Below are 121,592 nucleotides of genomic sequence, written 5' to 3'. Positions count from 1 at the left end.
ATAATCCAGGAGAATTCATAGGAAACATTACATGAGAATTTATGGGTTTGCTGCAAAGTTTTATATTCTCAGCACTGAGGCTCATTTCTAGAAGAGAGACTCTTGGGTGGGCTGGAAGCTTTCTCTGCTCTTCAGGCAGGAGAAGGAAAATAGGGGGAGAGAAGCCTCCTTTGGGGTGGCAGGAATCTCTGTGGGATTTAGCACTCTTCCAGTAAGGTATCAGAGTATTTGAATTGGCTGCTGGTCCCCTTCAAGGCAGACGGAATTGCCCCACACATTGATTCAGGTTTTGATGTGGTTTTTTCACCTGCCAGAGCAGAAAATTAGTATTTTATTTGATCCCTCCCAAATGTACCCCCAGTCCTTGTGAGAGCAGGATGCAGGGCAAGGAAGAGCAGCACACCCTCAGCACAGAGCAGAGATGAACAGAGAGAGAAACAAAAGCAAAGCAGGGAGACACATGAAGACACATCAACAGCACCGTGTGAGCCTCAGTTCTGAGGGAAACCTGGCCAAAAATATAATTAAGACCTATTCATATCCTTGCCAGTTGGACCCAGCAACAGGCATGTGCCTCTGCCCAGGCATTTCAGAGCTCTGCTTCTGTGAGTCCCCAGCCACAGGTCTGTGGCATTGAGCAGCCAGGTGTGGTGGGGATGGGACAAGGGAGAGGTGATGCTCTGAGTCTCCACCTCAGGGTGGTCTCTCTGAGCCACCAGGCACCTCCCCCAGCACGGCTGCCTCCAGCCCCACCAGGCACCCAGAGATCCTCCTGCAGCAAAGCCAAGGGAAGGAAGTCCATGTAAAAGATGGAGAAAAATAGCAGGAGTCAGCCAAGAGTTAAATACCCTGAGAAAGTGCCAGCAACCACCCCTCTGCTTTTTATCATTCTTTTTCCATTTGCTTTTCATTTGCTCAACCTATAATTTGTTAAGCAGGCTGCCCAGTAGGTATCATCTCAGACTGCTATGCAGGTGCTGCTTCTAGCCTGGAGCAGAGAGAAACATATCAACACCCAGACTGGGACACAGCCAGGAGAGCTGCTGATTTCACTGAGAAAATACTGAACATAACCCGAGTCCTGCTTCCTGCTGCTAACAGCAGCATTAAAAATCACAATGCAGCCAGGACAGCACACAGACCAAAGATAAAATATGACAGGAGTAGTGCAGGGACACAGATCACACAGGGGACCCACCTGGAACCCAGATGGACCAACCCACACTGAGAGTCCCAATTTTTCAAGGCAGGAAGCTGTGTCTCTGCTCTGCATTTGCAGTGCAGCACTGGACACCAGGGTTCCTTGAGTGGAAGTGTGAGTAGCAGAACCAGGCAGAGCTGATCAGAAGCCTTTCACACCCTTGTTGCACCAATAAAACCGTACAGGGCTTCATCCAAAACATCTTACATTCCATGAATCTCAGCTGATTTTTTTTTGCAAAGACTGATTTTTTTGTCTACTTTCCTCCTAAATTGCCCAAGGACTGGCACCAGGTCCTGCAGCCTGCTGGCATGTAGATTAAACAGGGCAGAGATCTCAGCTTTCAAGCAGAGACCTTGGAGCCTGGAAATGACTACAGAGATCCCACAGAAGCATCAACCCCTAAAAGGCTCCAGCAGCTACTAAAGGAAACCACAGTCAGTGTAAAACCCACAGACACCCCAAGCAGATATGAGGTCCAAGAGCATCAAGCTCTCACAAAAATATGTCCAAACTGAAGTCTTCTATCCTGAAGAAAAAATGGATTTTTAAGCTTGCTTTAGACTCACAGAGAGCTGCAATCCCCAAACATAAATAACAAGATCTATTTGGCTGCTTAGATGTTTTGTGATGAGAGGAAAGTGGCATGACTGAGACCAGAACAGCCAGCAGTTTATTTGGAAAAAGAATCCACAATAAGGTATTGGCTTCTGACACCTGCTGAAGCTTTATTTTCCCTGCTGAGTGTCCATGGACACCCAGTGAATGTTGGACACCCAGGGCGTGAGGGGAATTCATTGGGATGTGAAGGACACAAATTGACTTCAGGTCAGTTTGCAAAATGAGCCCAAGCTCACACTTTCCCTTTTTTTCTTTTGCTTTCTGTAAAATTCTCTTGGCTAGGCAGCACTGCTGTATTTTAGACCCATCTAAAGACATTCCTTTTAGCTCTTTTTCATGCTTTTTGGAGTGCAGCCCCCTGTCTCCAGCACTGCAGGCTGCCACCCCCACTGAGTTGGTGTCCCCAGTCCTGCTGTGTGAGGCACTCATTCAGGTCCAGCTGTGGACATAAACAGTGTGTCAGAAGCAATTTCTGTCAAACAACACACAGCTCAGCTGAACCCACAGAAAGCAAAGGAGTAGAGGCACGTGGTCAGCCTGCATGCTCTTTATAAATCAGGATCCTGTATATTCCTACAGAGCAGGTACTGCCAGGTGCAATTCCCAGAGCCTGCACTCTGCAGGTGTGTTAGAAATGCTGTTTGTCTCCTCTTTCTCCCTGCTTTTCAATGACACAAGACAGTTTTGTGGCCAGCAGTTCCCATCAGCTCCAGCCAGAACAACCCCTTTGGCTGTAGGTGTGAGGATGGGAGAGACAGTTCTGGCATTAACCAAGACCATTCCCCCCAGAGCAGCATCCCACCTCACCCTGCCAAGCTGAGCTCTGAGAGCCTCACCACCCTTTTGTAGCAGCATAATTCCCTTCTCTCTTTCCCACCCATAGCCTCCTTGACCCCCACACTGGTCTCCTTCCTCTGCTTCCTGCACAGATAGCCCCATCCTTGTCTCAGAGAGGCAGAGCAAGGCTGCCTGGGGAAGGGGTCACAAGGGAGAGGAAGACTTTGTGACTGGTTTTGGTGAAGATCTGCCACCAGAATGCAGAAGATGGAGACAGATATTCGTTCCCTGCTGAGCTGACCTGGTTGGTCACTGATTCAGAAGGCAGGAGCTCTTCCCAAGACTGCAGCTGACACATCCTGCTTGGAAGGCTCTGAGTTTGCAAGTGATTATTTCAGGATGAAAATGAGCTGCTGTTTGTCTCTGCAAGTCTTATGAGAGCAGAATGACCCAGTGTTTTTCACTCACCCTCCTCCCATTTTCCTATGTCATAGGAAGCAAACATCAGCTCTCTGAGCCCAGACAACTTCTACTCAGGTTTCATCACCAACTAATTATTACTAAGGGGTAGGAAATAGAAACCAGCCTGGGATCGTATCAGATGTGGGCTAGGAAAATTCTCAAGTTCATCTTCTGCAGTTAAGCTCCCTTATACAAGCTGAACAAGAAAGATTATCAAAGATAATTGTTATTGCAGTTTTGAGCCAACAGAGACAGCTTGTACTGGGAAGCACAACACATTGTGCTGTAAGCATTGGATTACATTTGCTCAGAAAAGTATAAAGCTGAAAGATGGAAAGGCTCAAATCTTTGGTCCAGCAAAACAAAGAGAGAGCTGAATGCCCCTGGAAGTGGGGGAGATCAGGCAGAGCAATAGCAAGTGTGGCTGCACTAAGACTTTTAGACACTCCTAAGCCAGAGCTGCACGGGGAATTAAAGCCAGGGGCTGCAGCAGTGAGGGATAACAGAAACTACCTGTTCCCCTGCTTCTGATGAGCAAGGCCAGCTCTGTGTCACACATTCAGGCCTTGCAAATGTTACTGGGGTGGGCATGACCACTGTGGTCAGCGCAGCTGTATCTGCTCCTCAGGACAGGATCCAGTCCCTACAGGAGATGCTGACATGCAGCTTGGATGTGCCACAAAGAAAATCCTCCTGGCCCTGTTTTATCTGCTGAGATGAAGTGACTTGTGTTGGATCTCATCTCTAGGCTGTAGTGGGGCTCAGGACTAAAAGTGCTCTTTTTCCAGCCATTCTCCCTCACCCATATCATACTGATACTGTTTTTTTCCCCATTTTCTCTCCCTGTAGCAAACCATATACCAACTGGTCGATCTGAATCTGAGCAGGTTTTCTCATTCTGGTGAGACAAAGATGCAACAACAGTACAAGGAAAGGTTCTGAAATGAGCAGGCAAACACAAGCATTGCTGACCTGCACATAGCACACACATCTTCCTTCCTGCAGCAGCTTTTGCTAATTTTACAAGTGACATTTAACTCAAGAGAGATTTTATTTCAGGTTTTACTAGCTCTGACCCCTCCACTTGTTTCACCTTTTGGATTAACTGTCAAGATGCTCAGAGCAGAAGAGGATGAGGTTCTCAGATAGCTCATGAGCCCCCCAGCCAGTATGGGAGAGAGGTGGTGTTCTTACAAGTTTTTAAAAAAACAGGCTGCTAAGCAGGGAGAGAGAAATGCTCTTGCTGAGAAAAGGGAAACAGTTGGCTACTGTTGAGGGAATCCAGACAGAAAATGAGAAGGTCTTGGCCAGGTCAGACTGAGGCTGCTCTGCAAATGCTTTATGCTAAGGCAGCCAAGGATTGCATGGGTAGGAGACAGGAGCTGGCACAGGTACCCTTCAAACCCTCCAGTCCCTCCCCACGGGGACTCACTTGGTAACAAACCACAAACACAAGAGATAATGCTTTCTGCAGCCTAAGGAGACACCCAGGGCTCTGCATCGCTGCGAGAGTCCTTAACAGCCCATAAATAGAGCACTTGTGCTGAGAGACAGCTCATTCCTCCCTCTTAGAGCTGCCCTCTCCTCCCCACCACAAGAGCACTGTGCAATGAAGGACCTTGCCCCTTGGAGCCTTGTGTGAGCTGCAGCAGCGAGGCCCTGGTGACTGGGAAGGAGGAAAAAGGAACAAACAGAGCCTTGTTTTAGCTGCAGCAGCAAGGCCCTGGTGGCTGGGAAGGAGGAAAAAGGAACAAACAGTGGTGGGAGCTTTGTGGAACTAACAGCGATGCTCCCCATGAAATGCTCTTGGGGTCTGAGCTGAGCAGGAGGGGCTGAAAGGAGAAGAAACAGCAATGACAGTAAACAGCACAGCTTATCCCTGGAGCCAGAGAGGATCTCCACTGTCCAGGAGTCCTCCCAGACCATACAGAGGAGCACCTCTTTAGTGCTGACATTGCTTTGTCAGAGTGAAAAAAGGGCAGTCCCATTGTGTTAGACTAGGCAAAGACACAGATTAAGATCCTGAAGACTGGATGTCCCAAATAAAACAAGGAGAGGGAGGAATATTAGTTATCCCATTTCCTTTCTTGAAATTGGAGGTAAACTGAGGCAGAAAGCAGTTCCCAGGACAGGCATCTCTGTGCACAGCTCAAGTTAGGAGAACTAAAGAAAGTTAACATGCTTCATGCCTCAAAATCCCTAGGGAATCAATCCAAAGGAAAGGAATATTGCTTTCAGTGACTGCATTTCAAAAATACTTCGGGTATTTTATTACATTTCAGAAATCACAGCACGTATGTTCTTGTGCTGCACAGACTTGACCCCTGTCAGCCTCCAGCTTCTGTCTGGAAATAAAACAATGGGGAAAATCTGCATTCCTCTCTGGAAACGTTCCCACAAACAGCAGCACAACTTTAATTAATGTAATTAGCACTCATAATATATTCTGTTCTTACAGCTGTGATAACACAGACACCTCAGTCTATACTGCAGCCTCTCTGGTGTGAGCTGGGACATTTTGTCCTTTTTCAGCATGTTATGCCACTGCCCCAAAGGAAGTTCTTCCTGATGGGTTTTTTAAGGGAAAATCAGGACAATGGATGATTTGACGTTTCACAAGGGCCTCTGGTTCCCCATCCCAACTTTAGAAACAGACTTGTTACATCCAGTCCTGACCACACAGCTGAGAAGCCCCAAGCTGTTTCCCACTCCCTCAAGTGGACAAGCAGGTGCCATAGTCTACATCCCTGGAAAAGGCTGCAAGAAACCCTGAGCTGGGCTCCCAGCTGGGAGGGCTGAGGTGTGCTGTCAGGCAGCTTCACACATTGCTAGACAGATCAAAAGGGATTGATTTTTACGAACAAGCCAGATACAGAGAGCTGAGGTGTTATTAAACTTATTTTCCACTTCCCCTTTGCAAAACACCCTGCCAGGGTCTGTGGGGTTTTGAGTTGGTGGGTTGTTCAATCTCTGAATGAACTAGATGCCTGATGTTCCTAAGGGTAGCATTTTTTTCTGGAAGTGGGGGTTTAAAATACATTTGTTTACAAGACAAAGACAAAAATGGAAGGGAGCAATGGGTAGGAAATGTGGGAAGAGTGCAGGCAGAGGCACCCCAGACCTTCCCTTCTCACCTTTTCATCACCAGCAGGCTCACAGCTGTGCCCTTTGCACTGCAAGATGCAACCTTGAGAGCTCTGATAGCTCTGGAGTAAATTCTGAGAAAGGACCAAGGATGCAGATTGAAAGACAACATGAATATGTGCCTGATGGGCAAGAGCCAAAACCACCCATTATCCCTGTGGAGTGCACAGACACGCAGCAGCAATCATTAACTGCAGCCAAGTGTATTATCTCTTCATATGCTCTTCTCCTGCACACCCAACAATTCATCTCATCCTACACCTTCCAACATCCCATAGCTGGGAGATGCAATGAGTGACATCTCACACCACAAGACATCATTAGTCTGACTACATCCACTCAAGGCTGTTTATTTTTCTTCAATACAAAGCAGAAACATTTAAAACCTTGACGTACAGTCATGAGAACAAGTGAACCGAGCGCCCAGCACATCTGACAGTTCCCCTCTTCTGCACACTTTGCTAATTCATGACTGCTGATGTTGTGTGACAATTCTCCCCCTCATTAGCAATTACTTATTAGCTACAGAACTCACTCAGCCTCCTCACTGATGCCCTGTGAGATCCTGGCTGCTCCCATTCCCAAGGGGGAAAACACTCCTCTCACAGCCTCACTATCCCCTAGACCAGACTTTTTCCTTATCCTCCTCCTCTTTTTATTGTTGTTGTTGTTGTTTGTTGTTGTTAAGAAAAAGAATTAAAATGAAAATGAGATTTTTGCTACCAAGAAATGGTGTCAGCACCTCTGAAGCTTTTATGAATTAAACGTCAAAGAGGATAAGCCTGTTGGGAATTGAACGATATCACTTGCTGTCATCAGAGGACCTCCTGGGAAGAGCTGAGCCCTGAGTGTCCCAAAAATTAAGAGTGCAAATTGATACGTGCTCCTTTGCTTCACAGAATCTGTGCGTCATATGAAGTAGGGGTAGCTGTTACCACGGTAACTAATCTAATCTTTATTTTAATTTTTGCTGTAGTCAGATCACAACAGATAGGAAATAGCTATGCTCAGAATTAGAGTGATTGTATGTGCAAACACGTGCACGGAAAACATGCAATTGCACACGTGGCTGTAACTAAATGTAAAAAAAAAATCTCTTAAAATGGGGAATATACTTTTTAAGGAAACAGAACCAAATTTGACTTGACCTCAGAGACACACAGAACAGAGATATCTCCATGCACAGCTGTTGTGTGCAGTGTAACTGAATCAATTGCTGTTCTAGAGAAAGGGCAGTGTACAACTTCTGTACCTTCCTTTTGGAGAAGCACCTTATCCCATCCAAAACTGCCTGTCAGCTCATTCTCCTTCCCTTCCTGTGGAGGAGAAACACAGGGAACTCTCAGTTGTGTCCTAATACAGAAGCTCTCATATCAAGCATGTTCCCAGAGATCCAGGTATCTGAGTGATGCCCTAGTTTTGGCTGGGATAGAGTTAATTTTCTTCCAAGGAGCTGGTATAGTGCTTTGGTATAGTGGTTTGGATTTAATGTGAGAATACTGTTGCTAACTGATGTTTCGGCTGTTGCCAAGCACTGCTTACACTTAGTGCTTGACACTAAGTCAAGGCCTTTTCTGCTTTCCCTACCACCCCAGCAGCAAGCAGGCTTGGGGTGCAGGAGAAATTGGAAGGGGACAGTCGGGACAGCTGACCCCAACTGACCAGAGGGACATTCCATGCCATACGGAGCCATGCTCGGCATATAGAGCTGGGGGAAGAAGAAGAAGGGGAGATGTTTGGAGTGATGGTGTTTGCCTTTCCCAGTTGCCATCACACACAATGGATCCCTGCTCTCCTGGGAATGGCTGAACACCTGCCTGCCCATGGGATGTGGTGAATTAATTCCTTGTTTTGCTTTGCTGGTGTTCACAGCTCTTGCTTTGCCTGTTAAACTGTTTTATCTCAACCCGTGAGTTTCCTCGTTTTCACTCTTTCAATTCTCTCTCCCATCCCACGCAGGGGGAGTGAGCAGCTGTGTGGGGCTGAGCTTCCCACAGGGGTTAAACCATGACAGTGGTCACCACTCAGGTACCACTTCAGGCCACTGTCACCACCACAGGCTGCCAGTGTGACAAGCCAGATCCTCTCCTGCTCTGAACTGAGATAGTTTTCATGACATCATCAACAAAGCTCAGTTGTTTTACATTAACTCATTTTCATCAAAGACTCCTTTTACAATGACTCTCGAGTTGGCTTTTGTTTTGTTGTTGTTTCCTTTTACCTGGAGAGCAGGCTTTTCCATGAAAAGCTCCCAGCCAGAACACCACACTCTGACACCTCTATCAATCCAAATCTTGAGGGCAGCTTGCCAATTTACAGCTTAAGGAGATGGCACACAGCAACACTCAGCACCAACAGGACTCACCCTGAAGCATCCTGACTCCAGAGCAACATCAGCTAAAATTCAGCCTGTGTTCTGAGCCATGAGACTGCAGGAGAGTTGTGCCATGGGTGAACCAGACAGGAAGGAAACACAGAATAGGAGGTCTTCTTCAAATTTCATACAGACAACAAACATCTCTGCCTTCTCCTGACTGCACAGCACACATGTCCTTAAGCTGCTGATTGCCAGAGGCTGGGGGTTACCAGCAGGAAAAGCACAGAAATCACATGTCTTCTTTCAACATGTGCAACTGGCCTCTGACTGAAAAAGGATCCAGAGTTACACAGGATTCAGCTTGACCCAAACCAGCCCTTCTAATTCTCAGCAAGAGGCCAGGATGTTCCAACAGCCAGTTTAGAGGATGATGGCATTATCAACCTCCCCTTCAGCTATTACCAAGCCAGACCCTATCTTGAGGGCCAAATCTCCTGTTAGCGCAGGAGGAGGCAAGACAGGACTGTGGAATAAAAAGTCCCTAAAGATGAAGTTCTTCTTTGAAGCATTGACTTAATTTGGGCTGAGGAGAGAGGTGTTTAGAGAGAGATGGATGTTTGTGCCTGGAACAAGAACAAGCAGAGGAAGCAGCTCAGTAAATGATATGATTTCAGGTATTTTTAGTAAGGTAATGCAGCAGTAAGAGGAAAACAAAGAAGAAAGAGCAAGAAACTACAGAAATCAGTTTGGCTTCAAACAAGTACACTGGGGGTGCATCAAAGCAAGTTCCTGGTCACCACCTTTATGGGCAAAAATAAACCCATTCCTATGATCCCATTGTCCGACACAAAGCCTAAACCCAGAGTGGGATTAAAATCCATCCCAGTGTATTTTAATCATACCCCACCAAGACATGTCTCTCTTCATCCATCTGCTCCCGGTTGCTGCTGGGAGCTCTCCCATCACCTCTGCAAAAACAGCAGCTGCAATTTAATAATGTGGAGACACTCTCAAATGCTTGTCTTGGCAGCCATCTGGCTTCACATCACACAAGTCCCTGCCAGGGAAAGCAAAGGATATTTCATCTCCTGCCTCCAGGAGCTGAAGGATGGACTGAGACACGAGCAAGACTGATGTGAAACAGGAGACAGATTATAACTGAGAAAGGAGCAGAGGGAATGTGCTCAGCAATACATCCATGCAAACAAAAGGGGATCTGTCTTCCAGAAGCAACAATTGTGAGTTTGCATTCCCTGAGGGCCCATTTTGAACAATGCTCCATGAGCTCTCACTCGCTCTTTTTGTCTGCTTTCCCCTGTTTTTCCTTGCCATCATCATTTTTGCTCATCTCAATTTCCCTTCTCCAGGCTTTGAGTGCAAACAAACACAAGTCGGATCTTTAACCATTCTAATCTGATGCAATTCCCTGGATGTCCATATAGCAAGGTTGATTTAACTCAGCCTTGTATCTTCAAAGGACCCTTTAATAGCAATTACAAGCCAGATGAGTGGGATTTTATTTTCCAATCAAGCCAGGTTAGCTCAATTCAGAAGTGCCAAATTTTTCCCAGCTGTGGCATTCAGCTCAGAGTTCTGCATTTCATGCAAATGCTGGCAACACAACAGGAAAGAAATGAGAAAACACACTTCCTGAGATCAGAACAATCTCTTGGGCCCTGGTTTGTACAGTACCTAGTGTAACTGGGACCTTGCCATCTGTGAGGTTTTTAGATGTACATTTTTAGGTCAGTATTTGAGATAAAATGCTCTTGTCAAATTAAGCATCTGTTCCTACATCCACTGGTGACAATTTGACCCCAAGACTAAGATCAGTATCTTCCCTGCATTGCAGAAAACATCACGAAATTAACAATGTCAAACTCAGGTGCTGCACTGGGTGTAATTTTAATTCAGCTGCAGAATTTCATTGGGCAAGAATTTGAGATGAGAGTTCTGGTCTCAGGCAAGATGCTGGCTTGAGGGAGGACTCATCTGAGCCACAGCAGCTTGACTTTTTGCCTGCTCCCCACTTGTGACACTTAGTGTCCTGCAAAGGAGATGAGGGACCTTGCAAATGTGCTCCCTAGTGGGACTTCTCAGGCACCCAGAGCTGCTGCCCCCTGCTCTGGTAAGCAAGGCTGGAAAGGACAAATCAGGGAGTACCTGCTAAACTGGGCTAAACTGCTCATCTGAAATATGTCAGTGTGAATCTTGATCTGAACAAACTCAAGGCAAAGTGATGTCAATGCCATTTTAAAGGGGATTAATCAATGTACAAACAGGCATCACATACTTATTTTTTTTAAATCCCATCTCTGTCACATGGACCATAAAGCATCCAGCTTTTTAGAAAGTAATAAAGTTGGCAAAAAAAAAAAAGCTTTCTATACAAAACTTTATTCATTAAAACAAGGCAAGAAACAGAGCTGCCAACAACTACACCTACACTCATCCTCTGAATTAGGTCTCTTCAGCAAGTTAACATCCTTTCTCCCATACATCTTTCCTGCTTGCAGATATTGAGACAGAATGAGGTTGCAAAGAGATTTCTATTACCATCACTTCCTTCCACGCACACTCCACTTTCACACTTTGTTTTCCCAGGCAGGGCTTGGGTTTCTTTTGTTCTGTTTATCTTTTTCTTCCTCGCCTGCTTAAGTTAAGACAACAACATTTTGTTCTGTATTTCCACGGCTCTTCCATGGTGATTTGTTAATAATGTTGGGTTTGCAGTCAAACGACTGGAAAGATAAAAAGCTGGCAAGCTGCTTCCCTCATTAGGGAGCAGCTCTCAAGCACTCCAGTGCCAGCCTATTAGCTGAATTATTCAACAGAAGAAAAAACACACGACAAATAAAAATAATAAAAAGCTACAGGACTAGGGAGGGAAGGGCAGTTCATCGACTTTGGTGCTGTTGTAAAGGTTTGGCAGCATTCCTCAAAACTCATTTTGGGATTAAACCCATCTAAGGAACTCCGGCAAGGCTGAATGGCTGCACAGCAGCAGACAGAGGCTGGCATTCATAATTCAGATATAGGACTGTATTGTTGCTGTCTTGAACAGATAATGAAGAAGCCCAAGGGGGGAATATTTCCAAAACCATAATGTAAGGGATCTGTTTGTGTGCAGTTTGTGAGTAGCTGGTGGTGTTGGAAATCTTCCATATCCAGCCACAGGCTTTAAGCATTGAAACAACTCACCATGAGGAGTCACACTAATAGCCTCTGTGTGTGTGTTCTTATTGTGCAATAAATACTGTGTAATTCAGGAGAGCTTAACCACCCATGGCAGAGGAGAGTGCTGCCTTGCTTGTGCCAATGGCAAGAGGAGCTGACATGTGGCAGCTTGTGCCACAACAAAGCTGTGAACTGGACCAAAAACTCTGATGGGGAAGTTGAGATTGCCCAGCACCTGTTCTCATGTAGCCTAAAAAGAGAAAGTGCTTGATTCAGGCACAGAATTAAGCAGGGTGGTCAAGACCCTGAGGATCCTCATCTTGCCAGGTAACTGCATGAAAGTGGGAAAAACTGGGATCTCAGTCTTGACTCCTGAGGGAGGTGACTAAGGGCAGCTTCTGGTAAGAGATTTCCTCCACCTGAGAGGTAAAACAGAGCTGGTAACCTGGAGATGCCTTCAGATTATGGACAAAGTCCTTCCCTGGAGCAGTCAGTATGCAGACTGGGTGGCACAGAAGAGCATGGACAACTGTCCATAGTCCAGAAGCAACAGGGACAGGGGAGAAGGGTGTGAGTTGAAGCATAAACAGGGACTGTATGATTTAGGTATCAACTGGTTATCAAAAGGAGGAGGAATTTGGACTTGTCAAAGCAAAAATACTAAAAATTGTGAAGAAAACAGAAAAACACACGTGACATCTCTACTTTTTTTTTACAGCTGTGTATTATTTCCTGTGCTAAAGCAAAAGGCACTGAGTTTTAAAAAACTTCCTAGGCTATAGGGATCTGCTTATTTTAACTGGCTTGTGATGTTAGGAAGGTAAAACCTGAATCTGGAGGACAGGAAAGCACATCCTTTAGCTACTGCAGAGCCTGAAAGAGCAGCACTGCTTATGCAGCAGGCTGCCACCCACACACTCATTCCCAGGCAGGTTCTTCCTTCCACCCAGAAACACTGCACTAATAGATTTGTGTATATTTTTATGAGGAGATTGGTCATACATACATTTGTGTAAAAGCAACTTCAGTGATGTGAGCCCCTGAGAGAAATTTGCACAGAAACTAGAATTTTTCGCCGTGGTTGCACTGACAGGACAGGTTCTAACAAATGAGGAGAAAGCAGGAACAATGGAATTCATCAAGCAATTAAATCACTTTAGCTGATCACCCAGACAGAAAGAGAAGTCAGGCAGTGAGGTCTGGTGATGACACTAAGCCCTCATTTAGAAGAGAACCAGAATATCACTAGCATGATATTAAAGAGCACCTCAGTAATGTATCAGGGCTGAAAGTCAACAGCAGACAGCCCTGCTCTTAGGGAGCAATTAGCTTTTTTGCTGTGAAAATTTGACCTCCGGTCTATTCTTCCCAGAGGGGAGGAAAGTACTGGATATGCAGAACCAAGTTAGTGACTGCAGATAGCAAGATATCAGAGAAATCTTAACTCAGTCGGGTGAGAAATTTCTGTGGAGCAGGGAGGCATCAGGGAAGTGTGTAAGGCACTGATTTGGCTCAGGGAGCACAGCTGGAACCAGAACTGGGGGGTAAAGGGCACAGGGTATTTAGCTGGACATGCAAGGGCTCAGAAGGAATGTGCTTACAAGGAATAACACTTAGAAAAGTACAGATATTTACATTGGAAGATGAGGTCATTGCATGAACTGAGGGGTAGAGAGTGGCTACAGATGTGTTCAGATGGTCCCTTCAGGCTCTCATCCAACCTTCACAACAGCCCAAACCTTTCATGGCATCTGGACATGGCTTTGAAAGGGAAAAAGGTGAGCAGCCCTGACTCCCAACACACAAATTGAGCTAGAGGGCTTACATCACTTCCAGCAAAGAAGGGAAGGGAAGCCATGAGGAACAGGCTGAACAGATGGAGCATCTTGGAGAAGCTCTGGTGCCAGCTTTGTGTCTTCCCCAGAGACCCCCTAGAATCACCATCCTTTGGGAGAGCGTGTGGAAGGAAATCACACCAAATCCTAACAGGATCACTTTCAGGTGGCAGTGTTTGGTGAATGCTTGCAATGCTACACTGAATAACAGCTGCTATCTCCATACCAGTGTGACCAGTCCAATTGCCATCTAATTTCCTCAAAGTCTCCCTCCTCATCCCCTTTTTTTTTTTTTTTAGAATCAAAAGCAAAATGGCTTCAAATATTTGGCTGAGATTTTTGTAAATTACTACACAGAATCAACAATGCAGGAGAGGAACTGTTGGTGCTGAGGAATGTTTGGCTTTGCCATTGATTAAAGTAAAGGCCTTGCTGTTCCACACACCTCAGGCAATGCTTTTGGCAGTAGGAAGTGTGCTGACATGGCTCAACAAAGGGTGATTAATCAGCAGCCAGTGTAATTGATCACTCCCACTGCTGTTCAATTAATCTGATCACTTCCCCTATAAATTCACCATCCCTGCCTGTGACTGCAGCAGACCTCATTGATATGCCAGCAAGGTTTCCAGTTCGGATCAGACAGACTGTTCTGGCATTTCCAGCCCAAGCTTTAGGGCTGTGCTCATGCCACCAGCACAGATACCACTGCTGGCTCCCTGCAATGCAACTGCATGGGGAAATCAGCTGCTCCAGCAGCACATTTGGTGAAAAATAGCAGGATGAAGACCTTCAAAGCTGCCCAAGCTGTTGAAAAGAAGTGAGAGAGTCAAACCCTGTAGGGCCCTCATGGTATTTCCTACAGGAGCTGGAGCCTGCTCCAGTTTCAAGTAAATCTTGACGTAAATTGCTCAGAACAGGGCAGTTTCACAGCTGCCCTTTCCTGCATTGCAATGGATCTGAGAGCAGGTGTAGGGATGGGAGGGAACACACTCTGTGCTGATGAAGCACCGCAAAAATGGCTTTTCAGGGCATCATAGCACTGTGAGGCAGCTTGAGGCAGCTCATGAGGAAAAGCTGCAAGTGGATCTAGAGCTGTTGGAAGAACATCAGGGTGAAAAATAGGGTGAAACAAGGAAATGAAAATAGTAGGAAATAGATGAGGCAGCTCTGCTTTCCCCACAGGTAGCCTGGAGCTCGGTGCAGGCATTCCAATTCTTCAGGCAGCTGACAAGAAAAATTCTCAAGTCCTGAGGGTGATGATTTTGGGCAAGGGAACAATGAGGTAAGTAAGATTCACAGCCATACACACACACAGTGTTGCCACAGGACTCTAATCAGATGTGGTCCCAGGTCACAAGCTTTGTTCTGGATCGAAGAGAAAGCAAAAACATAGAACATCTGACTCCAAGCTCCTCTGTACCCTTTGCCCTGCAGAGTCCTTGCCCTTGCCCTGCTTCTTGCTCAGCAAAACATTTCAGGAGGCCCAATTCTCCCTTCCCTCCCACTCCAGGCTGAATCAGAGCAAAGTTGCTGAACTGGGGCTGCTTGTCAGCTTGCCAAACTTTGCTAGCCAATCTTAGTGTGAAAGCAGCTGTGACAAGCAGCAACAGAAAATCTGGTGTCAAATTAATTAACTGGAAGGGACCCAGCAAAACACTGGTATCAAGGCTCACAACCCCTGGATGAGTCAATTCTCACCCTCCTCAGTATTACAGATGTCGGGTTGGGTGCAGAGTCCAATTCCCTGAGCTAGCCCATGCCAGCAAGTCCCCACAAAACAATTTAAAGATGAAGTATTTATTTGTAAATTGTGTTTTTTTCTTCCCCATTGGAAGAGAATTTGTGTCTCACTGACATCTCCCTCCAGACTCGAAAGAGCTTTTTTTTCCCAAACAATGGCAGTGAAATGGCACCATTGGTTTTACAACTTTATTTGTTTTCTTCCCAGAGAAGTGAATTTCTGTGCTTGGAGCATTTTAAATGTGCATATGGAATGTGGCAGGGGTAACTAAACGGACACATTGTGGGGAGGGAAGGAGGAAGGAAGGAAGGAAGGAAGGAAGGAAGGAAGGAAGGAAGGAAGGAAGGAAGGAAGGAAGGAAGGAAGGAAGGAAGGTAGGTAGGTTGGTTGGTTGTCAGGCCTTTCAGTTACCATGGCAGTATGTTTCCATGGAAGCCAAATTTGAAGCCTGTTGCTGCCACTGGAGTGGCCTGAAGAAAATTATTAGTTTTGAAAATTAACAAAGCTACTCACTACCTTGAAAGCCAGCCCACCCACAGCCCTCCAAATAACAAAGGCATCTTTGCATCCCTGATAAAGGATTCAATAAACATGTGGGGAAGGAAGAGAGAGCAGAAAAAATACCACACAATGGAAAACAGGAGCTTCCTTTTATGCAACCAACAATGCAGAAACCACGCTGGTAAGCACAAGGCTGAATGCACCTTGTGAAATATTGCACATAAAGGTCAGCAAAATCCTACAGAGCACCCTGTGTCACTGGCTCCTGAGGGGACTGAAGGGGAGTGCTTTGAGACTAGAGAGCTTGGTTGCCATTTGTTTGAAATTAGTTCCCCACAAATCATGCTGATGGCTCTCCCTTGGTTTGCTCACCCACCTCCCAGGAAAACCTTGGGGAGGCAAAGCAGAATTTTCTTGTGGCTTGCCTAATCAACATTAAGGACCAGTTTAGCTGCTCCAATTCTCTCCTTGCTGGTCAGAATATCTTTTTTAATTCTTGAAAGCCACTTTTTGCCTTGACAACCCCATTTCCTCACCAAGAAAGCCAGGGAGCTTCAGAAGCCAGGGAGCCCAGATAAGCTGCCTGGTGTAGTTTATCATCTGTAACTGAAAAAGCATGGCACAGATTCAGCCCTTCCCAAAGGGGAGGCATTGGGATTCAGTGATGAAGCAGTCATGCTCCACAGGCTGCCAAACAAGAGACTTGCAGGCGACACAAGCAAACCCAGTGCTACCGCAAAAGGACAGATCACAGAGTACCTGATTTAGTGACTTTCCACCTGGAAGCCTTTTCCTCACTGACATGAAAAGAGCATCATGAAGGCCTTCCAAATTAAGCCCTCTGGGGATAATTCACCTGAAGAATGCTGAACTCTCAGGGAAAGGTAAACATCAGAGGGAAAGAGGCACCTCTTGGATCATCAGCAGAATCTGGCTTCTTTGAGGCAAAGAAAGATCTAAGACCTGCCCCAGTGAAACATCAGTTCTTTACCCCTGCCACAAGGTCTCCTGTGCTCTCTGCTATGTCTCTTGTCCAGGAGGAAAAGGGAAGGAAAAGCAGATCATTCTTAAGCACAGTTCAACCAAAAGTGTTTGGTGTGAATATAGCACATTTCCTTTGGAAGGAAGGCGAGTACAAATAAAGGGCCTGGCAGCTGGTTTGGGATTCCTGCTCTGTTCAGATTTCACTCAAGGCAGGAGCTGCACAGAGCACTGGGAGTGCTGCATCCCATCCCGCTGGGAAAACAACCTTCCCCACCCCAGAGCCACAGACCTCCAAAGAAACTGAAAAATTACTCTGCAAGAGATACTCAGAACTAGACTACACATGAGAGCAGAACAATTGGCTTAAGTTAACACCTCTTCCCTGCTTGGGGCGCTTTTCCCAGTTCCCAGGAAGAAATCTGAGATCAGAGACTGATAAATAAAATAAATCAAAGGAAGAGGGAGATATGCCTAATCTTCAGAGACTTCAACTGTCTTAAATCCAATGTCACACAAAGAAGTAATTCTCTGTTCTTCCATGTCACCAAAAATAAAGAGGAAAAAAACCACAAAGAACTGCCAAATGTGTTAAATACATAACTTAGGGCATTTTAATAAAAAAAGCAAAATACATTTCATCATTCATTGGCTGGCACAATGTATAAAAACCTTTAAATAACAACTTTAATATTAGTCACAAAATACAGCATGTTTTATAAAAATAGCTGTATGCACTGATATTACTGATAATGTAAAACCACTCTGAACAGGCCATGCAAAGACATTCAGCTTTGACCTTTCAATTTCCAAGTGCTTGTCACATCTGCTACTTTATTCCTTCTCACTCTGCTTGGGAGGGTTTTGTGTTGGCATTTGGGGGCCTCCTCCTCCCCCCTGCACACAAAGCCCTGGCAAATGGTTTCAGAAAGGGCTGACAAGTTAAGGTGCATCATGGGCATCTTAGTGGCCCAATTTTCACAGCTTATGTTTCAGAAAGTGCTCAACATCTGCGTCCTTCTCCATGGACCTCCCTTTGGTCACTTAAAATCTTCAGCCTTTCAGCCAAAACCCTTCCAAATTATTCTTTGTTCTGTTGCACTACAGTATTGAAACTGGAAGCGAAAATCTAGATGCCCAGCCTGAGATTACTGGAGGAGGCAGAATTCAACGGCTGCAGCACCATTTTTGTACAGCTGTACCTCTGCTTTGGGCATTTCTAAATTATTCACACACCAAAATTAACTGATTTCTATCCAGTCACATTAGGAACTGCAGCCAGGACACACAAAAGGTCATGGAGAAATACAAATTAACAGAAAGGAAGGTTTAGCTGAGGATAGTATTAATATAATAAAACCCCACATTCATATTAAAAACCCTAATTAACAGTAATATAAACTGTTGCATAAACAGTCTGTTACATCTGTGGTTACCAGAGTTAAGAATGCAACTGTTTGAAGGGGACAAAATGGACACCAAACTCCAGAAAATTAAATAAGAGATGGCATGGTGTACATTACGGTTAAGAGCAAAGATATGTCAGACAAAAACCCCACCCCTCCCAGTTTTCACCCCACATGCTGACACAGAAATTATCAACACCATAAAAAAATTACAAGGTTCTCTCCATCTCAAGAATCATGAGCAATCCTTGCACCTTTACAGTACCATCCTCATTCCATTTAAGCCCAATGAAGGTAATGGAGACAAGAGGTCCACCCAGCCATCATCTTCATTCCTGAGTGTACAGAAAGAGAGGAGGGCACTGTTGGTTGAGAACAGTCCCTACTGCTGACACTAACAGCAGCACCTCCTCAATGTGCCATCAAGGAGAGCAGCCATTGGCAGGGAGAGGCTTGATGCTCTAGGCAAAGTGCGGGTTTTTTCCTGATGTTTTCAAGTTTGCATTTTAAACTGTGCTCTTCTAAGAAGAAAATGAGGAAAATTTAGTGATTTATAACCTCAGATAATACCGCAGCCAACTCATCTTCTGCAGTTTAAAAAAATCAGTTGAATTATCTTAATGCACTAAATCTGACAGGCAAAAAACATTCCCATAAAAAGCTGTCCCCTTAAAGTTACAAGTCACATCACAAGAGCAAGCTCCTAATCAAAGTGTCAGAAGCAGAGCAGCTTTCATCAGCGCCGAGAATCCAAACAAGAACACAGACTGATCTTGCCCCCCCCGGCAGGCAGATTAAAAGGCTTTATGGGGAACTGGCTGGAAGTCAGTGGTTTTGGTGGCATGTGCCATGGCCCTGCGCTTGGCCAGGCGGGATTTGGAGGGAGGGGACAGTTTCATGGAGCACACAGCATGGGCAGTGCTCTCCTGCTCCGCGCTCAGCTCGCTCTCGTGCTGCGACAGCTGCCGGTTCAGGGCGATGGCCTCGGCTGCAAACAGGGTCAGGTCCTTCGTGCTGCTGTTCCTGTCCAGGGAAGAAAAAGGAGGAAGCAATTTCAACACTGTCACTTCACCCACTTGCCCTCACAGTAGAGGATCTATTTCCAGGTGCCTCTGCTTCTTCTATCAAATCACTGATACAGCAGGCAAAACGACCAGTTAATACTGGCATTTATCCTCACTCAGACGACCAGCAATACATGACAAAAACAGTCTGGGATTTTGGAAATGGCCACAGTTCTACTCCTCCTTTAGCCAAGGACTTCTGATATAAACCCAGGAAGCCACCTGAGGTGTCATCCCTAACATGGTCTCAAAGGCTGGGCACACAGGGCCATACTGCTGGCTTTCTTTAGAGAACTGCAGTCCCACTATAACTGCACCTCTGGCTTAAGGAAATACATTTCTGATGGGAAGAACCACCTGGAATTGCCAGCAGCAGACATGGAAATAGAAACATAAGTGTGACTCAGACTCTCTGGCATACAGAATCTCCCAGCAAATCACTTCCATGAGGCTTGCCCTGCTCCCAGTAAATGGATACTGTGATTACCACCAACTACAATGAAAGTCAGATCCAAGTCTGTGTTTATGGTGATTATTCACCCATCAGAAAGCAGTCTCTTTGGGTAACACATGCCTTTATGCCTTTTCCTCCCCCTCCTGGGCAGCAAGCTGACAAAACCATCATTATATCCTGTAAGATTAACACTGCACTGCAGGAATTCCCTCTAATGCTTTTCCCATAAACAAGCAAGATTAGATCATAAAGAAAACTCAGAGCTTTAATATTTCTGATGTTCTTAACAAAATTAGTGCTGCATGTTTATGAAGTTCTGTTCTCATCTAGGGACGTTGCATCCTAATTTGTCAACTCCCCACTCTCACCCATTCTTTCAGTAATTATTCTTGGCCAAGTTTACAAATGTGTAGAAAATAAACTCTACCTTTGGAGAACTTGAGGGGTAGGCAATCCCCTTTCAGGAGCCTGCTAGAAGAAGCAGTTAAGAGAAGTTAGTTATATATTAGCAGCTGGGAACCAAGCTTTCCCCAGAGTGACAAAAACCAGGAGAATCCCCCAAATCTTTACAACAAATAGATATTGCATATAAACTAATTCTCTGCGGCCTTACAAATCACTGTTTGTTTGCAAAACATATTTCATAATCTGTCTCCCCTCACAAGAAGATTTCACAGCTTGCAGGTACAAGACTACAGCTTTGGAAGCTCTCCAGAGGGTCTATTCCTTCTTTCCTGAACTGGGAACTGAAGCAAAAGAGGACACTGCTGTTCTTTTATAACCGTATTTACCAGCATTCTGTATTACTGTATTAACACAATAATTTGTGTACTGCAGTGCTTGCTATTCACAAGAAAGCCATTTAAAATGCACAAAGCAATAATTAAACAAAACAAAACAAACACTTAAAGGCTGACATATTAATCCAAATATTTACCACACAGAAAAAATAAAGCCACTGTGTATCATTTAATTAATCAAGATATGAGCACTAAAACACACAAGGACTCTAATAAAAAGTTCAGAGACAGGGAACAGCTTGTTTGTCACTTTGGAAGAAAAATAACCCTCAAAATAATATAAAGGGGGATACATACTCCTTGAACCCATGAATGTTGCAAAACTTGAGCAGCACTAAGTCGTTCTTTGGCATCACAAACCAGCAGCTTTGAGATGAGATCTTTGGCCTCAGAGGAAATATGCGACCAGTCCTTGTCAGGAAATTCATACTTGCCTTCCTGAATGCTCTCAAAAAGCTTGTTCTAGTAAAGGAAAATTTATTTAATTGAAATACACTGCAACCAGAAGTTTTTTCAGGTGAGACTTCTCACTCACTTGAATTCACCCAACGTGGAGGGCAACAACTGAAACCATCCAGTGTCCCTATGGAGTCAATGGAGAGTGACAGGCAGCTCCACAGAGTGTTTCAGTGCATCTTAAGATGGACACAATACACTGTCTGCTGGAAACACTTTCCCCCTCCCCACCCCACCCATAAGAGGGCAGCTAAAATACTCAGGCTTTAGAAAGAATAAATTCAGGCCCTGCATGGTGACTCTCCCAGGGGCTCAACTTTTATCTGAGGAATTGCAGTGACTACCATAAACCAGATCAAGGATTACAGAACAAGGGAGGATTGCAGGGTGGGGGAGAGGATGAGGAGGAGCTCTGAGATCTCACTGCAGGAGGAAGGAGAGGCAGCTGCCCAACCTCACTTTAGAAACTGGTATCATTTAACTTCTATACTGCCACCCTCACTTCTCAGTGACATCATCCTCCCAGCTACCTGCCAGGGTCAGGCACAGCTCTCCACTGGTGCCATTATGGCAAGTCCTACACCCAAAGCTCACGGGAGAACTCTGCACTCCCCACATGGCCAAGACATGCACATTCACCTGGCAAACTCTGCAGACTTCTCCTCTGTCCCAGCCACAGTCTGTGCCACAGTTGCCCACAAAAGGGGGGTAACCACTGAGCATGATGTACAGAATCACTCCCAGGCTCCACAGATCACACCTCTTGTCATAGAATGTGGCCTCCTCCATGAAGACTTCCACCACTTCAGGTGCCATGTATTCTGCAGAGCCACACTAGGAAACCAAATTCAACTGAGTTTTCAAAGGGAGGGTCACATCAAAACAAAACTCAGGTTTATCATTTTCCACTCTTTATACCAAGTGGCTTGGTCTAAAAGCAGAAATCAGGCATCAGTGACTACAGAAGCTCCTACAGTTCTTTAGCAGCACCATAAACTGTTCCATATGACTGTGAACCTTTAATCCAAGGTCATATACTAATTTATATCTTTCAGGTTTTTAAATCTTATCCATCAGTTAGCAGACAAGTGTATCAGGGAATAGATTTCTGTCAAGACTTCTGCAACACTATCAGATTTTTCTTTCAGAGTAAACGGCAAAAGCATAGGACTGTAGTTTTTCAAACTAGTGTGTATTATAAAGCCACACACTGACTACAGAGCTTGCATTCTCCTTAGCTCATTGGCTTAGCAACAAAAACAAAACATGGGGAAATGAACACTAATATGGGGAAATGAACACAAAACTAGGGTTAAAAGTCTTTCCATAAGCACACAAAAATTGTGCACAAGAAGTTTCCCCATTTGATTGTGTAAGAGATAAGCAGGACCAATGTGTCACTTGCTGGCCAACAGAAGAATTAATACTGTAAGCTCCTGGGCTTTTGTATTTGTCCTGTCACTGGGAAAGCAAGACAGTATTCATCACACATACACTTGCTTGAAATGAAGTATCCAACACTGGTTGTAGTGGCAGTAGAGATAAGACAAATTGGTTTAAGGTAGAACAACAGGAAAAAAAAAGCACAAAGCCACAGTAAATCTCTCACCGGCGTTGTTAATTCAGGAGTAGTTATGGGAGTACATGCACTGTTCAGCTTCACCCCACTGCCAAGATCAAAGTCACATATTTTTACTGGTGAGATCTAAAAAAAATAAGAGGTCAGGAAGACCGGGATTAATACAAAATATATGAATATATATACAGATGAAGTAGAAAAACCCAGGACAGAACATGAGTCCCTATCAAGACCCAATCTCTTACAGCCACCTTCCACATTCACCTGCCCTACCCCAGCTGCACCCACACCACCAGCATCTGACCCTGCTACATTATTTTTTTATTTGGTTAGGCAAGTGCCAGTACACATCAGGGCACTTGGGAAATTGGTCATATAATGTGACCAGCTGGCCTCGAAATGCTGCTTGTCCATCTGGGTACTGGCTCAGAACAGATGAGGCACTAGGGTATCACTGCCATGCTCTCTCTAAGGGCAGTTGGCTGTTTATCTCTTAGCCAGATGTTCACATTTTCACAGCTCTAAGAAGAATTTAGTCTCTTTTAGGCTTCAGTTCTGTTAAATTTAGTTGAAGTTCACTAATGGGTTCAGAAGTTGTCACGAAGAGAAAAACCACAAAGACTGTTTTTGGGAACCAAGTTAAAAAATACAGTTCAGAAGGTTAAGAGACCAGAGCAGCACCTTTTCTGGAGACTCACACAGGATATTTTCAGGCTTCAGGTCCCTGTGAGCAATACCTAAGCAGAGAGTACAAATGTTCATTAGAAAGGACACTCCCTTGTTTTATTTCTCATAACTTCTCTTTATTAGAAGGTGGACTGGGAAATATTCTAGGTCTGAGCATGCTACACACACCTGTCCCCCTTAAATATAATAATTTAACTGTAAAGTACAATTTAAAAGTTAAAAGTTGTACTTTACAATTGTTAAATATTGCATCCTGTTATACTGTTATCATCCTTAATTGTACAGGAGAGTCTGTTAAGCAAATAAGACCCTGCTCACACCAGCATTTTTGTTAGCCCAAATTAATTATGCTCCTAAAAACCAGCATATTGAGATGACTGACCTGTAGGAAAGTTTAATTCTTTACACAGTTTAATTAAAATATTTTTGTGCCTTTCACAGTAAAATTCTTCTTTCCAGATGGGTCAACTGGCTTGCTGAACTCCTACCAGAACAGATAATACTTGAAGAACTCTCCCCTGCAAAAAACTTCCCAGAGTTCCCAGACAAAAATATCCCTTTGAGGTACAGACTCATTGCTGAAGCAAATGAAAAATTAAACATTCAGTTGGAGACACAAAAGAAAAGCTAAAGGAAAACAAGCAAAGTGCTTTTTCATTCAACTGCTATCAGAACAGGCAAACCTAACAGGGAAACACAAAGTTATCCATGTAATCCACATGCAAAGGTGGTTCTGTGTTGTAGAACAGTTCTTCAAATGCCAAAATACACAATTTCTGGAAGTTCTCAATTTAATATGATCAAACTCTATCGAAAGACAGAACATGAGAGGTAAAAAAAAAGTAAAATCAAATTAGCAACTTGCCTGTAAATTTACCTTCACTCTAGCTTTGATTTAAAACCTTACACTCCAAGCACTCCTGGCACTACTTCAGAGTACAAGAAGGAAAATCCCACCAAGCTCTAGGCAAGAGAGTATTTAATGTCTTTTCTTCAGCACACTCCACAAGACATGGCTTAAAACATAATAGCAGAGCCCCAGTCTAAAGGAATTAAGAGTGTTCATAATGACATGGTTTTGGCACAGGAGATGGCACAATGAACCCACTGAGGTGGCCTGTGCTGATATTTACAAGGCCAGTGAAACTCCCAACAGTTGGCTTGGCTTGCAATGGGAAAGCCAACAATGTTTTTTTGTATTATTGTTTGAATTCAAATGTCTGATTATGTAACACTTGATTTTGCAGTTGCAGAGCACTGAGAAAACTGCCCTTAAACACCCCTCCAGTAGATTATTAGCAATAAAGCACACACATCTCAAGCGGGTGTAAGGCACTATTATCATCCAGCTGAGTTTTAAACTACTCCTGGCAAAAGAATTAGCTGTCCTCATTCCAATTTTTTTAAAAGCATTTAGCTATAGCACTTCACCATTAAGCTGTGCAATAAAACTGCTTTAATTTCCTGTTTACTTTAGTGCTCTGTATCCTACTTACTAATTATTTTAATGTCACACGGAAGAACCATAGAAAGAGCAATAAAATGGAAAGGGGATGGATGTTGCTGTAGCTGATTCTGCAAGCCACATCCCCACTGTCCCAGTTCACAGCAAACAACAAGAAATCAGATTGCTGCTCTACAGCCATTTTAATGAATCACCCTCCTCTTGTTTGGGGCAAAGGGAATTAAAACTAAAAGCTGAAAAAAAACATACAGGAAGTGTTAGCTGAGTTGATGTTAAACCTCTTGAATGGGCTACCTGGACTTTCAGCTATTAAGAAACTCACTACAGCCGTAGCACATTAAATAAGATTTTTTCCATATATTCAGCCCAAATTTCCTGTTCCTTATTTGCCCCATATATCAAAGTCAAAATCTGCTAAACACAGGAGTTCAAGAAGTATCTTCTCTGAAGTTTTAAAGTTGAGTTATCACATAGACAGGCTATGATAATTACCAAAACTCTTAATCCAAACTAAGTTTGGGCTCACACTCAAATTAACTTCTCTGGTACCTCCTGTTGAGGTACCAGAGCTGTGATTCCAGCTCAGCATATAAACAGTCCTGTGAGTTAAAAGTACAGATTACAACTAAACCTTTATTGAACTGGGGACAGTGCTAATCAGCTTATGTAGCAAAAGCAGATCTGCTGAGATCTACCAGGCTAATCAGAGTGGCAAAAAAGAGGAGAGAAAAAATGTATCAAAATGAATAATCAATGAACAGTCTCCAGTTACATGCCATTCTATTCAGAACTAGTCACTGTAACACCAACTGAAGCTGCAAAGCTAAGTAATCATGATACAGGGAAGACTTCAAAAGTATCCATCACATTCAGCCCAAAAATATATTCTGGGATGGCCACACTGCACAGAAAATTTGGAATTTAAAGAAAAGTATTCCCAACTTGAAAAAGCAGCAGAAAAACACTTTAACATAAAAAAAATCCCTATAAACATAACTGCTTTTAAATCTAAGCAAAATTCCAAATGAATTGAGGACACCTTCAAACAAAGGACTATGGTTCACTTAGGTCTCTCAGTTTAACAGTGAGAGTCTAAATGTGGGGGCTAAAAGCTACTACAAACCAACACGTCTTGTGACTAGCAGAAATTCTGACTAATTACAAAAAAGTAACTCTGTTGACCTGAAAGAAGAAGAAATTAAAATCTTATTAGATCCCTTCTGAGCAACCTTTATATAGTGGCTTGTGTAACAGGAACAAACAGACTCAACCCTAATGTTAACGCTCCCTGGATGCTGATTTAAGTTTTGTTCTTGAAAAGGCTGTACCATCTTAACCCAATTATGTAAAATACTACAAGATGAAAACAATATTATAGAGGAAATCAGCTTAAATCATCTGGCTTTGCTGTAAATGGAAACACTAGCAAAAGCTGGCCACTTACAGATAAATGTGCTTCATAACCCACAGTATCAACCAGCAAAGATGGAGGCAGCCTTCTCTTACCTTTTGTATGAAGAAAATCCAGAGCAGAGGCAATGTCTCTCACCACTTTGCTAGCTTCTCGTTCATTGAAGTGCTTCCTCTTCTGTATATGGGCCAGGATTGAACCTGTCAGGGTAACAGGTGAAAGGGAAAACCTCAGTATGAATGCTGAACTAGTTCTAAGTATCATTAATCCATAACCTCATTTTCACACTTTATAACAGCCTTTCACAGCAAGAAACTTCTGGGGAGAAAAGAGGAGAATGACTAAGAAGAAAAAGGCACAACTGAGCAGCTTCACCACTTAAGTGTGCTAGAACATAATTTTCAAACAGTGCAGCTCTCTAGTTTAAGCACAGCATGAGAGGCAATCACTTTTTACTGCCCCAAGACATGAGTAGTCTGTTTTCCACACACTGTGACAGCAGAGATTTGCCAACAGGACCAGTAAAACTCAAACACCAACTAAGGAGATACATAAACACTTCAGCAAAACCCAACCTACCCCAGGGCATGGGTGGTCATGCTCAAACTCTCCTGATTTTCTACATCACCACTGAAACCCTGCACTGAAAGTCAATTTTGTGCCTCAACACCATCAAAGTAAAAAAAAAAAAAAAAAAGATTCAACCTTTAAATACACATCAAATTTCCCACTGGCATCAAGGCAAGGCTCATACAGTGACTTAAGGCAAAATTTGCCCAGAGATATAAAATCTGACAAAAGACCTCTAAATTAAAATATACTGAAGGGCTGGTAGCTTGCAGGCAGAGCCTCACTGGCATCCCTTCAACAAAGAATAAAGGGAGGTTTGATTCCTTATCTTCCTAAACTAAATTCAATCAATCTTTTCAAAAGATTAAAAACGTCTTTCAAAAACCAATTAGATGCAGTCTACAGAGATCCAAGCCCCCTAAGTAGCCTTACCGTTGCCTTCTATTTTCTTATTCAGAGAGGTATATTTGTAAAAGCAATCAGGCAAAGAAATTCAAGAAGTAACTGCTGTTTGTTATTAACCCAAGACATTTTCTGTCTCAGGTGATTTCACTTTTATTCTTCAGTTCTAGATGTAGAAGGAAATCTCCCACTGGTTAATTTCTATTCTTATACCATCAATGTTACTGCCACTCCTCCACAGTGAGGACTCAGAGAGGGAAGAGGAAGGACATTCAAAAAGAAGAGAGATGGACAAAAGACTCCTCAGATATGCACAGCCATGCTGTGTCAGATGGGTGGAGGAAGACCAGTTTGGACCAGGTTATTAGATTCCAAGTAAGTTTTCCCTTGCCAAAAACACTTTCTAGTTTGCTACAGATTTCTTGAGGACATAAGGTTCAAAGGGGTTTCCTGGTATTTGCACCTTTAGAAAACAGTAACAATTCTTCAGTGTTTCCATTCCTGTGGAAAAGATCCCACACTTTGCAGGAAACAATAGTGAGCCACCTGAAGCGCTCATTTCACTCAGGTGGTTTATTTGAAATTACCTTTCTGAATAGAGCTGATGTCCAAACTCTCCCAGATGAGAGTTATATCAATATCAATGAAAATATACTCTACTGACTTTATATTCAGCCCACGTACAGAATTTTCACAAAGACAGAATAGCAGGGCCACAGTTGTTCCTACCTCTCCAGTACTCATCAGAGAGAAAGCATCATGTAGCACCTCTCAAAATGCATTTCAGTGGAAAAAAAAATGAGGAAAAGACTCTTAAATCATGCAAGTTCAGTATAATCAGCTGGATTTTAACTCTTTCAATTATAAAAAGCTGTCAGACAAGGATATTAGAGGGATTCTCCGCATCACAGTGAACTGAACACAGATAAAAGAGGAACAGATCTCCTTCAATTACATCAGCTACAAGAAGGCAAAGGTGCAAATGGAAACCCCAAATTATGCTCCAACACTGTAAGTAATACCACGCCCTGAGACTGGAGTTACAGAAGTAAGGCTTGCATTGAAGATTATTGCTCTCATTTTTGCCAGCCATGCCACTCACATCAGAATATGCTGTGTGTCAGATCTGACCCCTAATTCCTGTCTCTGTCTTCAAACCACATGCCAAACACTTCAAACAGTGGTGGTTTGGTTTTTTTTAAGAAAACTAGCTTCAGTCCTAGTTGACCCTGTTAAAAGTGTAGCTAAGAGGGCAGGAGTAGCATTATTATCCTCTCAGCAGCCATGCAGGTACACTAACTCACAAAGAAGAGGGTTAACTAATGGAAGAATGTGGAGATGAGAAAAAAGACAAATGCAGATTCATCTCAATCAAGCCCCATTACAGCTAATTTGTCAGAGAAGTCTGTGCATTAAGACAAAGTGTTATGGGAAATCACAATGAAAAGACACAGCAATTTTGAGAGAAGTTAAACAAAAGCTTTTACCCAGGGAAAATACACATCCATCTCTTTTAAATGTAGTTCTGCATCTATGCAGAAAGAATTTGTATTTCTTGCACATAGTTGCTCCTGGAAACTTTCTTGATGAGAAACAACAGATGATGTTCTCTGGACAGCAGGATACTCCAGCAGCTCAGTTTTCCTTTGAAGGGTTTGCCACATTAAGTCATGGTTTTGCACGACCATGCAATTAGTGGGCACAGTAATTATATGCAACACAGGCAAATGGGAGAAAGTACACAAAGTGCTTGCTGCAGCTTTCTCACTCCCCAGGTGAGTGGGAAGTGCTGGAGCCCAGTGACCACTCAGACTCACCCGATGGGCTCTCAAACACCTACAAGCATAACTGGTTTCAATTACAGCAACCCCAGGCACAGGCAAGATGATTTTCAGAACAGAGTTCCATGAGTTTCACGAAATGAAGTCAATCCTACATCAAGGTAAAACTCTGGTAGAGAATACAGATGCTGCACTAGAATCACATGTAATACCTGACATCCTGTGTGTCTACCCTTGCCTGAAGGTATTGTGACCTACTGACTGTATTTCAAACCTTCCACTTTAATAGAGCTGACATTTCCATCACTCAGCTACAGAAATGGATTGCAAATGCATGACCAAACCCATCAATACTCAAGAGTAACTATACTTCAAGTTCTGTGGAATACTTCCTCTTCTTCTTGTCTTGAAATTCTCAAGCATTTTAAACAAGTTCTTCATTTTCAACTTTAAAACAGAAGCAAACAGGAGTCAGAATGATTCAATGAACAAAGGCACAGTTTCTGCACAGTACCTCCTCGCAGCTTCTCAAAGACCAGGTAGTATCTTGTGTCATCTTCAAAAAATTCTATTAACTCCAAAATGTTCCTTTAAAAAAAGAAACCAAAAAAAGGAAATAGAAGAAACAAGCACAGAGTATACACACAGCAACGAAGAGTTTCAGCAGGGATAACTAAGAAGTCCCAGGAACACCCAAAAAACCAAGGTCTCAATAAACTTTTGTTGCCTATGGCATTAAAACCACATTTCAAACTCACACTGTAATTTAAGCATGGGAAACAGGCCAAACACCACACTCAGAAGGATTGTGAGAGCTCTGCTACTGCTCAATTGACAGGAAGATAACTGGTAATAGGTTGTATTTAATAATTCAAAACATTGCATTTCTGCTGAAGGCAGAAAAAAAAAAGAAAAATAATTAAATTGGCATTCTTTCTCTCTGGAAATCACAAAACAAAACACACAGGGCTCAAAGTAGACAGGCATCTGTCAACAGGATATTAAATCCAGCTCCTTAGTTGCCATTTTTAGACTCACTCCTGTTCAGCTCATGTAAATTCTTTGCACAAACACTTCATGTTTCTTTGAGGATGTCAAATGTGTAAGTCAGAATTTTCTACATTTAATGGTACACACAGTACCATTAAATGTAGAAAATGGTACATTAAATGTAGGAAATGGTAACCCAAATTCTGCATGTGGTTGTGAGAGATCAAGTTCTTCATCAGTTGTGTAGTGGATTACCATATGCTCTTAACCTCACAAAGAAGAAAGACATGGTCTGCTTCTCTACACCACAACATAAGCCCATCAGTTTGGTAAACAAGTCGGTTTTAAAATTATTTCTGCATGTTATATTAAGAATTTGTTTGAAAAAGCTCAATATAAGCTGCACCACTGCAATACAGGTAACAGCTGTTGTACATTCATTCTAGATTAACAGAGACATCTGAAAGTAGCTTCAGAATTGGCTCAAGCCCATCACAGAGCTCCCAGAGCATGCTGCCAGTGCCTGCACTACTTTTCTTCCTCTTCAGACATGAGTAGCAGCTTTACAGTTGCTTCATCCTATGGCTACATGAAGTCAGGAGAGATCCAAATGAGAACTAAATTAGCTTTTCGCTGAGCTAAGAGTTCCAGGGCAAAAGCAGGAAGGCTGATACAAGGAGGAGGACAAACCACACATCAGAGAAAGGAATGGCAAGACTTCCACAGCAGCTGGTATCAGGTCAGCTTTTGCTGATGGTGAAATCATAGGGGAGAGTGGCAAAATGTTAATTCCTCATCTGAACAAAAGCCATGCATCACTGAAGCACAATCAGGCTACACTGACCTGGCTGCTAACTGAGTTATGTAACTTTTATTCTGTAAATAGTTCCCCTAAATTTCACAGGTAAGAGAAGAAGAAATTCTTATTCTGAATAGGTCAAGTCGAAATTTCAACTGTTTCTAAGGAGACTACCCACAAAGCTTCTAACCTTGTCACACATAAAAATTTGAACAAAAATAATCAAGACCCTTTAAATAAACAAAGATAAGACTATACTTACTTGTTGCCCTGGCATTGGTACAGAGTTTCTATTTCACGAAAAACTCGACTCCGACTATGCCCAGCATTTTTTTCAATGATCTGTGAAAAAGAGTTAAGACCTCATATTTGAAAAATTACTGCAGTAACTATGCATGTAACTCTGGAATTAGGTAACTGTTCCAAGGTTTGAATCTAGGGCATGCCCACTAGAGAAAAACATTCCACCTTTGTTTGTTTGTTTAATTTCTCATCTGGCATTTGTTTGCAGAGCAGAGCAGTGTCAGCAGAGCTCTGGAAGGCATTCAAAGGACAAGAGAAATTAGGACAGGAAGAGAAGAAAGGAACTAAATCCTCACGCTACACAGCCACTGACCAGCCACCACAAGCTTTTCCTTGCATAATTTTAACATTGCAATGTGCAGAACAAGATATCTTTTTGAGTTTTAATAAAAATATATATGATAACCACAAATCTGTTAATGAGCCCTAACACTTTACAATGGTATTACAGAAGATTGGCTTTTATCAAAAAATAGACAGCTTTCCATGAACCTGTTACAGTAAGTGATGCTCTCTGAACTCAGAGCAGCACCCAAAAGCTTGCTCTATTTGGTAGGCCATGCTGTATAATGACTCAGTCTCTTCTTTCATAAGAAGAGACAAAGGTAGGACTACAACCAAACCAGGGCATGAGAGGAAAGCCTGGCCTGAGATCTAACCAGCACAGTGATTTGCTGTTTGTGACTTCTATCTGCAGCTGATACACCAGCTCACTCTGGAGGCACAACACCTAAGGTCACAGGTTTTCTCAACAGTTATAAAACAGGCTCATTTCAAGCATCAAAAATTTCCTAGGTTTTCCTATTACCCACTCTGTTGCAGGTTTTCACTCAGAGGGAGAAGACAGATCACAGACAGAAGCAATGCTGCTTTTACTCTTTACTTACTTTAACTGCATACTCTTTTCCAGTTTGGAGACTGACAGCACCCTGAACTTTAGCATATGCTCCCTCACCAAGCAGCTCAGCCGTCAGCTTGTACAAGTCTGCCAAAGAAACCCAGAAGAAAGGACACATCTGTCAAAGCATTTTAGTGAATAACATCAAGACAAGCTCTTTATCTGATAAGCATCCTTCAGATTTATGTAGTATTAAAATAGATATGCCAGTCTTAGCTATGCTTCATTTTTCATCTCCCTCTTTCAAGTTCTAGAAAAATTAAAAGTAAACTTCATAACAGCATCAAAATCACACACTTGTTCACACTAGTAATGTTTTATATCTCAGGAATATCTAGGATCTCAGCTGCCTTCTCTGTCTTCATGTAAAACTCAGAAACAATTTGTTCAGGTGGAAAACAATTCACTCTTTGATCAGGAAATGCCTATCATACATAATCTACTTGCAGACAGTGTTTTAAGTATAACAAACTTGAACATTTAAACCTAGAACAATACTACCACCTTTATATGCAATGTACCTTCCATTGCTACTTGCCCACTAAGAAGTTTTATACTGCTCAGTTTTCTGACTAAACTATATTTTACTTACAAAGCTTCACAATATTTGTGCTCGCATCTATTCAAACAAAACATTTTGACATCAGCACAATTTCTACCAAAAAACCAATGTTTGGCTAAGAAAACTGAGAAAAACAGCAGAGGCAAAGCAGACCATTAAAAGCTTATAAATTGTCACCAACCTTCAAACTTCCCAGGGACCTGATCTGTGGCTCTGGTTCTTTTTTTCTTTTTCCTTTTCCCACCGTCTGCTATGGGGACAGGCTGACTGCTGACCATCTCTGTGTGGCAGAACATAGAGGCGACTTTAACAATCAATTACTTTAGGAGAAAATACACATGCTGCGTGTTTATGTTGTTATCTATCCAAAAGTTTTTCTGCTTGTCTTCAGCACAGGCTGCCACCTCTCCTCCAAATACCAGAGAAAAACTAAAAAGGCAATTTGGGTGCCAATAGATAGTTCTGGGGAGGTTTGATAAATGTAAAAACAGGAGGAAACAGCAATGCATCTATACTGAATCCTTATCTCACAGCACAGTAAGCCAAAGCACAGAAATAACCCACAACAGAACACGTGCCCTGATACCAGACAGTGCTTACAGCCCTCACAAGGGCACTCTGAGCTATTCTGCTGGTTTACAAACAGATTTTTTTTCTCATCAGCTCAAGAAAATGAGCCTCCAAAACAGCAGGAAAGTGTGGGGAAGTTTCAAACCACTCAGTGAAACAAAGCAACCACAGGAGTTAAGATATCAGAGGAGCAATCTAGGTCAGTTTATGCTGCCAGAAGTCCAGAAAGAAAACCATTTCTCACAGAACCATAATGTACCTTTCTAAACCACAGAGCAGTGGGTAATTTATGCTCCAAAGCAGGAAGTGTTTATGGCATTTAGATTTTTTTCCTTACATTACTAGCTGCAGATACTACAAGAGCTTAGTCTGAGATAACAATTCACTGATGCAAGATAATACAGCAGAAAAAAACACCTCCATATTGTTACTGAAGGCCTAAATAAAAACACTGTCATATTGTACAGCTAACCTATCTTCAAAAAGGTTAAATGATTCTACACTGAGATACCAAGAGGGAACACTTCACACCAGTCACACCCAGCCAAGTTTGCCTTAATAGTTTAAAGCCTCAGCTCAAAGTCTTCAGGGCAGTAGGAAAGTGCAGCTAAGACATTTTACAACCAGGAGGAATTCTGACTAAATTCACTTTTAAAGATCTTGTACTACAGAAAAAACGAAATCCACAGGAATAGCGTAATTATGAGAATACTGGTATTGAAAGAGCAACTCCCAAGAACTTCTGTCAATTCCCTTTTAACAAAGATTATGAATAGCAGTTTTTCTGCCTTTCACTATTTCTAAAGGACCCATAAAACATGGGAGAAGCTCCAAGGCAGAAAACATTACACAACCATCTAACAATACATGAAGTACTTTTTCTTTGATCCATGACATTTTTCTTGTTCACATCTGTCAGTAATAGCTACTATGAGTGCCACTTAGAACCCACATGTCTGAAAATTTAAGGCAAGTGTTATTTTGAAAGTCCTTTCTCCTTAACAACTTACTGAAACACTTAGAAAGGTATCACTCAAAGCATCAAAGAGTAAACTCTCATTTTCAAGTCTTAGGCAGAATATGTTCAGAAATTATCATGATGGATGTCATATGTGACTTCTTAAGTACAGTAATATAAAGCACATTTTACCAACTTCTGAAGAAAAAGCTTCTTTTTAACTCAAACTGATACACACACAGTTTCAAATTTTATCATAAAGAGAAGGTGAGCCTTTGACAGCTAATCCGAGCTCTCCTCTTTTTCAATTCAACCTGCATCAGGAATTATTCAGAACCGGGACTGAAATGACACACACTAAGCTGCTCAGAGAGAAGGCTGGTCTACTTGAAGGAGGTGCTTGATTTCCACAAGGTCTCAAAAAAGTAACTTTAATGACCTGACCTTCTACAAGCCATATCTAGACAGGTTCTATTCCATTTCAAATATCACACAGTTTCAGAGCTTGTAACAGACTAAAATCAGCAAAAAACCCAGGATGTGAATCCTGTCTCTTAGCACAGCTGACATATTCCTTCACAACCAACTCCTGCACTCTAGCAGCTGGCTCTGATATATACAGTCAGCTGTTTAATAACTCACTACATCATTTCAATTCCCTTTAGTCTGACTCAATTCCTAAATTACAGAGAATTGCTTCCCTGAAAACAGGAAGTTCACTAGTCATGTATACAGAAACCAAATTGCTGAAAAGTTGACATTTTTTTAACCTGCAGTCTTGACTAAATTGGCCATCAAAATAATGCATGAAATGTTTGCTATATTAGATTCTTATTACTTCTCTGGTCTGCTATTTTACATCACTGTGTAGTTCACTTCTGCCAACACAGAGAGAGAGCTCAAGGACTGGATGGACTGCTCTGCAGGGAAATGGCCCATGGACACATCAGGTCCAAGACAAATGTCTCCAAATTCTGATCTGTCCTTCTCCAGTCAGGTTAGGATTATTGCTTGAAGGGTAATGTAACCAGCAAAATCCACACTGTAAGCAAAATGAGAGCAAGTTTCTGTCTTAGCTGCAGTTCTGTTGAAGCCCCTGAATTTTATTATTGTCATAACTCAGTGTTGAGGCAATGTTTAACACACACATTATTCAGAGCCTGTGTGAGAAGGCAGTCACAGCCTTTCCCTCTTGCTGTAAAGAAAACTTGAAAACAAAGCCAAGAGAAGAAGAAAGGGAACAATTACCACAAGTTTCACTTCATTCAGACCTTAAGCTGTCTTTCATCTTGCTTCCATATATGAACATGCTAAAGTCCACTACCCAGACCTAACTCCCCCTCTCATTCTAATCTGCTTCCCAAAGGAAGGAAGAGTATATTTGGAAAAGAAGCACATGTGTGTAACAGGAAGCACTTGGAGGACACAGTAGAAATGCCCTTTCCTATTAAGAAGAAAATACCTTGTTTGAGTGTTTGATCTTAGTGGAAGAAAGCAGAGTCCAAGTACCACCACTGCTTCAAAACTGGGTCTTGCTTGAGCCAGGTTGTTCTGCAGGTGAAAAACACCATCACATTACCTCAGAAATCATGAAAACATTGTTACATATATTCAGATAGTACCCAGAGCCTAAAGACATTGCAAGGACCTGTTGTGCTGGGCTCCATATGAACACACAGCAAAAGCACACCCCTACAATTTCAATGGAACAAAATGAAAACAGACTTCAGTCTAGTTTTCCTCCCAGCTCAGTGTCTCACACCATTCTTGGACCCTCCCTTCTTCATCAACACTGACTCCTGCAGATGTCCAGCTCATAATGAAACAGGACACACTCAGCAGGTGCTGATTCTACAAAAACCATCTAGTTGCAGGAAGCTCAGAACAGTCCAAACTACCTTTATAAAGCAACTACGTAGTGATTAATTGTGTTTGCAATGTTACACATCAAGAGAGATACAATTTGAAAAGGAAGAATATACACTGTTTCATGACAGCCCTGTGTCAAATAAGAAAGATTATTTTATACTCATTAAGTATATTAATTTTAAAATTGTAAGAAGTGAATATTCTAAATTAGTCTTTGCACTAGTTTGCCCCAATTCATTCTTAGCTGTCAGAGTTACCTTCTCATTCCACCTACAATAAAACTTTTAGTTTCATTTCATCTGCATTATCCTTGAAGGGAGAGGAACTTAAAAACATTCCAACATCTTCTCGCTAATATACAGGAGCATTAACATTTTAAAATGAACATCCAAAAGTTCACAGGAAGCCCAAGCAATCCAATTTCATGAAAGAGCAAGTCTGACAAAAATTATCAGTCCAGCCTTATCACGGCATTGCTGTACCGACTCAGAGTGTCACAGCTGACACCACCTGCCTGAAACCCTTCATGCTGGGGAAAAGGTTACAGCAACCTTTCTCTTTACCTCCACACTTCCCTCTGCCATTCCCTCTGTCACACTTTCAGAAATCAGCGTCACATTATCTCCTGCTTGCGCAATTTGCAGAGCAACTTTTCAGTTCTCCCAGCTAGACACTTCCCTTGCAAACTAAATGGGGGTTTCTGAGGTTCTGGGTCAAGCCCTCCAGCAATGAGTGGATCTCACTTTTCAGGATCTTCTCCTGAAATCAGCCTGTGTTTCCCCAAGCACACATGCATTTCTTTAAAAGCATTAGTTATCATGCAGAAAAACAGCAGAAGAACTGTTATCATTCCCACTGGAAAGACAAAGGCAAACAAGAGAAGTGTACTGAGCCAGCCATGAGTTAGCAAGTAAGGACAACAAATGAGACTGAAGGTGGCTTAAAAACACACTGTAATCTCTTTAGTTTCTTATTCAAGGGCAAGGTGTCTCCAAGGCAGCCACATGGATGGCAGGATAAAATAGGGTGTATTTCACAGGGCTAACAAATAAACGTGAATTGTGAGCCCTGTCAGGAACAACATTGCCCACACGCTGGTTATTGCACTAAAAATCATCCTCTCTCCTTCCACATCCAGCAGAACAGCCAAACAGGGTATTTAATGCTACTGACCACTGGCAGACAGTTCATATTTAAGACTTACTATCACAGGGCAGTAGGAACTTAGCAGCAAAGTTATTTTAAACTCCATCACACACATTCTAAATGAGAAAACTCCTAGCAATAGTGCTTTGACTCAACTACTTAAAGCTTCTCCAACCCCTAGAGCACTTTTAAATTAAGGAGGTAGACAATGTAAGTAGGTTCTGAGGGCCACTTACTAAACAGAAAGCTGTTTACTCTCTTCTACATCTGATGGCATCAACAACTTCCAGAAGACTGTCTCTGCATCACCAAGTAGGTCCTCTAATTCACCCCAGCTCCCTTGCCTCTCCCCTTGCCAAAGACAAAAACTTCTTAGAAGACTTTTCATTTTGTACAGATGCAATACCATTTCCTGCCCTTGCTCCACACCCCACAAACGATCAATCAGATAATCATATTTGTCACTGGAAAAAAAAAAGCCACACAACATACACCCATATCAGCAAGCAGCCTTGTTTGGAGACGTTAATCTAACTTAATGCGTTTTTAAACTTTGAAGCAAGACTGATTTTTCCTTATTTTCTCCTCCTCTGTGCTTTCAACTCTAAAATTAAGTCATTAAACTCCACTGTATTGTCACATGTGATGTCACGTAAGATTTGTACCAGTGTTTTAACGTTTGTTACCAGGAAGGTACTGGAAAAAGAGAAGAAATTCCTCATAGCAGTAAATACCTTTTTTTTAATCATTATGGAGTATTGGTATAGCATTCATAGCATGAAATAATGTCACAGAAGCACTTTGGTTGGAAAAGACCTTTAAAGAACCAAGGAAGGTTCAAGTGCACAAGGCACCCTGCTTTACCTGGAAGGCTGCCAATACCAAACCCAGACACCTTTAGAACTGCAGTGAAAGAGGTTCAGCTCTGCAGGAGTGCTTTGCCTTGCTTCCATCCAGCACCTGGGAGGCATGAAGAGGAGCTCTGTTTAGGTAATAAAAAAAAGGCAAATGATAGTTCTTTGAAGTTATCAGAATGTACGCCAATCTTCCCAAGCCAATTGTGAGGCAAAACCCTGTATGATAGAGGCTTTTAGAAGTGAGTTTACAAGTCAACTTGTAAACGGGGGAAAAAAAAAACAAAAGGCAGTGGCTTATTTCTGAACAAATCTGACACTTCGCAGACAAGTGCCAGTGGTGTCAGGGGAATGGGCTGATTTTTGGCTATCGCAAGCACTGTTGATGCCAGCAGCTCAAGCTGTCACCCAGGGCTGTCCCGCTGCTTCTGGTGCCTCAGAAGGTCACCCAGCTCAAACTAACACCGCAAAGTACACTTCAGGCAGATTTTCAGTGCTCCTCGGGGTTCGCATGCCGGATGAAATATACAAGAACTAAAAGATTTCTCGTGATCGCATCTAGGAACTTGTTCATTCGCCTTCGCCTGCTCTTCTCCCACTCCAGCAATGTCCTCAACAGAAAGCAGCTGCCGCAGGAGTGCACAGACTCACCACTCTTTATTGAAAAGCGCACTATCTACGAAACACAGCACTTTAAACCTTCGTGAGACAAATTTCCAGCTCCAGACACGAGGAAACTTAGGGATTTCTTAGTGAGGGCCCCCAGACCCAAAGGTGCCGGAGAGCTGAGGCACCCTGCAGCCGGGGCTGCCGCGGCTCCCGAGCGCTCTGCCCTCCGCACTCCCGAAGGAGCAGCGGGAGCCCAGCGGCTCCTGCGGGGATGAAGCGAACCTCGCAGGGCTGCCCTCCCTCGCCTCCCCTCAGCTGACCTAGCCGGGATCGCCCTGCCCGCAGCCCCCTCCCTCACCTCCATGGCGCCGCGGGTCCCTGCTCGGCGGGGCGGCACTGCTCGCCCCCGCCCTGCGAGTGTGGGCAGCGGCGGGAGCGCGCCTGCGCCTGCGCGCGGCACCGCCCCTCACAGCGCCGCGGGAGCGCGCCGGGCGGGGCCGCGCCTCTGAGGGGACGAGCGGGCCGGGGATGGTCCGTGAGGGACAGCGGGACTGGGATCTGCTTGTAGTGTTCTCCTGGACCCGAAACAGCCCCCAAAAAAACCAAAAATGGATCCAAAACCCCGAAAAAATGAACTTGCCGACCCCCAAAACCCCAGGGAGCCCAAAATCCCCAAATATGAACCCAAAATGAGAAAAAAAACCCCAAAAAATTAACCGAAAATGGACCCCAAACAACCAAAAAACCCTCCAAAATGAAACTGAAAACCAAAAAATGAACTTCCCGACCCCCAAACCCCCGGGGAGCCAAAATCCTAAAAAATGAACCCAAAATAAGAAAAAGCCCTAAATATTAACCCAAAACTAACCAAAAATGGACCCCGAACCAACAAAAAAAAACCCAAAATGAACCCAAAATGAGAAAAAAAACCCCCAGAATGAAATGAAGCCCAAAAAAATGAACTTCCCCACCCCAAAAAACCCCAGGGAGCCCAAAATCCCCAAAAATGAACCCAAAATGAGAAAAAACCGCAAAAAATTAACTCAAAACCAACAAAAAGGACCCAAACCCTACAAAAACCCCAAAAATGGATCCAAAACAACACAAAAAACTCCAAAATGAAACTGAAACCCCCAAAAATGAACTTCCCGACCCCAAAAACCCCAGAGGAGCCAAAATCCTAAAAAAACGAACCCAAAATAAGAAAAAACCCCAAAAATTAACGCAAAGCTGGCCTAAAATGGACCCTAAACCAACAAAAAATCCCCAAAATGACAAAAAAACCCACAATGAAACTGAAACCCAAAAAAATGAACTTCCCGACCCCAAAAAACCCCAGGGAGCCCAAAATCCCCAAAAATGAACCCAAAATGAGAAAGAAGCGCAAAAAATTAACTCAAAACCAACAAAAAAGGACCCAAAACCTACAAAAAACCCAAAAAATGAACCCAAAACAATACAAAAAAACTCCAAAATGAAACTGAAACCCAACAAAATGAACTTTCCGACCCCAAAAACCCCCAGGGAGCCCAGAATGAACTCAAGGTGTCACAAAACTGCTTCGGCTGGACAGCCCAACATCATCGAGTTCAATCCATGACTGAACACCGCAGTTTCACAGCCAGTGTTTCCTTAAACACCTCACATTCAGTAAGCCAGGTGTGCCTTCAGGCAGGGCAGGCTAAGAATGGAATGGAAAAGAAAATTAACAACAGAGAGCTTGGGATAAACCTAGAGAGGCACAGCATGGAAACCCTGCTGTTGGACAAAATGTCCAAAGGACTCCTCAAAGGTGGTGCTGAACACTTTCTCCTCAGCAGCAGCTCTATATCTCACCCTCTCTTGCTCCTAGCTCCTTTGGGATAATCAAAGTCCTTCTACATCTTTTCTACTCTTCTGGGAATAATTTAGATGCTGCCTATTTTCCTCCATCTAATTCCTTACCACCCCAGGGCTGATCCCTCTTTTTATATGGCAGTGAAGCATAAGTCCCCTTTGTAGCTAAAAACTACAGAAGAGATGCAGCAGTGTAAGAACAGTGGGGAAAAGACACACATGCCACTCAAATATTTTTAAAATATTTCTAACAATTAGTATTGAATTAGGCTTTTAATTTTGTCAGTTTTATCCCTTTTTAGGTTGGTTATATTGCCTGAAAATGTATTTGATTGGAAAAACAATCAGATTTTCTTCTCAGCAGGGACACAAGGCACCTGCTGTGTACAAGAGCTCCAAGAGGAAAAAGGTTCACTAATAGCAGAAACCTTGCTTTGGAGTTTGCAGATTAATCCCTTCTTTCAGTTTTACCAAGAAAAGTTCTGATCTACTTCACAGGTGTTAAAAAGGCTCAGGAAGAGAAAGTTGTGAATGCTATTTCCCATTGTAAGGCTGAGTAAGAAGGTGGATTCATTTGTGGAGAAGATGGGAACAAATAGCTCATTTCCATATTAATTCAGATTGACATTATATTAGGTTATGCTCAGTTGGGGTGATATTTCAGCTCTCTGCTCATTTTAGTAGAATAAAGGAAAATATGTAAACTTGGTAAATTTAGAGTTTGTATTAAAAAGAAGGAAAGAGTAAACTGAAATGAAGTCCAAGATAAAATCCTGTGAGATACTACTCCCTGCCTCGTTTGTGATCTAATCTTTTACATCAGGGTTGCAAACATCCATGTGAGAGCAACCTCTTTTAGCTGTACTGGCCCAAATCTTTCAACTCTGCTGCCACATATAAGGTCAATAACTTGCTGGTAACAATATTTTTCACCCAAAGCAGTTCAATTCCTCTAGTGTTTGCTGTTGTTGAAAAGACTCAGGTTGAAGCACAAAATTCGGCTTAGTTAACAAATTACAGCTTTAACCTATGGTCATCCTGGCACTGTACAGTTTCCATTTGGACAGGCAGCTTGATATCCACAACTCTCAAAGCCACAAGCTCAACAAATCCAAGGCAAGTTAAGACATATTTTACCTACTCTTGCTGACCTCTCTGCCAAGGGGCCAGGAAGATGCACCACAGTTCAAGACACCAATTCCTTTTACCTGAGGTCAAAGCACACAGCTCAGAAGCAGAGCAGTGCCCAAGACAGCCAAAGCCCACAGGTCCTGGGACAGGATGGGGTTACTGAGCATCAGTGGCATCTCTGTGGTATCCTCTCCCAGGATGAAAGCATGCTTTGTTCTTGCCACCAAGCTGGCAGTATAAACAGCAGAAGCATTGAAGCCTGTTTTCTGAGGGATGCACTCATGTGCAGTGCTCTGATGTCTAACAAGGTGAATATTTCTCCACAGCAAAGCCAGTCCCAGCAGCTGTTCCCCACAGGAATCTCTGGTAGCACATCCAGGCTGAGGATGCTCCTATTTCCCTCTCTCCCCTCAGGGAAGCTATTAGTAGTCTTAGCTCTCCACTAGCTGCCCACCTATTTCCACAACACATCAAAACCTTTTATACTTGAAGGGTTCAGGACATATGTCTGCACATGTTCATCTCTGCCAACAGAAGTGAAGGGTAGACTGCGAGAGTAACTCAAATCCATGCAACCACATTCAGACTCTCAACATGTAGAACTGCATCAGTTCTGGGGAGGTCACATCAAACTTTTGTAAAGTGTTTTCAAATTGAATTCATTGTGGTTTTTAATGCCCATCCATTGCTTCTTGTTCCGCCTTTTTCTACTGGGTTAAAGAGCTCTTACACAAAACAGCATCTTCTTACTGTGGGAGCAGAAGTCTGTTCTCAAAGCAAGGTGTACATACTTGAGTTGTTTTTCTGTCCCTTTCGTTCCTTGCAACGTAACCCAGCTGCACAACACACTTAACCAGAGGGCAAATCTTGTTTCAATCTAGTCTGTTATAAAGCAGGAAGGGAAAATATAACAAAAAATAAAAAATATTTTGAGTTCCATTTTGTTGCCTTTAATAGAATAGACATGGTATTTCTGGGAAATGTTTATGCTAATATTTCAGGGGCAAATCCCATGAAGAGTGAAGAAGAAAGCGCCTCCTCAAGCAGTATAATTAGCTTATTAGCTACAATAAGTCGTTCTTCCACATGACTTTTCCTTTTATTTTTTAATAGCTTTTCAAGTGCATGGCTGCTTTTTACCCATGCAGCATGCAGCAGAGAAGGAGCCATCTGTGTTGGCTGTTAGGCAAAATAAGAAGTAATTACCAAAGCTAGTTTTGATTTAGCAGTGTTACAAATGGATCACAGTACTTTGGCCTAGCCTATGTTTTACTACTGAAATTATTTCAAGCCTTGATTAGAATTATTCTGCTCTTGTCTGCCCACAGCCAAGCACCTGAATCTATATTTAAGCACCTGCAATCTATTCTGATTTTCAGGACACACAGCATGTACTGTTCCCTCTGCTGTTCAAGGAATTTTTACAGGCTCAGTTTCTCTGAAAATTTAGGCTGTTAAACCCAGGGAGAGGCCTATGCAATCACATTTGCCAGGATCAAGCTTTTGTGTCATTCCTTTGTTGTGAATGTCCGTTCTTCACCCCCACCCCACTCCCTAAAACACACCAGAAAAAAAGAGAAAAAGCACTGTTTCTTGCAGGAAACGTGATTCGCGTGCAGTGTATCAGTAGAATGGGATATCTCTATCCCTACAGACCATGTTTCAGTGTTCCATCTGGCAAAGCTGTTCACATCGGGGGACAAGGAAAAATTCTCAAAATAGGCATTAAAAATTTCTGTGTGGATGTGAATGCCAGGCTGAAACCTGCTTTTCCTGTAGCCAAATCCATGAGGAGTTCTCGCAGCTTCACAGTGCCACCCCACTGCCCACTGAGACAGAAATCCTGAACAGACTCTATTTAATGGAGAGTAACGTGGGACCTGGAGAACGTGTGGCCTTCTGGAGAGCAACAGGCCAAACCTTCTGGAAACAAGCAGGAAAATGCTTGTGTCCACTGTACAAGCAGAGCATTGGAGGCTGTTACTGCACACCCCTGAACTACCCCATCTACCCCAAGCAGCTTCTCAGCTCCAGCAGTGACTTCTACCAGTTCAGATTGCATTTCATCATCAACAGTTCCTCACTGGGCAAGAGGGGTGAGATCAAGGGATGTTACACGTGGTGTTTTGATGATATATTCCTATTAGAATCAACAGGGCTAAGCTGTCTCATGCCCTTGGGTTTCCTGGGATATTACCCAGATGAGTAACAACCTCTTTGGCCAATTTTCTGGATGCTGCAGTTTTATCCCATGACACTGTGCATGCTACATCTCCCTGAGCTGTCTAGAGGTTTAGGCAGTATTTGAAAATAGATAGAAGTCTTGGGGCCAGGGATGAGAAACACGCTCAGAAAGCCCATTTGACAAGTGAGGGTTGATAACTTGATCCTGCCCAAGTGGGTTCTTCAGACATGAGAGGTGCTGCTGTACAAGTGATCAGCACCAAAGAGGGAGGCTCTCAGAGTCTTCTTTTTCACGCTTGTACGGAAGGAACTTCTTTAATCCTCCTATTGCTATGGGCTTGTTACAAGATAGTGTAATATAAAAGTGTCTGTGAGTTTTAATGAATTTGTAAGTCATAGCACAAAAAGGGTGTCTTGGGGAGAAAATTGTTGTCACTGCCAGAAACAGAAGTGGGAAGATGATTTTCCCTCTGAGTCGTAACATTTTCAAACGCAGAATCCCATTTTCATCTCATTGTGTTCCTGATCTATTTAGGAATTTATTTTTGCATCAGAGAGCAGTAATACCCAGCAAATTTCTGCTGGAGGATTACCCAAATGGCAGTGAAGCTTCTCCTTTTAACACAGGCTGAAGAGTCATACAAGTTGAAGAATCCTGAAAATATAGATCCTCTTTCCTCATGATTATTGTACCTGGCAGAAGGTTGCTAAATATGGACTAATCTGTGTCCAGCAGACAGCACTTGGACCCAAATGTTCTGCAAAAAACCCCTTTCAATCCAGGATTCCTACAAAGACCCAAAATTCCTTCAAGTTTTCCACAAAACACGATTTGGGAGAACAAGTGGCAAATACTTTTAAGAGCGGCAGTTGTGGAGCTGCTGTACTCCCTTGGTATCCAATGGGTATCATCTGAACAGTGCTATCCCAGTTGTCCTTGTTGCTCCAAGGAAGCTGTGGCTAGCCCTACTGGTGAGCCAGCTTGGATGGGTGAATGGTTGGGTGAGCTCAGGCATTGGGAGAGACCAGAGATGATGGGGCACGCAAAGTGTGGTCAGCACAGAGTGACTACACAGGCAGTGAGTCCTGCCCTATGGGTGTCACTAGCAGATGACATCACCTGGAATCTCCAAAGCATAAACGTAAGGTGCCTCATTGGAGATGAATGGGTTGTGTTCCACTGAAACCTTCAAGAAATTTGCAGGCAGACCATGCTTTTGTTTCCCTCACAGCCACCTCTGCAGCAAGAAATTCTCTCACATGAAAGAGCTCAAGATGTTTTGTTCTCCATGCAGACATGGCATTTCAGCTCTGATTCAGGATCTCTTTACAACAGGGACCTGAATGCTGCACTCTTGCTTCAGGGTTTTCTTGACAGTTATGAGCCGCTTGTCCTTCTTTTCCCAGGGAACTTGGCTGACCAGGCTGCGTTAGCAAAGCCATCACTCCCCAGAAAGTAAAAGTTGCACACATGGAAAAGAAGCACTCTTGTTGCTAGTTGTGGAAGTCTTTTGAGTCATATTAGCTCAGTTCCGAAAGGGTGAACCAGGAATTGTTAGCGTTTTAAGTATTGTAACAGCAGCCATTAAGTTCCACAAAGCCCTTTTTCTCCCATCCAAAGCTATTCCTAAATTCCTCAATGTCTACATATATTGCCTGGCACAGTCTGTCTCATGCCAGCCTCTATCTGACCTGGTAACCTTTTGTTCAGTCCCAAAGGAAATGTTGGCTGCAGAGACGAAGAACAAAATGCTGGCAGTAGCACATCTGCCCTTCATCCGAAGAACCAAGGAATTCTGCATAGGGACAGATGAGTCCCAAACACCTGGCAGGCAGCTGAGCAGATGAGTCATTTGAGGAGCTGGGGCTAACAAGTGATATGTGCATATTTAATGTATCCCAGGGTTCCTGCCTGTTTGCAAATTGTTCAGGGATGTTTGTTGAAGCTCTGGGGATGTTGGAGACTCACAGGCACTCTCCAGCCTCCTGAAAGGAGAAGTGTGAATTCTCAGCATTTTCTGCTTCTTAAATGCTGTGCTCAGGCATTAAACTCTCCCGGCTGGGAGGCACTCAGATTAGGCCTGTCTTAATACAGATGAATCAGGGAAGAATGAAGTACACCAGGCTTATAAATGTTTCTTTAATTAGTAACAGAACAAGTATGTCTGGACTTTGATTATTTTACACAGAAAATATTGGAATGATGTATCAGGTGGTTTTGTATCCATTTTGCTCTGTTTTATTTCCATGTAAAAATATACATCTGGTACACAAGATTTAAAAAAATAGCTTTTCACAACAAAATAAGTGCTTTGAGCACTAAAAAGTCACTTGTGCACTTTAATGTTGGCCTGAATATTTACATTTTCTAGCCACATCCCCTCCCTACCCCAAAAATGGGCAAACCCCAGATTATAAATATTATCTATATCAGATATAGAAAACTTTCCCAGAAAAAGAGCAGGAAGCACAAATGTAACAATATTGTGGCTCAGACAAATTGACTTTCACTCCCCCAAAACAGTAAAAAAAGAAAAATATTTTTGTCACAATTAAAATGGCACAGGGAAGACAACACTAATTATTAGACACTGCAAGCAGAAAGGGAAAAAATTTTGAGACATTATACCTTTCAGAGGAGTAATGGCACAGACCAGGTAGCAATAGTATGCTTGCAGATGGTCAAAAACATTTAAGAATCACAGAATAATATTGGGTTGGAAGGGGACTTCAAGAACAGAGTAGAGATGTCTCTTATGAGTCCTTCTTCACCTGCTTAAGGTTTGGTAATCGAAACCAACAATTTCTACAGCCAGCATCTGCCCATCTTGAGCCAAGACAACATATCAGGAAATGCTGATATGTTGAAAATGATGTTTTCTGGCAACAGTTTCTTTCCACCAGTTTCGGAGATTTTCTCAGGTAGACTCTGTTGATCACACTGAATAGTGACCTAGTTCACCTCCTCAGTCTGGGACCACTTGCCATTAGTCCAAGCATCTTGGATGCATCTTAGAACATCATCAAGTCCCTTCTTCCAAATGTGAAAAGTCCCTTGAAGGGAAAAATGATCCCTTTGGTAAAGCATGAATTAGGGCAGAAGGAGACATTCACAGCTCATGGTTAAAAACAGCACATCAACAACTAGACATGTGAAGGCGATGGGATGAAATGCCAGCAGCTTAGCAGGGCTGATCTCAGGTGTTATCACCTCTGCATGTGGGAAAGGCAACAGGCATTACCTGGTAGCCAAGATCACACCTGCTCACAGGACAGGAATTGCTAATAAAATATTTAGAGATCAATATAGCTGAGGACAAAACAAGAGGAAAGGTTGCTGAAAATTTGATACCAGACATGGGATTGAGTCTTAAAAATTCCCAGTGTGCAAAAGTAAACCAGACTTGCCTCGTCCTCCAGTAAGTCAGTGGCTTTCTAAAACAGGAACCATACAACAGAGACTGGGTTGTATAAAAAGAAGAAAAATCTGTCCAGAGGTTCTTGGAAAACTTAGGATTCAGCCCTGGCCTGAAGAGGCTCTTCTGCAGTGTTCATAGTTCAGTGAGTTGGAATTCCCAGAGCAAGTCCTTGGGAAGAGGTGTCCCACCACAGGCTGTCTTGTCCCACCAGACTCTGAATGAGCCAGCTGAGTTAGCCTGCCAGAAGACTTCAGTGGCAAATTCTTTCTGTCATTTCTTTCTGCATTGAAGGGAGAGAGAAAAGAAAGAAACGATAAGTGCCAAAGACAGGTTTGAGTAGTGTGATGTGTCAGGCAGTTTGGGAGGTATCCAAAACCAACCCAGGAGTACAGTTGTGGGAGTCCCAGCGAGCCTTTTTCTATTTCCCATGCCAGCCCTCCTGGGAACTCAGCTGCCTCAGCAGCTCCATCCTGGCACTCTCCCCGGTCTCTGTGGCACAAGGTTATTTTGGCTGTGCCCTAGCCTTGAGAGCAGTCCAAGGAAAGAGCTTTGGCTGAGATGTTGAAAGAGGAAAGTCCTGCTCCTGGCCCAGCTGTAGAGCAGCCAGACAAGGTGATGCCACTCTCAGAGCCTCTCTCTACAGCTGCCTTGGGAGGTGGATGTGGAGCTGCTCCCAGTTCTTGCTCCAGGAGCTGACCTCAGCCCACCCAGAGGACCTGTGGTTTCAGCATGGGATGCAATGCAGATGAGCACTAATAACAGAGGCCATAGGAAACCTCCAGCCAGACCAAGCTCTGTTTAGGACAACAGACTGTTTTCTTTAGCCAGAATGGCATCGTGCCAGCTACATTAGGAAGGCGTCCAGCTTTCAGCTGGTGGAAGATGGTATTGGTCTTTGCCTTAAAAAGCTCAACTAATATCTTGTAAATCCTGCACTAAGGAAAGTGTGATTCTGGCTCATCACGTTCACGGCTTGTGAATCTGTGTGTGCCCACAGGTCCCCTCATGCACCCCAGAGGAAGGTTTGCACATTAAAATGTACTCCTAAAATAGATCTGAAGTAGGACTGGTCCATGGAGGAGGAAGAATGTAACTCTGCAAAAAGAAGAACTAGGAAAGTAGGATGACCCTTGAGTAACCCTATAAAAAGCCCTTTAGTGATATAACCAAGGGAGACAGAAGCAGCAAACTCTGCTCTTCAGTGCTGAGGACATTGTTTTTCAAATCCATTGGGGACAGTAGCAAAGGGAGCACTTTTCTGTAGGAGTAACATGAAAAATCACTCAAGCACAGAATCTGGCCATCAAATGAAAAGTTGATGCTCTGCTACAAAATCACATTGCAAACAGGAAATGTTTGCAAACATCTTGGAAGGAAGAGGGTGAGAGCACTGTGAATATCCTCTTGCAACAGCACTGAGCCCACCCCATTAGCACAACATCAGGCACAAAACCAGCCATGAACAGGAGGGATTGCAGTGACTAGTGGGCTGGTAAGTCACCAGTGAAGTCCTCAGACTGGCCCCAAATGTCCAAGGCATTTCTCCCATTGGAAATCCTCACAGCTCTGCCTTAGTGCATAACCAGCTGGACCTCTGCCAGTGCTGCAGCCCAGCACCACGACCTGCCCTTGTCAAGGACACAAGTGCATGGCTTCTCTCTGCTCCCATATTCCTTGATTTATTAACAGTGAATCACTGCCTTTTACTAGTTCTGCCATACAAAGGATCTCATTCTCAGTTCCCAAGATTTGCTGCTAAGAAATCACATCCCACAGAAGTTTGAAAAAGGGGAAATTGAAGCAGCAAAGGGAGATTCAGCCAGAGGAAAGCTTAGAAGTCATGGGATTCATGGGGACTAACTAAATGCAAGGTTAGGACAGTGGTCTGGGCTCATGAGGCAGCCTGGCTGCAGGACACTCTCATACACATCTATAGCAACTCACTGCCTGAGGGAACGAGACTCTTCCTCCTCCCTGGTCCTTCTACCCAACCCTGTGGTTGGGTCTGCTTGAGGCTTGGCTGCCAGGCAGTGAGACACACACCAGGGGCAAATGGGTCTCATTTCCTTGTAGTTGAACACTGCTGCATCACAGGGAAAAAATCTGTTCACCTTAGATTCATGCAGACCCATCAATCATCTCATGTTGCCTGAGTCACTGGCATTGAAAACCTATTTAGCAATGTCAGCCTCTGCTTTGGCTACCAGGGGTTAATTATTTACATTAGCAAGCAGCAGTTCAAGAGGATGACACTATTATGGACTGGATAGCAATGCTGAAGAGGTTTGTCCTGAGGAATACTGACAGAGGGCAGACTGATGCTGAGCTGCCATTTTCTGGAGCTGAGGGCAATTGTGATAATATGTGTCACAACTGAATTCTACAAAATAATTAAAGTCGATACTGTTGTCATTCAAGTCTCCCCTGATTAGATCATCCTCTTTTCATCCCCCAAAATCATGATTAGAACAGACAGGCAGCAAACTGACTGAGACAAATGAAAGCAGAGGAGTAAAGTGCTTAGCACTTAGGGGCAGGGGTGTCTCCCCCACCTCCAGATCCTAAGCAAGCAGCTGGGACTCTCCTCAGCCCTTTCTCACATTATATCCTTTTGGTCTTCCCTGACTCTCTGCTGCTGGATATGGCCTTTTCTCAACCCAGCCCTTATCACAGCATGCAAACTGCTGGGTTTCCCATTAATTCTTCTGCCACTGCAACATGTCCTCTCTATGTCAGACCACACTCAACCTTATCTGTGACAAACTTGCTTCTCTTACAAACCAACTACATGCATTTTCTACTTTATGTGCCCCGGGCTGTCTGGCCTCTGCTTCTCACCAATCCTGCTTTACTCAAGGACTCTCACCTTCTGCCTGGCTAACTGCTTCCAAAGGGAGGCTGTAGGGAAACTGGGAGCTCCAGTGAGGTCTCTCCAGTGTGGCCTTGATAGCTGTTGTCTAAAGTCTATCGGGGCTTGCCTTCCCTGCAGCCTCACTGTAATCCACACTAGGATCTCAGGCAGGGAATGCTAAAAGAAAAACTGTGCAGAAAAGGCTTTGACTCAAATCTGACTCCTGAAAGCCATGTGGCCACAACTGCCTGGAAACACTTTGATGTGCAAATTGCACTAGAGTTACCAAGTCAGTATGGAGGGACAATACCCTGTGGTGGCCCTGAGAGTACCCAAGAGCAATTCACAGACATGACAGCAGAGGCAAAGGTTAAGAAAGGTTCAGTGGTTTCCTTGGTGCTGCTGAGAATTTCTCTCTCACAGCACTAAGGCTGACAATCCCAGGACAGTGAACATGACTGTGTGTCTGAGGCAGGGTGGCCAAAAGAGTCCAGAGAGGGTTGCTGCACTGCTCAGAGTCCAGCCCCAACCTGAACCTACCAGTGCTGTTTCCAGCCCACACCACTCTCACCCTCCACCTCCCCATCCCAGGGGCATCCTTACCAAAGGCTCCAGCTCCCGGTGGTCAATGAGACTGAACTCCCTGATGAAATAGTAAAAGTGCTTGTAGCAGGTGTTGACGTGAGCCTCAGCACCCATGTTGATGATGCTGTCAAAGTGGTGGATGTAGACATGGACAAACACACGGAAGAGGCGGGTGAGAATCTTGGTGCAAACTTGCTGGAACTGCTTGGGGAAGGGAACACCTGCAAAGCAGAAGCAAATTGGAAGCCATTTGAACATTTCCGAAAAATAAAACCAGTTAGCATTTAAATGCCCCTGTCCTGCTTAACAGGCAGCCATAGAGGACAAGGAAGGACACCCTTGGCTAATGTCAAGAGTGACAGCTACACTGGGGCACTGTGCCATCGAGCTCTTCCCACATATTCCCTCATTGCCCAGCTAGCAACTTAACACAGGCATGGGCTGAGGATTTGCAGAGTTGCCCCAGGAGAGAAAATTTGTCATCCGTTTGAGAAGGCCACAACTCTCCACATCTGGCTCAATCCAGAGTAATGTGGCAGAAGATCCTTCTGCCCTCTCTCCCTGCCTTTCCCCTACAAGCCTGTGCAGGCACAGCATAAGTCAAATTGTATTTACCCAGGTCCATGAACAACACAAAAAGACCTCCCAGTAGAAAAGATACCTACCTCTGAACCCAAAAGCTTGGTTCATACTGTTTTTCTTCCTCCTCACACCCTCAAACATCACTTCTGATGCATCAACAGAAATGAGTCGGGTTTCTACCTTTTTCCTGATCCTTATTTCAATAAAACATCTCATTAAATCAGAAAGAAAACTGCCTATCTTAATGATGTTTGGGTTGTAATTTCACTGCACCTGTATGATCCTGAGATGTCCTTCTAGGATGGTGAAGAATGGGACCCACCACACATGGCTATATACTTTCAGCTTTGTCCTGCACAAGGATGCAGTGTGGGATATTTCCATCCTTGTCAAAATACGCTGCTATCACAGTGAAAATCTCAGGGGTGTGATACCATCACCACCAACAGCCTTGGGGTAAGTCTCCAAAGGAAACATGCCTTTGAAACACTAAACTTTTTGGGGCTTTTTGTGAGAAGGAGAATGAAACAACTGATATTTGTTTTCCTGAAGCTTCTTCCTCTCCCCAGAGCAATTCAATGCAAATACACAAAGAACAAAATAAAAACCTCCCTTCCCACGGTTGTGCCAGCCTCCTCCCTTAGCTTCTTATTAATGCAACACATAACCTCTTGAAAATCCTTCCAAACAAACTCTGCTCAACCATGGCCAGCTCACACGATTCGCGCCAGGGAAAGCGTCAGCAAATCTCTTAGCTAAAAAATTTAAAATGATAATTTTATCTTTGAATCTTTCTCATCAGCCTTGCTAGGCAATTAAAACTGTTTTTCCCAAAGGCTCCTGGCAGTTTTATTTCCCAGCAGCAGTGCCGAGCCGCTCTCCTGAGTGGGTGGCAAACGCAGAGGTTCCGTCCTTCCGACATCACGTGTGGAGCCTGTTTTCAATCACCAGGGTTGGGCAGGTGCTGGGTTTAGAACTCATAAAAGAAAATTATTTTTGGTCTAAACCAGAGTCACCCTGAGCCCAGTCTCCCTTTCCTTCATGCACAGTGTCAGAGCAGTGGGCAGGGATGAAACATCTGTGCTCATGCCACATCTGGAAGTCCCAGCCACCACTTGGAGGAGGACACAGATCTTGGCTCAGCATCACACAGAGAGGTTTTGAGACTGATTGGTGGCCACTGCTCTGCACAACGACGAGCTCACTGCAGCCCCAGGGCTGCTCCCAAAGCAGGGACCTCAGCATGACCTGTTTCACTGCCAGCTCTGACAGATCCTGTTAGGACTTTCCAGGAAAGGTGTTCACATCTGACAAAGTACAACCAGGCTGTCCCTATGCCAACACCTAAGACATGGTACTGGAGATTTGCTTCTGCCCATCACCCCTGGCTACAGAGCTCCTTGCCTTCTAGTCTGACACAGGCAGGGATCAGAGAGATCTCCACGTTCCCCTGCAGTCAGGAGGGGCACAGAACTTGATCAATGGCTTCATTTGAACTTTCTGCACTGAGTGACGATTTGCTGAGCAAATAAAAGCTGGAATCACCCAGCTGGGGATGCAGACATGCCATTAGAGTGGCCCCTGCAGAGCAGCTTGGAAGAACTGGTCAAGACACTTTTTATTTAATAAAGCTCATCACAACAAATAACTTCTGGTGAATGCACATTTCTGGGCTGTGGCTATTCCAAACAGCCTGGCCCTGGGACAAGGGCTGAGCAGCTGGGATCTCAGCAAGGTGCCCAGGGGCAGGCAGGAATGTGTTTGCTGCCTCCAGTTTGTCACCAGCCCCTGTCACCAGTCACCAACTGCCTCCCCAGTCAAAGCAGGCAGTGAGGGAGGAATCAGACCTAACCATCCCTGGGAATTTACTGCCAAACTGCAAAGAGTAATAAGTGAAGAAAACCTCAACCCAGTCCTGAGCTGGGAAGGAAAGAAGATCAGAGAGTGAACAGCAGATCAAACAGATCTCAGGCTCCCATAGCTGATAGCATCTATGGTGCAGATACCGCTATCAGATGAGCCACCTCCAGACATGGCAGATGGTGACAAATGGCTTTCCACAGCTTTTGTCCTGAGGTTAGCCAGGAACTGTCTTGCCTTTTACATCTGTCACCAGCAAGTCCTCATGGACATGCTGACAGCTGAGAGACTTAGAGGGGAGACACCTCCAAAAGCAGCTTTTGCATCAGAGAACAGAGATTTAGCATAAATCACAGAATGAAAGAATAGTTTGGGTTAGAAGGAATCTTTAAAAGTTATCTAATTAAAATCTCATAGCCATCAGCAACTATGGGATCTGCAGATGGGATCAGCAGCTATGGGATCTCCTATACCTAATGATGTATGGAAAGATACCATCAAGCTGCCAGGACCTCCAAGACTACTCGACCACTATGTTTCACATGAAGCAGGAGCATCGGAAGCTGCCGGGAGGTGAAGCTGAGCTGCCCTTCTTTGTGTCCATCACCAGGTGTCAGTGTGTGGCTATCCCCACCAGACATGACCACGCTGTAGTGGTGACTGCCTGGATTTCTACAGGTCACCCCTCACCCTACCATGGCAGGACACCACAACCCACTACGGTCCTTTGGCACCAGGGACCACTGGGCTCTGGCTCTTTTACTCCCTTTCTCTCCTCTCTCTCGCACACCTGCCCAGGGAGGCACAGCAGGGTTCTGTTTCCTCCCCCCGTGCTGCAGCCACGTGTGTCTCCTGTGCCAGGACCCTTGACACAGACTATGGATGCTTGACTGGACCCTGCATCTGGCACAGGGCTCAGTGCCAGCTGATCAAAGCACTTCCCTCGGGAAGGAAGCAGGGCGGATATGTGATATGCAGATTGCCTCTACCAGCAGTGGTGCCCTGCTGTTGATCTCCAGTGGCTTGGAAAGCAACCCACAGCAGCCCCAGCAGGCACTGGCCATGCTGGTGAGGAGCTGGAGAAATTCCTCATTCCCTCACCTAGAGCTGAAAGAAAAGGGCTCTGCACAAAAGGCTGCATCTGAGAGCAGCAGAAAGATCCAACATAAATCCGGCTTGCCCTGGGTCAGGGCTGCTGGCGCAGCGGATGTCCAGCAGACAACGCATGTGACATCCTCTCCAGCACGTGAGGAGACACAGCCAGGACAGGCTGTGCCTCCTCCCTGCAGCCAGGCACGCACTGCAGTCAGCATGTCCCAGCAAGGGGAAAGCCGTGGCACAGGGATCTCTGGCCACATGTAGCCATCCTGCCCTCACAGGTGTTTAGCTTTACACTGAGCGGCAACACAAGGTCAGCTCTTCTCTTCCATCCCTGATCACAGGCTGCACACAGACCAGCCAGCATCTGGGAACACCACCTGTCCCAGGGCAGAGACAGCCAGTTCCAGGAGCAGTGGAGCAGAGCAGCCATCCACAGCAGAGGAAAAGGGAGAACTTTACCCCTGCTCCAAGCCTGGGCAAAAGCTGTAAGTACAGCAGGTACAATTTCACTCCAAGCAGCGTGACTCACAGCCCTGAAATGAATTGGCACCTTTAGTTTGTCTTGGATGTTTTGCCTGAAAATCCCAAGACATGATCTAAAGCTCCAAGGAATCTGTTTTCCTCACTCTGAGCTGATTGCTTCAAAACATAAGGAAACCATGTGTAAAAGGAAATGAAAATGAGAGGTAACAAAGTGCCTGTGCTTATGGTAAGGGATTGCCAATGGGTCCTGAATCTTTCCTGCCATCTCCTATCCCTAACACTTGTGCACCAGCCAATTTAATTTTTTCATGATGAATCAGTACTGGGAAGCTATTTTGCTTCTTGGCAATTGTATTTTTTTTTTCCTCTGCAAATGTAGTAATTCAGTGAACTTTGTGATGAATTGTTGTTGTTATTTCTCAATTTCATTTTGGCCACCGTGGTGTTCGGTGATTCATTTTTCCTAAAAATAAGTCTTTAAAGCCCTGTTGAAAACTAATGGCGTGATGGCAGCTGCAAGCTGGTGTGGTATTAATTTTGGAAGAAAAAAGGCAGGGGAAAAAAACCCCCAACAAATTATGTAAAAAAGAGCCAGCTGAGAGAACACCAATAATTAGCTGAATTCTGAACATTTTTCTCCTGTTGTTATGGCAAGAAAGTATCGGATAATTTCACACCAGGTTTTCTCTGGTTTTTATAATTGTTTTGGGACCGTGCTTGAATGACAGACTTGAGTTCTGAAAAGCTTTCCAAGAACTGTTCCAAAACCTCCTGTGCCTGTGCTCTGTCGAGCCGCAGGCAGATCTGGCAGAGAGCACAGGGTGTTTCCGGCGCTGGGTCTGCTCCAAACCCTGTGTCTGCACTGATTTAAGAATGGGGAGGTTTCAGCAGCCACGATGGTGCTGACGGAGGACACCTGGCCTTGTGCAACCAGCAGCCTGAGGCTGGGCTGACCAGTGCAGACACAGCCATGGACCCTGGAAACCCTATCCAGCCAACCTTCCTCCTCAGCAGCGGCTCCCTAAAACCAGGCACCACAGGGCAGAACAATTACTGGGAGGAGATGATATTTTCCAGGTGATAATTTGTTCATGTGGCCACTCACTGAATAAATCTACTGATATAGTTTTACCAGCTGGTGAAAGTGCACCTGTAGAATCATTTATTCTTCTCCCTGCCTGGGAAAAATGCTTACTCTCCATTTAAATGTATTTTTCAGGACACCTACATTGGTTGGAAGAGTGGAAACAAAGCACTAGCACACACAAAATGATATGGGTTGTCTGGGAAAGCTGCTGCTTCTGTAGATTTATAGCCATCAGGTTGGCATAGCTCACCCCATGCAGGGATTTGTCTCATTTTAACTGGCTGACAAACAGGTTCCCACTCCAGAGAAAGGATTAGACAGTGGGATGGAGCCCTGCAGATGGATTTCCCTGGGCATGGGGAAGACACAGTACTCCCCCCAACCCTTGCTGTGGTATGCAGGGGGCTTGGCAGCCCCCCAGCACTATTAATAATCTCCACTATAGGGATTTTCTACTGGTGCCATCTGAGAACTGTGGTGCTGCTGGTTACCCCTGCCAGGTCACAAACTGCTGGTGTCAGGCTCCCTTCCTGCCACGTCACATGCCATTTGTCCCTCTGGCCTCACTGCAGAGCTGGCCAAGCTCTGCATCACGCAGCTTGGCTAAACCAAAGGCGTTTATCACTCTGCTCCCCTCGCACCTCTGACATGTGCTGAGGAGCAGATGCTTTAGTGGTGCAAAGCAGTCCAGCTCTGCTCTGATCACCGGAGCTGTGACCATTTACCCCAGCCAAGGTCTCCCTTGTGATGCCTAAGGACCCTGTGAGCCCACAAGCCAGTGAACCATCTCTGCTCTTTTCCATCTGAGCCTCAGGTGAAAGATTTACCCCCACCCCTGACCCATGAGATATCTCTCCCTGAACTGTCAGGAGCCTCTGAGCAAGCCCTGCTGAATCATGTGCTGCTTCAGGCTGTGTAGCTCTTGGATGGAGGAGGATGCTGAGGTTAGCCTCAGGCAATGTTAGTGAGTTTGGGGAACACTTGCTGTTTCTAAGAAAAACAAACTGCACATGGCAAAGAGGGGCCAGGAGGGAAAGCTAAGATGCACAAAGCTCATGAAATACTTGCTGAGATGGTGGGCAGCTGTACCCAGGGACCTGTCCAGCACAAGCAGGAGTGAAATGAACCTTCACACTAAATCCCATCTCTGCTGCTAACATCCAAGAGCCTCACCACAACTCCAAAGCATGACATTTGCAATTTCCCCTCATCACCTCATCAAACTTCTTTCTCCTCCTTAAAACAGCTCACATCTCCTCTGTGTCCTCTCAGTGCCTTATTCCCCTTCTTCTGGATCTCTTCCCAAGGTCTTTTCCTTCAGCCAAACACCTCCATCTTCTGAAATGCCAGAGCTGCCAAGCAATTATCCAATGAAAAGGAAGGCCAGTGAAAGGCAGATAACTGGGGAAAAACTGATGATAAAGTGCCACCAGCTCCCTGCCTCCCCAGAAGACTTTAATGTGTTTTAGAGTGCAACCTTGTGCACTCTTGCAGAGACCCACAACTGCTCTCAGACTCCAAGGGCCAGAGACTTTCCTTAAAAAGACACACAACTACATGTACAGCACTGCCAAATGAGGGTACAACAGAGAGTAATCCCAGTAATCCCACCCAGACCATTTTCTTCAAAGTTTTCCAGCATATTAATGATAATCTTGATCATAAGCTGCACTGATTTCATACAGCTCTGTCTGCGTGGCAAAACAAAAAAGGTCAAGCAGACGTGCAAAGCCATGACTTTCCCCCACAAGATCCTTAAATCTTTTTTTTACATTCAAGTAGTTTCAAGTTCCATCTGAAAAACAACCACTCCAAGGCACGACCTGAGACTCTGGAAGATACATCAGCTCCAACCCTTGAACTCATCTCCCCAAATGACAAAAAAGCAGCTAAGTAGCAGCTAATATCAGCCTTGGCAGCTGCTGAGCATTGCAGGTCAGCGGCAGAAGGGTTAGTCTGCAAGCTCTGTTGCCTTTGGCAGCTGCTGCAAGCTCCTAAAGCCAAACTTTTTGAAGAGGTGTATTGTACACCCTGGGCCTTGGCAGTGGAAATGCCACATCCTGGGGACAGGCATCTCTGCTCAAGCAGTGCCTCAGCTAGGTAGCATGATGTGATGTATAATCAGGACTGAGAAAGAAGGGGGCTGAGGACTGAAGCAGCAAGACTGGACAAGGGTTGGACCTGGGGACCATGAACCAACGAGAAAAACCAGGAAGAAACTGAGTTGATCAGCTGAGAGAAGAACAGGGGTGTGATGACCACCTCCAACCAGCCCTGCAGCTCAACTTCTTGAGGAAAGGCAAGGAAAATAATGACCTAGCAGCCTTCATTTCTCACAAACACAGAGTAAGTTCAAGCACAGAAACACTGTATTCCACATCCCCTAGTGTCAGGATGAGAAATCCCAAACTCAATTTGCAGCAAAAAGACAGACAGACACTGAGGAAGACTTAGAAGAGGAACAGTACTTGGAATTGCAAAGTTCATCAATACCAACCCTGAGGTGCACCAGCAGCTTGGGAACCTGCACCAGCTACAACCCCAGCAAGGAACCAGAGCACACTCACCTATCCTGGTGGGGAAGATGTCCTCGTTGTTAATGAGCATCTCGATCCAGTCCATCAGCATGCACATGTACTGCGGGGCCGACAGCTTGGTCGGCTTCTTGTACTTGCTGTCGTCCTGCCACCTGTACTCGTACTTGAGCCCCCCAGACATGATGGGGCAGCTCCTCTCCGTGCAGTACTCTGACATGGTGCCGTAGATGAGGTTGATGCGGTTGAAGAAGTCCACCACGTGCACAGCGATCCAGTCGTTGATGCTCTCTCCAGGAGGCAGCTGCACCACTGCCTTCAGGTCCAGCCCGGACTTGAGGGAGGCCTGGGCTTTCTTGTACAGCTCAAAGCGTTGCGTGCCAGGCTCAAACTTCTTCCGGGGACGAAACGTTTTGTCTTTGTTGAAGACTTGCTTGAGACACAGGGCCATTGCGGGCAGGGCCAGCCAGGGTGAGGGCAGAGGCTCAGAGCAACAGGAAACCCACGGCTGGGCTCTTCAGGGCTGCAGGTTTCTGGGAGGAGAAAGAGAAACATTTTAGTCACACGTGAAGCCAGCTGCATGTGTGGATACGCTCTGAGGGGTTCACATCAGAATGCTCTGACAGCACATGGGAACAGAGATTTGGAGTGAGCTTCTGGCCCCTCCACGTCCACCAGAGTGACCTAGAGCAGCTGCTGCCACCTCACACAGCAGCTCCTGGCACTGGACAGAGTGAGTGTTGCCACATGTGCCCCATGCAAGGCTTGATGGCAGACAGAGCTCTTCCTCCCTCCTGAGCACCTCAGGAGCTCACCAGGCTCCAGCCAACCCCTTTCCTCCAGGCTTTTACCAACTGCTACTGCAATAAACTGAGAGCCACAATATCAGCAGAGCTCACCAGCTTGGGCAGTCCTAACCTGGTGACCCTTTCCTCTCCTAGCAAAGGGGAAGCATTTCTTTCCCAGGTATTTCTCAGTACAAACAACCCCTGACTCTGCAGCAGCAGCTGGCAAGCAAGGTCCTGGGGACCATGCTGTGAGCACAGCTGGCTGCTGGTTCACACAGCCCCAGCGCCAGGATCAGTGGGAAAAGGGGGGATTATTTTTGTTGTTCTGCCTCGTGTGTTTGTCTAAAAGAACAAAACCCACATCCGAAGAAGGGAAACGCAGCCCAGCACAACAGAACAACATTGCCAGGATGCCGCCAGCTCTCCAGGCATGCACACAATGCACAGGCAGCCCTTGGGCTGGTGGAGCTGATGCTCCGGGTGACTCCAGGGCTCAGCAAAGTGCTGAGCTCACCCCTTCCTGCCCAAGATTAGCAGCACAGATGAGGGCTGAAGTATTTTCCTTTTCCTCTCTGAAATCCAGTGGAAATCCCACCCCCGCCAAGGCTGTCCTGGACAGGCTGAAATTGTGCATTTTGTTGCCTGCACTAATCACCAGTGGTGTTTATGAGAGACCAAGGCCTCCGTGTGCTAAATACCTTGCTGAGGCTTAGGGAAGAGAAAGTCCTCCAACAGCCTCCCCCTGAGAGGAGGAGATGAAGGAGCAATTAAGAAAAAGGAAGGAAAATATTTATGCAAAAGGGAAGTGACTGACCCAAAGTCACAAGCAGGAGGGATGCAAACTTTGGATGCACATTCATCATTAGAAAGACAACTTTAGTCAAAATCTTGTTATTTAAACTCTGTTTTCTAAACTCTGTCTTCTAAACTCTGTCCTGAGCCCCAGGCAAATCCTATTTTGTGAACAGCTAAACATCTCTCAAGTGAAACTCTCTGCTCTCTTTAAAGCTCACCCCTGGGGGCATCACTGGGAAGCAGCATCATCCCAAATGCCTGCAGGATGTGCCTGGCAGGGATTTCTATACCGCAGCCAGCACATGGAAAACCCTGGCATGGATGCACACCCTGGTGTGGGTGGGAAGCCCAGCACTAATGCCATTATGCACAACCACAGCCTTTCCCACAGGCTGGAGCCTGAGCTTTGCCACCCTTATACGGTTCACAGCACAGGGGCACCAAACTCCACCATGCTCTGCTGTACCCAGGCACAACCAGACCTGAAAATCTATGTTTTCAGGTGCTTTCTGCCCCACGGAGAGGGTCACAGCCATCACACCATGTTATGCAGTATGACTTCAAAACCAGGGTATCTGCAGACCTTCCCCACCTCATGTGGCTGGGTGGGATTTTAATGGCCACATCCCTGTTGCCCTCATTTGCTGCCCCAGGGCAATGACTGGGGGATGTTTCTTGGATGCTTTTTCTTCCCCTGTTCAAACCAATTGGCTCCAAATATGGCAAAGAGCTTGTTTCCCACTTCATAAAAAGAGCACAATCTCTCCAAAATGCCAACTGATGGAGCTGGCATGATGTCATGACTCCTATCTGTCCCTAGGGAGTGGCCTGTGCTACAGCAGTCCTTATGGATCCCACGGGAGTCCAGGGGTCTGTGGGCACAGTGAGGCTCTAAAGAAAAGCCCTTATCCAGGGCTTCCTGGATTCCACATATTCAGGCACATCCTGTTGATAGCACCTCTAAAAAAAGCCTTCTGAGCAGTTTGCTAACACATAACACTTTCAAAAATATGTATGCATACATACATATCTATTTATATATAACTACTGCAACAGGGATCCTAATCTAGGAATGTAGGAAGCGCTGGGATACCCTTGGGATGAGGCACTCAGCAGGGTTTTGCCTCTAGTGCAAAGCAGGAATGATGGGGCTGAGCAGTGCCTGGCCCTGCAGCCAGGTTTCCCTGGAATTTCAGCAAGGCCAGTCATGCCCATTTCTCTGTGTCACCATTTTTCTGGCCTTGGCTCCATCTGCTCTGCTTCAGGAGCTGTTGCTGTTTGCAGATTCTTCCATGCAGAGACTGGGCTGCTCCATGAGCAGCACCATGGCAGACGACATCCCATCAAACAGGTCTCTTGCAGGGGCTGACAGCAGTGAAATCAGTTCTCCTTTAGTGCCTCACACTGCAAGTCCTCTGCAAACACTGAGCTACTCACTGGGAAATAATCTCATCTCCTGAAGCCAGACCTGTAACTCATCTACAGCTGCATCCCTGCATCATCCACAGCTGGATCTCTGTGCTACCCTGCAAGCTGCTCTCACTCATCAGGCAGGTGGGAATGTGCTTCATGGTTCAGCACCATCTGAATAAAAAAAAAAAAAAGAGCAGCAAACCTGCTAAACATCTGCCAGATGTTTTCCCACCATGCACCTGTTACAGTGGGAATGGGGGAGCAAAACCCATCACTACCCAAGTGCTCAGAGCTCACCTGTCCCTGAGGCTGCAGGACCCAGCACAGCACCACAGCCTCCCTGCTCCCCAGGTAGAGGTTTTTTTTTCAGGATCAGGATCACCACTACAAATCACCACATCATTAAAAGACCTTGTTAATCTTTACTGGAGAAAAAGGCTCTCCAGAAATTACATTTAACACAAAACCAAAAATACATCCTGGGATTTATGACCTGAAGAAGCAGAGAGAGGCACTGAGCCAAAGAACAGTTTGAACAGAACTCTGAAGTTCTCTACCTCACTTCAGAGCTTTCACTGCCAAGAAAGATTGATGTAGAGGGAAGGATGGGAGCAGTGGTGGTCAGGACCAGGACATGAGATCCCAGCTCTGGCCCTTGCTGGGGCACTGAGATGGGATGCACTCAGAGCAAGCAGGCTTTGCAAAGCCACCAATGCCTCAGATGCCCCTCAGACAGAAACCCAGCAGCCATCCCTGTTTTCTGGGAAGAAAAGCAAAATCCTTTGTGAATGGACCCAGACACAGCCTGTGTCTAACTGGTGGAAAAGGGCCTCAGCCAATGCAAAACCAGATTTCCCCAGTTTCCACCTTCATTCATCCGACTCGGCTGGTGCTCTTCCATCACTGACCAAATATTTGGGGCAGATCCATGTAAAGAGATGGAAAATGGGAACTCTTCCAAGGTTTAGCTGCTGTGCGAAGTTCAGCTGAGTCTGATGTTCAGGGCTGTCGTGTTCCTGGAAATCATGGTGTGCTCCACTGGGGTTTGAGGTGGGGCAGGAGACCCATCTGAGTCCAAATTGCTGCTCACACTGCCTGTTTTGGGAAATCCTAAGGGCGAGCTGCCATCCAACAAGCTCAGACAGCAGCTTCCCACAACAAGACCTGACAGATCCTACTCCAGCCGGTGCCGGCAGGGCCTGGGCCAGTGCCATGGCAGCAGCCTGAAGGTCTCTGCCTTCAGTACCCACATGCACAATCACAGCTTTTGCAAGGGGAACCTTGGCAAAGGCTGCAAACCCCCTTCCCTATCACAGTTCCCATCACAGGGTGGTGCTGGCACTCCAGGGGTCTACAAATCCCTTTCTGAAGCATCAGCAAACCCCCAGATCAAACCTCATCCTGTGCTTGGGAGTGAACAAGGAGTGAAGCAGGTGGAGCTGGAGACTTTCCCTGCTGTCACCCTGTGTCCCCACAAAGGACCATCAGAAGAGGATGAGCAAAGCTTCTGGTAGGAAAGAGACTGCCATTTCCCATGGGACATCCACACCATGGCATACACAGTGCCTACCCCCATCCATGCTCCCAGAATAGCCTTGGCTTTGCAGAGCTTGGCTACAAACCCAGCTGAGTGGCCACAAAAATCCCATCCCTGGCCATGAAGGCTGCTGGCTTCAGTCCTGCCCCTGGTTTTAAAAGCAGCAGCAGAAGCAAAACTCAGTGGGGATTAGCAAGAACCAAACTAGCACAGGGTTAAGCTGTGCAAGGACAAGGCAGAGCCACTGCTGGGGAGGTAACAGGCACAGGCATGTGAAAAACTGATGTCCTAGATTGCTGGCAGGTCCAGAAACGAGAGGAAATTAACTGGATGGGAGGGGTGCATGTTCAGGGTCAGACTAAATTGCTAATTTCAGATTTGAGGGTTGGTTTTGTTTTTTATCTAAACCAGCTTTCTTTCTTTCTTACTTTCTTTCTTATCATTTGAAAACCACAGAGGAACACAACAAGGCGAAGGCTTTGCTGTAAATTAAAAAAACTCTGAAAGGTCTGTTTAGAAACGACAAAACAAAAGGGGAGAGAGCAGTCAGAGCTGCAGGAGGGTGGCTTCCTCCTCCCAGTTCTCCAGGCGTGGGGGCAAGGTCACTACAGAAAACCACTGGTTTTGACCTCAAATAAGCTTTAGTCAGAAACCCAGCAGGAAGGACCAGACAGACACACTGCCAGACTCCAGGATGATGGTCAAAATGATAGTCCCAAGCTCCCTGCCTCAGTCCTCAAGCTCCTGCCTCCAAACTGATTTCCCTCCCCAGGCTCCCTTTATATTAAGGGCTGCAAAAGCAAAGGCTTCAGGTGGAAAAGTTCTTTGCAAGTGTCCCTGGGAAGCCCTAATGACTATGGAGGGTAAGGAGAGAGGAAAGATCTGACACCAGCACCTCCCATGGCTCCAGTGCCAAGTGCATCCTCCCTGGATCCATCCTCAGACAGTGACACACTTGAAGAAGCATCTGCCTGGAAACTGCTGCATTAACAGCACAGCATGCTCCAATCCTCGTGGGCTGTGCAACTGGGGAGCACAACGAGGGGTCCAGCACTGTGGATCTGCAGGGAGACTCCAGTTCTCACTGCTTTGGGAAGAGGCCAAAGAGGCAGAGCACAGAGCTGTCCAGCTCCAGGCACCTTGGAGCAAATTGTAGGTTTAAGTACTACCAGCTCTGCATATTCCCCCCGGGCTTCCCCCGGGGGATCTTGCCTTTGGGGCACCAAGATATCTATTGTTTCTCCACTTTAGGGGATTCCTTTTTCCCCCCTGCTGCCTCTCAGTGTAAAAGTCCCACCTAGCCCTGTCCCAGGCAGAAGAATGGGACTGCATCAGCTCAGCCACCATGTGCCAGAGCCCTGAGACAGCCAGCCAGCCTCCAGATGGACAGTCTGCCCAGAAATCTGCTGGCCCCAGGGCACAGCTGGCTTTTTACTGCTCTAGGAAGCCTCACTGCCTGGCTGAGGAGTTGGGAGCTATGTCTCTGAGCTTCTCTTCAAGCCCCAAAGAAATCCAGAGGCAGTTTGGTCTTCAGCCTGTCCTAGAGCATCTTTGCAACCAACACTACTTCTTGGTGGACTCACACCCCAAAGACAGAGGCTGCTTCTCCCAAGCTACCCTTGAATTGCAGCCACTGCGCCCACGATGCAGGGAGAGACAGTGGGCAGTGGTGCTTCCAGGGAAGGGAGTGTATTCCCTCTTTTCTAGCCTTTCCAGCCTTGGAATCATCTAAGGAAGGGGGGCTGCAGAAGGAGGATGCTGGGGAGCAGAGTCCTGGGGCACTGGCCCCACTCCCTCTGTGCTTCCCGCTGGAGCCAAGCCCCAGCTGGGCTGTCCGTGAGAAACGGGGTTATTGGCTGCTGATCCCAAATATAACCCAAACGATGGAAAATTCCAGGAAATGAGCCAAGACAAGATGCCAGGAGGGGGATCAAGGCTCAGCACACGGGCTGGGGGAGCTTCAGAGAAGCTGTGGGCTCTCAGCAGCATCTCCCTGCTGCTAAACCTTCCTTGAGCAAACTCCCCTGCTGCCTCACAGACCCATGAGAGCATCCATGAGCACCCATGTCTGGAGCAGAGCAGGACTGAGAGCCCCACACTCCAGCTGGACACAGCTGCCAGCAGGAAACTGTGCTGGTGCTTCCCCCAACTCACATGGTGCTTGGAAATCCCCAGCTCATCAAAAACGGATCTTGATGGTTTCCAGGAACCGGACCACTTACACCCTGGCTCGCCTCACAGTTGTCCCCTGCTGTCCCCCTGCTCTGTCCTGCTCCTTGCCCTGCCTCCCCACCACACCACCAGCAAACCAAAGCCTGGCTCAAACGCCTCAAAAAAGTTTTTCTCAAGTCACACAAGCCACCTCCAAGCAAAAAAACAAAGTGTCATCTCTCCAAGTTAGAGGCAGCACGTCCAGTTCATTTCAGGCGTGACAGCTAGTGCGGCTGGGGGCTTTTTGGGGTACCTCATTCCTGGGGGCTGAGATCTCGCTGCTGCTACCAGTAACTTGCTGCGAGCCCTGCAAAGAGGGATCCAGTGGCCTCGGTGGCGTCCAACAGCTCTGCTTTAGTCCCAAGGGTGATCACTCAGTTGTCAGGGCCGTAATTCCAATCACGGGAGCTCCCGGCCTGTGAGCTCAGGGCAGAAGACGAGAGAGATAAGCCAGCTGCTGAACACCCATCTCCACCGCTTGCTCTCACCCAGTTCCCCCGCCCACAACTTTCCGCCCTCCCTCCGACACCGGCAAAGCCGCTGCCGGGGCTGTCCCGGTTGGGTAACGCGTGTGCTGCCTTCCCCTGCCTGTCCCCCTTCCCCTGCCTGTCCCCCTGCCCCTGCCTGTCCCCCTGGCCCTGAGGGACCCACTTTCCCCGCACACCGCCGGCCATTTACAGGGATCCCTGCCCAGCATCCCCAAAACAGCCTCCCTGGTATTTACACGCTGGCTGCTGAGCTGGGACACCCCAGAGGAAGGGGAAGAGCCTTCTGCAGGCGTCCATAGATCGGCTAGGTGAAAAATTGCTCTTTCCCACACTAATCCCCACCCAGGGCTCGCCCATCTCGTGCTTAAAAGCACCCCAGGAGCATCCCCAGGGGTGCGGTGTTGGTTTTTCACATCCCCAGGACTCACCTCATCCCCGGCACGGCGGCGTCCAGTCTCAAATCCCTCCGCTGCACTTTCTACTCTTATTCAGGGAAAACGAAAGAAATATTAGAAAGATAAAAGTTCAAGCCAGGCTCTATTTCGGGGCTGTTGGCAGTTCAGGGACCGCAGCAGCAGGGAGAACTGCCTCGCTCCAGCGCGGCTCACTGGGGTTTCGTTAGAGAAACGCGGGGCCGAGGGTTTTTCTCCGGTCAGTGATGTCACATCCTGACCCTGCCGGCAGCTCCAGCTGTCCCTGGAAAACCCGCTTGGAAGAGGGCCTGCCACCCCCACCATCCGCCGCCGTGGGCTCGCAGCTCATGGGTGGGCACTCACACTCACACCCACACCCCCGCGCCATTCCTGCATGCTGACATCCTTCTTGGCGTGCAGTCCCGTGCCGCTGGCTGGCTCCGGCTTTCACAGGACAGCAGGGAGCTGGGGGAGAGGAGATGAAATACCGGAGTGTTTTCCCCTCTCCCCCCCATCTTTTGACAGTCCGTCTCCCTTCATCCTCCCCCTCCCTCTGCACACACACAAAAAACAGCCGGGGGTTTCCATGCCAGGCCGAGCTGGATGCCATCCAAAAGAGAAAAGCCGGAGAGAGGGGAAAGAAAAAAAGAGAAAAACTTTCTCTGCACAGAGCACTTACTTTCCGTCTCTGTCGGAGGTGGGGTGAGCTCTGAAGCGCGTTGCGGTATTTAAATCCTGCTCAGCAAAGGCAAGCCTGAGCCAGCACGCTCGGCGCCGGCAGGAGCGGCCAGCCAGCGTGGGATGGCTTGGCAGGAGCCGGGATCTGCTTTGGGGTCAGACTGTGGGGGGTAACAGCGGTGTGCACCCCCGAGTGATGCTGATGGTGTCGCAGAGCGTGGCCCTGGCACTCGCGGTTCCCTTCCTGGCACGGTGTCGCTCCCAAGGGATGAGCACGCCTCAAGCCCTAGTGAGATGAGGTACTCCAGCCTGACCGAAACGTCTGCAAATTGTTTGGCACTTGGACAGTTCTAGTGAGAAATGTTTCTAGGCTTTCTTACACGTGTGTAAAACTCATGTCAAGCCAAAGGTGTGCAGGTGATGGGGTGAGCTGGGGAGGGGGGCACAGGGCAAGGTGGGTGAAGGAGCAGAAGTGTGAGAAAGGAAACCACAAGCCCAGCAGCCTGAGATGGTGGGAGGATGTGTCTGCCGGGCACGTTTGTGTAAAGCTGGAGGGTTTAGAATGAGGGTTTGATCACCTGAACCCTGCCTGGCATCTCCTACTGCTGCAGCCATGGATTTATCTCCTGATAAACCATGAGTGAATTTATTAATGAGTGAATCTCTCACAGTCATTGCAGGTCAAAAGTATCACCCCTAAAGTCAGGATCAAGCTCAAGTAATCCCGCAGACTCTTCCTGGTCACTGGCAAACCAGCCGGATTCCTGGCTCCAGAGGGTTCAGGCAAAGTCTTTCTCATCCCCAGTGCTGGATGCTCATTGCAGTCACCCCGACTCCCAGCAAGGGCTGAGCAACCCTGCTGCCCTCTGTCCTGGGGACCGGGTATGCAGGAAACAAAATTTCCTCAGACCCCAGGAGCAGGAGGTGGAGGTCTGTGGAGCAGATGTAACTCCCAACACCAAATGCCAAGCCAGGAGGAAACTTTCAACTGAAATCCCAGCAAAAAATGGGCAAAAATCCAAAAGTGAGGGGGCTTGGCCGAATAGCAAAGATCCCAAAGGCAACTCATAGCCAGGATTTACATCCAGGCGAGATGGAGCCAAAATACTTGGAGGCGAGATGGGGTCCTCCCATCTCAGCAGTCTGGAGCCAAAGGAGAGGGGCCAGGAGAACAGCACGAAGGCTGGAGTTACGTCAGCTGCAGCCCCACAAGTCCACAGGGGTGAGCAGCACCTCCAGCTCAGGGAGTTACCCCCTTGCACGAGGTTTTGGAAACCTCACAGAGCTGAGAGCCCACAGTCCCGGAGCCTCCCAGTGTCCCAGCTGTGGGGAGGGAAGCAGGAGCCACTTGGGAGAGAGGAAAAGGTCCGAGGGACAGGTTTGGGGCAGGAGGGATGTGTTATTGTGAAGAGGGCATTTGTCTGCCCTGGAGGAAGGAAGAGGGGAATGTTGGCCTCGCTCCTGAAGGCAGGTGCACGGCTGAATTTATCGGGGGGAAGGAAGCAGGGACGGAAGCGAGCCCGGAGCACTGGGCGGCTCCATCGGAGCTCACGGGCAGTCACGGGAAGAGGCCCAGGGCAGCGATGCAGCTTCACAAGGCTTGTCAGGACATGGCTGCACTGAGGGGAGGCTGGGTGAGCCCTCTGCCAGCCTCACCACTGCTCTGGGCTCTCACACAGTGCCCTGCACGGCACCTCATCGGCACAGCCCCTTCAGCAGCTGGAGAGATGCTTGTTGCCAGGCAGGGCTGGAAGGCTCTGAATGCCTGGGCACACCACAAGACACAGCAAGGGGAGCAGTGGGTTTGCTCTGGTTATTCCCAGAGAAGAAAAGGATGTGCCCAAAGTTTGCCTCAGCTATGCAGCATCAGGAACAGTCAGTTCTCCTGCTCTGCTCCACCACGTCCCGCAAACTCAGGGAGTGAGAACTTGTTCAGCCGTGGATCAGAGGGCACTGTATGGAGTTTTGCCATTTTCTAAGGCACAGGGAAAAAAGCCAGGTGCAGATGAAAAAGCACTGAAGTCATCATTTTCAGTGAGAGTAAGCACCATCCTTCAATCGGCACTTCCTTGATTGCTTCAACTGCCACCTTCCTCCCTGGGGAGCAGGATGGGCTCTGGGTTTATCTCTCCAGCATGACAGGGGTGGGTGGGCAAGCCAGAGGTTTGAGATGCTGGTAACAAAGAGCTTCTGGCTGCAAAACTTGCTCCACCACTCCAGGCAGGAATTCCTGCCACATCCCAGCCCTGGGCTCTCCTCCAGCTGGAGGCAGACCACAGCCAGCACTGAGGGGGCTCCTATAGCACCTGGCTCAGCCAGCAAGTCTGTGCTGCAGGATGCTGCAGGGGCTGAAGTTTTCATGGGGCCACTTGGAGTCTTGGGCTTCTCCTCCATGAGAGAAAACCAGACACATTCATCTTGGGAAGATCCTAGCCCAAAAATGACTGGCAATCAGCAAAACATGCTGGGAAACTACTGCAGGATGTTTGCCCTCTCCAAGGCAGCTTCAGTGGGATCTACGACCCAGGGCTGGTGGAACTGTGGGCTGAACTGAGCACAGCTCAGCTCGTTATGGACCATGCAGGAGCAGCCTGGGCATCTAAAGTGTTCTCAGCCCACAGCTCACAAAGTTCACAAAGCTGAGCAGACAGGCTCAGGCAGGCTGTGTGTGTGCCCAGAGCTCAGAATCAGGAGACAAACCTTCCCTCTAGTGGCTGGATGGCACATGAGTCCCACAATCACCTCTCGCTTTGTCAAGCTAACAGTGTTATTTTTCACCAGCCAAGATCCTAAGTGCATCAAATCTTACAAATCCTATGTGAGTTTTTAGTGGTTTAAAACTGGCACAGCTGCTGATTTGCACAAAGTCAAACAGCCCCAGAGGTCTGTGTCCACTCTGCAGCTTGTAGTGTCCATCCATGCCCGTGGTCAGCCCATGCCAAGGCTGTGCCAGGCAGCACAGTTCATGCACAAGTGCATCCCAGGCACTGGAGAAGTCACACAGCCTCGAATCACTGCTGGTTTCTGCACCATGGGTGGTTTGTAGGGCCTGTTCTTCAGCTGAGTTACTCCCCCTTACAGCAGTCATTCAGTGGGGCAGAGTATCAGGCCTAGATTTTCTCTTGGACCTTTTTTATTATGGGGCTAGTATCCCAGCTTCAAGCTCATCACTGGCCATTTCTGCCTTTTTTAACCCCCTGGAAAAGTCCTTATCTTAGGAAAAATCACACGATGGGTTGAAACCACCACCACTCGAAATGACAGGTAGTAACCTCTACAGACTTATACTTGAGACTTCGGTCTTTTAAGCTCAGTAAGAGGCTGAGGTGTAGATTTGGAAGCCTTGGATTTCACTCCCAGGGATGTTACATTATAGCTCTATTAAAAATGAATGCAGCAACTTTGACTTCTTCAAAGCAGGAAGTGAATAATTAATCAAAACAGCCCTTTTATCAGCTAAGGAAAAATGATAAATGGAGCATGAAGACTATAAACCAGAAGCAGAAATGCTTTTTAATAAAGGTGATTTGCTGTTCAGATTATCACAGCCCTATCCACACCTCCTCTGATTGATTATTCCCCTGCTATGCAGACTGCTATGTACACACTCAATGAACAGAAGCAAAAATATGTTAGCAGGGAGCAATACCATCTCCTTGCAGCAAACCAAGAGAAGATGTGCCTCTTCTAGAAACATCCTGCAATTTCCTGGAAGGACAGGAGTTCACACCCAACATCTAAGAGTTGGTGATGAAATAGACCCCACCATAATACTGCACTGTGCAGTTCACATCATAAAATCAGAGAATGGGCTAGGTTGGAAGGGACCTTTTAAAGGCCATGAAGTGCAAAGAATGGGCTGAGAAAGCATGGAGTGACAGTGGGCATTACAGCAACAGGGTCCTACAACTACAGACACCAAACAGACAGTGTAAGAAACCTCGGTAATTCATCACAGCTCCCTATCAGGTCGTGGTGTTTAACAATGCTGTGTTAAAGGAGCTCTGCATGTTCATACCAAGACACTTATTTTCATGAGCTGTCACTTGACAAACAAGAAGCTGGCTGGTGACTCTCTCTCTCTTACTATGCCAGTCCATCTTTTATTATGGATAGTGCCTTTCCCGAAGTGGGAACAAGAGTTATTTTTTGTTCCTTCAAATACCATTTGTGAGCTGGCTGACTAGATGCCAGTCAGAGAAAAATTAATCCTGTAAAACAGGCAATGATTCCTCCACACTACTAAAAATATACCAAAAAAATAAAACCATGTTCGTAATAACCTACTGCTCAAAAATAACATCTCAAAGACAGAAACACAGCAACAGGATACAATTAATATATCAATTAAGAAGCACAAAATTCCCAGAACAAATCTAGTGGCTCTGTTTTTTTAATCCTGAGAAAAACTCAGACCACAATATACATCTGTGTAAGAAACCTCACAAAGAAACAAAGAGGTGTCTGTTGTAGACCACTGCTTCTATTCTTTCTTCTTGATGGCCAAGCCTCTGTGAATTCCACAGAGATTAAAAAGTACTGAACCATGCAATTATAATGGTGGAAGGCATTTAAAATGCGTTTACTGAGAAGAAACATTGGTTGTCATCTCCCTCCTGATGTCAGTGCAGCCCGTTACATAGTTCCCTTTCTGTCACTTTATTTCAGATTTCCACAATCCAACAGGCAGCAGGAAGTTACAGGATAGGGAAAATGGTTCTTTCTGATGAAGTTACACTGAAGTACTGGGCTCCATTTTTTGGCAATTAGTTACTGTTGTTCAAATGGCTCAAGCACTCATCTGGCATCAGTGCCAGACAGGCTTGACTATCACACTCCCAGGATGTCTCCAGACTCTTTCTGTAGCCAAATCCAAGTTGTAAAACAGAAGACACAGGACCATCCCTCCTAGGACCCTCTGCCTGCTGCTGGCTCCTTTCACCCCCAGGCCAGGCTCTACGACTTGTCAGAAACCTGCCCAGGGCTCAGTTCTCTTCCAAGCCCGCTTTGCTCAAGCTCTGCTATAACTGCCATGTATTTAAATTCACTGGATCTGTGGTTGAAGGTCTCCACTAATCCGTAGGTCTCGGAGCGATCGGTGGCATAGAACAGCTGCACCTGGTTGGCCAAGCACTGGGCATCATGGACCACCTGGGAGTGAAAACAGAGCTGTTACCATCGGGGTGGGGCTGTGCCAGTGTCCCACTGAAAAAGAAAGGCCACAGTCCTACTCATCACATGGCTCAACTCCAGGTCACCTTAGTTTAGCATATCTCTTACCAAACGACCTCCCTGCTGTTTCTGACCTACTTAAACACTTCAGCACCACGTGTTTTAGCAACTCTCCTGCTGTGCATCTGCCTCAGAGGTCAAGTGTGTCTTTTGTGATCCCTGCCCACTCTAAGATGCACCAAGTCCTCATTTTTCCCTTCTTACAGCTGACCTACTTGCAAAGATCGATTGTTTCCTCTGAGATCCAACAGGGCAAAAGCATTACCAGTTACTCCCCTTATTGTTTCAGAAAGGTTGTAAGGAGGTCAGTTAGAGCAAGGACATTTTAGTCATCTTGTTCCACTACTCAGTCCCCAGTGCCACCAGTCCAGGCACTGGTACAGATATGCCAATAATGATGTGCCCAAACAGAGGGAAAGAGCACAGGAGTGCACAAACTGAACACACAGCTCTGGAGTCTCCTGCTTTGACAAACAGGATTAAGCTTCAAAACACTGTTTTAACTTGTTGTAGGTAACAACAGCTTTCATTTAAATTTGCTTCTGTTAGTAAGAAAAACAGAAGCTTTGTTCTTTTACAACAATAAATTGTAATACCCAAATTTTAAAAAAAGAATGCATGAACTGAAATCAACAAAGACTGATGATTCCCTTCTAGCTTTCTCTAGCCTTCAGGACATTAGGTTAAAGAAAGACAGTAAGACCATTCTTTGGCAAAGGGTCTTTGAAAGGCTTCACTGTCATTTGCTTTTGATTCAAAACTGTAGGAAGAGTTGCAGCATAAAATGAAGGAAGCCCAAGAGACTTCTCTTACCAAGAACTTGGAGTCCATTTCTGCTGTCATTAGTACTAGCCCTTTCTCCTTCTGCAGATCAGGATAATGGTACAAGACCAACTGGCTTGGAGCAGTTTCACCTTGGGTCTGAAGGAGAGAAAGAAACCTGTCAGTATCCCATAAAAAACCTTCACTCCACTGCAGACCTGGGTGCTTGATTACAAAACTTTGAGCATTTACTGCCACAGAGGTGGTTACTTTTCAGGGCTTAAGGGTCAGCTCTAATTGAAAGTTCATTATTCTTGGTATTTACAGAAAACAAGGGATTTGCAGAGTTATGTTGTTTGTTTTTTTTTTCCTTGACTAAAGACTATTTAGCATTTAAAAAAACCCACAATTTTTAGAAAGGTATTTCATCTTACAGCATCTGCTATTTTAAGTAGCTTGCACAAACAGTTCTACAGAGTTTGGCTCTTGCTTATGTTTTGAAACTACTGAATTTCTACCTCATTCTCCTTTATACTAGAGAGACACTTAATACCCATAACTACTAATTTACCTGTAACTAATGTACTAATTAACCCATAATTAACGGCAGCTTTTGTCATGATAATTCTTTTCAAGTTAAGCTACACAACCTGTCGATTAAACTATTTGGCAAATACCATATATTGCAATATGCTGATATTATATATTTCTGAATTCTAAGTCAATTTTCAACTTCTTATCTCAAACACTCACCTGAACATTTATCAGGGAAGTGAAGTGTAATTCTGTTCCAGACCACTGCCCCACAAAGAACTCATAGCCTTCTTTTCTTGGCAAAGCATACAGAAACTGCAGAGAAATTATAAAAAAAACAAACCAATTTTCCCTTACACAGAACAAAATGATGCCTGTGTCACACTAGCCTCCAGCATTAATGCTTTAGTGAGAGAACCACAACAGAAGAAAGCGTTTCTTTGCCCCACAAGGACTAAAAGGACAGCAAGAACCAGGCTTCAAAGCACACAATGAAGTAGAATTACCCTATCACTATTACTTAATTAGCAAGTATGTTGGCAAATACTTTTATCAGTATTTTGAGACACATAAAAAGGAAAGAGCAGTGGAGAACATTTAGACTCTGACCTTTTTTGTTCTCACCTAGAAAACTAACAGCAGAAATGGTCAAATACAAGGTAAGGAGTATTTAATACTGTCACTTCACCAGCTGCTCCAGAACAGGCAGCATCTTCTCTCTAGAGATTTACAGTCTATCCAGCTCCACAGGCTACAGACTTGCTCGTTTTCCCACACCAAGGGAAAGGACATGGGAGCAGAAAATCATGCAGCATACCTGACTGAATGCCAGTGCACTGTACAGAAACTGCACTTCAGGCTATAAATAACTTCCCAATCTCCAAGTAGCTCAGGAAGACAGATACATTTGATCTTGCTCTTGGCAAGTGAAGTATGTAGGACTAATCCATCAACCCAGTAAAGTCTCCATTCCCTGGGAGATATTGTGCTGCTGTTTTCTTAACCCTCCATCTATTCTATCTAGATCAAACTGGTTCATGTATTTGAATAGCCATTGCTTTATCTGAGCACTAGGACAAGTATTTGAACACCTGGATTTTACTGAACAGGCTGATACAATGAGTATGAACACAGGAGGGTCAAAAGTTTATGGATTAGGCTTTGAAGAGGAGAAGCATTACAGCTCTACAATCACGCACTGCCATACGTACCGACGGACAGTTCTGGGCTCTCTTCCAGATCAAATCAAACTTGTCTGCCTTTGGGGAAGGAGAAAGAGAAGTTCAGTTTTTATAACACAAACGTGGATGCAGAGTTGTTCACAATCACCTCATTAACCTTTACAGGGTACAGTTTCCATCTGGAGAAGGTCCCACTGTGGGGACAGGTGGCAATGAGTGTGGAAAGCTGCATTTAGTTCTTATTTACCTACAAGTCATCAGCATCCTGTTTTAACAATGCTGTCTCTAAGATGCAGCACCAAACTCCTTGGGTCCAGAGCTTTATTCCTTGGATGTGGAGGCCCCAAGCCTCAGGCTTACATTACATCCTCTTTCAGTAATTGCTCCACTGCATCATGTAGTGTCAACAGCTGAACGAGACAACATATCCCTGGCTCCAAATTGCGGATTTACATCATTGTCATCTGTTCTTCAGTATAAAAATGCAGCCCATATATTCACTCAATAACATACTCATTGCTTAGGTTTAAATTAAAACCACAACCCTATTTGGTCAGCCCTGATGAAACCTGGCAATCTCATTCACATGTTCTCTGTGTTTCCCCAAATCTTTTGCCTAATTTTTTTTGCTTCCTAGCACTATATTAATATCTACTCTTAGGTGTTCAGGAAAGAAAACATATGCCATTCATCAACCAGAAATTCCTTCGTGTGTACTTTTGAGCGCTGGAGAATTATGCAAGGCCTCTCTTCCAGCCAGCAAAAAGCTTCTGGCAAAAGACAAAGGGTTTCTTTCCCCTCGATGACACCATGAACTGCTTCCTAATGTGCCTGGGATCTGGTTTGCATTGAAGTCTTAAAAAGCTTCCAGCACTCCTCCTAAAACACTGCACCAAAGCACAGTGCCAGCCCCACTAATGAAAGACCTACATCATTTTAACTGGAGTCCCTGGCTTTGGCCCTCTGCTACAGTAAATGCGCAAGTAAAACTATTTTCACAACATCCACATGTTGGGAAAGCCAAAACACGAAGCTCCTTGACTTAAAATCCCACATTGCCAGAGCCTACAGCACATCACACATTTAAAATACTGCCTCCCACTGAATTCAGTCGCAGCTCAAAGGGCCAAATACAATTGCAAATCAGAGTCCAGATCTAAATGAGGTTTCAAGAACTCAAGGAACACACAGTTGTGAAAAGACAGATTTAAGAGATTGCGATCGCAGAATGACCCTGAAGAAAAGAATAAAGAGAAATCCCCAAAGTGAAAAAACCCTCCTTCAGCCTAACGCAAATTAAGAACAATTAACATCTGGAAAACTTATCAAGAGTAAGAAATATGATCTTATCTCAGGAAACACCCAGCAATCTCAATGAAAGACAGTGCTGCCAATAATTGTAAATGTATGAAAGTAAGTCATAAGTGCTTAGCCATGTGCAAGTTACCAGCCAAGTGCTCTAGGATTGCCACATTAACCTTGAGGCAGCTGCTTGTGCTGTAGGGAAGAGGGCAAAGAAACAAGCAACTCTGAGAAAAAGCAAATAACTCTCAAAATACAAATGCCACTTAATAAACACTAGGGCTTTGCAAAGAGTATTGGATACTTGTAATAAAATAAGCCTGGAAATTCCAGCCAGGTGTACAGAAAAAGGTCCTTGATTTATTGAAATTTCTCTGAGTGAGAAAAAGAGGGATATGCATTTTTGGAAACAAAAGCCTTTTTCTGGGGCAAAGAAATCGCTCAACCCAGAAAGTAAGTTTGTTCTTGAAACCCCATTTCCCTTTAATGACTGCTTTTAAGAGCAGCAGAACCACAGTTGGAAAGGAAAGCTTTGCATGCTGGCTTTTCAAGTGCATAACTACAGGAGAACTACTTACTGGAATAACAGCATAAACCGTGTCTTTTGCAGAAAAATACTGATTCCAAATCTGTAGGAAAAAAAAGGAGATACAGTTGAAGTCCAGCATCTAGCAGTAATATGAAGTGCTTTGAAGTGTCAACTAACCTTAGTAAGCATTTTGAGAAGTCATTTTTAAATCAAGCCCAACTGACTTTCCTGCTAAAGCAACACACTTCTCTTAAGGCTCCTGAGTACTTGTACCAAATTATGGATTCCAACTAGGTCACTGAAATCAGCAGTGGGCTCAGAGGTGGCTCAGTATTTATTAACCATCAGAACTGCTTCTTACATTTTTCTCAACAATCACACCAATGAGTTTTGGTTGGGCTTTTTGGTGGTGGTGGTATTCTTAATAAAAAACATACAAAACATTTTCAACAGAAGACAAGCCTTTGCATAATGCTCCTCTGTGTTGACAGTCTTTTTCTTCACCACAGCAGGATGGCAATACCACAGTGTACCTGCATCTCCTAGTACATCCTAGGATGACTTACCTAGATGGAGAACATTCTATCTTCTCCTATGGATAACCACGTGAATGTGCTTTTTATAAACATACATCCACAGCTGTGTTTTATTTTTCAGTCTAAGTAAAATTTCCATCCTTACATGCAGATTACTATTAAGCACAGATGAGAAGCAAAGTTTATTCTATTTAAATCCATCACCTGTGTTATCTCCTCTGCTGATTTTTCTTTCACCATCTCAACATTAAGAATTGAATCAAGTGTCTGCAAGAGAAAGCATAAAGACTTTGGCATGATGGCAGTTCTCTGATTCATGTAATAATCCAGAATGAAGGGATGCAATTACAGAGAACAAAATCAACCTAGAGGAACTTCATTTGATTTATAGCATGACTTAGTCCCTTTAATTGCCAAATAAACTAGTAAAATCCAGCAGCAACACATTGAGAAGTGGATTCACACACTGAGCACAGCCATGCTTTGCTCCTGTTGTGCAGATCTCTACTGAAGCTGCAAGGAGCAGCAGCCTTTTGCCTCCAGCCAGCTCAAACAGGTGCTCTTTGGCAGATTTACACTGAGGATTTACCAAAATAAAAGAATGTGAAAGAGAATTCTCCTGTCCCTGGGCTGGCTGATCACTGGAAATGTATTTCCATGCTGTAAAAGCAGCTTAACCCTTTCTATTTATTTTTCAGAACAGATCTTCCAAGTTTTAAGGTTGAACATGATCCCAATAGTAAACTAAAATCTTACCCTCAAATGAAGCATAAGGAACACCAGGTTTATATCAAAGTGTTCTAGGCTGAAGGGCTGACTGTGGCAATACAAGCTAATCTATATCCTTGCCTTGCTACAATGTCTCCTCCTAAACACTTAGGTTCATTTCCCTTACCTTATCCTTTGTGAATCCTCCCTTCAATGCCTTGGTGCCCAAGCCTTCTGCCTGCAAGAAAACATTCTTCTTAGTTTTGCAGCTAATGCTTTAATAACATTTATTTGCCTTCCCTGCCACACATAACATGCCTGCTGATAAAAATCTCTCTGGGAGCTCAAGATACTTGAAGATCACTGTGGTGTATTTTTAATAAAATAAGTGATTGATTAGGTGAAGTAACTTAATGTGAATTAGGAATTTCAAGGCCAGAAAGGATTAGTGAAAAACAAACTATTACGCATTTTGGATCCAATATTATTGAACAGTTTTCTTGCATTCACTAAAAAATGACAAATGCAGGATTTTGTCACTCCTCTGGCCAAACTAATCTGGAACTAATTAAAGTTTTAAGCAGGGAATTAACATTCTAAAAAATAACACATGGGAATACAGAACAGTATATTTAGACATCAGACTGAAATTCCAGGGCTCCAACTGATAGGGATGCTGCAAGTTTGTGACATTATGCTGATACCACATAAATAACATTACAGCTTTAATGTATGTGATTTACAAAGAAAATCGGCCTTGCCTTTTCCTCCATGCATCTGATAAACTCCCCTTGCTTGGAATGTCCCACAGGCTGCTTTTTCACTTCATTTCTTTTCTCCATACGGGATTCAAACACATCTGGACTGGACCTGAATTGGAAAAGGGACTATTAACAGTACAACAGAGCAATAGAACAGCTCAAGCTGGAAGGGACCCATAAGGATCATCCAAGTCCAACTCCCTGCTCCTTGTCCAACTGGACATAAATTCATATAACTAAAACATTCCAGTTTGCTTTTAAATAATCTTAAGTTTTCAATTATGACAATAAACAGGAAAAATCAATGCAGTCAAGAAACTGTGAAAGCTATTGCACAATATCTCCTATGACCCAAGGCTTTGGATTTGTTTTTGGCACTGGATTCCAACAAGATCAGGATGGATGGGGCTCTGAGCAACCTGACCTAGTGGAAGTTGTCCTTGCCCATGGCAGGAGGATTGGAAGTAGTTGATCTCCAAGGTGTTTTCCAACCTAAGCCATTCCACGGTTCTGTGAGTAAATCTATGTAGTCTTTTGCTTCATTTATTTATATTGCTAAGTAACGTGACCCACCTTTATGATAGTAATAACAATAATGATGATAATGATAATAATAATAATACAACCATGATTCTTCCATGGGCAGTTCCAACTGTGGCTTTGCCAGCAGGTGGACTTACACTTAAAATAAGACCAACTACTCCTGTTCAAATCCTCCTTTATAATACAATGAAAGACTAGAAGCTGGACTATTCTTTGCCTGCTCCAATGGTTTCCGAAGGTGTAATACTCTTCGCCTGCTCCAATAGTTTCCAAAGGTGAAGACCTGTGCTGGGTGATTAACGTCATTTGGCCTTTTAAAATGTTTGCTATGATACTGCTTCATGTTCCTCACTTTAAATTTTTATTTCATCTTCTCTAAACTGTGTCTTATCAAGCTGACCACGTTGGGAGATGACACTCACTGACCTGATGCCGGCCACATGTGCATTTCAAGGCGGCTGGCCTAAACTAATCGAATTCCACATGAGGGCGAAAAGCTAAAACATCTCTCCTTCAGGAAAGAGCTCCCCTAGCATGCCCTTTCCGCAAACACAGCCCGCCCATCCCCTTCCGCTGCCGCCTCCCTCAGGGCCCACCTCCTCAGCTCCTGGATCTTGTGTCGGTATTTCCCATAGAAGGGGTTCTCTTCCAGCGCCGCCTCTCCCGATCCCGTTCCCTCTCCCGTTCCCGCTGCCGGCCCCAGCACCCCCCGTGCCGGCGGTGCCAGCAGCCCGAGCGGCCGGAGCGCGGCGCGGCTCCTCAGGGCTGCCCCCAGGCCCCAGGCCTGGCACAGCGGGCCCGCCATGGCTCCGGCTGCCCTCAGCCCGCCCCGCGCTCCGCCCGTTCCCCTCAGCCCGCCCCGCGCTCCGCCCGCTGCCATCAGCCCGGCCCGGCCCGGCACCTCCCCTCCGCCCACCCTGCACTCCGCTCCCCTCAGCCCGCCCCGCTCCGCCTGCTCCCCTCAGCCCATCCCGCTCCACCTGCTCCCCTCAGCCCGCTCCGGCCCCCTCCGCCTCCCCCGCCAGGAACCGGCCGGAGCCGCACGCTGGACAGGAGCTTTTATTGAGACAAACTAAAAGGCGCGTTACACGATGGAGCGCTTGGAGCGAACAAGCGCGCTGGGCACAGCCCCGCTCCCCGCGCAGCTCGGTGCCCGCAGGGAAGGTACACAGTGCGCACAGGGCTCCCTACGCGGGGATCGCCTAAACCCACAGGTACAGTCCGAAAGCGAACCCAGAAATCACGGCACAACAGCAACACCTCTGTTCCTGCTACAGCTTGCTCTCACCGCTTCAGTGCTTTTGGATTTCAAGCAGATACCGCTTTTTTCTCAAGGATTCACTGCCCGTCTGGTAGCCTGTCTGGTAGTCCACCAGCAGCAGGCATGAGTTAGGGCAGGGAGCTGATCTGGATGAGTGTATTCACTACACTCGCGGCTTTTCATCAGCACCGTGAATGAACACAGCAACGAAACCCTGCCAACACCTGGTTTTGGGAAGCATGCGGGATGGAGAGCGGTGGCGTAGCAGAAACCTCGCAGGGATGGGGCCAGTGAGCCCAGGCTGCAGCACAGAAGAGACCACTGAACTCAGAGATGATCAGATTTCGTCTAATTGACAGCACAAGCCCATCCACAGCAATTAGGCATCAACTCTGTCCTCCACATGCAAGCTCAGAAGCACCCCTGGGCAGCTGTGTCCCAGCACTGACCAGCTCAGCTCCCTGGGCACAGGCAAAGGACATGGGCAGTGGAACAGCACACATCAGGTCTAGCTGGCGTTTTCACTACCCTGCTGAAGAACCTTCTAAAAGTAAAGCAGACTGCAACAAAACAAAACACTAGAAGATTCACAAGGCGATACCACAATCTTTTAAATTTTAAGGTAAATTTCATACAAATAAACTTCCAAAAATATTTTGAAAACTCTGGCATATGGCTATGATACAGTATGTACAAATAAAATATCAGAATGGTTACATTTTATTGCTTTTTTTTATTTGGTTAAGGAATTATACAGTAGCGTATAAAAGGGTATGGGAAGTGGCAAGAAGACAGTGTTGGTTTCTTGTCCTCTCTAAAGCCAAGGTTGGTTGGTTTTGTTTTGTTTTTAAATACTGAGTTTTCAAACGTCACATCAAAAGCATTTTGGTACTGGGTGACATCTGCATTACCCAAACAGGATAGGAGAGCAACAGTGAAAGAAGTCTAGGAAATGGGTAATAGGACTCCATTTTTTACATTCCTTTGCTGATTCATACTTCCAAAATACAGTTATTGATAAAACATCCAGTCTAAAGTTATATAAAGTCAACAATTATGAACTGACTTCTACATAAACTGATGTTTCAGCGAGGTGGGCAACTTCAAGTCACTAATCATGCAAAAAACTCTTAACAAGATCAGTGATATTTGTGAGCAAGATCACCCAACTTGGCCCTGATCTAGCCTGCAAGAGAGAATCCCCTCTGCAAAAGTAATTTTTCTGTGTTCCAGGAAGTAATAAATACACACTGTATTTAGATCCACTACTATGAGCAGATCTTTAAGTTCCTCCGTAGTAAGGAAACCTCACTTACAGACCAGGTGTCAGTACAGAATGATGATGCCATTGCACATGCCTACACAGCTTTTTACAGCCTTCTGTTGGCAAGAAGACAAAAAAATAAAGGTACCAAGAAGGGATCACATTCACAATAGTCAGGGAAGAGCTCACAAAGTCTGTTCTGGGCCTTCCCACCCGCTCACACTCCTGGAGTGTATCTGAGCACCACTGAGGCATGAACTGCTCAGGTGCTGCTCAGCAGGCTGCATTGTAGGCTTTTACCTCTTAAGCATCTATTAAAGCTATTCAATATGTTCATTTAAAAAAAATAAATAGACAGGCTCATCTCACAAAATATAATCTGAATGCAACACCGCAAAGCCTAAAGAATGCTGAAGTGAAAACCCAAGCACTTGGCGAGTTAATTGCTCCTGTAGGCTCATGATATAAAAACATTTTCAACTCTTCCCTTTAAAAATACATCCTGCTATAGGTGGGCATGACTTACCCCTCCTGCTTTCCTCTGACTGAGGCCAAATTTATTAATGGATATACTTAGTCAAAATCAGTAATTTAGCTGAAGCTCTTAACCCCCACATTCCAGGCTCAGTCTCTCATTATAAACAGCTTACTACCAACACAGCCCCTGACACAAACTTCTCCTTAAATATGCATAATTTACTCTATCTCAAATATTTACAAGCAGAAGCAGCCCATCTTTACAAGACAGATTTCCTCCTGCTCTACATAAAGTGCAGCTCTCTAATTTAAGGCAAATTTCAGTGAAATATAAAACCATAGATTTATTTTAGTATGTACACATTTTAAATTATAACCAATAACTCCCTTGAAAAGGAAATAAAGAGAGGAAAATGTTTCCAAGTTTGGGAATTTTCTGGATTTTAACAAAGCCCCAATATTATGTCCTACTGACATATAAATTTGTAAATTTCTTTTCAATAAATGCAAATTAAAAAAAGAGGTGGCAATGTGTACAGTAATTTAGCTCCAAAGATCAGTAAAACACTGGGAAAGTGCAGCCATAGTTTTTTATGTCCTGTAGCTTCCTTTAGCTACAGTAACATCCAACAGTATCACATCCCTAAATATATACCCTATACACCTAATGCTAATCTCAGTTCCTTTAGTGTGTATTTCTCATCTCCATCTGTATCAAACTCCTTAAAGCTCTGTGACTCTTGGGCTGTGGAGCCAAGCAGATTTTGAAGATCTTTATATGAGAGTTTTCCATCAGCATCCTCAGGTGCTTTTTCAAACAACTTCTGAAGATCTGCAAAGAGAACAAGGATTGAGAAACAGCTCCTTTAAGTACACAGGAATATCCTGTAAGCTGCTTTCCCACTTTTACAGCACTGTGTCTTGCCACCCAGTAATTAAATACAGCATCCCTGAGTGTGGAGTTTGCCTCCTATGCTGTCACAAGCTGCTGGTAACAGTTTAGGAGGAAAAAGCATGAACATTTCTGGATTAAATGACACTAAATCTGAAAAAAAGTAATCCCTATTTCTAGCCACAACTAACAGCCCATTTTACAACCACTAACTGCATACAGATGCAGTTATCCCCCACAAAAGCAAGCTCTGAATGACTGTTGCTATACCAACAGGACATGATATAAAGGAGAAAGTGTCTATTCACTTCCTGATGCAAAGAGTTGCCCTTTCAGGAGCTGAAGAGACTGAACAGCAAGATCCAGAAACCATTCATCTGACCAGGCAGAGTTCTCTTGGAAAAAAAAATACAGAAAGAAAAAAGCCCTAGAACATACACACTCATAGCTACTTCTTTTTCCTTCAGCATGTTAATTCTGCCCTTGACTTCTCTCCCACTCTCTGAGGCACTTGATATAACACTTTGGTATAATGCACACCTCCTGCTTAAATCTCAGTTTCTTTTCCATGCTATTCTTTCCTTTCAGTTTTCTTTTTAATTGCCTTTTTTTCTTTTAAGCTCACAGTCCTCAAGCTTTTAAAACTGACCTCACTTCTCCCAGAATGTTTATACTTATCCTCTCCTAAACATTTACATGAAATACAGAAGAAAAGGTCAGCCTAGAAAGGACATACCTTCAATGCTGGAAATTCCTGGTAAGGACAGATGGCTCAGCTGCCCATTCCTCTCTGTGTTGTCACCAGCTGACCTTGAAGCCAGCCTTGAAAGGTCTGTGGGCTTTGCTGTAGTACTCTGACTACTTTCAACTGTTACAAAACAATTTATATTAGTCTTACTAATTCCACAGAATTACAGCCAGCAAAACCAAACAAAAATCCAATAAAACAATTTTTTTTCTCCTAATCATGGTAGCTGCATGGGATAAGAATGCTGCAATATATCAGAATATAGCAGTGTTGTTCCCTTTTACCAATAATTGAAAGGACAGTTTTTGGACAGTCATACAGCTTTAATTTTTCATTCTGTACTAGGAGATATGTATTTGTAAACTCCCATACAAAGAATGACTTGGGAGTGCTTTCTGCTCCCCACTCTGAGGGTGCTGAAGAACCTTCATTAAGCAAATTACATCTGCCCACCTGGGTTGTTTTCACCTTAGCAATATCAATATTCCCCAACAGCAAGGTCTAAATTTCCAAGCTCCTGCTTGGAATGAACAAGGAGCACAGTTCTATTGTAATGAAGTATTTAAAAATCTGTTGTTCAGCAGAAGTGCAGAACTGAAGTCAACAGAGGCAGAGACCTTTCCTCTGTGTTACACTTACATTTTGACAAAGCAAACCCAGATGTTACTGGGTAGAAAGCTCTACACGTTAATCACTGCCTGCCTTCAAACACCAGATATTGATCCACATGGATCCTGCCATACACATTGTAAGTCACCTTCAACCTTCTGGAGTCATAAAGTTTTCTGCTTTAGAAACAACAGTTTTCTACCACTTTAACTAAAAAAACCTTCATCAGAATCTTAAGGAACAGTCTAAATTATCCACCCTAATTATTCTTTGAATTACAAAGGGAACCTCCAGGTTTATAGACTACTATGACAAGACATTCTTACCATTCTTTGATGCCTCAATGTCATTTTCTGGCTTGCCTGTGAGAGCACTGATCAGCTGAAGAGTCTCTTTTAGTTTTGATACCTGAGAATCTTTAGTTCCTGTTTCCTGCATATGCACAGAAAAAAAAAAAATCAAAATTCACCCCTTCAGTAAATGTAGAAAATCAGAAAAAGCAGTAATTTAAAATATGTAAGCACTTTTGGCTAACTTAGATGTACCCAGGCTGATAAAGTTTAAAATTATAAACAAGATTTTAAAACAAAAAATAAGTAAATAAAAATCTGTGAGAAAATGTAATGAATAAATTCACGTGGTCTGTAGGAAAACAACAGAATCAGTACCTCAACCTGAAAAACAGACAATTATTTTGTATACACCCATTTCAAAAGAATCTGACATTTACTTTCTGTATTTCTACAGAAAAGAGCAAGAGACTGAAAATCTGTAATATAAAACAGTCAAGCACACTTAGAGTGAACACTTTTATACATTAACTGAATTGCTTAATTTGTTTGAAAGATTTGTCTGCAGTAGTGACTACCTTTGTGCAGGAGCCACTACATTTCTCATTCACATCATTCACATCAATACAAGCCCAGAACTAATAGTGCAGCCTGTTCACTTACCCACCTTCTTTGCAGCAGATGGAAACTAAACTCAGCAGCATCCCCTCCTCTCCCCAGACTACAATTTGGTCATTCAGTTAAACTCACTCCCTGCCAGTGACAGACCATTACTGAGAGGGGCTTTCAGCAAGTCCTTGACTCCACTAGTGCCTCTCTGCAGACCTTTGCTCAATTAAGGTCCATTTAAAACATGTTTAGAAAGACAATTACATGCTCTATTAATCCAATGTAATTTGTATTTCCTTACTTTACCTTCAGTTCTTTATTTGACTGAGTTTCACTATCTGGTTGATCTTCATTTTCCACTTTTTGAGAGGTAGTTGCATCATTCCCCTACAGAAAAAAAACAAAGCAGAGTTTTACTCATGTGCTTTTTATTTTCTATAACAGAGTTTCTTTCCTTCAAATTTGGCAGACACGAAGCAGAGATAAACCAGGGCAGATACACTGCAGAATAAACATGAAGTCATAAAAATGGGTTATATAATTTATCACAGCAACGCAAGCATGTTCTTTTATTGCTAAACATACAGAACATGATCTCACAGACTGGCCCCACTATGGCAAACAGAAAGCACTGCAAGGATTTATGTACTTATTTAGGAGGGTTTTTTTAATTATTGGGGTTTTTTTAGCATTTAGGCATTGTTGAACAAGGCAGAGTCACACTTAGTTCCTCACTGGGTCTCAAAAGACCAATGACAGAGTGATATCTGAAACATAGCTCAGTTTGTGAATCCTGCCTCATAAAGTAACCAACCAACTCTTAAATATCACAGTGTTTTCAACATTTTTCTTTAGACACTGCAGGGAAGAAATGATATACTGCTTCTGAGACACTCTTCATGCTGGTTATCTGTTCAAAAACAAATTCCAGCCTAATGAACGCCTAAGCACCTCCAGTTTCACTCTGACATTTTCTTAAGCTAGGTCTGAAAAGCTGTATCTGCAGTGTAAGGGAAGCAGTAGCCTGAGTAGACACCCTGAGCCATCAAATACTTACCACGATGGTAGAGTTCTCTCTTTTGTCCAGATTTTTCACAAGGGGAGAGTTTTCCAACAGCGTAACTTTCCGGCTGAGGTTACCAATGGCTGAATCCACATTTAGAAGCTTGATGTCATTCAACTTTTGGTATACCACTACAGTATTATTTAGCTGCTCCAAAGCTGCATGCAGTGCCTGACTTTCCTGAAATATAAACAGAGCATGTGTCAGTTTACCCAACCTCTGCAGCAACTCCTGCTATTAACAACATGACTGACCCAGTTTAACTGGGCAGATTTCAGACCGGCTCTCCACTGACACTGCTGAAAACATCCAACTGGAAGCTTCCAGAAAGTTATTCCAACTTTCAAAGTTTGAAACTGAGATTCTTCCTCAGGGCTAACCTCTTTGTTGCTAATGTAGTCACTTGAGCTGTGCCAGTGAACACAGAAGGCCTATTCATCTCATTTTCCAGGTCAAGCTTTGTAAGCACAACAATGATTTTTCCCAAGAAAGGACGTCCTGGGCATATTTGTATACAGGATTCAATTTTTGAGGAAGATATTGACTGTATTAAATGTAAGTAAGTGCAGTCATTCTGTTCCAACACGTTAACTTTTTTTTTTGGTTGCTAAATTACTGCTTTCCACACCTCATTACATGGAGGGTGACTCAGTACATGCCACACCCAAGTTTGCTCAGATTAGCAAGTACCTGCCATAAAATCCACTCCTTTAAAAGCCTTTAACCCACTTTCATTTACTTTAGCAAAATACACCTATAATTTGTCAGATACTGGTTTCACTCTTTTTACTCCTCACCCAGTCAGAACACAAAACCATCCCTTCTCAGACCAGGGAACTTTCCTATTTTTACATATACAGGAACAAACTACGGCAAAATTATCTTGTGCTTTGTTTTGAAGGATTATTATCCGTATTTTCTTGAAAAAAAACATACGTTTTTGCACACTGCAAAACCCATAGGTAAGTTAGGTATCCATGACACTCCTACAAAAATTTCTTATGCAAGGGAGAAAAATACCTTTTTGCAGCATTCTGTCTGATTTCCCTCAGTCCTTGGCACAACAGTGGAGGGAAGTGAAGGCAGCTGTTTTAATTCCTTCTAAGGAAAGAAGTAGAAAATAGTGTTACAAAATCCCTGCAAATAAGTGTTTAATAACTGGCAGACTGTGGCTAAGGATGTTTTGGTACAATTACAGTCACTCACATATGCTGTGCATGCAGTATTTTAAATAGGCCAATAGTTTTCTCTTTCAAACACAATGTCCAAATTTCTTTTCATTAAACACTCCTAATTAAGTCTTCTCCATTTAATGAAGTATTATGATACACATTTCACTGCTACCATACACACTGCCATATCTGCAATGTTTTCAGAGCACCCACTGACTGAATCAAGCTTCATTATGTGTCTAATTTAGATTTTATCTGCAAGAATTCTTGTATTGCAGTTTAGCTAAAAAACTGTAATTATTGGCTCAGTTTGTTAACCCCAAGTGAGAGGTCAGGATAAATATAGTGAGTAGTTTCTACTAAAGACAGTCAGTAATTTCATCCTTATATGGAGTCTTAGTTTGTTGGTTGAATTATCTCAATTTTTCTAACATCCTCAAACCTAAAATAGTGCAGACAGTTTTCATAAGCAGTACCCTGCATTATACAGAAGCATTTCCCAAAGCCCTACATCTGTGGAATTGGAAACAAAAATATGCAGGCTAAGAAGTCTAGTAGGGAAGAACAATTCTGGCTTGAGAAATATGTACTTGGTACTATATAGGAGATGTCACACAGGGATTAGAAGATTAAGAAATTAATCTACCAACCTACTGAAACCTCAGAATTATTTCAAAGGTAAAAGGCAAAACCCCATAGATTTCTTTAACTTGCTTTGTATTAGGCAGGTAACCATTAAAGCACAGTGTTAAATCAGTGCATTTTTCTTACCACATCATTCTGGAGTATTTCTATGGATTTCTTGTATTCCTCAATAGCTGTCTGTATATTTTCAACATCATGAGCCACACTGGTAAGGGTGCTACCTATGTTGGCTACAGTCTGCAATAAGAAAGATGACACAAATGTCAGCCTTCCTCAAACTGCACTGCCCCAAAGCACCAATCTGCTAAACACTAATGTTTTGTTAGTGAAACTGCAGGCAGAATGCCACAAAAATATGCACATGAGTTTGAAGAATTTGGAACTTTCTCTGCACTCAAAACTACAAATTATACCCAAAGCAACCTCTGCCCTGGAGGACCTCAGGACACCTTTAGCACCCTTCACCACTATGAACAAAAGCCACTGCCCAAGAGGAACTCCCTCAGTAATCCTTCAGAACTGGACACAGGATCTGAGGTTTGGCCTCACCAGTGCAGAGTGCAGGGGGACAATCACTGGCCTGATCCTGCTGGCCATGCTACTCCTGATAACAGCATGCCCTAAGACTTGCTTCTGACAGGACACAGTGAAAATCCAGCCAGCTTGTAGCAGCAAATAAGGAGCTTAGGAAACAGATTTGTACTCCTCCCAGAAAAAGAAATCCTGGCAGCTCTATCAGCCAAACCACACTCATTGCTTTGTGTATCACCAGCTTGTTGATTATACATTAATTTTGTAGGGAGAGGAAATGAGATGTGGAAACCCATAATGTCACGAAGACAGGACTCACATTAGGTGTCAGCCCAACATAAATGTTTATTGCTAAATAAACAGAACTGCCATGGAAGAGCCAGGCAAGTTTCAACAAGCCATTCTTTTTACCAAAATAAACAGGGCAGTTCTTTGGTAAAGAATGCTCAGCTGAGGCACACAGACATTGTATTAACAGAAAGCAATACACTTCCTTTTCCAATTAAAAATCTAAACAAACCACCTATTTCCATGCAGTTATAACACTACAGACAGATCTTTTCCATGTCTCACATGATATTAAGATTAACAGCTTGAAGGAAAGTAAGCAGAAAGATCAGCTCCAAGGTACAGATGGGGCAGCATGATACAAACAAATGCATCTCCAAAAGGGATAAACAAGGCCATTAAATATTTTACCTGACATACATTATCATAGGACCATACAATATATGAAGTCAAATTTTAAACACAAGAGAAGCAAATATTCCTTGCAATTCAGGTAGCTCCTGTTGTCACTACCGTCCCCAAGAGCCCAGCTGCAGCTTAGCACACAGAACACACTCAGTGATAGCCACATTTGCAGTACTTGCCTTCTGAAGTTTCTCTACTGTGAGAGGAAGAGAAATCAGGTCAGCAGCAGACTTTACATTGTTTTTGAGATGATTTACTGTTGAGGTCAATAGTGTGATCTAAAACCAAAAAGGAATACTTGGAATTATGCAACATAGTCCTGATTCTGACCTTCCTCAATACTGATGGCTTAATGTGTAACATTAAAACATAAGGCAATACAAAATTATAAATGTACACACACAAAACACCCCTGTCTCTAAGTTAGAAGTGCTGCCTAGGCTACATTAAAATTATTCTGCCTCTTGCAAAAGAGCAAGTTTTTATTTAATTTTTTTTTTAACTAAATGAAAGCCACAGAAGACCCTTCTTTTCAATAAGGTACCCTCTGCCAGTTTTAAATTCATCCCCTTAGAGAGAGGCTGTTGGCCAAGAAAGACTTAAAAAATTGTGCAAGAAGTACTTATGAGGAGGAAACTATTACCCACTTTTGTATTTAGCAATGAAACCTGCCTGGCAAAACTCAGCAAAGCCATGCAACTTCTCATGTAGCTGAGTGATGGGCAAAGAAGCTGCACCTACCACCCAAACCCTCTGCTGCACAAGTAGAACAGTGACTAAAATCCACTTCCTTCTGGTTAAAAAACAAAGTTGTTTTGCAAGTTGAGGAAATGGGCAAGATCCTGATTTTACATTAGGTCAATGTTGATCAGCTGGCATGCAGAATCTCTAGTTCCACAGCTGTGAACACTGGCTGGGATTATTCCCAGCAGTGCCTCCTAACAATTCATGGATAAAAACACAGAAAGAAAATTTTGATCCCCAGAAGATCTGGCTCAGACTGTAACCAGACCCTGAAGTAATTCGAGGGCCTGCAAGAACCACGTGCAAGTATCTTTAACATCCAGGTGCAGATAAGAGCATTTTAAAAGTCTCACGAAGAGCCTAAATAACTGTGGCTAAAACAGCCAGCGAGATGCTAAAGAAAGCAAATCAAATTTTCAGATGTGCCCCAGTAAGCACTTAACCACCACATGGGACTGAAGAAAAATCAATGAGAGCAGGCACCTCAGCACTCTTACAAATTAAACCAGAGCACCTGTGTCAAGGAGAGTTCCCCCACAAACACCTCTCAACACCATTCACTGTGAGCAGTTCGGAACTTTTACCCTCCAGGGCAAAAATTTCAGTAAAAGCTTTGCTGGATCCTTCATTTGAAGGGTGAGTTAATAGAGCAGCTGAGCAAAGAGCACTCTGGTAAGTGGCTTAGTTCTAGCCCCATCAGCAATGCCAAGATTTACACCAGCTCAGTGTGTGTTAGCAGGTTTTACGTTCACAGGACACCAGGCCTTCGTTTGTAGCAACAGGAGCTTGTACTGAGTCAGGTAACTCTTTTCCACACTTAGAAAAATGCTCTCAGAAATTTGAAATGTCAAATCTCTCATCATAATCATCACAACTATTTTGGCAGGAAAATTAAGAACTGCACAGTTCTCAGGTTCTTTTAAATTCTGCCTGAACTCCTTCCACCAGTTATGCAATTTCTCCTCTTGTGATCAGTCTCCAGCCCAGCTGGATGCTCAATCTGTTTTTCACTTGTTTATAATGAGGTTTATACTCGATTTTAATTTTTAAAATAAAAGTTACGCATATGGTCAGAGAAGTCCTTAGACAAAATTGATTTCCATTTAAAAAATTTTGAATGGAATATTTTATTATTTTTCAAAACCAAGGACTGATGCCCTCTCACCTGTTTATTGATCTCAGTGATATTTATCCAAATTTTACTCAGCCCCAGTTCTCCAGTCTCAATTTGTTCTAGCTGCTTTTGGTTCTGCACCAAATCTTCATTCAGTTTAGGAATTTCTTGGAATGATGTCTTTTGATTGGATTCCACTAAAAGAATGAAAAAAATAAGTATGTTTAAAAACCAAACCAAAACAAAAATCCAGGTAAACAACACTGGAAGGCAGAAAACAAATTACAAACAGCAATATCCACAGCACTGAAAGAAGGCAGTAACAGTTTCTACATACAGGTTTATTGCCAGTTCTGGATTCAGTGTTTGCTCAGAATGACAGCTCTTTTTTGTTTTAAGAGTACCAATATCTGCAGAGAGAACCCAGAGAGACTGTACTAAATTTAACACTTTGCACAGTCCTGTCATTCTGGCAAGCCTCAGTAGGTCTTTATTTAGTGCAGTTATTTTGCATTACCTCCACAGGGGAACATGAAATAGTAATGGGCCTGTGAATTAGAATTGCCAACAGTCCCAGGGCAAAGGAGGCAGGTGAAATGAACCTCAGTGCCCTTTTCGAGCCTCCAAAGGGGCTGCTGACAATGAAGTGAATTCCAAGGAGATTAATGTAATTAGTTGCTCTGTGTGGCAGAAAGACAACTGAAAAAAAAATAATGTAGAAGTTTATATACTAATGCCTGCTGGTAAACAAATCAGTAAACAAGGCCCTTGGAAATAAAGTCAGTTATTACTGCAATTAATACTACGGGAAGGGGGAAACATACAGCTCAAAGCAATTCCAGTGAGCCTCAGAAATGCAGTTCTTCCAGATCTGCAGTGACTAAGCTGTTTAGCTGATCTATGAGGCAATCCTAAATTCCTGGCTCTGAGAAACAAATAAACAAAGGTTTTGAGATGGAGGTGACAGTTCTCCAAAATCTGCACCTCCACCCTGTGAGGCAGCTCTGGAAAGCTCTACAACAAACAGCCACCGTTCAGACCAGACTGCCAAGAGCAGTGGGACCTGTGTGATGTGCAGCTGACAGATCCCAGAACAAATTTCCATGTGTGACCCATCCAGTCAAAAGGAGAAGCCTGTGGAGTGGATGCCCGAACAGACAAAACTGGAAAGCTGTAAATCTTCAAAAACCCACCTCACTTCTCTTGAAGCAAGTTCTCCAAGTACTTTCTAGGAGCAAAGTAATCTGCATTGGATCACCCAAGGTGCAAACAATACTTTTGGATAAGACCTTGAAAATTATATTTTAGCCAAAACAGACTGAGAGCTAATCATGCATTTGACACAAGCAGTTCACACTGAACCTTATGTTTTCATAGGCTCTGTTAGACAAATTATATTCAGTTTTGCCACTCTCATTGTGTACAGTCAGACTATGCCTGAAGTGTTTTTTGCAGCACAAGGAAGGCTAAATGCCACATGTGTTCTTAGCATCATTACTGACAACTGAAGGGAAAACATTACATGGCTTCCTCCTATTCCAAGCATACTTGATACAAAGATGAGTTGTTTATAAAAAGTACTCATACCATACTCACTTTGTGCAAAGGATGGCACAACATAACAAATCGTGCCACGAGCATCTGTCGTTATGGGGAAAAAAGTGTGGATGAAGATTCAGAGAAAGGTTCCTTTTCCAAACTCACTGTAAGACAGATGGGTCACCTGCCTTTGTTTCTCTGCTCACCCACACATTTCACCAAGGCAAAATGTTACCTTTTTGAACCACGCTGTTCTTGCTGCCTGCTTTTTTATGTTGTATTTAAATGCTGTGCCTCATTATGAGGCTCCCATCCACCTCCTAGGCATGCTATTATGGTGGCAAAGAAATCTGACACGTTTATCCCCAGACAAAGCATTAAATGCACAGCTTTTCTATCAGAGCTATTAAGAAGAAAACAAGCCCATCTGTAATTGCCAGACAGGGAGAACACGCTCAGGGAGAACAGCTGCTTTAACAAAGAGGTCTGTGTTGAACAGGAATGATGAAACTTAACTACACCAAAGCCAACAAATGTTGTCCTCCTGCAAAACATTTACAACCAGTACACCCTTGAAGGGGAGCAGTCCACGAAGGGCAGCAGTTGCTGACCCAGAACACAGAAAGAGTCACTGCAGAGCTGCTGGGAACACTCACAGCCACAAAGCAGCACCCGGAACTGAAGGTATCCTGCATAACTGGTGGACAGCAGCAACAGCTAACTTTTAGAGTTCAATTAATACAAAAGCACATCTATCAGCAGTTCTCTCTCTCACACCCAGCCAGCCTGTTCCACCTTGGCAGGCAACTCCCCACCTCACATGCCTGAACAGGAAGACCTGAACACCAATAGCAAAGAATTTCTACACACATTTCCTCAATGCCTCTTTCACCACAAGCAAAACAACACCTTTGCTTACCTTTTTCAATATACACAGGATCTTAAACACTACTAACATAAGGCACCAAAATACATCTGTGCCTCAGCTCTGGGCACAAGAGAACCAAGAGCATACCTTACATGCATATATCACCATTTGTTACAGCACAGCTCTACAGAAGTTATTATATTGAAATCTTGGCATGGGAATTTTGACATGGACAGAGAAAACCTGAGCCCTACAAGCAAAACACTTCATCTTAACTCCATGCTTCAAAGTATTAAACATATTAACTCTACACCACATGTAATCTGACATAGAAGTTGAACAAGAACATGTTAATGTGAGCAATATAAATATTCAGATACAGAGAGAAAATTTGAATGAAGCAACATTCACATTGCAGTAACTCCAGAGCAAGTGTCAGAGGTTTTTAAGAGGTCAAGACAAGAACATAATTTTCCTTTTTTTCCCCCCAGAATTCCCTAGACTGCTTTGACTGAGCTGATCAGACTTTTTAAACAGGGTCTTTCATTGACCAAAGTCAGGAGTTTTAGAAATTTTAGCAACTATAGGCCCACCCAGTCCAGTGTCCCTGCTCCTCAGAAGATACAGAGCAGGCAAGAATATATAATGTTCACCTTAGATTTACAAAGTCTGTGTGTTCTTGGCTCACAGCACTCAATTCAGAGGTAATTTGTCTACTCAATACTTTCAGACTTTGACTGAGCAGACAAGCAACTAAAGCTCTTCACATTGCCCAAAGAAAATGTGAAATAGCAGTTACATTTATACTCACTAGTTCGAAACTTCTCCTTTATTGCATCCAAATCCTCCTTGAGAGCCACCTGCATCCAGACTAAGCCAACACACGCGACCACACAAGCAGCAAGAATGACAAACGCACATAAAGGGTAACAGAACTTGCAGCATCGCAAGTAGTCTCCCCTGCAAAAAAACAAAGTAACAGATTGTGACTATACAGCAGAGCCTAGAAAAGTTTTATTTTAAATGCTGTTCTAGCAAAGTAAGGGACAGCGTTGTAACAGCACACGTTTTGGTTGACAAGAGCCAACGAAGAGCGTTTTCAGGAATAAGTAAGGCTATAAAGTCAGGTCAGGGCTGTTACTGTCTCTTCAGTTTATCCTCGGGAGGCACATCTAGCATATTTAAAAGCAGCTGTCAGGTTTCCTTTACTAAAATATCCTGCTCGGCTGACATAAACTTATGTCAGGCACATCTGCTTGATAGCTTATAAAACACGCTTCAAGACAGGGTATTACCATAACGTTACGACAAGTACTTCTAGAGCGTTCCCAATTGTGAAAGCCCAAGTTTGCCTGAGACATGCCGGCTTTCAGGTATGCACAGAGACCCAATTATTGCTGCTGTTACTTAACTGAAAAGCTTATTTACTGGCAAAAGCACAGCACGTCCCTGGGAAAGCCAGCACTGCGCCAGCTCGGACTGTGGCACGCTGAGCACACACACGCACGGATAACTGCGCTCAGCATCGCCAGAAGCTGCCCCTGAGTTTAGTCCTTACAGCACAAGGGCTTGTGCTGCGGTGAGCACAAGATAAAACCAAAAAGAGCAAAGCCACGGGATGCTCCAGCGGGAGCTGTCCCTGTCCATGGCTGCGGGTTGGAATTAGATGATCTTTAAGGTCCCTTCCAACCCAAACCATGCTGTGACTCTATGATTCTTCTATCCCCAGACAGGCGACCTGCGAGGTGGGACACACTCTGCAGCTCCGGCTGTCCCCCGGCAGTCCCCAGCCCCACACTCGCCTTGACCCCCCCGCCGCTAGCCCGACCCGCCGAGGGCAGCGCAGCGCCGGGACTCACTTTCCGCAGCGGCCCCGCGCCCCGGCGAACTCGTCCTCCTCGGAGCTCGACTCGGACTCGGAGTCGGGCGGCTCGGTGCGCAGCAGCCGGTGGCCCGAGCCCTTCTTGGCGGGCTTCTTCCTGCGGCCGTCGGCGGCCAGGCCGATGAGGGCGTTCAGCTCCTTCCGCTTCTTCATCCTCTTGTGGGGCGGCGGCGCGGCCGGCGGCTGGCTCCCGCCTGCCTCCTCCTCCTTCTCCTCGGCCGCCGCCGCCGCCAGCGCGCCCCGGCTCGCCAGCCTGCGGCCCGGCGGCGGCTACAGGCGCTCCGCGGGGCCGCGGCTGTTGCTCCCCCGCCGGCCCCGCGGCGGCTCGCCCGGCCCCGCGGCCGCCGCCCGCCCCGCCCGCGCCATGGCCGCTCGGGCCGCGCCGCGCCCGCCTGCCAGCAAGCCGCGCTCCCACTGGCCGCCGCGGGACCGCCCCGCGCGGGCCGCCGAGCGCGGGTAGGGCCGCGGGTTCGAGTCCCGCCCCCGGCGCCTGCGACGGGCGGGGAAGGGGGCGGTGAGGGCGGCGGGGCGCTGCATGGCCCGGCTGGTGCTGCCCCCGCGGCTCCGCTCCGGCCCCTCGCCCACCGAGCTCGGCGGGGGCTGCTGCTCGCAAAGATAGCGCCGGCAGGGAAGCGGTGTTGCCCGGCAGCTGCCTGCCCTCTACCTGCCACCCAGCCGTGCCAAAGCTGTGCCAAAGCTGTGCCAAAGCTGCCACGGCAGCCGGCCTTCGGCATCGCCAGCCCGGCGCGGTGCGGCATTCCCTGCCGGAAAGTGCTGTCCCGGTCGGCGCTGGGATGCGGCTCCCAGTGCCGGCAGAGGGGAGGGAGACAGGGAAGGACGGCGGGAGTTGTCAGCCGGGATGCGGGATGGGAATGGGTGGAAATGAGGGTGAAACCTCGTGAGGCAGGACTGTGTGATGAAGACCTCGGGAGGAGGAATCCCAGCGTACGGTCTTCCCCTCTCTCCTCAGCCTGCAGTCCCGGTGCGGAGCCAGCCGGTGCCGGCGGCGGGGACTGGGGGCGGGCGGCAGCTCCCAGCCGGTGCGGCGGCGAGCGGAGCGTTCCCGCGGGATGCTCCCCTTCCCTTCCTTTCCCTTCCCTCCCAACAAGCGCCGCCGTGATTTGGCAGCCGCTCGGACTCTGGACCTGCCTCTCCGCCCCGCATTGGCTGCCGCGGCCGGTGCCGCCGGGGCGCGGGGGCACACCGGAGGCAGCCGCCGGCGGCTCTCACCGGGACCATGAAGCTCCTGTGGCTGGGCGTGGATGTCTCCAGGGTGCTGCACCTGGCCGCCGTGTTCTGCCTGACCTGCGTGCTGCTGAAAGCCATCCAGCTGTTCCACCGGCGGCGGGAGCTGCTCCGGGCGCTGGCCGACTTCCCCGGGCACCCAACCCACTGGCTCTTCGGCCACGTCCACGAGGTGGGGGAGAGCCGGGTCTGCGCTGCCGGGAGCGAGGGGGAGTGCGGGGAGCAGCTTTCCTGAGGGGTGTGTGGAAATGATGCCGGTGGGATCTATCCCTGTGGTTCGGGAGAATTGCTGCTCCCGGTCCGCGGGCTGGGTGAGAGATGTGCATCCCTTTTCTCAGCCAGACCAATGTGCTTTCCTTGTCTGTGATGCTTGGAGAGAGCGTGGCTCACGCATAGCTCCCGCAGGCTGCTGCAGACTGCACGGTGGAAAAGGGTGGTGGCTGGCTCGCAGTAAAGAAAGCGGTAATACAGTGTGCCGTGGGCAAGGTCATCCCGGGTAGCGAGCCGGCATTGGTCAGGAGGCAGCAGAGCCGCGCTGCTCTGTCCCAGGGCAGCTCCACTGTCACCTCTCTGCTCCTCCGAAAGCCGGGGCAGGGCCGCTGCAGCTCTCCCTGCGGCGCTGAGCTGATGAGATGCTGAGCAGATGCTGCCGGCATCCAGAGGCACTTTCTCTCCCCTGCCAGCTTGCATCGGCCTCAGGGCCAGGTGGGGCAGACACTGATCATGGTGAGTCGCGTTTAAGCCACAAAACACATCACAGGCATTGCATCCCGCGCAGGGGCTGTGGATCTTCTTACAGCTGCATTAAGGTCACGAATAACTAAACCCACGATCATGGGCAAGCCTTGTTCTGGTCACTGGTGGCAGGGATGACTGTTCCGTGAGGCATGTGCTTGCCCACGCAGATCACCAGGCTGCCTTGGCAAAGAGATTTTCACAACTCATCAGCAGCTTCTTGAGGAGTAACTGAGCTTGCCTGATGCAAAAGGCTTTTCCATTCATGCTTAAAGCTGCTTAAAATCACCTTGCCCTCTGCTGGGCTCTGCTGATGTCCTGCTAATCTGTGGCACATTAAATAACTGGCACCCTGGAAAGTATCTGGGAAATCAGGAGGAGACCTCCCAGGGCTTGTGCCTGTGCTGTGGCAGTGCCAGTTTTGCTGTGCTGGATGGGACAAGCAGTCTTTTGGCAATGTAAGCATGAAGATGGGCCAGTTCAGGGCTTTGTTGCACTGCCAGTTAGACTTTAAAACTGCAATTAAATAAAGTATGTTCTCCTGTTTGCTAGCTGTGGCTATTTGTCCTGGAAGGGGATTTAACCATTTGTGCCAATCACTCACTGTCATCATAACTAGGTTGTTCGTGGCTCAACTTTTACCACACACAGTGTTTTTTTGAGAATTTCTCAAAGATTCAATAATTTCCTGATTAATGTTGCTGAATTCTCCAAAGTCTAACAGTTCATCGAGCCAGCAAAGAAACTGGCAATGCTCTGAGCACACACTGAATTCGAAGTTTGCACGTACCTTGAGGAAAACCTGAGAGCTGTATTCAGGGAGGGCACTGACATTTCCTGTTCTGTTGATTTAACTGATTATTTGCCAGTTTGCATCCAGGACGGTTTAGAATCTCAAATATATTTGTCATACTCTGGGTGGATCTCCTGGGGATACATCACTTTGTTTTAAAGCATTCTCTGGCTATTAGTCTCTACTTAGTCAGATCACTCAGTAGAAATGGCATTAAAATATCAGGAAGAGATTTCTTGGAGCTGTTCAGCCTCACTGCAGCAGCACGACTTAGTTAAAACCCACAGTGGCAGCCTTGAACTGACCCAACTGATGTCCCAAGGCCAGGGTTGAAGGGAGGGTGGTGCAGGGAGCCCTTTGCCCTCTTCTGCCCTGTGTGGGGAGGAGCCAGCCTGGCTCTGGCTGCTTGCAGCACAGCCTCATGCTCAGATTTCAGCTCCTGTGTTTTCTCTTTCATTTGCTATCACTCTGTCATCATTAAAAGTGCCCTTAAGCCTCTTCCCAGATGCTTTTAGTGTTGGATCCATTTCAAAACTTGCATTTCAGCATGAGATCAAGCAATTACCTTTCTTAGATCCAAGTGGGGGGTTATACTTTTCTTCTCAAGCCCCCAGGGGAGGAAGAAGTAGAAGTAATGGTCTTTCATGCAGAGCCTGGTAGCTGGAGCCCTGATTCAGGAGTGGGAACTTTCTATTCCTCTGCAGCTCACAGAACTTTATACCCTCTGCTCCAGGAGTGCTCTGTGCAGCAGGTTACTCACCTTGAGGGTAATCTCTCAAATAAACAAATTCAACCCTCTGCCAGCACAGGGATGGTTCTTGACAGCACAAGCCAAGGCTGATGCTCCAAAACCAAGCTGGATGCAAAGGCTTCTAGTATTAGGACTTCTGCCTGCAAGACTTGCTCAGCATCTCCCAGTTACTTCCATTTATGCTTTTTGTGATTCATGACAGAAGCAGCACAAGCAGCTGTATCAAAGGGACTCTCACATGTTCAAGTGTCACTTGGCTAAAGGCATCATGCCAAGCCCTGCTTCTGATGGCATTGGTGAAGGGGTGGGCACTGAGGAGGGCTGCCTCCTTTTGCCCCCAAAATTGATCCTTCAAATCAGAGAAACTGATGGTTCTGTTTATTAAGTTCAAAATCTTGAACTTGAGTAAGCGAAGGTTGAAGGTGAGTTTTCTGTGATAACTGGATGTAGTTCATCATTCTCCTGAATGTGGGAGACACACAGGATGTGCTGCAGGGACCCCCCAGCTCATGAGGAAGGGGGGAGTTCAGCCTTGGAGCTGAGCCTGGATGTGCTCCCACATGGCCTGTGCAGTCCCCTGGCAGACACCCAATGACTCCTGAGTGTCCTCTCTGAGGCAAGCCAAACGTGCCTGATTATTTAAAGTGGGTGATTATTTGAGTACAAGCCATGTCCTGGGTTGAGAAACACCAGCCAGACCAAAAGCTGAGATAACTCAGCACCAAAGCAACTGAGCAAATATTCACTTGATACAGTCAATAGGGTGACTTTGAGGCTCATTTCTGCACCAGTACGCTGATTTAATTAAACTTCAAGCTTCAAGTCAAAGCAGCAGCTGCAGCTATGTCAGATCTAGCTTACCAAAATCCTTCCCTCTACATATTGGTCCCAAATAGTTTCTGTTCAAAGAATAAAGAACTCGTACATAGTGTTTTCTATGTGATTTTTTTCCTCTACCTGTGGCTGTGGATCTTTCCACCAATCTTTCCATGTATTCTTTGTCTATTGCCCGTATATAACAACACAGGCTATAAAAGCAATAAAGCAGTGATCACTCTGGAGTGAACCTGCCAGTGCTGCTGATATGAATGCTGGTTCTCATGCTGCTCCTCAGATTGCAGTTTCCAAGGACTGGAGATAAACCTTTCTGGGAGCACCAGCTCTTCATTGCCTATAAAATTCAACTCTTGGAAATCAATGAATTCTTAATGTAATATTATTAACCAACATTCCCTTCTCTGTACAATCCATGACTTTGGACTCATTCTGTTGAATTTTGCCTGGACACTGGCCTTCTCCACCTAAATGTCTGGAGGAAGCTGTGATTTCCCAGTTGGGAGGCATTGCTGCACTGGGGAGGACCCAGCAGCAATGCTGTTGGCTGCTGTAAAAGTGCTGCTGTATTTCCTCACAACTGCAGGCTGCTAATTGCTCAGCCATGTGCAAGTGAGAGTCTATTTGCATGCCACAAAATGCAAATGCTGTCTGGGGCACAGCTGAGTCTTCTATGGGGTGGCCATGGAAAAAGCAGATAATGTATTTGAGCTGATAGGCACCACCACAGTGCCTAAGGATGTTCTCTATCTTAAGGTAAAGTGATAAGGAAGAATTATTTTATATGAGCTTTAAAAGTAGCAAACATCTCTACTTCCCATGCTTTGCAAACACACAGGAACAACATCTTGTTTGTCCTTATCTGGTTTTGTGATCAGAAAGACCTTGGATTTTTACGACAGTGTGTTGGGAGATTTTTTTCCTCTCCAAATCTATATATTCTTTCTCTTTTTGCTTCTCCACAACTAGTTTCTCAAGGAGGAAGAGGTGCTGGACAAGGCAGAGCTCTGGGCACAGAAGTACCCACATGCTCACCCTATGTGGTTTGGGAGTTTCTCAGCATTCCTGGTTGTCACCAATCCCGACTATGCCAAGGCTCTGCTGGCCAGAGGAGGTGAGAGATTATGGCTTCAGCTGTGGAGCAGCAAACACAGCCTGCAGATTTCCCATGCCAGCCTCAAAATTTACAGCAAGGCAGGGTTTCACAGAGAGGTTTTCTTGCAGAAATCACCTAAAGGCATGGAGAGATACCTCTCTTTCATGCTGTGCCCTGAGTGCTTCAGGCACAGCGCTGCAGGGCTGACCTGACTCCAAATCCATTGCTGGAAAATCAGAATTCCTTAAGTGTTCCTTGAAAAGTTAATTACTCAGTGCCTGATCCCAGCAAGGAGATGACACCTGGGACTTTTTCTGTCAGCTTAGAGCTCTGGCTCCTACTGCAGAGAAGTATCTTCAGTGTGTCAAGAAGAAAAGGCTCTGAACAGTAGTGTCTGAGGGGGTTAATCATTTATCACACTGTACAGACTTTGGACTACCAATTTTCTTGTTTTTTCCAGTGTGGGCATCTGCTTTTATATGTTTTTATTGAAGCTGGCAGAGACAAAGTTGTTTGTTATGAAATACTGGGAATTCTGCACGGATGCCACCGATTTTGCTTCATACCCATCCAAAAGTGAGAGCCAGAGGGAGCTTTCAGCTGTAAACCAGTGGGTTCATGCTATTGAAACATCTACCATTTTATTTTCTCTTTCTTTATGGTTACTTTTTTTTTTTTTACAGACCCCAAGGATAACATCAGCTATAAACACCTTGTCCCATGGATTGGTATGTATTCCCAGGGCTTTGCCTACCAGGAATGATTCTGAAGTTAGTCAAAACCATGCTATAAATAAACAACATTGTACTTGCTCCTTGATGGAGTTATAGCTAAAAGCTTACTGAAATTATTACATTTATTGAAAAAGGTGCTAAGTAGTTCTATTTATTTTCAAGGAAGGAAAGTTCAGACATAACATATGTACAAATGAGAGCCACATACATGTCTGTACATAACAAAGGGTGGTGATGGGAGAAGCTTAGATTCATGGAGGACAGGTGAAAAACACATCTGCTGTTCTCAACATCTCTGCTCTAGCAGGATTGATGTTTCTGGGTGACCATTGTGCCATTTCACTGAGCAGGGCTTTGCTTAGCTCTGAAAACCCTGGAGCTGATGACATTTGGAAATACCCTCTGGCATCAGCTCAGCCAGCAGATCTAATCATGCTCCCTGCAGGATGGGGCTGTGTCTGCAGGCAGGTAAAAGCAGCCTGGCTGTGCCCAGCAAAACTTGCCTTGCCTCTGTTTCCCCAGGGAATGGATTGCTGATCTTACATGGGCCAAAGTGGCACCAACACAGAAAACTCCTCACCCCAGGGTTTCATTACGACGTCTTGAAGCCATATGTGGGCCTGATGGCAGAATCCACTAATGTGATGCTGGTAGGACTCATGATGCTCTTCTCCCTGCCCTGTTTTCTTTTCCCCATCCTGTCTGGTTAGGAGGTAAATGCTGGAGCAGTGTTTTCTTTGCCTGGTAATTATAAGGACATGCTGTGTCCTGGTGGTCAATCTTTCTGAGTCACCCCAAATCCCTGCCCTTGAAGGGATGAGCATCCCTTGGAAGGGATGAGCAGGTTGAGCCTCCCTACAGTGATAATGTCTCTGATATTGCCTTGGGATCCGTGGCTGAGATTTCAGGATAAATGTCACTGCCATCCCCAAACTGTGCATGATCTCAGTTCCAACAGAAACTTCTTACAAGGTATTTTTCTAAATGAAGAATTGTAGTAAATAAAGGTTCACAATAAATCCCCGAAAAATAAAAGTTGGAGCAGAACTATATTGTGACCTAAGGTGAAAGGGTATTATTTCCTGCCCTTATACCCATGAATGGATTGCAATCTGCATGCACTGTTCTTCCATCCACTGGTGCTGGGCAGGATGGAAACCAGTAGGAATTACAGGGTAAAGGCACCAGCCTTTTTGCATGTGAACTGGCAGGAGTCTGGCTGCTGCCTCTATTCCTTCTCCTTCACCTCCCTCACGTCAACCTCCCCAGCAGCTTCAGATGGATCCTGGATTCCTCCTGCTGGCCCAGGGAGCAGCCAGGAGCCAGGGGCTGGAGAAGCTTTTGCAATGCTCTGGGAATTTGGGATTCCTTGTGCACAATGCAAACGCCAGCTGTGGGAGCCTGTGCCACCAGGTGGCAATCGTTGTATGTGCTACAGACTGCTTCTGTCCCTATAAGCCTGGTTTGGTGCTGTGGCAGCTCAGACGAGACCGTGCTCCTCTCTCTCCTCCCTTTCTCAGTTTTTAAGTCCACTGGCTCCTTACACCCGCGAGGGGACAGAGGATTCCACACCATTCCATGTCTGCTGGGGAAGAGAGACAGGATTTATAGTTTCTCTAGGAATTAGAGCTCAGCAAGAGCTCCTGTATTACATGCCGGGAAAACACACTGGCACAGAGATTGTGGGATAGAGAAAACAACCTTGCTCCAGAGTTTGCATCTTGGGCACCAAGCTCATATGTGCTCGAGAACAGACCCAGTGGAGCCCAATGCCAGCATATACTGCTCTTGTACAGAAAACATGCTGCATCCTAACAAAGACCTAGGTAACTCCCCATCACCCAGAAATGCTCCTGTTCTGGGCTTCTCCAGAGTGCCCTTGCCTCAGGATAAGGTGTAGCAGGGCTCACCACCACCAGGATCCAAGAATAGCAGCTGCCTGAGTCAAATCTTGTATTAGCCATCCCTCTTGTGGCTTCTCTTCTCTGGGATTTTGATGGCAACAAAGAGATCCACTTCTTTTTTTTTCCATTTCTCTGGGATGTATCTCTATCTGAGCATTCATTTCACCGGGGGTGACTGCAGATCATGCAGAACTGACCCCTGCCTTCTTATTTCTGTCTCCTTTGTGCTCTAGGATAAATGGGAGAAGCTGACTGCAGACGAGAAGCCAGTGGAGCTCTTTGAGCACGTCAGCTTGATGACTCTCGATAGCATCATGAAATGTGCCTTCAGTTGTCACAGCAACTGCCAGACCAACAGGTCAGTGCTGGCTGCCCCAAGCCCTGGCAGGAAGTTTGCAGCTCAGAAGGGAAATGGGCAAATTGCTTGTCACAGTGCTCCCAAATTTACAAGCTTCCACTATTCCCCTGTCCCCAGGAAAAACACGTACATCCAGGCTGTCTATGACCTCTGCCACATGGTGCACCAGCGCCTCCGCATCTTCCCCTACCACAATGACATCATTTACTGGCTCAGCCCCCATGGATACCAGTTCAGGAAGGCCTGCAGGCTTGCTCATGACCACACAGGTATTCCCTGCTGTCATCCTCTTCCAAAATTTTGGACAAAAGCAGTCAGGTTACCTCCTTGCCTGTGCAGCGATCCTGTCCAGAGGCTCAGAGCTGGGATCCAAGCAGAGTGTCAGCTTGCAGTAGTGGTCTGATCTAGGCATGAAGCAAAGGGATCTCACAGCTCTTGGGTTATTGAACTGGACTAGTGGAGGAATTCCTCTCTGGGAGCACTCCTGTAAAATGGCCACAGACTACTGAGGCAAGAGATGGGCACTGCAGGCAACACCAAGGCAAGGAAATACTTTGTTTTCCAAGCCAGGTATGATTTTAGTGCATGAGGGGTGTGTAAAATAGACTGAGAAGTCTATGGTGAGCAAAGAAATTAGTAGAAAAGAATGGCAATATCTGTGGAATTTGTTGCTGTGCTGCTGAAAAAGCCAAAGTGCCTGGGATGCAGAAGCACAAGTCAAATGCATCATGGACTGAGCAGTGCTCACCCCCTTGGGTGAGCTTTGCATTCAAAGGAAGGACAGTTTTGGAGTTTGGCATCTCCTGAGCCTGCTGAACCTTTAATCCTTTCTTCCCCAGACAAGGTCATCCAGGAGAGAAAGGAATCCCTTAAAGATGAACGGGAATTTGAAAAGATCCAGAAGAAGAGACATTTGGACTTCTTGGACATCCTGCTGTGTGCCAAAGTGAGTGGTGAGGAGTGTGGTAGGGCACAGGGTGCAAAAACCAGTCAGTGTTTGCAGGGGTGCCACAAATCACCAGAGACCCTCAGGACTGCAAAAACTATTAAAAAAAATTAGCCCCAGTCCCACACAGCTGAAGAGAGGCCAAGGTGATCCAATTTTCCATTGTTGAAATGTTGGCAGTGTCTTTTTGGGTATACAGCTTGCAGAGGGATTTTGTAGTGCTGATGGTTTGATATGGTGGGGGATAAAGGGATTTAAAAGTGAAGGGAAAGGGGCCCTGAATCCAGTGTAAACAGACCCTGATTTTGTTTATATGTATCCCACAGGCATCATCACACCCCTTTTACAATAGCTGAAAGAATATAATGCCCCCTACTGGGATATTTATATTTTTTTTTATATATGTGTGTGTGTTACTATAATACATATATAAATTTTAAATTTATGGGTGACTGAGAATATCTCTGGACTGTTAGGATGAGAATGGAGCTGCACTGTCAGATGAGGACCTGCGTGCTGAGGTGGACACCTTCATGTTTGAGGGCCATGACACAACAGCCAGTGGCATCTCCTGGCTCTTCTACTGCCTGGCAATGTACCCTGAGCACCAGCAACGGTGCAGGGAGGAGATCCAGGGGATCCTGGGGGATCGGGAGACAATTCAGTGGTAAGGCTGCACATTTCCTCTGCTGGTAACTTTTTTCCTGTTGCTGCCATTTCTAAGTGAGCAATGTCTCTGAGGTTCAAAAGCTGAGTTGCTAAAGGTTGCTGCATGCACAGGGACTTCACAGGATGGAGCAGATCCTCCTGCCACCCTGGAAGGGACATTCTGGATGCCATACCATGCCCTGGGCCACCAGCACTGCTCTTTGCTCTCTCCTGTTTTCTCACTGCAGGACATCATGGTCACAGCTTTCCCCCTTTCACTGTCACTTTGCACTTGAGCTTGTTTAGAGATTGTTCAGGTTGTTCAGAGGTGTCCTGGCAGCCTCAGCCTCTGGCAGCTTGTGGTTGGACATTGTGGGTCCCTCAGTTCACCCAGTCTGCTGCAGGGGGATCTGCTCAGGAGGGTGATGGCTGTGGGTGAAGGCACTCCCAGCACAGGCAGTGTGGGGCTCAGCCTGCTGTCCCAACAGGGAGGACCTGGGCAAGATGAATTACAGCACCATGTGCATCAAGGAGAGCCTTCGCCTTTATCCCCCCGTGCCTGGTGTGGCTCGGCAGCTCAGCAAGCCCATCACCTTCCCTGATGGACGCACTTTGCCGGAAGGTCTGTACATCCCATTCCTGCCTCACAAAGCTGTGCTCCAGGCACCAGCTGCATCCTCACTGGCACAGATGTTCAGACAGGGCTGTGCAGATGTTGGCTTGTTTCTTTGTCACTGAGCCTTTCTCTTCTTCTCAATTGTTTTCCAGGCAGTGTCACTGCAATAAGCATTTACCTCATTCACAGAAACCCTGAAGTATGGAAAGATCCTTTGGTGAGTTTTCTTGTGCTCTCCTAATAATTCATCCCCTTCATGATGTGCCTCTTGCCGTGTCCCCCTTCACCTGTTGTCAGGAGAGAATTCTCTGTCCTGTGGAGCTCATAAATTAAGGGGTGCCACATTTCTGAAGATACTGGTCAGTACTGTGTTCCTTAAATAATTACTTTTTCCTTGCTGTGTATTCTTCATTTCCAGGTGTTTGACCCTTCGCGTTTTTCCCCGGAGAATGTCTCTGGCAGGCACTCTCATGCCTTTCTACCTTTTTCTGCTGGAATGAGGTAAAGGGAATTGAACACTGAAGGAGTAGTGGGCAGAGACCACCAGCTGTAGTCCTGGTCCTGCAGCATTAAAAGGTTAAATAGTTAAATGAGGATATAACAAGTGTTTGTGCAACAGAGGGGTTCTGATACCAGCTGGCAAACGGGGAAGGCAGCATTGCCAAGCCCCTTCTGGGGACAGGGAACTCGGTCCCAAAGCTGTGGAACGTCCTGCTGGCATCTTGTGGGGAGCCTGCAGCATTGTGAGCTCACCTGCTCTCCTCCTCTCCTTGATGCAGAGACCCTATCCCACCCTCCTGCCCTTTGAGTCCCCTTTTCTCCTTCCCCCATTCCTTCCCTTTGCTCTTCCCTTCAAGGCAAACAGCTTGCAGACCTTCCCTCCTTGGAGACCCACCACCTCATCCCTGCTAGCTTCTCCTTTGGCTTCCCGTCTCCCTCCCTCTCCATGCTCTTTGAACACACATTCACGAATTCCCAATGTTCCTCTAAATTCCTCCTGCTCAGCCCATGCCCCTGGTTTCACTGCCCAAAGCACTGCCTGGGGCCCCCTGAGCTGCAGAGGGCAGGTTGTGTGCAGGTTTGGGAGAACGGGCATGGGCTGTGGGGATTTGCTGTGCCCAGCACTGGGGTGGAGTTGGCTGAGCTGCTCTGTTTCCCTGCAGGAATTGCATCGGGCAGCAGTTTGCCATGAACGAGATGAAGGTGGCACTGGCTCTGACCCTGCGGCGCTTCGAGCTCTTGCCCGACCCTGCCCAGCCTCCCCTCAAAATCACCCGGATCATCCTTCGCTCCAAGAATGGGATTCACCTGTATTTAAAGAAAATCCGCTGATGCTGGAAAACTTCCTGCCTTCACCAGAGGGAGGGACCAAGCAGATGACAGGACAATGTTTCTCTGGGGCAGAAGTGCAGGGCAGGATTTGGGAATGAGGATTCCTGATTTCTGTGTGTTGTCTAGCAGCTGAAAGCCCGTTTCAGGTTAGGCCCAGGTAGCTGGGATGATATTGCACAGACCCACTGCCTTCTGCTCCAGGGCACTGATCTCAGAGCAGCTGGGCATGGCCATGCTGTCTGTCCCCTTGCACTGCCATAAGGGCTGGCCTGGGAACATCTGCAGGTCCTGCCAGCTTCCTTCTTACCAAATCCTGCCTCCCTACTTGTCTCCTGGCCAAATCCATGACCATTTCCAGCCCTGCTCTGTTGTCAGCACCTTCCTCAGTGCCTAGAGGTCAGCCCTCCTCTCCTGCAGTGGGGACAGCCTGTGGCAAACCTCTGTCTCACTTCTCACACTCAGTGGGCCTCTGTTTTGTTGAAAGCACTGATTCCAGTTTGGGCTCTGGAATTTTGCCCAAACTGCAAAATACTCTGTAATTTTTGTCTTAATAAACCAGTAATTTTTCCTGCAACAGCAGCTGTGTTGTTTATATTGCTGGTGCTTGTCTGCTTCATCACAAATGCAGTGTAAAACCTCTTTAGAAATGGGAGATGGAGAGGAAGCCCATGAGCACCAAGAGACTCCCCTGGAGAGGCCAGGAAACTGCCTGTGGGTCTCGAGCCACAGCCAACACAGCATCTCCTTCCATGGGCAACTCTTTAACAGGGGCCAGTCAGCAATCCTCAGTCAAAATTCTGATAATTACAAAGTGTGTGTGGAGGTGGGGAGGTTCCCTCTTTTTTTTTTTTTTAATATTGTTTTATTTTCTTAAGCTGATAAAGTCCTGAGAGTTGGTACACTGGAGGACACTAGCGAGCTGTGCTCTGCAGGAATCATTATTGGGATAGGATATCACACATCACACTGTGAAATCCCAAAAGCTGCTGTTGCAATTACCATCACAGTGCTGTCAGCTGCAGTTCCAGGATTGTGAGAAGGCTGCTGTGCAGTCAGACAGCAGCTGACTTCACACAGCTCCCATCTGCAGAGGCTGCTCTGCAGGGATGTGCTGGGACAGCCCAGGAGAAAATCCACTTGCTCCAGCTGCCTGTCTTCCCTTCAGACACGAGGTGCAGCTCTGGAGCTGAAATCAGAATTATGCAAGGGAGAGAAATGGAGTATGCTTATCAAAATGTATCAAGTTATGAAACTATGAGACAACACAAGCTCTTTGGAGGGCCACATCAGGATACAAAACTATCTTGATAAATTGAAAAACTGCAGCAGTGAATGGAATGCGAGTCCATAAGCACAAGAGCAGGCAGAGGTATTGAACACAACCAAGAGAGGAAATGACTGACAGGCAGCAATCTCATCAGTGGGGATTCTGTAGACAGAGAGACAGGAAAGGTAATATGCATCAATGATATCCTGCTGTTTCAATCAAAGCAAACATCATACTTGGGTGCATAAACACAAATATTTCTCAAAAATTTTTCACTTGCTTCTCTTTCACCAGAGGAAATGAGACAGTGTCCTTCAACCCTGTTTGGAGATCTAAGTATAAAAGCAACCACATCTACTCCAAGCTTAGATACTCAAAAGCGCAAAATGAGAAAATTTTTAATCAAAATAACTGAAGTTACCAGAAGCAAATTATGTACATCTCTGTATTGGATGCAATTTTCTTTTATAGACAAGATTTGAAAAAAATACCATCTAAAGAGGAATGGATGAACCTTGGCATTCCAATGTGAAAGATTAAAGCAAGAGCATCTAATGAGCAAGAGCAAAAGCTGAAATCATGGTGTACCCACTGAAAGAGAGTAGGCTAAAGGGTATCAAACTAGGGGAACTTGGCATAACAGTCCTCATGTAAAAAAATGGCAGCTACTAAATTGCTTTTTGGTAGATACAGATCACATAGCAGCAAGCACTCCCTAAAATTTCTAGAGCCCTGACATAGGTTGTCTGGGTAATCTGCATTTTCAGAGGTTTTAAGAGCTGGTGGCAGGTTTTACTGCATACTCCAAAAGCCCAAAGGAGGTAATGGATGTGGTCTAAAGCTGGGGCAAGCTACCTCTGGTCTATTTTTTGTGAGTGGACTGAAGTGGGGTACAGGAAAAGCTGCACTGCTGCTTTCCCAACTGGATTGTCCAACACATGAATGCTCCTGGCCCTGGGATGGAAAAGCCTGACTGCTCCTGTCTTCATCCTGTCCAGTCATTGCTCCTCTCATGCTTTTAGGATTCACTAAAAATCTGCTTCTTTGTATCTGAAGACGAAGAGGAAAGATGCTCTGCAGCATTCTCAGCATCCTCTCTGTGTTGTGCTTGTGCTTCTTTGCATGAGAAGGGAGCAGAGCCACCCAAACCCAGCATAAGATCTGCTCACAAATCCCTCCTTGGTGCTACCACCCTGCAAGACCAGGACCTGGAGTCACACCCTCCCAAAAAACACCACACACAGCAGCCCAGATCCCAAATTCCCTGAGCCACTGCATGCCAGCCCAGCTCTCTCAGCCAGCCTGCATCCCACATCCTGCATCCCATATCTCACATCCTGCATCATCCCACATCCTGCATCCTCTCACGTCCTGCCTCACACATCTTCCATGGCTGCCCTGCTGGAGAGCTGGCCTAAGGTTGCAACAAAGCTTCTGGGTCTGCTGTGCCCCAGTGCCAGAGTGAGGTAGATCTTTCCAGAACGTGATTCCTGAGGGTAATTCCCCCCAGTCACCTTTCCCCTCCTAGGTATTAGAGACATGGTAATAATAAAAAGGTCTGGTCACATGGATTGTGTTGCTTACAGCCATAAAGGCAGTCAAGGACCAGCTGCAGAGAGCTTACCTCATCCTTTAATCCTCCTCTAATTTCTGCAGAAAGGGTGATTGCAAAGATGATGGGTTGACCTTGGACTGCCTCATTCAGACCATCAGAAAGCTATTTTAACAAGAATTCATGGGAGGGGCTATATGAGGGTAAGGGGGGTTTTTTCAGTTAAAAATATCTTGGATTTTTCTCATTGGGGCTTGGTCTTTCTCACTGGGGAAGAGCAAAGATGCCACCTATTCCCAGCAATTCCTTTCCCCACAGACTGTCACTGGCACTGTGCAGCCACATCCAGGTCACATGAAGGGTGTCTGTCCATCTCAGCTCAGTGGTGGCATTTTTCAGATGCTGCCAGGGATGCTGGAAACAGCAGGACCAGCAGGGAGAGCAGTTGGCTCACAGCACTGGCAATGCAGTCCCTGCACAGGACCCACGCTGCTCTCCAGGCAAATTCACTGTCAGATGGCACCAGCAATTTCCATCTAAACTCCGCTGGGATTTTACACTGGAAGCAGCCTGTAAATTGAATAAATATTGCAACATATTTGTAAGACAGCTGTATTAAATGCTTCCAGATATACATTCATCCTCTAGACATGTGTGGTCAGACGGGATCCAGGCAGCTTGCAATACTCTGCAACACTTGCTGGGCTCTTGCCATGATTTTCTCATCTATCATGTCTTTGGAAGCTTGAAATGTTATTATTTTTTTTGGCATTACTGCTACATTTCATCTGTCAGCACTGAGTGCTGCAGGAACACCCAGGGACAGATGGGCCTGGACTCTTCTTCCTCTCTGAACAAACACAGGCACAACCAGGGAAGGCAGCTGCTGCAAGGTCATGCTCTGGGGCAAAGTTCCCATTTGCCACCTAAATTTCACCTGCTTAGTAAAGCAGTCCTTCTGCAATGAATTCTAACAATGTGAGTTAAATCACTGAGGAAAATCCTCACTGCTTCTGCTTCTCCTTAGGTGTCTAAAGCAAATGGAGAAATTCCCAAGACCCAGAAAGCAAATTCCACAGCCTGCTGTGTCCATGGTTGTAATATGGGATGGAAATTCTTCAGTGAAAGGGGTTTTTTAATGCTGATGGCCTGACCTGTCGTGACCCCACTGCCATCACATGGACATCCACAGCATTGAACCAACCCTCCAGAGGCTCTCTGCAAATAATTGACAACCTTCCAAGTGTCCTTTAACACCCAACTGCAGTTTCACCAGCCTTAAATGTCCAGAAGGTCAAGACAAGCTCCTGTTCTCCCTGCCAGCCTCCCCAGACTGCTGTGGCTATCAGGAGACCCTTGTACCTGATTTTTCATGCTGAGATCTCCTGAAGCCCTCCAGCAACAGGGCTGTAGATTCTCCTGGTGCTGACAGATTGTTCTGGCTTTATCCCAAGCCTTTACAGTGATCAAACCAATGCTGTCCCTTTTCACTTTTCTCCACTTGCAGCTTTGCAGCAACTTCACTTTCCTTTTTGAATTATCATGGTTTGTTCCCATGCAAAACCCCCTGAGTTATCTTTCCCAGGCTGTGAGTGTTCATGGCCCCTCTTGCTGTGAAAACTCTGAAATACAGTAGAAAGGTTTTTCTCTCCCCTCTACCAGTGAAATACAGAATGCAGAGGCTGGAGGCTGGATTAAGCACCCAGTTTTGCTATCACACTAACTCAGATTCTTGCTCCAAATCCCCATAAATGTGGGTTCAGCCACTCTGTCCCCTATGTTCCCTCCATATCAGCTTAGCAGTTGACATCTCACTTGACCTTCACAACAACCCATATCTCTTGGCCTCATGCTCAACAGTTGTTACTGGTTATTTTATAACTATAAAGGAGCCAGTTTGGTAAAAATTGACCCTGTTCATGGTCAAACCCACTCTCCAGGGACTTTGTCACCACTGAGAATTTCTGGATTGTTATAAAAGTTTAATCTGTGGCTGCACCAGAAATTTCACCCTGTGGGTTTGGGGGTATTTATGAGGTTTTTGGTAGGTTTTTGCTGAAAGGTGCCAGCCAAATCCAGATTGGTCAGTCTGGTGATTGGACAGGTGCCACAGGACCTTCCAAACAGCTCCACTGACACTAAAGAAAGGCTCAGCCCTCAGACCTCTCTGTTTTCCTGTGCAGACCTTGTAAGGGACCCAACTACACAGCATCATTAGATTTACAAATGTGCTGCAGGTCTTCACATGAGACTTTGTCATGGCAAACTGAGTCCCTCATGCTCTGGCTACACCCAAAGCTTTCCTTGAGAGATGCCAAACCTGACAGATTGCAGCATTCTGCCTCCTAAAGATCAACCTTTAACTCTCCTCTGAACTTTCACACAGCTCCAGCTGGCTCAGCATAATGAGATACACTTAATTTTCATGAAGGTGGCCAAATGTGTGAAAAGGTAACACTGCTCAGTGTAATGCCTACCAGGGATGCTCTCCAAGGCAGCAACAATGAACATCAGATAAACCGAAGTTTTTACCAACAAAATGACTCTACGAACAGAAAACATGGGACATGGCATATTTTAGACTAAAAACTAAAGGAAAGTGCCCAAACATCAGAAGTCTTCTGTCTCAGAGATGTGTTACATTGGAGAGAATCACTCATAAAGTTCAGCTGCTCCTGTGTTGCAGCCTGTCAGACTGTCGCTCTCCACAGCTGATAACCAATTTAATCCTTGGAATATCCCAGTACACAAATGGGAAATTATTTCAGCTCATCTGGGGATCCTCCTCTTCACAATGGGTGGAAGTCACCCCCACACATCAGAATTTCAGCCCCAGTTCTCCACCAACTCCACATCGTCATTCCAGTTTTCTGGGCTTACTGGGCTTTCTGAGCCCAGGTAACCAGCAGGATCTGCACAGGCATTCCTAGGAGGGTCCTACCTGGGCCCCAACCAAGCACTGCACTGGAGAGGTTAATGCAGTGATGCAGAGCCTTTTTTGGAAAAGTTGAGTTGCCATGTGGACAGAGGAAGGAGGACTCACCAGGACAGTTGAGAAAACATGACCTTCCTTCACCCCTCCCTATCATGTGCCCTCAGCCTTGCTGCAACTCACTTTACTGCTCTGCAGCTTTTCCTCTCCTTGCCTCATCTACTGGCCATGGTAATTCCTCTGGACAGCAGCAGTTTTGTCTCCTGGCTTGACTGTGGTTGGAGACCTTGGGAAACAGAACCACATCCCTTGTGTGCTGTTTGGTTACGTCCATTCTCTGGATTGCAGCCCAGCAGAGCTGGGTGGTGCTGCAGTCACCCAGAGTGCTGCTTTCACAGATGAAGGTGGCTAAACCCACCCAGCACACTCATTGGCATCTGTGTGTTCCTCACTCCATGTGAGCAGGTGAATACCTTCTGTACCTGAACTCTCTGAGGACAGCACAGAGCTCAGCTAGAGCCCCAGCTTGGATATCTCTCACCTCCTTCCTCCTTTGGCTCTATCCACCTGGGCATGGAGGACTGGGAGTGTGTGTGACAGCCCTGCTGGCCCTTCAGAGAAAGCAGGAATATTCATTCAGAGGCTGTTTGTTATACAGGTTGCAGGGACAGGCTGCAGAAAGCAGGTCAAAGGGTGAGTGGGAGAGCAGTCCGTGGGGCTGAGCTGACGCAGTGTTTGCCATGATGTTGCAGCAGCTATAAATTGCTCTCAGCTCCACTTCACCAGGCTCAGCTCCAGCAGAGCAGGAGAGAGAGGATTTTTACCTGCACTGAGCTCCCCACCTGGCTCAGGAGTGAGAGGAACAGACAAGAAACAGGCAGGAGAAGGCAGCGCAAGGACCAGTATGGCATCTCTGCTGGACAGCATTGCCAGACCTTCTGCTGTTGTCCTGCAGCTGTCTGTGCTGCTCGGTGTAATCTTTGTGCTGCTGAAGGTGCTCCAGTTCTACTGGGAGAGGAAGAAACTCCTCAAAGCTCTGGAGGCATTCCCTGGTCCCCCGAAACACTGGCTCTATGGCCACAATCACCTGGTAAGCAGTGAGCTGGGCTCAGCCAGGGTGGGTTTGTCCCAGCTGTGCAAAGTACCAGGCAGGATGAGGACTGGATGGGATGTGGGTGTTCCCTGCTCTTGTCTCTTCCTGCAGGAGAGGACCCCTGCCCAGGGAGTGCCAAGGCTCCTATAGGGAAGGAGGGAAGGGTGCCTGGATATGAGGTGTGCATCATTTGGAAAAAAAAGTCATGCTTTTTTTCAATTGTGTCCTTGAACATAGTTTTATGGGACTTCCAAACATGAGAAGTCCTCTGTCTCAGAGATGTGTTATATTGAAGAGAACCACCCATAAAGTTCAGCTGCCCCTATGGTGTAGCCTATCATACTATCACTCTCCACAGCTGATAACCAATTTAATCCTTGTAATAATCCTTCCTTAAATGAAGTTATTTAAATATGAGCAACCATAAAATGTCTCTCTGCTACATGAAACCTTCTACCAATAAGAGTGTCTTGTTCTATAGCCAATGAAGAAGACACAGCCACAAAAGCAGAATATTTAAATGCAGCCATTTTCATCATTCTATAGAGAAGATGTTTTTCTTTCACACTACATGCCCATCTTGCACTGTCTTAGTCCCCCTGGCCTGTCCACCAGGCACCCTGGTGTTGTCCATGCCAGCTGTAGCTCCCAAGTGCAACACCAAATTGCTCCAGGCTGTCCTCAGGTGGCTCAGCTGCAGCCAGCCCAGCAAGGGACTCTCCGTGGAGCTGCCTTGTGCTGCAGGGGTGTGGTGGCTTGTGCACAGCCCCTTTGCAATGCTCATCCTCTCCTCCTCCTGCAGCACAAAAGCCCCTGTGTGGCAGGTCTGCCCACTCTTCCTTCATTTCCCAAGAGAGGATGCCTTGCATGTGCTTTCCATGAGAGTGCAAGTTTAACCTCTCCTCTCCCTGGCATGTCCCTCTTTTTCTGCATTTATTAATCCCTGATTAACTCTCATTGCAGATATGCTCTGAGAAATTATTGCATCAGATAGTGTCATGGGGAGAAGAATATCCCTATGCCTTTCCCAGGTGGTTTGGACCAGTCCTGCCTTCTCTGATAGTCCATCATCCTGAATATGCCAAAAGCATACTGGGCCGAACAGGTGAGTCTCTACATCTGGTTTTGAGAAGCCTTTGACACTTTTACTACCAGGAAAATAATGGGAAACTTGCCTGGAGTAATCCCTTCTTCCAGGTTCCTTCACAGCTTTTGCAATCCCTCTTTTGCTCCTCCTCACAAACTCCCAGCCTGCCTCAGGTAGAACAGAGCAGTTTGTGTTGTTGTGCAAAACAGTGACCAGGTGCCTGTTCCTTCCAGTTTCCTGTCAGTTCCCAGTTTGAGGGTCATCTGTTTCATTGTCTTCTGTGGCTTCTACCAGCACAATATTTGTGCTTTCCAGTAAACCCAGTAAAAAGTGTGAGCTGGCATGGCAATGGTTCTCAGAAAGCATTTTATGTCTTCTCCTCTGCTCCCACCTGTGGAGAATGAGTGGTAAACACATGGCCATTCCCAGTAACTCCCATCCACTGCTCTGTTTTGAAATTTGCCATGGCTGTTTCTTTTCCACACACTTTTTTTTTGTGCTAACTTACTCTTTTTTTTTTCAACTCCACTGTGGTCATGTTTGTAGATGACCACTTTTAAACTCTACCTGTAGTGGTACAATATTTTACATATTGAAATGAGATTAATTCTATCTTGTGACTTAGAGGATGAAATCTAACATCAATTTATCCAGAATTTTCTCTTTTATTACATGGAATTCATTAGTTATTCACACATTTCTGATATCTGTCCTGTTTTACAGACCCCAAGGCTAGTGTACCCTACAGATTCCTGCATCCCTGGATTGGTAAGCCAGAAGCAGCAGTAAGGATGTCAGAGCCATGACCAGAGCCTGCAGGAACTGATTGTGCCTTTGCTGTTTGTGCCTTCAGGGAAGGGGCTGCTGGTCTTGGAAGGAAGCAAATGGTTCCAGCACCGGAAGATGATCACCCCAGCCTTTCATTATGATGTTCTGAAATCTTACGTGACCCTGATGTCAGACTCAGTCAAAGTGATGCTGGTAAAAATCCCCACTCCTGCTACTTTTACCTTTCAGCTGTAAAACAATGAAAATAATCAGATGTGCAAATGAGTGAGAGAAAGAAACTGCACTTAGAGAGTTTCTAGAATTTCACTGAATTTTTGGAGTAGTTTTGAAGTTCTGAAATTGCTCCCTTCACCTTCAGTGTCTCTTTGGACACTTCACTTATTCTTTATTTTTGCCAATAAGATCAACTACTGCAAGAACATCCTTTCATAGCTTGATGTGATATGCCTGGAAAAAGAAATGCATAGAGTTAGAAAGAGTTAGATTAGAGAAAGAGTTAGATTAGATTCACAGAGTATATTATGAATTAAGGCCTCTGCTTGCAGGGAAAGTAATTAGCAGTGTAGATCTGGGAAGAGGGACAGGAAAATATGACCTGTCTGTCCCTCCTTGCCTCTCTTTCCACCTCTAGGATAAATGGGACAAGAGGATCACAGAGAGGAAGTCAGTGGAGCTCTTTCAAGACGTCAGCTTGATGACACTAGACAGCATCATGAAATGTGCCTTCAGCTTTGATTCCAGCTGCCAGACTCAGAGGTCAGTGCCTGAATTTCCAAACCCTGGGAAAGCAAGTGCTCCTGTCTCACCACTCATTTTGCTAATGCCAGCTCTAACCTCGGCCTCCTTACAGCAACTCCCACTATTATATTAGAGCTGTTTATGACCTGAGCTGCCTCCTGAGCAATAGAATCCAGACTTTTTCCTTTAAGGATGTCTTCTACGACCTGACTCGCAAAGGCCGTGAGTTCCAGGATGCCTGCAAGCTGGCTCACACCCACACAGGTATTCCTGCCCCTTTCTCCCCACTCCTGCCTCCCAGCTGAACCTCTCCCCCCCTTGCCCCTGGAGCAGCTCAGAGTGGGGTGGCAGCCTGGACTGGCAACAGGGTTACACATTAAACAGAGTCCAAGCTGATGACCAAGTGGTCAAGTACATGAGGGTACTCAGGATGCACCTAACTGATTGCTCTTCTGTGCAGATAAGGTAATACAAGAAAGAAAGACGCTGCTCTCTGATGAGAAGGAGCTTGACAAGATCCAGAAGAAGAGGCACCTGGATTTTCTGGACATTCTTCTTTGTAGCAAGGTGAATGTTTGAAATGATCATACCAAATGCCAAAGAACACACCTGTGTGGCACTGAGGGTGCATCAGCACAGGGGAGCACAAGAGACACCATCAGTGAGGAGCACAAGAAACACATCATGCAAGTCCTTTGGGTATAAAAATAAAAGACCTGTGTGCTTAAGAATCATATGCTTTCCTCTTTATTAGGACACAAATGGAGTTGGACTGTCTGATGAGGACCTGCGTGCTGAGGTGGACACCTTCATGTTTGAGGGTCATGATACCACAGCCAGTGGGATCTCCTGGCTCTTCTACTGCCTGTCATTGCACCCTGAGCACCAGCAACGGTGCAGGGAGGAGATCCAGGGGATCCTGGGGGATCGGGACACCATTGAGTGGTGAGCTAGGACTTCTTATTCCTTTGTCTTAAACTCTTCTCACTTACCCTTAAGGCCTTTGACATGGACCCCCCAACATCCTTCTCTCTAAATTGGAAAGATAAGGCTTTTATGGTTGGACTAGTCTACGACTGAGGAATTGTTTGGAAGGTGGCATCCAGAAGGTAGTGGTCAATGGCTCAAAGTCCAGATCAGTGACAAATGGTGTCCCTCAGGGTCCATACTGGTGCCAATACTGTTTATTATCTGCACCAGTGACATAGTCAAAGGCATTGAGTGCACCCTCAGCAAGTCTGTTTTCAGGGAGGACCTTGGGAAGATGACCTACACCACAATGTGCATCAAGGAGAGCTTGCGCCTCTTCCCACCAGTTCCTTCAGTGTCCCGACAGCTCTCCAAACCCATCACATTTCCTGATGGACGCAGCTTGCCAGCAGGTCTGTTGAATTTGTTCATCCCCCATGCTGCTGTCTGTGACAAGCAGGGCTTCCTTGTTCTGTGTGGAGGGGCTGGAGGATCTTCCAGCCTCCCTTCTCTGTCCTGTAGCTGTACAGAGTTACTACAGCTTGCCACCACAGTGAGCCTGGAAAGGGCAGCCAGGCAGAGTCTAAGGACATGCTCCAGGGCTGTGGGGTGCTCACAGAGCTCAGAGGGGACTTGCAGAGTGTTGTTCCTGGCCAAGTCAAAGTGATACACTGATATGAAAAAGCTCTGAGGCCATGGTTTTGTTTGTGTGAGGTTTTCGGGAGAAGCCTGCCAGATCTCCTGCTACAGCCCCTGCAGAGCCCTAGGAGGGAGAACATCCCAAAAACACCCCTCCTGCATCTTCACTGTGAGGTGTCATGAGCTTTTTCTCATTTTCCTTTTACAGGCTGCCAGGTTGGACTGAACATATTTGCTATTCACAGGAACCGGGATGTCTGGGAGGACCCTGAGGTATTTCACCTTTATAATATGAAAAGGAAGATGATCTCTGAGCCCAGACATCCATTCCCCTTGATCAAGGCAGCCTGTGCCTCCCTGCTATGGTTTCTCTTGTCCCTTGTCATTCCAACAATCCACATCTAAATGCAAAGTTCAGTCGAGTTGCTAAACACCTGAAAGGTTTGAACATGACAAAGTGCTGGGAAAGGATGTTCAGGAGTCTCTGTGCATGGTGACACAGAGATGCTCTGACTGCTTTCAGCTGTCCTGCACACACTTAGATCTCAGAATGGTATGAGAAGTCCCAAGCCCTACAGGCAGTGTGTGATTTGAAGACAATATTTTAGAGGTTTCAAGAAATAACTGGAAAATCTGAAGAAGGGTGCACAACTGCATCTCTCTAGTAGCTCTCTAGAGAGAATCAGACATCCCTGGAATGGAGGGAGTCTGACTTGAACATTGCTGCCACGGATGACAAAAGACCTGCAGGCATCATGGGCATTGTAGTGGCTGACCTGGATATCTCCAACAGGAAGATCCATCCACCCAGCAGCCTCGTAAAGAGATGATTGTCACCTGCAGCTCCCCCAGGAAGAGCAGAGGCCACATCCAGCCCTAGCCTGGGGACCAGGGAAGAACCTGGTGCTGCTCATATCAGACCAAACACTGACCAAATGGTCTCTGTTGCTCCCACAGGTTTATGATCCCCTGAGGTTTTCTCCAGAGAACTCCACACAGAGGCACTCCCATGCTTTCCTGCCTTTCTCTGCAGGATCCAGGTGGGAGATCCTTTATCCCTCTCCTTCCCATCAGGCTGCCTTGCATGAGAGTCCTAGCTCAGAGTCAGGCTCCTGAAACTAATCCTCCCTCAGTCTCCGTGAGCCAAGCTGGCTTGGCCAACCCAAGCAGGCTTTCCATAATAGGATCTCCTATTACAGCATCTCCTATAACAGGATTTCCATGCTCCATCAGCTCCAGGGAACTACCCACACCCCAAGCTCTGTGGTCACTGTAGGATTTCACACATTTTTCTTGTGGCTTTGTGGAGATGTTTACATTTTCTCTTGCCTGCACTGGGAACACAACTCCCTTGTTTAGGGGTGAATCCCAGTGCTCCTCCAAGCCAAGCTGGGCCCACCTCTCTGTGGTTCCCATGCTGTATCAATAGACAGATTCAGGTTACTGAGGTCTCAGTAACTTGCAAGAGGATCACCACACAGAGCCAGAAATAACCTTTTGAAGGTGTCTGGGCTTTTAGCTGGATCCTGGCTGCACTTCCTAGTGAAGTAAGCCCCTGTTCTCTCAATCTCATATCTTTTTTCAATGCTTATTAATAAATAAAAAAAAAAGCAATACCCCACCACAGAGTGGGGTACATCAGGAACTTTCTAGACAAGCTGTGGTGCCATCCTCACAGCAGCTGGAGGTCCCCCAGCTCAGACTTGGGGTGAATCCAGCCTGAGTGTGGTCGGGGACAGAGGCAGCAATGGGAGCATTTGTCACCCTCTCCCCAGGAACTGCATCGGGCAGCAGTTTGCCATGAATGAGATGAAAGTGGCTCTGGCCTTGACTCTGCTCCGCTTTGAGCTCCGCCCAGACCCATCCAAGCTGCCCATAATGGTCCAGCAGATCGTCCTCAGGTCCAGCAATGGGATACACCTGCATCTGAAGAAGATTCACTGATCTCATAGGGTACCTCAGCAGGAGGGCAAGAGCTCTCCCAAGGGACACTTTCCAACCAGAGGTTTAAGAGTGGAACACCAAACAGACCCACAGTGACCACAATGGTCCTCTCCTGTATGAACCCTGTCCTGCTGCTGTCCAGAGGGGCTCACTGAACCCACAGACACCAAACTCAGCAGGTCCAAGTCCCCTCCTGGCATGGGGAGCAGCACTGCCAAGGGGGTTCCACAGCACGGCTGTGGCTCATCCTTCACCTCCACAGGCATCCTCCACGTCCTGTTCATCTCCTCACATCCAACCTGCCCTCAAACAATCCCTGACACAACTTCTGTCACCTGCCTGTGGATTTATCCCATTGTCAGCTCCCCACTTGGGCTTGGCAGTGACCAACACCCAGCACGGTTTGCTCAGATGTCTAAAGCCTGGGCACTGCCCCAGCACTGAGTCCCTGCCCTGCCTCCAGCCCGGGTGTGCCAGGGCAGGAGAGCTCCTCCCGGCAGCCTCACTGCATCCCCACACACCACCCTGCAAACAATTCCTGTTCTGGGGCTGGCACTGTGCCCACCATTATGGAGATGAATGCCTGTGGCTCTTTTCTGCCCCAGCTCTGAACTTCCTTGAGCTGAGGGTGCACAGAAACATGCCACCAGCTCACCTGGAGGAAGCACTTGGCACACTGGAAACTGTGTGTGAACAGCCTTGTTCTCCTCCCTGAAATAAGAATAAAGCCCTGTGGGGATGATCTCCAAGCATGGCTTTGGCTTCCTTTACATTTGGGGTCCAGCAGGGTACGAGAGGAGTCCCAGCAGGCCAGACACAATGATGCCTTATCAAGCTGGTGAAAATATGAAGCAGACACAGCAGTATAGGGGAAAAGGGTATTACTTTGGTTTTAATAGGATCCTAGGTGCACACTTGTCAAAGGTGGAAAACACTGAGAAGCACACCGTGTACAATGTGTATACAGATTTATGGACCTCACAAATTAGCATAACTACCTAAAATCCCCCAATAAGAAACTTAATAAATGAAGTAATTGTCCCCCTATTCTAATTATCCCCTCAAAGGTGAGACTACACCTTAGTTTACAAAACCATGTCCCGGAGAGGAAGCTCTGTCCAAGGTTGGAGCCTCTAGTTTTGAGATAGTTATAAATGTTCTATATTCCCCTCTGGAGAACCCCCAAACTAAGGTAAATATCAGACTGCAGGAGTTATAAACATGTAGGGCTAAGGTCTACATAACACAGGGTTTGTGAAGGGTACAAGGAGAGGGAAAGGCTATAAAAATGTATTAAAAGGGTATAAAAAGAAAGGACGAGAAATCATCAGGCATGAGCAAGGCTGTGCCCAAGGGTGCAGCCCTGTCAGTGTTTTGTCAAGCCACAAGTGTTCTTTCCATGGGTAGAGCACCCTATTGAGCCTGAGGAGCTTGTTCCCACATATCCCACACCATCCAGCACCAAGCCCTCACCTTGGACTCCAGGAGTTTCTATGGTATGGAAACAACTGAAATGATCTGTGGTCAAACAAAGCAAAACAGAAATACACACCACACACACAAAAGTCCTGGTGGTAGGAACAAAATCAGCTTGCAAAGCAAAGCAAGTCCCAAACGCTGTTCTGCAGAGGCTGAGAACTGACTGCTCAGTTCATGAGTGGCCTGCCCAAGGGGTGCAGGTGAGCACTGGCCCTGGGATGGGGTTTGTTGTGGGGTACAGGAGTCTTTCCTCAGC

General features: G+C 45.6%; 6 protein-coding genes across 15 annotated transcripts; 2 read left to right on the top strand and 4 right to left on the bottom strand.

The window, feature by feature from the left end:
* Positions 1-17,344: 17,344 nt before the first annotated feature.
* Positions 17,345-37,905, bottom strand: MKNK1 (MAPK interacting serine/threonine kinase 1). Of its 7 annotated transcripts, none has more exons than XM_085067673.1 (14): positions 37,792-37,816; positions 35,375-35,463; positions 32,566-32,664; positions 31,812-31,909; positions 31,090-31,155; positions 30,884-30,963; positions 29,347-29,420; positions 26,175-26,279; positions 23,198-23,253; positions 22,547-22,642; positions 21,577-21,771; positions 20,779-20,943; positions 20,109-20,152; positions 17,345-19,186 (listed from the first exon to the last, which is right to left on the bottom strand). In XM_085067673.1, exons 3-14 carry the CDS (start codon positions 32,660-32,662, stop codon positions 18,958-18,960), a joined length of 1,305 nt encoding a protein of 434 aa, XP_084923799.1. In that variant the 5' UTR covers positions 32,663-32,664; positions 35,375-35,463; positions 37,792-37,816; the 3' UTR covers positions 17,345-18,957. The 7 variants fall into 7 exon arrangements, with proteins under 7 accessions (XP_084923799.1, XP_084923798.1, XP_084923800.1 ...); XM_085067672.1 differs by lacking the exon at positions 37,792-37,816 and adding an exon at positions 37,164-37,258; XM_085067674.1 differs by lacking the exon at positions 37,792-37,816 and adding an exon at positions 37,164-37,258 and having other exon boundaries at positions 20,109-20,149.
* A 7,752-nt stretch (positions 37,906-45,657) lies between these two features.
* Positions 45,658-66,090, bottom strand: MOB3C (MOB kinase activator 3C). 3 transcript variants are annotated; one of them, XM_085067669.1, is made up of 5 exons: positions 65,704-66,087; positions 65,041-65,210; positions 58,077-58,576; positions 50,415-50,617; positions 45,658-47,240 (listed from the first exon to the last, which is right to left on the bottom strand). In XM_085067669.1, exons 3-5 carry the CDS (start codon positions 58,492-58,494, stop codon positions 47,211-47,213), a joined length of 651 nt encoding a protein of 216 aa, XP_084923795.1. In that variant the 5' UTR covers positions 58,495-58,576; positions 65,041-65,210; positions 65,704-66,087; the 3' UTR covers positions 45,658-47,210. The 3 variants fall into 3 exon arrangements, with proteins under 3 accessions (XP_084923795.1, XP_084923796.1, XP_084923797.1); XM_085067670.1 differs by having other exon boundaries at positions 65,041-65,203; XM_085067671.1 differs by lacking the exon at positions 65,041-65,210 and having other exon boundaries at positions 65,704-66,090.
* A 4,606-nt stretch (positions 66,091-70,696) lies between these two features.
* On the bottom strand, positions 70,697-79,307 carry ATPAF1 (ATP synthase mitochondrial F1 complex assembly factor 1). Its single transcript, XM_085067667.1, has 9 exons — positions 79,051-79,307; positions 77,912-78,020; positions 77,338-77,388; positions 76,647-76,709; positions 75,956-76,006; positions 74,106-74,153; positions 73,114-73,209; positions 72,412-72,519; positions 70,697-71,517 (listed from the first exon to the last, which is right to left on the bottom strand). Exons 1-9 carry the CDS (start codon positions 79,257-79,259, stop codon positions 71,323-71,325), a joined length of 930 nt encoding a protein of 309 aa, XP_084923793.1. The 5' UTR covers positions 79,260-79,307; the 3' UTR covers positions 70,697-71,322.
* A 1,121-nt stretch (positions 79,308-80,428) lies between these two features.
* On the bottom strand, positions 80,429-95,243 carry EFCAB14 (EF-hand calcium binding domain 14). The gene is made up of 11 exons (XM_085067666.1): positions 94,833-95,243; positions 93,785-93,933; positions 90,618-90,763; positions 88,888-88,986; positions 87,611-87,721; positions 86,688-86,768; positions 85,662-85,847; positions 84,911-84,991; positions 84,032-84,137; positions 83,085-83,216; positions 80,429-82,288 (listed from the first exon to the last, which is right to left on the bottom strand). Exons 1-11 carry the CDS (start codon positions 95,006-95,008, stop codon positions 82,113-82,115), a joined length of 1,443 nt encoding a protein of 480 aa, XP_084923792.1. The 5' UTR covers positions 95,009-95,243; the 3' UTR covers positions 80,429-82,112.
* Positions 95,244-95,416: 173 nt separating this feature from the next.
* On the top strand, positions 95,417-107,421 carry LOC146433749 (cytochrome P450 4B1-like). 2 transcript variants are annotated; one of them, XM_085067664.1, is made up of 13 exons: positions 95,417-96,272; positions 98,582-98,683; positions 100,183-100,327; positions 100,993-101,037; positions 101,566-101,693; positions 103,181-103,305; positions 103,423-103,574; positions 104,145-104,251; positions 104,728-104,918; positions 105,388-105,521; positions 105,668-105,732; positions 105,934-106,016; positions 106,679-107,421. In XM_085067664.1, exons 1-13 carry the CDS (start codon positions 96,093-96,095, stop codon positions 106,845-106,847), a joined length of 1,626 nt encoding a protein of 541 aa, XP_084923790.1. In that variant the 5' UTR covers positions 95,417-96,092; the 3' UTR covers positions 106,848-107,421. The 2 variants fall into 2 exon arrangements, with proteins under 2 accessions (XP_084923790.1, XP_084923791.1); XM_085067665.1 differs by lacking the exon at positions 98,582-98,683 and having other exon boundaries at positions 95,419-96,272.
* Positions 107,422-113,372: 5,951 nt separating this feature from the next.
* On the top strand, positions 113,373-120,606 carry LOC146433748 (cytochrome P450 4B1-like). The gene is made up of 12 exons (XM_085067663.1): positions 113,373-113,688; positions 114,655-114,796; positions 115,502-115,546; positions 115,632-115,759; positions 116,199-116,323; positions 116,418-116,569; positions 116,766-116,872; positions 117,060-117,250; positions 117,554-117,687; positions 118,122-118,186; positions 118,871-118,953; positions 119,689-120,606. The coding sequence occupies exons 1-12, from the start codon at positions 113,503-113,505 to the stop codon at positions 119,855-119,857; spliced, it is 1,527 nt and encodes a 508-aa protein (XP_084923789.1). The 5' UTR covers positions 113,373-113,502; the 3' UTR covers positions 119,858-120,606.
* Positions 120,607-121,592: the final 986 nt, after the last annotated feature.

Source organism: Lichenostomus cassidix, chromosome 8 (genome assembly GCF_008360975.1).
Source record: "Lichenostomus cassidix isolate B80296 chromosome 8, HeHo_3.0, whole genome shotgun sequence".
In the NCBI taxonomy this organism is placed as follows: domain Eukaryota; kingdom Metazoa; phylum Chordata; class Aves; order Passeriformes; family Meliphagidae; genus Lichenostomus; species Lichenostomus cassidix.
This window is presented reverse-complemented; position numbering and strand designations above follow the sequence as displayed.

Excerpts from the sequence above, each read along its gene's own strand:
- MOB3C (XM_085067671.1), bottom strand. The coding sequence starts at position 58,494 with ATGGCCCTGTGTCTCAAGCAAGTCTTCAACAAAGACAAAACGTTTCGT. Across the intron at positions 50,618-58,076 it reads CATCTTCCCCACCAGGATAG|GTGTTCCCTTCCCCAAGCAG; the intron begins GTGAGTGTGCTC and ends TCTGCTTTGCAG. Across the intron at positions 47,241-50,414 it reads ACCGGGAGCTGGAGCCTTTG|AAAGAAATGACAGAAAGAAT; the intron begins GTAAGGATGCCC and ends CCTTCAATGCAG.
- LOC146433748 (XM_085067663.1), top strand. The coding sequence starts at position 113,503 with ATGGCATCTCTGCTGGACAGCATTGCCAGACCTTCTGCTGTTGTCCTG. Across the intron at positions 114,797-115,501 it reads AAGCATACTGGGCCGAACAG|ACCCCAAGGCTAGTGTACCC; the intron begins GTGAGTCTCTAC and ends CCTGTTTTACAG. Across the intron at positions 115,547-115,631 it reads ATTCCTGCATCCCTGGATTG|GGAAGGGGCTGCTGGTCTTG; the intron begins GTAAGCCAGAAG and ends TTGTGCCTTCAG.
- ATPAF1 (XM_085067667.1), bottom strand. The coding sequence starts at position 79,259 with ATGGCGGGCCCGCTGTGCCAGGCCTGGGGCCTGGGGGCAGCCCTGAGG. Across the intron at positions 76,710-77,337 it reads GAGGATTCACAAAGGATAAG|ACACTTGATTCAATTCTTAA; the intron begins GTAAGGGAAATG and ends TTTCTCTTGCAG. Across the intron at positions 72,520-73,113 it reads CTTCCCTGATAAATGTTCAG|ACCCAAGGTGAAACTGCTCC; the intron begins GTGAGTGTTTGA and ends TCTCTCCTTCAG.
- MKNK1 (XM_085067679.1), bottom strand. The coding sequence starts at position 37,898 with ATGCCTCCCAGGTGCTGGATGGAAGCAAGGCAAAGCACTCCTGCAGAG. Across the intron at positions 26,280-29,346 it reads CTTTGAGAAGCTGCGAGGAG|GTTCAATCCTGGCCCATATA; the intron begins GTACTGTGCAGA and ends TTACCCTGACAG. Across the intron at positions 20,153-20,778 it reads AACATTCATGGGTTCAAGGA|CAGGCTCCTGAAAGGGGATT; the intron begins GTATGTATCCCC and ends TGCTTCTTCTAG.
- LOC146433749 (XM_085067664.1), top strand. The coding sequence starts at position 96,093 with ATGAAGCTCCTGTGGCTGGGCGTGGATGTCTCCAGGGTGCTGCACCTG. Across the intron at positions 104,252-104,727 it reads ACATCCTGCTGTGTGCCAAA|GATGAGAATGGAGCTGCACT; the intron begins GTGAGTGGTGAG and ends CTGGACTGTTAG. Across the intron at positions 105,733-105,933 it reads AAGTATGGAAAGATCCTTTG|GTGTTTGACCCTTCGCGTTT; the intron begins GTGAGTTTTCTT and ends CTTCATTTCCAG.
- EFCAB14 (XM_085067666.1), bottom strand. The coding sequence starts at position 95,008 with ATGAAGAAGCGGAAGGAGCTGAACGCCCTCATCGGCCTGGCCGCCGAC. Across the intron at positions 88,987-90,617 it reads TCACTGAGATCAATAAACAG|ATCACACTATTGACCTCAAC; the intron begins GTGAGAGGGCAT and ends TTTTGGTTTTAG. Across the intron at positions 87,722-88,887 it reads CAGTAGAGAAACTTCAGAAG|ACTGTAGCCAACATAGGTAG; the intron begins GCAAGTACTGCA and ends TTCTTATTGCAG.